The 144,179-nt window shown below is 47.4% G+C and overlaps 1 protein-coding gene and 1 long non-coding RNA gene across 3 annotated transcripts; one reads left to right on the forward strand and one right to left on the reverse strand.

Moving 5' to 3' along the window:
* Window positions 1-4,440: 4,440 nt before the first annotated feature.
* Window positions 4,441-82,673, reverse strand: LOC139702455 (uncharacterized). The gene is made up of 3 exons (XR_011705085.1): window positions 82,649-82,673; window positions 9,299-9,500; window positions 4,441-4,522 (listed from the first exon to the last, which is right to left on the reverse strand). It is a non-coding gene; the product is annotated as an uncharacterized lncRNA (long non-coding RNA).
* Window positions 82,674-82,921: 248 nt separating this feature from the next.
* On the forward strand, window positions 82,922-88,149 carry Sox9 (SRY-box transcription factor 9). 2 transcript variants are annotated; one of them, XM_027946317.2, is made up of 3 exons: window positions 82,922-83,709; window positions 84,496-84,749; window positions 85,330-88,149. In XM_027946317.2, exons 1-3 carry the CDS (start codon window positions 83,279-83,281, stop codon window positions 86,172-86,174), a joined length of 1,530 nt encoding a protein of 509 aa, XP_027802118.1. In that variant the 5' UTR covers window positions 82,922-83,278; the 3' UTR covers window positions 86,175-88,149. The 2 variants fall into 2 exon arrangements, with proteins under 2 accessions (XP_027802118.1, XP_071460140.1); XM_071604039.1 differs by having other exon boundaries at window positions 84,496-84,737.
* The last annotated feature ends 56,030 nt before the right edge of the window (window positions 88,150-144,179 follow it).

Raw genomic sequence — 144,179 nt, forward strand, 5'->3', positions numbered from 1 at the left:
GGAGAAAACACTGACAACCAAGTCAGGGAATAGGATGGACATCAATAATGACCAGTTCTGACTCATTTTCCCAGAACTCTCCTAGGCAAGCCTGGAGAATGTGCAGAAATAGGTATCACGACCACAAATTGGTTCCTTTTCGTCCTGCATGATCAAGAGCATCCTTTACTCCCAGTTTCTCTTCCTGTACCTGGAAATTCAGGAGGAAGAGGCTTGCCTGTCCTCACAGCTTTGCTCGGGTGGATGAAAGTGGTACAAATAAAGAACATGAGCCACTGGTGCTCCCAGCTGTCCCTTGACTAAATGCGAATTTGCAAACCCATCATTTATCCCCAAGAAACTTCTGAAGCCTTCTCTTGCCCTTTCCCCTCCTGCCTCCATGCCCTGTGTGTTAAAGCTCATTAAGACTCACCTCTCCCGTGAGGATAGAAGAAAGATCCATGGAGTAGAGGAAGGAGAGAGATGGGGGGCGCGGGGAGAAGGACTGGGAAACGGGAGGTGAGATGGAATGGGCTGGTCAAACTACCCTATGTGGATATATGGACAGACCACAGTGAATCTCACCTCTATGTATATCTATAAAGTGCTAATTTTGAAAACCTATAAATAAGTTAGCCAGTAGAGTAGAGGAAAAGGAATGGGGGGAGAGAGGAAAGGAGGGAAAGAGGGAGTACTAGGGACTGAAATGGAGCAAATTATATTCCCTGCTTGTATGATTATGTCAAAATGAACCCCACTATTATGTATAACTACAATGCACTCATAAAGACAAAAAAAAAATTCATATTCCCTTCTCCCATAGGGGGAGTCCATGCAAAATCGAAATTAAGCATCACTAACTGCAGGAGTTGGAGCCAGACCTCATTTTTACCTGCATATTTTTTAGAAGGACCACAGAAAGGAGGTGGAGAAACCCAGCTGGGGTTTGACTGACATCTTCCCCACAGCCCAGGCCCTGATGTCATATTGCCACAGACGAGCTCCCCTTTCCTTTGATATGAAACCTGTGCCTCCCTTCTTTTCTGCTAAAGAAAACAACTTTTGCAGAGTTGGCTTGGCCTCCCAGCCTGGCTGCTGCTGATCTGCAGCCTGTGCTGCCCCACACTGCTGCCGTTCAGAGTCTAGGGTCATGGGGGCCGGCTGGCAGGGGTTCTTTCTTCTTTCAGTTTGATACATCCTTCCTTCCGCTGCTCCATGCAACCAGCAGCTAGGGGAAGGAGGGAGGCAGGCGGGAGGGAGAGCAGGAGACTTCCGGAAACCTCTTTCCTCTCCTCCCTTCACAGGTTGCACCAGAATGACCCTGGAGACTCCCACCTGCCCCCAGTGAAGGAATTGGTTACTCTCCCGGAGGCCTCCCGGGCACCAGCCCCCTTGCTCACTTCCTCCCCTTCCTGCCCTCAGCCTCTAAGACTCTCCAGCCTCCTGTGGCTTCTGGGCCAAGCCCTCCTCCCCAGGAAGAATGAAACAGAGCTGGATAATGGCATGGAGAGCCCTTGGCCCTCCCTCTGCCCCACTCCCCCTAGTGCACATGTGCAAACCTTCCTGGTATCCTTTGTGAATCTAGAAGCAGGAGGGTGGTTTCCAAGATAGCATGCAGCACCTATTTCTTTCTGTTAATAAATAATATTCAGGTGTGCTCGAGAGGAAGCACTTCTTAATGCATATTTTATAGGGATTTAGAATTGATTGATTTTGAATGTACCATCTCTTCTTTAGAAACCCTAAACTTGTTACTTGTGCTGTTTTACCCAGAGAAGGGGGGAACCCACCCTTGCACCCACCCACTCTCATTTATGACTACACATTGTTTTAAGTTGCTAGCATTAAGTTATGCAGCTTATTTCCTCTCCACGAGGCTCTGCAGGCTGAGATCAAAGATTATCATCAATGCTGACTTGACACGTACATCTCAAGTCCAAAGACTACCTGTAAAAGACCCCAAGCAAAAACGCTGGCACTTAGAGAAACTTTGTTTTCCTTTTTGAATTCTATTATGGAAAGAATCTTCATGGCTGGGCAGCAGGTGCCGGTCTGCAGCAGTTGGGGTCATATATTAGAGTACTTACGGCCCTTATGATTTTCATGGGCTCAGTCCGTCCCCTTGTTGCCAATTAATTTCACTCTGTTTCAGGGTCACAGATCATAACCCTAATCCTGGCCAGTTGTCTCACCGATGTATGTCATAAGAGGCCTGGGGCAAGAAGGTATAGATGGCCTGGCACGGCCACGGCTTCTATTGGAGAAAAACAACTCAAGAGGACATGTGCTACAAAGAGCAGAACTCGATTAGAGGCAGGCATAATTGCAGTCACTAAATTAGCCTGGGTCTCTCAGTCAGGGGCTAATCTAAGCCAGACCTCAAGTAATGTCAGGCCATGAGAATGTGGCCATTACAATGAAAGAGAAAAGAGGAAAAAAAAATCACCCTGGACTCCCAAAAGTTTATTTTTAACATGGCCTGGTACTTAGTAATCGAGTCAGATATGGAGGCATCTGGAATGAGCAAGAAAAGCAATTTGGACTGATAATTTTTGAAATGCCAAAGGACTGGGATCGTATCTGTAGGGTTGAGCCTTGGCATGTTCCACTTTCTCTGCCCGACATCAGCCACATTTATCCTTCCTCCCTGGGACCCGCTTTGTGCTGCTCAAGGTTTTCTTCCTGCAGAGACCACAGATGATTATGCTTTGGATACCCCAGGCCCCATTTCTCCCAAGTAGCAGCACTTGGAGCCTCTGCATTACGTCTCTTCTCTTTTTAAATTTCCCCTATCTCCCTCAAGCCTCAGGCTTCCACCCTATTCCCTGACTCAGTCCTTAGAGCTCTCTTCCATGAAAAGGTTAGAAACCCAGAGCTCCCAGCAAATGAGCTTTCCCCATGGTCATGTTATGCGTTGGGTGGGTCCTCTCTGTAATAAACACGGATTAATTTCACATTTGAAAATTGTGTGTGTGTGTGTGTGTGTGCACGCACACGCGTGTGTGTTTAGTTCATTTCAAAATCCAGTACACAAACACACCTTGCTCTGCTTCTCCTAACTTTGCTATTTCTCACCCTGCAGCCCTGGATTCACTGGTACAGTGCAGCTTGTTAATTTGTCGCTTGGGTTTTCAAATCCAAGACCCATTGGGTCTCCACAGGTGAAATCATATTAGAATGCTGCCAACGATTACATTGCCATGGGTGGATGGGAGGCCTATTTTTTCATTTTCTTTCCGTCTAGAGACAACTGCTTTGAGAAGACGTGGGCCTTTTCCTGGCTAAGACATAGCAACCCCTCCAGCCGTAGCACAGTTCATTTTGGAAAAACTTGTCCGGATGTTGGACTTCCCCGGAATTTCACCTTTTTAAATCTCAAGATACGTAGGCCATCAGCAGGACTGTGGACAACTTTTGATCCCAGGGAGAAACTCATTGTAATGGGAAAATTTTCTGTTAATATAATGATTTAATAAAGATATCTGGTACATAAATAGGACTCTCAGACTAAGTGTTGGAACAATGAGAGGCCTGAGATCAGCCATAAGGTGTCCTAGTACAAGCATCTTCTCTGGCTTTAGCAGGAATCCCCATCTCTGCATAGATAAACTTTGTGATTCTTAACTAAAAATCCTCCTGAAATTGATGCGCAGAGAAATGTTCTGGTAAGGGAAATTCCAAATGAGCTTGCCGCTTGCCATTGCCCAGAAGGAAATGCCCCCCCACCCATCTCCTCCAGTGAAGTTCTGCCTTTGTGTTTTATCTGTGAAAACAGACGTTTTGAAAAGTTTGGGTCCCCTTTCACCCGAAACCAACATAAAGGTAATGCTGGGATCCTCCTAAATGAGTAGTAACCAACCCCTTTGCCAGATGATTTTTAAGTGAGGAAAGACCAAGAGGACAGGGGCACAAGCGGGGGTGGGTCATCAGGGGCCGAGTGTGCGCATGTGTGTGTTTGCATTTGGCAGGACAACAGGAGAATTCTGGACCCAAGTCTTCCCCTTTTTGATGAGCTGTGCTGAATTCTTCCTTTCTTTCTTAAAAAACTCCAGTGGATTAATTTCCCCTAAAGCACCCCTTGGACTGCTTGCTCTTTTTTCTCCCATCCCATCAGGGACACACCTTCCCCAGATGGCAATGGGACAGACTTCCCCTCTTCCTCCTCCCGGTGCTGACTCCTGATCTCTCCCTGCTCCTACAAGCCGGGCTTTCTCTCCCACAGGTTGGCCCAAACAGTGCAAACTTGTGATAGGGCAGGAGAATACACATGGACCTTTTTGGACTCCATATTCCTCCCCCGTCTGCCACTTAAGCAGTGATGGAGAGGATGGAAAGCTGTGGGGCCACCAAACTCACTCTCAGGATCCAGGTCACCCAAGGAGGGACTGCATAATTTGTTTATATGAACAGCTCCACCAGACCTCGAAAAGTCCTGCCACGAGCATAATTCTCCTCCAGGCTTAGTGTTCTCATTTAGCTTCTTTGTTTAGAAAAAGAAGAAGGAGGGGAAAAAAGGCCATTGATTCTTCTTCTTCCTTGACCACTGGAAGAAAGGTAGAGAAATAGAAAAATAAAATTAACAAAGAGAGGACCCATGTCCCTCCTCCTTCCTCCTTCTCTCCCCATCCACAGGCAAAATCTAATAAAGATGATTAAATTACATGTCTTTTCCTCCCATTGAAATCTACTGCATACTATTCAAATATTAGAACTCAGGAAATAAGGCAGGACAAGTCCCTCATGAAACCTTAGAAGGCAGCACAGGGGTCCGGGCTGGAGGTCTGCCTGGCTGGGCGGCTCTAATTAAGAAATCACCCTGCTGAGCAGAACTTAATCTAAATAAAATATAAAAAGGAATCTGGTGAAAACCATTACCTCCCATCCACCTCCCTGCACACCTCATGTCCAGAGCCTCCTTTTCCTGGTCCCAGATGCTCTTCCTCCCTGTTTCAGGGAGTTCAATGTTGGTCTGTGCAACCACCGTACAATCAAGTGTAAAGACTCAGCTCGGGAACTGGGAGCTGGGGTTTGTGCTGACTGCAAACCATTCAGACTGTCTTAGGGCAGAGGCAGATTCCACCAGTGTTGTTTGAGTTTGGAGATCTGGCCACCTCTTCTAGCTTTAACACAAGAGCTGCTAGCCCACCACCCACCTGCAGCCCGCTGAGTTCTTACCTATCCTTCAGCCGCCTTTGATGGACCAGCCACTTGAAAACAAAGATCAAATCGGTTTCACTTGGTTTTGTTCAGTATCCTTGTAGCAGTTAGTCCTTTAGTCTGTATTGAGTCAGTCCCAGAACTCTGCCCCATTCTGGTGCTGGGTTAGCCCACTGATGGTCAGGGACATTTTCTTAGCCTCATTTCCCTCTACACCCCATAGAAATCTATTCTGTGTTCTCATTGATGTCACCACTGGCCCTCCCAAGTTTACCTCTGTTATACCTCTGTGACTTTCCGGGAGCCATTATGTCTTCCCACAATAGTGGTTCCTAAACTGTTGAAAATATGTTAAAAGGGTAGTCTCTCTCTCTCTCTCTCTCTCTCTCTCTCTCTCTCTCTCTCTCTCTCTCTCTTCTCTCTCTCTGGTGAGGAACACACAAAGATGCACATAAACACAGATTTTTCCAGCCATTACAGGGAGCACTTCACTCTTTAACTCAAAGGCCCTTGACACACATTGTCCTTTCTCTCATTTCTCCTCCCATTTAAAAAAAAAAAAAAAAAACTTCTGCTTATCCTCAAGAAAACCCCCCACAAAGCCTGCAAACTCCTGCCCTGTGCTACTGATGCCCCTTGTCTGTAAGTCTAGGATATCACCCACCATAGTGCAATGACTACTTATTTGCATGTCTATCTTCCTTTAGACCAAAAGTAGGCACACTTTCTCTAGAAGATCCAGAGGGTAAATATTTCAGGCTCTGTGAGTAGCAATTACTCACCTCTGATATTGACGTAGTGAATTGAGGGTGCTATAAGAGAATTACTATAGACTGGGTGGCTTATAAAAAACAGAAGTTTATTTCTCACAGTTCTAGTGGCTGGGAGGTCCAGGAGCAGGGAACCAGCAGATTCCATTTCTGATGAAGGCCCACTTCCTGGTTCATAGGCAGCACCTTCTCATTATGTGCTTGCATGGCAGAAGGGGAGGCGTTTCAGTCTTTCCATGAGGGCACTAATACCACTTGTGAGGGCCCCACCTTCATGACCCAGTCACCTCCCAAAGGCCCCAACCCCAAAGGTCAACATGTTGAGGATTAGGTTTCCAGAAGAACTCAAGTATTCGGTCTACAGCAGAAAATATGTAAATAAATAGATGTAGCTACAGTAAATAAATAGATGTAGCTACATCGCAAATGCTCTACTCACACCTTGTTTTCATGGGTCACAAAATACAGCTCTTCTTTGTTTTTGAAACATTAAGAAAAATGTAAAAATTATTTTTGTCTGTCAAGCTATACAAAAACAGATGGGTAGGGGCAGACTTAGTCACCCTGGCCCACTCTCCAGGTCAGGTCCACTCCTAGTCTAGACTGAGGAGAGGCCCCCAAAGACAAATCCTATCCATCACCACGTTTCATCATCCAGTTCCTCAAAGGTATTTGTTTTTGAGTTTCACTACCTAGCATTACCCAAAACATAAAATGAGTGAATACATGAACAACTTAATGACCTTTGTCTACGGAAATTTTTTGAGACAAAAAGGTAATAGAACCACCATTAATGTGACTCTGGGGACACCAGGAAGACTCCATCTTTCATCATGATTGGGGACATAATACCTAAGGTGGTCACTACCAAGGTCACAGTCACAAATTCTATAAGACTTCAGTTATTCCCCTAATCAGTGGGTAGGTGCCCAACCTTCTGGAGCAGTCCAGTCTCAGTACAGTCAGAAAGTACCCCCTTTTAAAGATGAGATTTCGTTACCATGCCCTGTGTACAGAGAGTTACAGCTTCTTAAACATACTCTGTAATTCCCTAAACCTTATGTGGTAGGTAACCCAAGCTCCAGCGACCAATAATCTCCTCTTATGGTGCCCAAGACCTAGTGTAATAGGCTGCTCATGAACATGGGCTTCTAAGCAATTGAGGACACACCATCAGTGGGCTGTTACTTCCAAAATCAGGTTATTTAAAGTTGCAGCTTTTGTTAGCAATCTCTCTCAATGACTTCCGTAGCTCATATGCTTAATGACGAGAGTTGTAGGGCCAAGAGACCCATGTGTCAAGGAACCAAGGATGGGCTCCAGTCTGCAGCCAGTGAGGGACCAGAAACAACAGGCCAACAGCCATCCAAGAAATAAATCCTGTTGGCCACTCCACAGGTGAGCTTAGAAGTGAATCTCTCCTTGGTGGAGGCTGCAGGTGGGACAAAAAACCAGAGGCCAACACCTTGACTTCAAACTCATGAGAAACCATGAGATAGAGGACCTAGAAAAGCCATGGCTAAATTCCTGACTTACAGAAACCATAAGATGATAAATACATGTTGTCTTAAGCCACTAAGTTTTGGGGTCATTTGTTACACAGCATTGGATAACTAACACATTCTCCCTATTATGACAACTGGATGTCTATTTAGCTCCTTTTCCCCACCAAAATATTAAGTTCATCCAGGCAGAAGAGATAACATACCCACACTAATGCCTCCCGAAGCCATAACCCATGACTAACAAATGTCCCTTAAATTATCCTCTACTTTTTGTGTTTCATTGATGTGGTTATTGTAGATGATAACAATAGTATTTAAATATGCATGAGCAGCAGGACAAAGCTGATGGCTGGTTAGGGCAGAACAATTTTGAAAATTATGAAACGCAAAAAAAAAAAAAAAATCTGGATTTATACCCGACAGTACCCAGATTGTGTTTCAAAGGCTTTCAGGGGGTTTCCATTCATTTCCAGAAGACTTCAAAGCCGGTGCCTCCTCGTGACATGAGAAAGGTCTTTACCCTCATAGGCCCAACTGCAGGGACTGGCCCAGCAGGTAGTCAATCTAATTATTTTACACATTGCTCCTCATTTCCCTTCTTCTAGAAAAAGATGGCAATAGGGAGAACCATGGGGGGAAGAAAGGAAAAGAAAAAGGGTTAGAAAAAGTAGCAGAGGAAAGAAAAGAAATAGAACATCCAAACCAGACACCGAGAAATGATTCAAGAGAAAAAGTCTGACTTTCCTGTCTTGGGTCATAAATATTTTGACAAGGAGCTTAGCATTTATCAAAAAGGGAAAAAGGGAAACAAATGTTGTCTTCCGGAGACCCAACGCTCTTGGAATTCAATGACCTAATTCTGTAGAAGGTTGCAGTACAGAGATTGTCTCCCCCGTCTGAGTCCTGTGGCATGGGGACCATGGTTTCCTCCACAGCACATGCCACACCACTATCAGAGGTTGGGAGTAAAGACCAGAGGATGTAGGAACATGCTTGAGATACCATGCCCAGACAACGTGTGTTTGAATCACTGTGTTGTCACTCCCTATCTTCCTGGTTGCTTATCTTAGCAGTTAAGTCAATGTTTCACTACATTTGTAGACATTATATAATATCTTCTGTCCCCTTCTTCAGCCACCAGATGTTAGCCAGAATCATCCCAGAATGGAACGAGGGTTGAGTCAGCTCAAGCTGAAGAATTTACACACTGATATTTAAAGGAACCGATTCCCCACCATGGGACAAAGCAAGATCTTCTGGAATGATCACTGGACCAAAGACATCTCAAGAAAGAAATCTGAGCGTGTTCAAAGGGCCAAACCATTGGAGCTAGTTATTTTGAGCTTAAATATTCTCATCTAGAAAGTGAGGACAATAATAAGATGTACCTCGTCTGGTTATTTGGAAACTTAATGATGTGCAGAAGCCTTGGTCTATTGCAAGTTTCCTGAATTGTAATGCTATTGACATTTTTCAGAGGGATAATTCCTCGTGGGGGTGGGTGGGTGGCTCTGTCCTATGTACTACGGGGAGTTCAGCAGCATCCTTGGCTTTGACCCACTCGACCAACCACCACCCTTTTCATTGTCGTGAAAAAAAGTGTCACACAGATATTTCTATTTGTTCCCTGGTCTGAAGGAGGGGGGGTAAAATTGCCCTTGGCTGAGAACCACTGTTCTGGTTCTTTGCATATAGTGACTGTCCCTGACATGTCAGAGGTGACAATTATTACCATGGTTACAGCAGTAGCAGCAATCTGCTATGGTGTCAGCTTCTCTGTCTCATTGAGTACTTAAAATAGTGGCTGTGTTTCCACATCCTTTTTAAAAGTCAGAGTCGATAAGAGACAAGATCATTCATTTGCTAACAATCTAATAGGAAACCTACCGGCCTCGTGAGGTCTCCTTTCATGGAAGGAAAAAAGGCCGCCATTTTGTTCTGCTGCAGAAACCAGATACACTCCTCAGCCTCAGTCTGTGAGATGTCACAGATCTTTCCAGTGGTGTAAATTCTCCGGCTGTAGGGGTCTCTGGTATGGTGCACTCTGGTGACTGCTCTTGGGGATTTCCAGGGGCCCCACCACACAGACCTGAGGAAGGAAGGAAAGAGAGATTCGGGAAGGAGCCATTTTCAACAGAAGTTACTCCCTTGGATGCTTTTGTGGTTTTGTGCTTATTTGGGTTTACAAGTGTGTTTTCTTGCCCAACTATCCTTGCACATTCTAACAGTGTTTGCTTTAGGTGTTTTGATACCATGCTGTTTTGAAGGTACCAATGTTTTCCATGGCATGTCTTGTGTTAGGTGTACAAACTGAGAGGTGACTGTCGGTGACTGAACAGAATGCAGTATTCCTCAAAGTTTTTAACCAACTAAGTGCTTAGACGGAAGAGAAACGAGATTTCGGGCAGTTTAGGAATCATCCGCAGACAGTAAGAAATGTTTTTTAGCTCCTATTTTTATCTTTAGAATTAGGGCAAATTTTACTCTCTGTGCTAAAATAATGTTTCATTTGTTCCAAGGTAAGAACGTGTAGGTGAACTGTCCACCTTGGGCCCTGTTCATGCTTGTGGCTTTTCCTATAATCCTTTTTAAAGTATGTGTAGTGCATTGACAGAGATTCTGATCTTGGAGTCTGGTGAACCTGAATTCCAGTCCTAGCTTTACCACCCATGGGATGGTGAACTTGAGCATGTCACCTCATCACAGGGAGCCTCAGTTTGCACATTTGAAATGAGAAAATAGAAAACAATCAGCCAGAGGGCACTGTTGTTGTGAGGAGCAAAGATCATATGTGTACACTCTAGAGCAGAGGGTGGGCAAAGGGACCAGCAGACACGTGATCAGTAGGTCATGTGATTACTGTAAGGAGTAGTTCTTTGGGGGCAAAGTGGTCATAGGGTCATAAATTCCATAAATGGGAAATAAAATTGGAATGCATTCATCTGTTCCCATGTCCCCAGCCTCTGCCTACCCATCTGACCACCTGCGTTGGCGTACCTCATACCTTACCCATTCCAGAAAGAAGTGGCCAGGTCCTGAGAAATATTTCCAAAGCAGAACCCACCCTAGCTCATTGGCCCTTTCAAACACCTATCCTGGAAGGATTTCCTATCACTTTCCCAACTCTGAATCACGTCTACTTGGAGCCGGTACCAAAACCTGGGACATGGCCTCTTCAGGCCAACAGTTTCTCAGGGGTGTTCAAGGTATTTCACAGGCCTCTTCTGAAGGTTCTGTTCGGTGGTGTGGAGAGAGGGACAGGGAAGTCCTATGTTTAACAAGCCCCCAGGTACGCCCTACTATCATGCCCACTGGGAAGGCTGGAGTTGAGTCATCTGCATCTGTTGCCTCCCAAGTAGGGACACAGCTCTAGACATCAGGAGCAAAGACCAGTATCTAAAGGATATTGACTGTGGCTAACTTAATATCAGCCCGAGTAGCTCTCCAAGTTCAAATGCATACCTCCTCAACCCAATTCCACTTCTGGGAATTTGTCCTGCAAATATATTTCCAGATATACAGAAAACTGTATGTGCCGGCAATGTTTTTAATAGGAGAAGATAGTGTGTGAAAGGTCTAAGTGTCCATAATGGGAGAAGAAATTCACAGAATGGTTCCTTAAAGGAATATGAGGGAGGTAAAATAATAACACTCTATGACTCGTTATGAAAGGGACCTTGTATTGGTATGTAAGTACGTGTGTCTTGATAGAAAAGGACCCCAACCTGTATTTTGAGTAAAAACTATTCAAGTACCTAATAGTATATACAGTCATCTCCCTACACATCCCTTTCTCTCTCTACTTCTCTCTCTAGATTGTAAATGATTCACTTTGGAAGGATATTCAGCAGCACTGTCTGCTGGTGCCTGTACAGTAGGGAACAGGACTAGAACCCAGGGCAGGAGGGGACTGACTTTTCACAGTCTCCCTTATAGACCCTCTCATTTGTGTATCTTACACAGGCTTCACCTGTGTGAAAATTTGTTTTGATTAAAATTTTAAAAATTTTTAAAAAACCCTCTACCTAGCTAGCTCTCAGGTCCTATCCACGTCCTTCCCCCTGCTCTTCTCCTGTCTTACTATGCAGCTTTGATCTCCTCTTCACACTAAGAGAATCTTTCTTTTCACTTTTTATCTTTAATTATAAATTGACAGATTACAGCCATAGGTATTTGTGGTGTACAGAGTGGTGTTGTGTTTTATGAATGCACTGTGGAATGAACTCAAGCTAATTAGCATATTCAGAACCTCAAGAGCTTCTCATTTTTCCTTGCGATGAGAACATTTTAAATTTATTTTCTCTGCAATGTTGAAACGTACATTATTATTTACCATATTCACCACACTGTGCCATGTTTCTCAAAGTTTTCTAAAAATTAATCGAGGCCGTGTACGCTTAGGCCATCGCCTCTCCTTTTCTTATCGCCAAATTACGGAATCAACATAAGCGTCCATCAACAGATGAACGAATAAAGAAACTGTGGTCTACACTCAACGGAACACTATGCACCCTGAAAAAGAAAGTCTTGCCACGTGCCACAATGTGGGTGGAACTGGAGAACGCTGTCACTAGATGTGACTACAGAGTCATGGGAATACCTCACCTGTATCGGAACAGAACTTGGTTATGAATGTGTATTAAATGATGAATCGCTCAACTATGGTTCTGGCTTATTTTTCCAGAATAAATGAAGCTACCATTAAGTGGGTAAAAAAAAAAAAAAAATCTCAAGAGCAAAGTTCTCCTGTTTTGGAGAAAGGAAGATACAATTCAGGAGGTTTTCCAGGCTGACCTCATGGTGCACGGTCAAGCTCCTAGCCTGGTGTCTGGAGGGCAGGTGCAGTGACCCCTACCACGTGGGTGAAGGTATGTGCAAGGTGATTGTCCAAGTGCCTGGTATGTGGCAAGCATTTAGCCCATGCCTGAACCACGGGACAGAGCAGCGCCCAGCCACACACCCAACTCCAGCCCCACAGGAGGACTTAGCTTCCACTGAAGCTGCTCGTGAAACAGTGCTCACTCAGAGGGCCAACCCTGCAGGTCAGGGGGTGCCTCTCCTGCAAGGCCCATCAATCACAGAAGGTGACAGATTACATCTTCACCAGGAGAGGCGAGGCTAAGTGACGTGGGGAGCATTCCCTGTGGATTTACCTGCTGCACAGTTCCCAGTATTGAAGTCACCTCCTTCCCTTCCCTCCCGATCCTGCCCACTGGGTAACCTGCGGCCAGTGGACTGAGGAACAGAAGACCATTGGAGTGAACCTCCCCAGCTGCCAAGTGGGCAGCTGCCAAGATATTTTCCCCCAGGTTTCTGGGTGAGTTTTTAAGGCAACACCCTTGAGAGGCAAGCAGAGCCTTCTTGCCACAGGCATGCAGGACACAAGGCCTACACAGTGTTTTTGAAAAGCCAGTATCGCTCGCTGACGATAAAGGGGCATTCACGGTGCGCAAAGCCACTCGGCGGGAATGGGTGGAGCCGGGGCTACCGGGCAGGCTCGAGGCCTGAGTTTGCAAACAGTTTTCTGTTTCCCCAGCCTCAGGAGCTGAGCAAGTGCCAATGCGGCTGAAAGCTCTAGGAGCCACCGCAGGCACAGATAGCGAACCCCCGTCTTTTCCATGGAACTTAGCAGCAGCTACCAGGGGCGTCACCAGGGAGCATTAGCTTTTTCCCTTGCCTGGTTTCCCACATTCTGTGACCACCTTGGCATTTGCCAGGGAAAATATTGAAAGCCTAGGTAAACAAAGGGGAACCCAACGTTCACCAGTCTGGCCTTAAAATAGCCGGGGGAGTACACAGGCAGCAGCCGCAGGCAGGGTGTCCAGGGCCTTGCCCATCCCACCCCACCCCACCTCACCTCACCCCAACGGTCGCCCCCAGCCCGTGAATGCCCGGCCCAGAGAGAGGACAAACAGGGAGCCAGGTTCTCTACTGCCTTGCTGCCATTACCCTGTGACTTAGGTGAATTCTGCTGAACCCCCAGTGACCATCAGCAAGCACCACTCGCAGGTGGCAACACGGACATCAGTGAAGTACATGTCTGGGCTGAGGGTTAGGGTGGGCAGAGCAAACAGAGAGCCAGGAGGGGAGTGGAGGCCTCCGGAGGCACAGGTGCCCCAGCACCGAGCACCCCGCAGAGAGGGAGCTATGCCCACGTTGACTTCTGGGCAGCCTGGGGGGTGCATCTCGAGAAGCTTCTGCCACCATGTCATAGGCTGTTCATCCTGGCCACAGTGAGGCAGTGGTGAGAGGGGTGGGCAGGGGAAGGAGAGGGGAGAGACCCTCAGGGCTGAGGAAGAGCAAGATCATACTGTATAGAAGTTTCCAATGTTCTCTAAAAATGTCCCCATGGCAAGTTACCTGACTTAGCAAATCAACATGTAACATACCCAGAGAAATCTAAATTTCAGATCAACACTGAAATATATTTTTCAGGATACGTCGGTCCCAGGCAGTCTGGTATGTTTTTTTAGGGTGAGTACGTTACATGCAATAATTGGACATACTTGTACTAAAAATAAAATAAATAAAAATGTGTTTATTTAATCATAAATCTAACATTCAGTTAAATTAAAGTTTGGAATACTAAAAAAAAGGACTTTTATTATAAGTTTTTCTCATGTAATATTTGAGACATACTAAAAAATATATTCCAAGTTTATCACTCAGTATAACTGGGTGTTCTGCATTTTATTGGCAACCCTGGCCCCACAGATTGCCCCCTCCACTAGAGAGGACCCAAAGGCTGAGGCTGTTTCTGCCCTGTCCCCTCTGCATTTCTCCTGCCACTTTGCGCTATAATGTGGCTCAGAGAGAAGTAATGGCCAGCATGGGCAAGCCGGCTCTGCAGTCTGACTGTCTGAGCTTCACCTGTTCTTAGCTGTGTGCTCCTGACCAGGTAATTCAACCACTGATTCTTAAATAGTCTCATCTACTAAATGGAATACAACAGTTACGCAGCCTAGAGAGTTGTTTTAAGGAAACGATACATATAAATCATTTACTATATGGTAGGTTCCTGCAAAGTACTCAAAAAACTTTAGCTACTCTTATTCATTGCCATTGCTATTATTATTTACTTGATCAGTAAGGGAAGTGAAAGAGGGAAACTAACTCCTGGGTGTTGGAACACTTGTCTGAGCCCATGCTGGGCTTCTTCAGCCAGCTTTGTGACCCACAGAGAGACTTTTCCTTGGGGATCCAAGATTGTTCCCAATCCTAAGATCCCGTGATTTAGATAGATGGAATGGGTAAGCTCCAAGTGGAATAAAACCATGTCACTAGACGTGACAGGGCTGAGAGGGTTGGAAAGTGAACGCACGACGGGAGATATCTCTCTGGATGAAGGATAAAAAGCTGTCCCCACACGCAAGATGCCTGGCCTGACCTTTTCAATGCCTGGAGCTGAGGAAGGCTTGGTTTGGGGACAAAAGTCTGCTACGTTGCGGCAGAGTATTATTTCTGCCTCAACTTGGATTTGCACAAAAAGATACCTAGGGCAGTGGTCCAAATGTATGTTCTCCCCAAACCCATTAGGTTGAAATCCTAACCACGAAAGCTAGGGAATCGGGAGGTGGAGCTTTAAGGAGGTGATCAGGCCTTGAAGCTGGATCCCTCATGAGTTGGACTCGTGGCCTCACACTGGAGGCCTAAGAGAGACCCTTCCACCCACCACATGAGGAAGCAGGGACAAGATGTCATCCATAAGCCAAAAAATGGGCCTTTATCAGACACCACGTCTACAGTGACTTGGCATTGGATTCCCCAGCCTCTTGAACCATGAGCAACTGATTCCTATTGTTGGTAAGCTACCTAGTTTATGGTATTTTGTTAAATCAGCCCAAACAGACCATAAAACCTAATGCGACACCAGAACGGCCAAGCAGGAGAGCTTCCCCATTGGCAGTCAATTCAAGGGCAGTAAATAGATTCATGGCAGCCCAGCCCAACATCAGAGAAGCCAATGTCCCCACCATCCACAACAGCTTTTGTGGCCCAGTTATGCTGCTGTGATTTGCAATGGTTCCAGTTGAGTTCAAATCTCTGCAGCGATCTTGATAGCTATTTCTCACTACCCCTGAGAAATTGTCACACAGCCACAAAGAAAACATTTGTTCCTGTCATGTTATCCTGTAGAAAGAATGAGGGCACCAAGAAGCCAGGGGTAAGCAGACACGTCCACAGCCATACCTTCCTCCCAGGCACCTCTCATAGCAGGTCACAGAGGGAAGTAGGGAGAGGAGCACTTCCAGGGGCTCAGAAGACTTTGGGGTGATGCAATATAGAGGAGTTATTCCTTAGGCTGATATATTTACAGAAGACACTCATTCATGACTTCACATGCTGAGGATAGTAATGTCTAAGTATGAGTAAATATAAGGTAAGTAGGAAACATTTGTTCTAAAATGAGAAAGAATACACCATGTGGGCCCAGGCAAGAGTGAATGGTCAACAGATATGTGGATAGTTGGGGAGGAAGATGAGAGTCCTAATAAAAAATATTCCACGCAAAAATAAAAAAGATTTCCTGAGCCTGCTAGGAAAGGACATAGGCAGGAACCCAGTTCAGGAATCAGGTGGGAGAAAGGAGAGATTTTCAACAGTCAACTGAGCTCTAGGCTTTATTAAGTGAGCTCACAGGCCAGGGCGCACCTGAAAAATTGGGTTTTCTATCGTTAACTCCTATTGTACTGTGATTCAAGGAGATTTGCAAAAGTATTAAAGGGTCCACCAATTTAAAACATTTCCTCCACCAACCTGAAATTCCATCCACAGAACCGATCTCATTATGCATTACTAGGGGAGCATAAATTGGCTCACTGTCTATGGACAGCAACGTGGCAACAGCTCATGAAATTACAAGTCACATTCTCTTTAAGTAAACAGTCGACCTTCAGGAATTTATCCTGTAGGTATACTTGAATATGTACCAGGTTATTTCAGCATTGAAATAAATTGTCTACAAGACCAAAATATTGAAGCAAGCTAAATGGCCATCACAAAGAGACTAGTTAGCTCGGTTATGATATTAATGTAGCCAAAAATTAAATGCAAATTAATAAGGAATGTGAAAAAAGTTCTTGAATTACTGACATGGAGCAATCTCTAAAATATGTTGTTTTTAAAAAAGGCAAAGCCTTTGAAAAGTAAGACGACCTCGAGGAGACAGAACATGACTCCTGACTTATGAAATATGACTGCATTTCTGCCCTTCCCCCAAAGATTACAGTATGGAAGGGAGAGTAACTTCACATGAAGGGGCCTGAAGAACACTCCTGGGCCAGGTGCTGACAGTCTGCATCATGAGTGACATGTCACATTCAAGTGTGTGCTCTTGATGTTACGGTGAGAAGAGCACTTCATCTCTGGGGTCGTCCCCTCAAGAACTCATAACCCCTGTCTCGACACGTTGATCACACTCAAGTTGAGGAACCTCGTACAAAATACCCGACCAGTTGCCTCCTTTACCAAGGACACCAAACAAAGTCAGAGAAACCATTACAAAGGAGAAAAGCTAAGGATACGTGACAACATGATTTAACTGGATGAAATCCTAGGATAGAGAAGGGACAGTGGGGTAAAACTAGTGGAATCGAAGAAGCTGTGAAATTCAACCCATTGTAACATATACTCAATTGTTGTTATGATTATTTGCTGTAGTGGAACAACCAACATTAAACAGGTTCCCTAAATGTGACAAACTGCCATAAAAATATAAGATGCCAACAAAAGGTAAAATTGGGTGATGGCGTTTATAGGGACTCTTTAGTATCGAGGCAAATTTTCTTTAAATATTCTGTGTTCTAAAATAAAATATCCAATAAAAATTAGAAAGCAGTTGAGACTATCTGATGGCTGAAATGTGCATAAAATGTCTCCAGAAGGAAAAAAAAAATAACCTCGACATTTGCATTGTGTCCACAGGACTTACTTTGCTGGAGGAGAAGCTTTTGCTCAGCACACTTTTATATTTTGAACTACAAGTCAGGCAAACATACATCTCTTTAAATATGGTAATTTGCATGTTACAGATTTTTAAAAAATTAATCCCAGTTAATCGTGTTTCTAAAAGACACCTAGTTTAGAAATGCACTCTTTTGGGGTTAAACATGGATGCAGTACCTCCCCAGAGAATTTGTTAACTTGGGTTCTTTGCTTATATTAATCAGTTGGATGGCCTAACAGCACAAGGCTCCGGGGAGGATGGTATCAGGGATGTGTGAGTTTTGAGGGGAAAGAGAGTTGGGTAATGCTTTGAATATATGGAGTTGTCCAAGAAGACCCAGGCACCCAAAGCACAAAGTTCAGGTGCATGGTACCTGAGGGGTGATGGGAAAAGGAGAGATTAAGATGCCCAAACTCCAGGCCACAAAGACGAACTTTGCTGGCATAATATATATATACACACACACTAGGATTAGCACTCCTTCTGCTTCTCGATAGACCGTCTCCTATATCATTTCATTTCTAGAACGAACCTCCCTCTGCTTTTTGGTCCTTAACCAAGAGAAACAGACTGCACTGTTGAATTTCTACAGGACACCCTGCACCCTGTGAGAGTTGGCACAGGAGTCGGCCTTCCTGCCCCTACCGGCCGGCCACCCTCGGCCCCAGCCACTCCTTGGCAGAAGCCAAGTGGGAGGTGACTGTGAAGTCAGCTAAGATTTGTCTCCACGAGGGAAACAGGGCCTTCACACAGAGCCCTAAGACCCAGAGAAGGACACGGGGTTAACAGGTCACTGAGCCAGCCAAAGGCCCAGAGCCAGGAGGACACCCAACGAGACAGGCAGGGAAGCAGTTAATAACTCAAGGTGACAGATGAAGCCAGCTACTCAGGGCTCCAGTTTGGCTGATGGTGAAGTCAAAACAGAACTGTCGGAAACTGGGAAGGTGCTGTCGCTTCTACTGTATTTTTCCACACGTATTTTTATTTTATTTTATTTTTTTAATTTGGAAATGTTCATGAGGAGCTGGAAAATGCAGGCTAGAGGAGTCCCCCGGTCTGAGAGACAGAAACCACGTCTTTGCCAGGATCTCAGTCTAATTCAGATCAGCAGCTCTCCGTGGGCTTCGGCCACCAAGGGCCTGATTTCCCCCTCTCCACGTCCTCTACCCGCACCCACAGAAATATCCTCACCCCCTCTCGCTTTCCCCAGCCTCCTGTGCTAGCGGGCAAGCTCCTGCCAAATGACACTACCAGTGTGCTCCGTCCACCAGCCACACCAGCCTCCTCGTGGCCAAACCAGCAGACACTTAGCAGGGAGCAGATAGAGAAAGACCTAGAACTCAGGGCAGAAGGGAAAACTGGGGCAGAAACGCAGAGGGGAATGGTATCACTCTGCACTCCCCGCAACCCTGGTGGTGTGCTGTCTCAATGCCTAACATTTGAGCAACCAGCCCACGGAAATTCACTAAAGTGAAATGGTAGGCTCAGGGTGTTTAAAACGATCATGTGCTCCAAAGAGGGTATAGGAAATTAGCACAAACTGTGACAGACATAATATAAAATTAACCTGTCCTTGAGATCCTAGGACTCAGGAGCTTCTTGGTATAACCAGGGCATAAGGATTTGTTAGCATTTACTTTCTAAATCGCCTGGAACGTTCTCATTAACATGTAAATAGCACTTTGTACATGGGACCCTGAATTTAATCCCCAGCACTGCCAAATAAACAAACAACACTTTGTGCATCGGAGAGAACAGGTGTCTCTCAGTGTCTGAGGGAGATTGGTTCCAGGACCCAGAGTGGTTACTAAAATCTGCAGATAATCAAGTCCCTTATGTAAAAATGCCATCGGGGGGTTGCATATAAGCTATTCAGGGCCTCCTGCCCCCGTACTTTAAATCATCTCTAGTTTACTTATAATACCTCGCATAATGCAAATGCTCTGTCAATAGCTGTCATACTCTATAATTTAGGGGAAAACGACAAGAAAAAAAAAGTCTGCACTTGTCCATTTCAGATGCAATTTTTTTTTTAATGTTTTTGATCCAGGGCTCACTGAATGAGCAGATGAAGAACCCATGGATACATCGAGTATCTTCATCAAAGAGTAACCTTGCAGATTACTTCAACTCCTCATAGTACAGCTGAGAATTTGACTTTAATATTAAGGGTAAACATGTTCTTCATACACGTGCCTGAAGCTCACCCCACAGGGCCTTCTCTACCAGGCATTTCTACCCCAAATGTTAGTTTAACAGACTTCATTTTCAAAAAGCAGAAAGGTTTTCCTGGGTGAATTTTAAATAAGAGAAAAATGCGTAGAACACAGTGCCCGCATGTGCAGGTGCTCACACTCTCTCTCACACACACACCATTCTCTTCCAGCAAGCATCACACCTGTTTCTGAGGCCCCCAAAGTCACAGCATCTGATAACCCCAGGAAGCTGCTCTTCAAGTGGCCCAGCTAGTGAGGCGTTTCCTATCTTTTGGCCGACGCTGCAATGCTGAGGTCTCGGGTTCCTAAATAATGGGTTGGAGCTGGTGGCTCATCCACCAAAGACCCTGTCCCTCGGTCACCGGCCCTGACCTATCTCAGGGAATAGTGCAGAAACACAGTGCCCCTATTGTTCTCTGGCTTGGGGATTGAGGGGACGGGGAACATGCACACACAAAACCTCCCTCAAAAAGATTAGTGCAATTATTAGCCAACAGGAATGGCTATAAGCCAATCTGCTCTCAAATCCTCCTGAGCACCAGTTCACCTCTGAGTCTCTTTCAAGCCCCAAACACACAACTGTGTGTTCTCCTGAGTTTTGCCATGTTGTTCTCGGAGCTGCTGGGACAGTGGTTAATGCCACCCTTACCCACAAGGCTGATAAACACCGAAAGAAGCAGTGGCTGGGACTTGGGTCCCCACTGCCCCCTAGGTCTGTAAAAGGCAGATGTCCAAGGCCAGACATCATGAGCAACTGCTTCACCCCACTTTGTTTGGTCAAACTGCTCGTTAGAACACAGCCAGAGCTTGTGACTTACATTTAGTGTTCATTGTGAAACTCTCCAGTGACGATATGCTTTCTGCCTCTGTCACCTTACAGGAATAATTGTCCTTTAAGCCCGGGGCTACCACTAACTCCACTGGCCATTCTAAGCCTCCTATCATGAGATAAGGGAAAAAGAGATTAAATTCTGCTCTGGGACTTGGTATATGGGTTCTCACACTGCAAAAATATTTAAAACCTCACTGTCAGAGAAAATAGTCTTGTATTAATCACACTACCCACTCTATATTGATTAACTGCAGATGATGATTGGGGGGCTACACAAAGAGTTGAAGGACACCAGGGTTTTGAAATATTTACATTATATCAAAGCAATCAATTGACTGACCAAATGTAAGTCAACGATAAATTAAGTGTGTCAATAAGAAAAGAATTTATCAATTGAATTTGCCACTCGTGGAGCAGATGTGTGTATAAATAAATGTAAAGGAACATACTACATAAATCAGCACCTACAATGCAGGGGCTACTCAATCATTCCTTCCATATTCAAGCAACTGCTAAATCCCTACTATGTTTCTGGCATGGACAAAACCAGAGGTTTCATAGGTTTCTCTGAGCCATAGGAAAAGCCTTGCTATTCCTACAGAAATCAACGATCAGTGCTACTTGCAGGTAGAGAAAAAAAAAATCCTCAAAGCTGAACAAGTAAAGAGGCAATCCACTATTTGATGGCAAATTTGAGGGGCTTTCAAGCCTCTCTTGCTCTTTACTGAGAAGATCTAGGTATGTTCAACTTTGCACGTGTCTGTGAAGCACATATAGGAAGTGCCCAACACAACCCCGTTCCTACGAATGAGTGCTGTGTCTTCTCAGCATTACCGCTCCTTTCTCACGGCAGGGCATTGGAAGGGTCTCCGTTGAAAGACTCAGAACCTGAGCCTAAGTCACCAAGTTACAATGCTTCCAACTTCTCCAGAATTAGTATTTTATACTCCAAACTCAAACACACACTTGAACAGAGCAAGCAATATACTCACAGGTGTGCGCACCACTTTGTATATTCTACTGAAAACACACACACACACACACATCTGTTTCACATCTGGGAAGTCCAAAGTTTTAGTTAAACCCTAGAAAGCCTTTCTGTGTAACAACTGGGAGATATACAAAGTCCGCGGTGACTGTTCCTTTACTCACAAAACGGAGGTTCATAAACAGGTCCTTTGGAAAGTACTAAAAATCCCAAGGCTAAACGTATTGTGTAAAGGTAAGAGAATTTAGTCTCATGGAATGTATATATATTGAAGAACTCACTAGTATTATTCACTGGTGGAAAGACAGATGCCAATATGTAGCTGCTAGGACAGTTTTTTTGAGTAAACCTTTGAAGTATGAACATGACATTCAGTCGGACATCCCCTCCAAATACAAGTACAGACACAATCCCATTGAAACCCCCGAGTCCTCTCTGTCAATGAGGGTCATTTCCTTCAGGCCTATTCCCAGATTATATTTCCAGGGGTGGTGGTTGTGATGCAGGAGAAGAACAGCAGAGCAAAGAATAGCCAGGCTCTGACGAAGAGCCCCAAGCCCTGGGGTCCCCCTTTTCATCTTCAGAGGCCAGCCTATGGGAGCCCAGCTCAGCAGCTACTGCACCTGGATGAACTCTCCAGATAAGGGCACCAGCTACCAACCCACTGCAGGAAACCAGATCCATAGAAGGTGCCTGTAGCTTCCTCGCTGTCTTTCTTGTCTTTGCAACCAGGCAGGGTGCATCACAGTCTCTAATAGTTCCCAGGTTTGCTTCTGGAGAATTATGTAGATTAAAAGCAAAGGAGAATTACCATGGAGGGTGTGAGCACACCACCAAGGTCCAGCCAGGAATGAGAACACTGATGGCAAGAAAGCTGGCCTGTTAGGAGAAGGATCATTCATACTTCCCTCCATCCCCCAAAAATCAAACGAGCCCCCTGCCCTCCCCTGTTCCCCCAATTCCTATGCATTAACACAGATCCTGTGCAGAGACCAGCCTGCCTCTCCTGCAGCAGGCAGCTGGCTGGAAGGTTCTATGCTGCGAGATTACACAGAACCTTCGGTGCCTGAGCCCAAAAGAGAAGGGTCACCAACTAATCCTCTGTCAAAGCTGAGGAAAGTCAGGTTGAAGTGACAGGCAGCCTCTGAACCCAGGCAGCTACTCACCTGGATCTGGCATGAGGCTTGACCAAGAAAGTCAGGTAAAGATCCACCATCCACATGAGCAAATCCAAGGGTCTCTATCCTGACCTCTTTTCCTCTGCCCCTTGGCTGTCAGGTGTGGTTTGGCTGAACAAAGATGGGATCCTCTTAAATTCAGCAAAGTCGCAGAAAGGGAGGAAGGGGTCTAGTCTAATCCCACTACTAGTCCTCAGTCTCGTAGCAGCTTTTGAGGCCGAAAGTGGCAGCGGTGGAGTGCAGAGTGCCTGCTCCGACATTGAATGAGCGCACAGAATACCTCAATCTGATCTTTTATAGTGCTTTGTTTATTACCTGTGTGCCCTTATTTCATAAGGGAACCGAGAAAGAGAGAGAGAGAGAGCAAGTAGGAATGATGAAGATGACTATTAGTAGCAATCCAAAGACACCTTTTCTTAAGCCTCATTCATAGCCGCAAATGAGGCCAAACAACCTAGCAATTGTTCTCTCAAATGTCACCTTTCTGTATGGGCCACTGTGTGGATAAGGCTCGGCTCTTGCGTTTTATGCTCCCCCTCCTAAAAAATTACTCTGTTATCCTCCCAATATCTCCAGAGAAATTGACCCGACAAGGGGAGCTTTTCTTCTTCTCCTTCCCCGCCTCCCCGCCGCCCGATTTTCCTTTCTTCTTCACGCAGCTTGAACAATTTGGCTCTGTTCTGTGAGCATTCCTGTGGCCCATTCTCTCTGGGTCCCCTGTGCAGGATGGTGGACCAGGAGAACACAGGCTGGCATTCAGACCCAGGATGGTGCTGGGGGGGTGGGGGCGGGGTGGAGAAAAGTGAACCAAATGTACCTCTGATTGTTGCGCCACCAACTTAATACCTGGGCAGAAAGACAAAGGCTCTTTAGAAAAAGCTCAGGCTTCGGGTGACCCCTCCCCCAACCTCCAGAAGTTCAAAAGATAACAGGAGTTGAAAATAAGGCAGTAAGGTAATTAAAGTTTTCCAAGTCATCTCAGGAGATATTACACCCGATGACAGAGAACCTATCGCTAAGCCCTTTTGATGAGCAACCTCTGCTACCACTTGTAGAGAGACTTCTCTTTGCGCCTGGGTGCCTGTGTGTGTGCAGGCATGTGCCCAGGTACACCCAGGCATCCATTTCTGGATAAAATGATCCATCATCAGAGCCCTGGCACTTTGTATTTAAGCAGAGATACAACCACAGCTTGGATGAGGGGAGAAGCTACAAAACAAGGAAGTTCCACGTGAACTCAGGAGTAAATTCTGATGGTAAAGAAGCAGGGATTAATGGAATCTCCACACCCTGGGAGGCGCCTGGGGAATGGCTCTTCTACATGGAGCAGGTCCATTAAAAGCAAACCTCCCGACAACATCTCATGGTCCTTATTCTATGGTTCTAAGCCAAGGCGCTTTGTGAAGGGTAGAACTCTCGCCTAGGAGACCGGGATCCAAGCCTTGAGGGGGCTGGGAAACCAGAACAGGATACGTGCACACTTTGCCCAACAGGACTGGTGCCATCCCATAAATAGAAAACACTTAGAAAACCCCCAAGTCACTGCATAAATTGTTTGTTTTTCAAAAAGGCTGTAAGCTCCATGAGACAGGGATGAGCCCACCAAATCCTTAGCATCCAGAACATATAAATATTCAAAAACTCTCTTTGAATGTTGAAAAAGTCCAGATCCTAGAGAAAAACAAACAGGCCGGAGTATGCTGGAGAAGGCTGTATCCACTCACAGGAGCAGGCTGGGAAATTCACCAGAGGTTTGCAAGCCAATTGTTAAACACAGCCACTATAAAAAGTTAAAGCCCATAAACTTGAAATTAAATACATTATGTTGGGGAAAAAAAGGTAATAAACTCATCACTGCCTCTTCTTTTTAGTGTTGTCCTAATATGCTCGTGAAGTTATCTCCATCTATAGAGCTTCTATACTGTGCAAGGTTGGCTACTTTGTATCTCTTCCTCCCCCCCCCCCCCCAGTTCAATGTTGTCTCATTTTAGCTTAACATGTGCAGTGTCCGGAACACCATGAAACCAAGGAAAACCCATGCTGCACATCATGGTTTGATTGATGGTTTTGAACCATCTAGACTTAGGATGAAGAAAATAGCAATGTAGATTAAACACCACTATTTCATATCTAGGGTTTTTATAATATGACTAGCAGAGTAAAGAAAAACCAGGTAAGAAAATCTTCTTCCAGTCTTCATAGGCTATGCCCTGACTGAGAGCCTGTATCATTGGCTATGGAGTGAAGTTTCAACATCTTCACTTTCTTCCTGATTTCCTAACAAAAATGAAAATATCAGATTTCCCTTGGAACTGTACTTTTTTGTCTACTGCAAAATGAGAGCCAGCAGAATGATTTTGTGAGAATCATTCGCCATATGGAATAAACAATGAAGAATGTTGCATATTTTATAATTATTTGCAAGTTGGGTGCTGTAAGTACTTTATAACAATAAAATTTGTAACAAACTTATGAATGTATAAATGTGAACTTTTCTCGAAGACTTGGTGATTAAGCATTTACCAGAATGTCACTCTCCAACAACACAGCTGTGTGTAAGAAAAGGGGGTAAGTTTAATGACACAGAGAATCTAGATGTTTACGTGTGTTGGGGGCGGGGAGGTATATTCAGTTCCTTGCTTGACTTTGGCCTAATGGAGGCAGAGTGCAAAACCAGAGAACTATTGGTAGAAAAATAGTGCAACATGAACATTCCTCCTACCTGCCCTGATGTCCCATCAGGCAGCCAGAACAAGACTCACCCAAGGACAGGCAAAGGAGGGGAGAGCTGCCCCTTCGGTTGTTCACACATCTGGATGGTGTTTCCTAGCTTTCAAAAGGACTTTGCACAAGTGATATCACGTGAGCCTCATCAAGGACTAGTGAAAACAGCAAGGCAGAGAATCTTCCCACCTTGTGGATGGTGTGGGAGGGCTCAGAAGGCTTCGGTAGTTTGCCCAAAGCCACACAACTGAGGAAGGCTAAGAACAGAATAGAATGCAGGTCTGATGATACTTAGCCCAGTGTTTCCCAACGGAAGGTCAAATTACTTCCTTAAGAGCAGATTTTCTGGGATGTTCCATCTTAGACTTGAGTTTAAGTAAGCAAGGAGTCAGTTCAAGGGCAAGAGAAGGGAATCTGCAAGCCGTGTTGTAAACCCAAACAAGCTAAGTAGCTGGATCTCCTTGCACGGAGGACCTTGAATGTGGAGTCCGGATTCAGTCTATCCATTGCCGGCTGGCAGCCTCTGCACCCAGGTCAGGAGCCTTCTGACCACAGGAATCAAATTAAGATCCCCAACTCCACTGATTACAGAGCTGGCTCTCATCCTTGTTCTTGTTGCTGTTTTTAGAATAGCAGAACCCTTTCTATTTTTTTTTAAGCAAAAATTCTATATGAAGCAGCAAAATACAATTCAGAGCAAAAGGAAAGTTTCCGTGGTTAAATGGTTCTAATATGGGGGACGGTGGGGGGGGGGCAGGGATGGTTAGTATTGGTTAATGCTCATAGAGAGCTTTAGGAGCAACCAAATACCAATCCCCCCACCCCCAGTCTCCTTGAGGCCCTTAAAGGAAAAACTCGATTACTGTGTGTTTGTATGGTGTGTTTGTGTGTATGTTTTGTGGGTGTGTCCGCATGTATGTGTTTGCCTGTGTGTGTCTGCTACACTGTGTGTCTGCTCCTGAAGCCTGGATGATGTCTCGGAATCTCCCACCACTGATCACCAAAGAGCAAAAGGAAGAAGAGGCTCCTTAGCAGAACTCAGCAGAAAAAAAAATGAAGTTGGAAGCATGCCTCCAACCACAGGAAAGCGAGCAGGTGGATCTGACAAAGATGCTCAGAGTGCTTCTTCTCTAAGGAGCAGGCAGGGCTGGGGAGTGGCTAAGTGGTAGAGCAGATGCTCAGCATGCTCAAGGCCCTAGATTCAACCCCTGGGTGGGAGTAGTCAGTGCTCTCTGCACTTGGAGTTGTGACCACACCCACGGCTTCCCCAGATCCCTCTGCTGCTGTTCTCGCCATCTTGCCTCTGTAGACAGGCAGGTAGGTGAAGATATCAGGAAGCATCCTCAGGCTCTGTGGGTGGTAAAGCTGAGGTCTGGACTGGCCTCCTGAAGCACCAACTTGTGCAATACCCAGGTGTGTACTAAGCCTCCACACTTGGGGGTTAATTCGTAGTGGTGCACTTTTAAAGTTCTTCAGCATCTTATCTTTGAGTTCATGTCTAGTAAAAGTCAGGTACGGTATGTGAGAGGGTTCAGGGCCTCTGCTCGAGAGTGGTCCTGCCTCCCACCACCTCCTTGCCTTCCAAGGGAGGGTTCCCAGCCACCTGATGCCAGCCCCCAGCACCCTGGACTGCCCGTCCTCTCCTTCCCCACTTTCCTGTGACCACTGCTATCCTCCACCTAGGGCAGCATCCTGGTCCTGGTGAGGAGGAAAAGCCTGTGTTCTGCCATCACCCCCAGCACCCAGCAGTGGCCTGGACACAGGTACACAGAGGCCAGGCCAGAAGCACACTCCACAGGGGTGTGGGGAAGGCAGCAATTGTTCTGCCTCTGGGGAAGCCTTTCTTTTACCCCAGTCTAGTTTCCAAGCACATCTTGGAAGGAAGGTTCAACCTTGGGGGTCTCCAGTCCCCCTGTGATTGGTCTATGGTGTGCAAGCTCCTGGTTGGGACCTGGCATTTCCCTTTTGTGATGGGTCCCATAAATTACATAACTGACCCTAGCTGGGATACAAACCCGCTCCAGCAATCTGGGGATAGAGCTATTCATCACTGGCAAGACAGCTCCCTCTTGTAGCCAGTAGAGATTTTACGATACTCTTGGCTGTGATCTGGGCTTCTTGCTCTAGCATTGATGGACTTGCCTCTTCCAGAGCCCATTTAACAAGAAGAGAGAGTGCTTGTGGCTGGTCACCCGAGGCACTGGGTTCCTCCCATGCTCATCCCACAAAATGAGGGACTACCTATTCTCCCCCAGGTACATGATGCCCACCTTGTACTCTGTTTGGGTTCTAGTGACCATTACTCCAGGAGCATGAACTAGGGTAAAATTTCCCCCAAAGCATAAAGGACTAGGTTCCTGGGCTTGTGAAATAGCCCATAGCGTTGGCATTTGCTCCAGAATAAGAAAAAGACCAGGCGAGAAGCAGAAGTGATTCCTCGGGGAATCCCTTTTCTTCACAATCCCAGCTCCTATAACCATGGAGGATGTTCCAGTATTTTCTTGGGCCCATGAACATACAAATTCCCAAGTGGCAGGAGCTCTGCCTACCTAGCTTACTGCTAGCACAGGACAGTGCCCTGCAAAGACAGATGCTGAGCAAACATTAAGGGTCTCAGTGCTTCTGGAAAGATCTAGTCAGTGTGCAGATACTGTACTCATCAACTCTGTGGCTGTTACTATGTCACCTTGTGCATTACATTCTCAGAGCTAGGAGTGAGGAGAGAAACGCACATCCATTCTCCGGTCCCTTCCTGTCTTCCCCTCGTGTATCAGTCTCTGCAATAGCCAACAGCAAGCAGGCCAGGCCCCTTGGCTCCTTAACAAAGCCAAACAGGTGTGAGAGATTAGCTCCCTGGACGGAGCCTCTGTCCAACAAAACAATGTCAAATTCTCCCCTAATAAAGTCCAGAGCTGTAAGCAATTCCCCCTTGTTATTAAGCAGGAAAGAAAACAGCCCGGCTCCTTCCCAATTAGCTCAGAGGACCCTCCGATGAGTCGAATGTAAACCAGAGACCTGCCATGATCTGGCTTCCACCACAGACAGGCCCTGCCTTCCACCCAGAATGGAAACTCGCTGGCCCACGTTCCCAGCCATCTTGGCACGGTGGTGCAGACAGCCCCAGGCCCCCACCCCGATATCCATGGGCTGTCTCTGCCTCTGATTCAAACCATCTTTGCAACTCCCTGCCAGATCCCTGACTTTGATTTTCCATATGGAGGCTTGGTCTCATTTGCCAGGTTAGTGTTTATAGGGATGGGCTTTTTGACAGTTTTCGTTGTCAGTGAGACAGGGGATGGGATCCCTCCCCTTGAACATGAATCACTTTCTTGTCATCCACAAAAGGGGGAAAGATCAACATCCTGAAGCAATAACAACAAAACAGAAACCCCAAATGTATCTAGCCAGGGGGAAGTCTTGTCTTTTCTTTCCTTCCCTCCCTCCATGTCCAGCCTCAAACTAATGGACCATGGAGCGAACAACACAGAGACTCCAGGATGCTTCGGAAGATGGTCCATGGCTCCGTTACTTCATGTTTACACATGGCGTTAGAGAAGCTCAGACCACAGAAGTCCTCTGACCCTGTCTCCCACCTCACCTTAGCACGTGGAGGGGAATCTCTTCCAAACTTGAACATCTTCCTTGAGCAGGGAATGTTTAAACGGTCTTCATAATAACAAGCTCTCAGTAAATATTAAAGTGGCCAGGCATTTCTTCCCTAAGTCTTTAAAGCATTCATTCACTTAATTCTCCCGGGAACCATATCCACATTTCCCTTTTGTAGTTTTACAAATGAGATGACTGAGCATTGAGAAAGGGATTTACTTGGTCCCAAGCCCACATCTAGCCACTGGTAGAACCAGCATGTGAACCCAGAGTTCAACTCCAGAGGTGCCATGGTCCTCCATCCTACTTGTGAAGTAATCCTGCTCCCTCCTCAGCTCCCCTTTCTGGGCATTTCTGCATTTCTTGGGCTCTGGTATTTGGTGCCGCCATTTGACCAATGAGATGTCAACAAAAGAATGGGTATCCCACCAGGGTGAATGCATTTCCCTCTGCCATATTCACTGGCAATGTTCCAGAAAGTTCTGCCAGTCTGGGTCCCAGAATAAAGATGACACTGACAAGGGAGGGACTCAGTTTCTAGTGATACATACAAATTGTGTGCAAGAAATATACTCTCATTGTTTTAACTGATTACAATTTGGGGATTAGTAGTATGAGAGTGAGGAAAGTAGAGAGCTTTGGAAGGAGTAAGAGAAAGAGCCCATGAAGAGATGTCTGGAGTGCCTTCCAACACTCTCTTTCCTGATCCAAGTGCTGGTTACAAGAATGTTGGCATTCTAATACTATAATAAGTATTTATTTCATGTGGGTCTCTGTATATTTATTTCACACTAAAAGGTTAAAAAATATCTGGGGCTGTTTGTTAACACATCATAACCCAGCCAACACTGACTGACACACCATTGCCACTCCCGTTAGGAAGTACTTTTCTTATGCCTCACCTATCTCCTTTCTACTTAGATGTCAACACATTCCTAGCTTCTAAAAGATTGACAACTCAAACCTCTGATTTTTCTGATAACTCTCAAGTCTCTTCATGGAAAAGACAAAGTAGTAACATGAGGGGGCGGGTGCAAATGGAATGGCTCCATGGAACATTGAGTCAGGAGGGCTTGCCCAAGGCAAGAGAAGGTCCTGATTGCCTTTAGCTTGTCCTTATTGGCAAATGTCTAAGGAGAGTCGGAGGACATTTCTAACTCATCTAGAGAACAGTCAAGTTACAAAGGGCAGAACTAAGCTGCACCTCCTTCACCTGCCATGACCCCAGCTCAAGCAATAAAGGAAGGTTCTTACAACATCAGGGAAATGCACAGTGCTAAAGCAACTCCCTGCACCCAGCCAGTGCCAGCCACGAGAGGCCAGTGCTTTCCTCCAGAGACCACCAGCCATTATGAAATTCTGTAATCCACTCCCCTTCTATGCACCCATTCCCAAATAGAACCATCCCCACACAAGGAAAGGACAAGGACTTCTAGGTTTATTTTTGTTTTCTGATTCATTGTTTTCATGTGTTTTTGTTTTTACTCTGTCTCATTTAGGTAGTTACTGATCTACTCATCTGCAAAAACTCTCTGCAGTTTCAATGTATTTTAGAACTCTTGATTTTTGAAAGACAATCCCCAGATGAAAACCCACCCACTGCAGGTAGAGTGCTTGAGCATTCACTCCAAATTCATCCCTTGGAGGGTCCTCTTTTGGCACTGGGAGGCTATTGACCAACAGCCATTTCCCAAGCTTGGTGTTTGCTGGTCTAACCTCATTCCGCCAACACAACCCGTCCATGTGATTGATTTATCCTGCATAATAAAACCAGGCTATTACTCACGGGCAACCTGGCACATTATCTGTGCCTTCTGTACGAGGTAACAAGCCAGGAACATCATGAACCACCCTGCCATTTGGGGAGAGATAAATTACTAATCTGTGGTTGTCATAACGTAAATGAATTTTCATTACAGTCTGCAGCAACACTAAAACTCCGAGGTCCTGTCATTATAATCCATTGATTTTTTTTTATTGTCCCCTGTTCAAAGCAAAAGCATAAAACATGATCCCTTTAACACCATGGTCCGGTTGAGTGTGAACCCTCCCCCTGTAAATTACAGGTGGCAGTCTGCAGATAAAACCAATTATTCCTTCCTCCCTCCGACCCGGAAACAGGCCCAGGGGAAGCCCACGCCAGACATGAATCACTGAAGAAGGACGCTGCACTTTCCCTCCCATGGCAAGTCTCTCTTTCTAACTTTTATCTTTGTGATTTGCAAGAGATTATACAACATGCTAGTCAAGGTTGCAGGCCCAGGGGACAAATGTTTGAACCCTGGATGCACTTATTTTGGTTTTATGCCCTTGACCAGTTGTGCCTGTTTTGCCCTCCGTGAAATGAAAATCTTAGTAAGAGTACCTACGCCACCCCCCACCCCGCCCCCAGCGTTCTTATGATTGAAAAAAAAAAAAAAGAGTTAATTTACATCCAGCACTTAAAATGCTATCTGCACCAGAAAGCTTTCAATAAACATCACATGTCCTTATGATTACCATTAGCACAACAAAGAATGAAGCTATGGGTACCTGTCCCTCCTTGCCTTGTAAACTCCAAGTCTTTGTCCTAGGAAGCCTGTTTTAAATATCTTTTTAGATATTTACACTCTGAACACCTTAAAGGCAATTCCTGGGTTTTGTTAGGCTTTGCATCTCCTGGGTCCAGAGAATGCCAGAGTATGCCAGGGGTCACACCCAGCTGGCCCTTGGTGTGAAAGTAATGATGCCTTATATCTTTGCTTTTAGTAATATATATTGAGCAAATATGGAGGAAATGGAAGTTGGAAGCAATTTCCCCACTCAGAAAGAAAGCATGATAACTGTGAGACCACAGAGTGGACTGGGCCGGCCAGGTAGAGCCACTTTATGGAAAAGAGGCACAAAGAAATCTGGGTCCTGGGGCTTGGTGCGACATATCTCTAAGATGGGGATGGCTCTCCCCTACAGGAAATGAAATCAACATGAAGGCAGAGAAAACGGTAAGACCATCTAGTAGTGATTATAACCTAGAATGTCTAACACCTTTCTCCAAAGGACCCAAAGCGCAATCAACTCACTACCTGTGAATTAAAAAAAAAAAAAAAAAACCCTCTCTAATCTGCAGTCTCAACCTGGAAGAGGTGGACGACAGGAGGGGGCAAAATATGGCCTTCCAGATGTGTCAGGGTTGTGATAAGTCTTGTTTAAACTTTACCCAAAGTGAAAAAAAAGTGTCAACAGAAACTCCTGCCCAAACTCTCTGATCAGGTCAGGCAAACAACCAATCGAAAAAAATCAATCAAATGTGAAAGGTGGCCCAGAAGGGTGGGAATGCTTCACTCTGTGATTCCCACAGGAGCCAGGTCTTTTCAACATGTTTCCTGACAGCTGCTGCTTCTCCTTGTGGCCGTGAAATAGCCAGAAGCGCATCACAGCGCGTCATTCTGTGAGCAGGCTGAGAGCTGGGTGGCATAGGGAGGCTTCAGGGAAGGGGGGGCTGGAAACACAGTCAGCTCAGCCCCAGGCGGTCAGTACTTCCAGAGGAGACATGGCCAGCACTCCAAAAGGCGAATGGGGAATTCGGCCTTGATCTGGAAGACCATAAATGCTCAAAGAGCCCATTAGCTCACACGGGTAGGAGAGAAGAGGAAAGATATCTCGGGAGATGTGATGGACTGACCACAGTCCGCTTCACCAGGGCCTGCCCAGTTGGAAACACTGCATTTCCTCAGGGTAGAGGATTAGCAGGAGTCAGACGGGGTGGAGGGCCTCAACCAAACAGACTGGTGTTTGGTTTCAGTTACAAGAAGGAGGTAAAGTACTGGTTGAGCAAGGGCTCAATATCATGCTCTTAATAAATATGGCGGAATGAAATGGGTTTGGTGGTCAGGAACGTGTTTGTGTCTCACCTCCCAGGATAAATCCAACCCTAGACCTCTAGGGCAGAGGGAACTTCTAATGGACTGCCCTTCTGTCTGGATTGTTTGGAAAACTGTCTGGGCTCATGCTCCGTTGGTTTAAGCTGGATACGGCTAGACGCCAGCAAGAACTTGCCAGGGCACCCTGCTCACTGCCTTCCTACTCCAGGATAACTGACTTCAGAGCACACCCTCTCCCCCACTCTCAGATATGCTAACATGGGCTAAGACCAGAGCAGAAGATATGAAGCATCACAAGTCAATCATAAATGATTGCACTCCATGTGAGTGGAAAACTTGCCACAGACTCTCTGAAACATAACTTAGTGTCACATGTCGTGATCTTAAAAAAATGTAAAACTAAATCACCACAAATCCAGGATCTTGTTTTTTTCACCTGAAGAAAGACATTAAGGATAGAAAAAGAGAAAAGTAGATCGCAGGAGGGAAAGAGAGATGGAAAGGAAATCTTTTTGAATATCTGTAACTATTATAGGATGTGCTATAAGTGGGTCATCTCATTTCATCCTCAAAACCCAGTAGATCAGGACAATCATGCTCAATATAGCATCATTTATAATAGTGAAAAACTAAAAGCAGTGATCACTGTGCAATAATAAAGCTTTACCCTCAGACCCTTAAAAATGATCCTTAAAAATGGTTATGAGGAATCTGGTACCAATATGAGGTAAGGTCCATAGCATAATAGTAGAAGGATAAAAAAATAGTCCACATAATAGAATTATCAAGAATATTTCTACATCTGACTTATTGTTATATGTGATGTGGCTGTATATTAAAGCACCAACATAGATATAAATAAATTAATAGTGTTGTAAATGGGTAGTGGGATCATAGATATTTACTTCCTTCCTTACATTTTCCTGTGTCTTCATTTTTTTTTTACAACAAGCCTAATTGCTTTTATAATCAGACAATATAAATGTTTAGTAGAAATTACTTATTTACCTTTTAACACTGGTATCCTTACACAGAACTCCACCCCTGAAACACCATCCATCATCAAATAACCTGTAGTGGTCACATTTATCAGATGATGGCAAATTACAGACAATTAAAAAACATCCAAAATGTGTTGGTGGACATTCTACTGCTATCAGCCTTGAAATATTGGGGCAGTCTTGAAATAAACAACATCACAAGGACTGTGACCCAAACATCACCAATATATACTTGATGTATTTCTAATCCAGAAACAGCACAACTTGCTACTATTCTGTATTGCTACTGAGAATATTTGGGGACTATCTTAGAAAATGATTGAAATTACGTATGTGTTATTCTCCTGTTCTAAAAATCTAAATATTAAGTTGTCATTTGCAGCCTGTTTTCTGATCTGTGGCAATTCTAATGTAATACTTCTAAAATAAAGAGTGCCATAAATGTTTTAATAAGAACATAGGAGAGATTGGTAAAGCCAAGCTTTTGAAGTATAGTTTTCTTTCTCTAAAACAGAGTTATAAAAGGTCTTGGGAGATGAAAGCAGATTGGCAGGACCTGGTGGCTCATCACTGAAAATCCTGTCTCTCCTTGGACAGTTGGACTGCCTTCTCTCTGCTGAACCCTGCAGCCAGAGAAACAGCCCACCTGTGCCCTCCCCTGTGGCCTGGGACTTTAGGTCAGAGATCACTGGAGAAACGCTGAGGAGGCAAATACGAAGGTAAATCGTATTGAATACCAAGAGACTTACCTGCTTAGCAGCTATAAATTGTGGATATTCCAAGACAGTCCACAAGAGGCTTTTCAATGTGTGCAAGAGTTCAGATTTAGGCAAAGAGGATGATGTTACTTTTGTTAATATCCCGGTGAATGTAATATCTAATAAGGTAGATTCTAAGAATAGCTGACTGGCTACACACAACAATTTGTATTGAAACAAAAAACCCACAGCCAAAAATATTTTCTTCCTTCCTTTATGATGGTAACACTTAGGTATGTTTCACCTTTGGAAAACAGAGCTAAGCTGTATCTTTCCCTCCCTTTTAAAAGGCTGATAGATTCGCTAGGGATGTACAAGGGGTTGCTGACATCGGGGCATACAGTACTAATTAGATCGTACTAATTAGATTGCAGATGCAGAGATCTAAAGTAGCCAGGACATTGCTCAGAGAAAAGGTTCAAGTCTTCAGGAAAAAAAAGAAAGAAAGTCACCAAAACATGTGCAAATGACCGAGGGGAAAGTGGCTATGGGTGTCAAGGCGGAGGATCGGATGAATCACCATCTGGCCTTGAGTGGCCCCTGGTTAGTTGCTGTGAAGCAGAAGTATGGATGGAATGGACATTCGGGTTCTCTTCTACTCCAAAGTTTGTTCCTTTAGTTCTTGTATTCTGGGGAAGACTCTTGGTGGCCTACTTCCTGTTTCCCATACTTGTGAATGGACAGAGAACCCACCAAAAGCAAAAGAAAGACAGACATCTTTCACAGCCAATTGTGAGAAAGGAGGTGTTTCCTTGGATTCCACAGCCAGTCAGGTTTGTTGACCTTAGGCAAAGATCAAGAGCAGAATCAAACTTAAATATTAAATTGGAGTCTTCCCATCAAGTAGCAGGAAAGCTTTGTCACAACCACTCGAATCTGGGGACACTAAATCAGGGATTCTCAACCTCAGCACTATCAACATTTGGAAACAGGTCCTTCTTTGTTGTGGGATGGAGGCAAAGGGGCTTTCTTGCTCTCTGGCTTCAGAAGAAAATCTCTAAGTTAGTCACCCCAGGTGGGAAGCATTGCACCAAACGGACAGAAGTCATTCCACAATTCTATCCAAGTCCATCCTGTGTGCCAAGTCCCTCACTGGACTTTCAGCTGGATTGCAAACTAGGGGTAACAGAAACCAGTGCGCTTTGCAGATCTATGCAGAAGCTTAAAAGGTAAAAAGATAATTCCCATGATGGGGAGAGGCTTTCCCAGTGGGCCATGTGTCCAGGAGCCTCTGGGTTCTCTGTACCTCATTTCTACGTAGGAGATCTGAGTAGCATTTGTAATCAACATATCTACACCTTTGTCTAACTGGCTGACAGTACTGGGAGTTATCTCTTTCTTGGGGGCATCTCAGTCAACCCATGGCAGAACTTCCAAAAGCATCTCTGTGATCCTGCCGCAGTCTGGCTGGGCACAAAATCACGAGCCACTCAAGCAGGAACAAACTTTATTTCCAAAACTCCTGCGAATGCCACGCATGCGGCCTTCTCCCGGGACACACTACACCAACAGGAAATCCCTCCTCCGGAATTCCCTCCTACCGCACTTCCCCAACCAATGGGAACTCTCCGGGAGTCCCAGGAGAGCTCCAAAATAGCAGGCCTAGGCGGACAGCAGGGGTCTAATCTCCAACTGAATGACATCTTAACATAATCATTATCATCTCAATGGCTTGCTGGCATCACCTTTCAACCAAAAATGCCATGCGTCATTCCTACTTGGCTATGGCTCTCAGCATGATCCCATGGTGGATTGCCAGTCTGACCCCCCAGCTAGGCTGGAAAAGATGTAAAGAGTAATACAAAGACTTCACACCTTCCTGATACCACCTACAGGTAGACATCACCCTTGTCTAATTCATAGACTCCATGAGGCACTAGAAGCTTGAATCATGAAAATCAAAGCTGGAAGCAATTCAGAAGACTACCCAACCATCCTCTCCTGTTCCAGAAAGTTGGGTAGGACTACTTCACAGCACCAGGCTACCTAATGGCAGAACAAGAACAGGACCCGGGTCAAGGGAGAGTGGATTTGCACTGCTAAACGCAGACTGATCAAGGTCACAGCACCCAGGTGGGGGAAGTGTCAAGGCGAACAGAACCTCAGTCTACTGATGATCAGTCCTGCTTGGGTGGCTCCAACTCTCTGAGTAAAACAATAACACCTTCCAGAAGAATTTCTTTGGATACTTTGAACTTGAAAAAATAAACACATTCTCTATAGATCATTATTTAAAACTCAGAATGGCAGGCTTGTCTCAAGTCACTAGACAGACCAGCAGAACAAGGAGATGCAAAGGTGGGTTGCTCTCTAAGCCATCTAGTTATCCCCACTTCCCCGACCCTGTCCCTCCCTCCCCTGCACCATCCCCTGCTGTCAGTTATCAAGACGGCCTGATTCTGTGGAATTCCACTCATTTTTCATCGGGGCTTTGACCTCCACCAACCAAACAAGCGAGGTACATTCTGGGAGAGAGCTCATGCCACAGGCATGGGGGGTAGGGGGTGCAGAGAAGGAAACAATCAATGCTGTAGGACTTTCCCACACTTAGGGAATCAGTTTTATCAGTGTTTGGACATTGGGTGTCAAGGCTGGTCAGATGCAAGCCAAAGGTTCAGTGGGGGGAGGGCTGAGAGAAGTCTGTCCGCTGCCCAGGCTTCAGTTATGGGAGGACTTCCCAGAAATGGCTGTTTCTCCAATGTCAGCTCATTCAGAGAGACCTGCACATCACGTTCAGAGCCCAGGGTTGGCCTGCCTGCCACCATTCCCTCTCTATCAATGTGAAAAAAAAGACCCCAAAGCCAGGTTCCCCACATTCCCTCTTTATGCCTCAGAAAACAAGGAAATACAGATTGGTTCTAGAAAAGGGCAGATGCCAAGGACAGCAGCCCTGCCCTCAAAGAGTAGGTCAAGAGTGTTTATGTGGCTACTTCTCTCCCTCGTCCAAGAGCAGCTCATCCCGATGATGTCCTGTCCAATCTTCTGCATTGCTTTGGCTTTGGCTGTGCGCTGGGAGAGTGATGATTATTGCTTTCATCAGAGGTGAGCAAAAGGTGAAACCCAAACCAGTCAGGCTGCTACCTGGTAGCAAGTTTGAGCAGAGAAAGAGGTTGAAGCCACAGTGTTTATGAAGACCCTCAGCTCCTTTACGCTATCCCTCCTTCTTCCTCAAGTGCGTCAGGCTGAGCTATGCCTCTGTGCCTTATTAATTTCTCTGTCAGTGTCACACACACCCCTCCCCCTGGTCATCGACTGAACACCCCTCCTTTAGGGCAGGACTCAGTTCCTGTCTCCTCTGTGAAGTTGTCCCTGATGTGCCCCATACGTCACCTCTCCCTCCACTCTGCTCCCACTCCACCAGAAACAGGGTGAGCTTTATGCTCTGTTCACGCTGAGCCACCCGGAAGGCAGATTCGTCTTCACCCAATTCATCTTCATGTCTCCAGGCCCCAGCATGGTGGCTACCATGTGCTCGACACACCATGCTTATTTGATGAGCATAGGGATCTGTGGATTTTTATGATCTAGATGCTCTTGGCCCCTGATCATGCCAGAATCCTGGGCCATCGGTGTGAGCAGAGGATTTGTAGAGCACTATGGTAATTGCTCTGCCTGAAAATGGTGTTGGCCTGAGCCTTCACACATTCTATCCCTTCTCTTACCCTTCCTGCAGCACCAGCCTGATGGCTCTGGAGTTTCTACTGCCCACATGGCTGGACAAGGGGCACTGGACTCATCACCTGCACCTCTGCATTCTGCAATCTCCTTCTTCCCACACCGACCCACTCTCTCTGCTCCGAGCAGAGGGCTATGCAAATGATAGAGAGCACCCAGGACACTGGCGTCCCAGTGACTCATGTGCCAGCCCTAGGCCATACCTCCATGACCTGTGGACTTCATATGAGGTCAGCCTCTTCCTGATACCCAGTGTCACTGTGATGACTGATACAGTCTCTGGTGACCAAAGTGTACTGAATACCTGCGGGAAGTAGTAAGCTTCTGTCCTCCAGTTCCCAAAACTCCTGGACTCTGCTCTGGGAAGCTAAGAGAGATCCTAAGAATCACTATTGGCCCTTTACTTTCTGCTTCCTGATGGATTCTGGTAATAGGGAGCCTAAAAGGAGGTTGGAAGCAGAAGAAGGGAGGATGTAGTCCCTCCTCCCTTGGCCCTTGCTCTTCCAGCCAATGCCCCTCTCCACAACAGCAGAGTCGTCCTCGAAGTTCAGGCTCCAGAAAGGCATGATATCATCTTCCTCGGGATTCTGAGCTCCAGCTCCATGAGGATTCTCCCCCCAAATCTTGAGATGCCATCAGCAGCTATTCAGAACCTCACAGGGGTTTAGGAGCCAGGTCCTCAGGGCCCTTCCTCTGATCTTTTCAGTTCCCATAGCCCTTAGCCTTGCTCCTTAGCCTACCATAGGGCAGCTTCTCTCTACAGTTACTATTTTCTGTTACTTTATTTCTCCCATTTAATTTTTTGAACCACTCAGCACTTATATAATTCCCTTTATTAAATTCCCTCTGCTGAAATACTTAGTATGGCTTCTGCTCTCATGCCTACTCCTTAACTAATATAATGTCCAAATTTTTTTTCTTTGGTTGTTATCCAGTAGAGACATCTGAGAATCAATTTAACATATTTTGAATTCCAAATGGCCGCAGCGTTTAACAGAAGCATTTCAACACCACTTGTCTGATTGACCTTAGACAAGTCACATGACCTTGAATCTCAACAGGCTGCAAAGACACTTTCTAGTTTCGATCTCGATGGGCTCTGCAAGACAGTTCCTTCCACCTGTACCAGCCACACAAGGAATACTCCAGATCTGCTGCTTTTAGAAAGACTCACGCCTTGACAGGAAGAGGTTCAAATCTATCATTTCCTTTATTGGTAAGGGCACGGCCCGGCCATCCCTTTTCATAAGTTTCATCCTCAAGGTTGCGATGTCAGGATCCATCCTCTCTGCTGAGGGAAGTATGGACAGGGGGTGTCAGTTTTGAAAAAAGTATAAGAAGCAGTGGGAAGGGATACAATAGGGCAAGAAGAGGAAGGGTAATTTCTTTTAGGTTGGGAGCCATTCCAAGGTGTGATACTCCCCTTAAGAACAGCTAGATCAGAGGAAGCTTGATGGATTAGTGGAAAGTGGGGGGAGGGAAAGAGGCGGCACCTTCAATTGCTAAAATTGGCCCCAAACAGGTTTCCTCGTTGTTCTGCCAATTGGTTTTGCAATAAATCAGAAGAAATTTGGCGAGATATTCAACCAGGGCATAGGCAGTATTAGGACCAAAATAAATAACTGTGATGGACTTGGCAGTTTCTCATTGGTTATACCGAAAGTGAGTTACAAGACACCAGTTTGTGAGTTACTCCTTACGACTGTACATGATGAAAATTAAAATAAAGCCACATATGACAGATTTTTGCTCCTAAAATTCTGAGAGATGGCTAGGAAATTCATTGGTGAAACACACAAAGAGCTAGAGGAGAAAACATAGAATGAGGTCAAATATTGAAGATGATAAACCCTATAGCCAACACACTGAACTCAAAGAATTCAACCAAAAACAAAAATCTCTGCAAATAAAAACTACACAGGCTTTGTAGTAACTAGGAATTTTTTTCTAAAAAGAAATATCCCTGAGACCCATCCATTGTTATGTTTTCTTGAGTAAGTACATATGAATGAAAAGAGATTTTAACAATATGTGTACCATGAACATTCTGAAAATTTGGTGAAGGCTTTGACTCTACAGGATTATGTTTTAAGTGCATAACCTCAAATACAGTTGTGCATTATACCAAAAAAAAAGATTATGGAAATAAATTATACTGGCATACAGTAGTACAAGTATGTTTAAAATAAACATAAGCATAATAGATATGTTTATTCGCACAGAAAGCAGGATTCTCCCTCTGAAACATATTCCTGTCCTCACAGAGACCCTGAGCTGGCCTCATACATGAGATGAGAAAATCCCAGTCACAGGCAACTTTGATGAGAGGAGGAAGTGTGGACTGACCAGTTCCTAAGGAGTGGGAAAAGTCTAAGAAACCAGAAGGCACAGAACTTGGAAGCCAGAGAAATGAGGAAAAAAGCCAGTAGGTTATCAGCAAGTCCATGTTTTGTTAGCCTAAGAATTATTTTTGTAACTTCAGGCTTTGTTCATATGCTATTTTATTTTAAATCTGCTTAAAAACCAGTCTTACTTTTGAAATATCTTATAGTACGTTGGTCTAAAAAGCAAACTTAGATGCATTGCTACTAGGTGAAAGAAGACATTCTAAAAAGGCTACATGATTCCATGTCTACATGACAATTGGGGAGGGTCAAAATTATGGAGACAGGAAAAAGATCAATATCTACCAGAAGTTATAGGGTTAGGAGGAATGAATAGGAGGAGGACAGGGGACTAGAAGGACAGCAAAACTCTGTATAAGATACTGTAATGGTAGATATGTGCCATTTGACCAAACCTATGCAACACATGAACAGACACCAAGAGTGAACCTGGTGTGTGAAGTAGTATGGGCTCTGGTTGTCACGATGGGTCCATATGGGCTCACTGATGGTAGGGAAGGGGGATGCTGGGAGTGGAGGCAGGGGTAGATTGGGGAGTGGGGTGAGAGCTATATGGAAGATCTCTGGGCTTTCTGCTCAAGTTTACATGAACCTAAAACTGGTCTAAAAAATAAAATCTAATATTTTTTTTTAATTTAAAAATGAAAGCAAAGAGAATAATTATAGAGAAAAACAAAGCCCCCTCTTCTCGTACTCCCCAGCTCCTATAAGGTAGGTAGCAACACCACCACGGGCTGCATGTGATGTGTGACCAATTCACAATGTCACAGAGGGGAGGCAGAATATAAGCAGGGGTCAGCTGGAGGGCTGTGACACTATCTCCTTCCCACTTGCACCTCTCTATGTGTCCCTAGTCAATAGGGAGTTTGTTTGTGTAATGCCTGAACCTGCAGTGTTCTCGCTGGGCAGAAACACTCAGCCTCAAAGCAGCGATGGTGCCCCAACTTCCTCGATCTCTGGTTGACCTAGGATTTCACATGCATCCTGATCCTTAGGGGATCACTTGGTGATGATGGGACTAGAAATGCTCTTGGTAACTTCTGGATGCTCTACTTAGCCCCTTGGGGGGATGTGACGGACACTGAGGCTCCATGGCTGGACCATCAGGGGAAAGTTTTAAATCAGAGGTGATTGCCAGGAAGTGTGTCCCTAGAGCAACCTGGAAGCCTGGCATTCGGTCTGTAACATGCAGTTAGGATCTCTATCCACAGCTGGCAAGGCCCTGGGAGTGACCCGTCTGACCCCTTTCTAAACTACAAAAGTAGATTCATCTCTTCCAAGTACATGTCCCCAAATAGGGCCTGAGCAGTCCAGATGGCTGGGTTAATTGAGATGAAAGCCATTTTTCTCGTGACCAACTCAGTGTTTCAAGGGTAGCAGCACCAGGGTGGCTTAACCTCTTCCCTACTCAAGCTCCCAAAAAGGCAGTGGGGTCTTCAGGGGGTCGAGCTGGCCTGCCTTTCCATAAGGGAGATCAAACAGGGCAGTGTGCAGGAATGAAATTTCCTTGGAAGCACTGGGGGCTCGACTCGTCACGGTATGTGAGGTCCTGACTTCTCTGCATCTTGAATTATTTAGTTTACAGACTTCACCTAGCAAACTTCTAAATATGTGAAGTGTGTGGCTAATGGAGTCTCAAGACCACTGAGAATTGCTTGTCCCTTGTGAGTACCCAATGACATCGATCTCCGTGTCTCTTCCCTCCCTTACCTTACCTTCCTGTTTATGCATTGCCAAATTACCACACTTGTATACAAGGAGCTATAAATATTTAGAATCTGGTTGTCTACCAGTCCTTTGTTAGCTTTTAAGATATAGAAATGGTGAAACAACAAATGCCTAGAAATTCTAATATATCAACCTCAAGAATGGGTCAGGGTGTGGGTGTGGTGGCACACGTGTTGTGTTTTACAAGTTGTTTTACTCTTAGATGAGAACTATTGGCATCACAAAAAGTATGATTAACTTTTTCTGCATTGCATTTCCTTTTATTTAAGGATATATATGGATGTGTGTGTGTTTATTTTTGTATGTTTACTTTTCCTCTTAATATTACAAAGTGCATTGATGGAATGCTTTGGGCTGCAAGTTATAAAACACCCGGTTACAACTGATTTAAACAAGCATGCATCAATAAGTCAGAAAGCAGGTAACTTTAGGGAGAATGAATTCTATGGCTTAATACCTAGCCTTCCTCGGGACCTCTTGACTCTCTCTAATGGTTGCAATATATCTGTAGCAGCCCCTCACATTACTTTTTACATGGCTACATTTGAGGCAAAAGGAAAAGCTGATTTTGATGAACATTTTGTGCACTATTTCCCAAGAACCTACAACCACTTCCTACCCATGTTCCTATGCCAAGTTCTGAGATGCCCACTTCTGAGCCAATCACCAGCAAAGGAAAGTTCAAGAGCATCATGACAGACTTGAGATCATCTAGGTTCCCTCCATTAGCATCTTTCACATCCACATTTCCTAATAGATTGCTGTCTAATGGATCAGGGCTCAGGTAGGAAAGGGTGGCGGGGCTGAACACCAAGGAGGTATCAACAGGAGCCATGTATCCAACAGGATATTCGTCTTATTCCTTAAATTCATGTATTTGAATTACTCTTAACCAAATAACAGATTATGTTGTTATCTGTAATTACAACAGAAATCTACTCTCTATATGACAGGAGTCTAGAAGTCTTTTTAGTAAATTAATATGCATTTAAAGTAAATGTTCTAGTTTCTGGTTTTTAAAAACTATATCTGGAATATTAAAAATCCCATTATTCTTAGAAATTTATGTTTTCTCCCAAGGATTGCTCACTTTTTGTGGCCATGAGACTGAGCTGCCAATCAGAGGTTTAAATGACTGACATGGTTGCATTCATTCTCTTCCATTTTACGCTGGCAAAGAAATTAAACACTGTGAGATTGAAATGAATATAATCAGACTGAGGTAATATTGTAGTAGAGTGCAGGGAGCGTCAGTGGAGAAGTGTGTGTGTGACTGTAACTGTGTTTGTGTGTATGTTTGTGTGTCTGTATAATTTGTTAGCAAAAAAAAATGACTAAGAAAGATTTCAAGATATAAAAGGAAGCTTTATTTTAGAAAAAGGAAAACTTCAAACTGGGGCCATACAGCCTTAGGTACAAAATGAAAGTGTGTTCTGAAGGAGCAGAAAGAGGCTGGCTTATAGAAAGGACCCCCCCTCCCCCGCACACACACACACACACACACACACACACACACACACACACCCAGGTTCTGACTTGGTCCAGTCCACTTATATAAATGAGGAAAGGCAGCACGTGAGAAGCACTTGGTACCCATTGGTGGATTGCTGAGTTCATCTCATTGGTCAAATCCAGGTAACAAAATAAGAACCTTCTGGAGCCTATTTATCTTGGCAGCTGAAACAGGAACATGCCTGGGCGAGGGTTGTGAAGTTTAGTTTGTGGTTCTTCCAGGAACAGAGAGTACACATGTGACCTCCCCCTTCCCCCTTCTCCAGTCAGTAAGTGGCTACCAGCTCCATTCTGAATTTAGGCCCAGTTAGCCACCTGGGACCCTTCTTGGAGATTTGGCTTTTTTTTTTTTTTTTTAATTCACATCCCCCCCTTTGGATGGAAACCTGTCTGCAGACAGCACTGTGGTTGATTTAAACAACCCTGTCCTATCACAGTATGAGAGTGGTGGGTCAGCTGCTCTGAGTCCTTCTATTCTGGTGTCTGGATCATGGTGATCAAGTGGTGACCTAGCCAGGATCACAGTATTGTTCCAAATCTAGCCCAGCCCCCAGGATGGACCCCTCCTGGTAAAGCGCACCCTTGGGAATGCCCACAGCTGTCCTCCTCATGATCTGATGGGCTGTCATAGAGTCATCATTTATAAGGTGCCTCCTCTGGAGAGGATAGACACTATGTGTCAGAGTATGTGTCTGTCCCTGGTCCCCTTCTCCCCCCTCCTCTCCCCCGCACCCCCCCCCACCATGAGCTGAGTAGCCTCCCTCCACCATGCCCTTCCAGAGCAATGGGGTTGGAAGACTGTGGACTTCGGCCTCTAAAACCATGAGCCAAAATAAATCTTTCCTCCTCTAAGTTGTTTTTTGTCAGGTATTTTGGTGACAGTGATGAAAAGCTGACTTAACACAGAGAAGAAGGCTGACATTACCTCACCAGGATTTAATTGTGGCCAGCATTTGTATTTAAGACAGTCCTTTTCGAAGTGGTCTGCACACTGACAGAAAATCAGACCTGTTCCATTCTGAGATGTAGGAGCAGCTGAGATGTTCTGACCTGTCCTAAGTGGAAGGCCATTGGTCTGATGGTTTTCCCCTCACAATCTAACTCTAGCTGCTTCACCTCTCGCTAAGTCTTTAATAGTAGGGTAGCCAGACAGGCTGTTTTATGGAATCATGTTGCAGCCCACTTGACATCATGTGACTAGGGTATGAGAGGCTCAGCCAGAAAGATCAAGCCAAACAAGCTGAGGATCTCACTGGGTTCCTTAAGCCACGAGTTTTATCCAAGGGTCGGTTCAAATCTATCAAAGTAACCAAGGCCTGACTTAACTCTATTTTTCTTTCAATACCACTTTGGATGGCTTTCCAGTTCACCTGAGTAGGAAAGTCAAAGGATCAACTCTTCATGAACAAGCTGTTTCTCTTTGAACCTCACGAAGTCCTAGGACCCCAGCTAATTTAAAATCTTCAGGGGTTCTTTCCCATTCCGCGCAGGTAACATCCATTCCTGGGCCAGGACATGCCCTACAAGAATGTGAATAGGGCGGAAAAGATCTGAAGATCTAGGCTGGTGAGTGCTAATGACCAAGTTAAAGAGTCATCCCAACTCAAGTGGAAGGGCCTTGTGTAGCACAGGGAATCCTTGACAGTGGCTGAGAGTTCTGATTTAATCCCAGGAGTATAGACCACCTGCCTGTTCCCGTCTGCTGTCATTGGATCATAAAGGGTGCTGTTAGAGGGGGCTGGAGGGATCGGAGAAGGCAATAGGAAGTCAGGGAACAATAAGGTGAGCCCAGGCAGGGTGCAGAAGGAGGAAGAGAGGAGTGCAGGGTAGAGTGGAAGGAGCGAGCGGGGGGGGGGGAGATGATGGGGAAGGAGAAACAGGGGGGTGGGGGCAGCATTTGGTGCCAGAACATAGGTGACTTAGTTTTGTCACAAGCATTAGTTGCTTCTTCTCACTATGTAGCTGCTCATTTAGGTTAGAATTGTTCTCTTGGAGAGAGGGGATTTATTCTTGAGCCCATCTAGAAGTTACAAAAAAGAATGCTTCTATTACCTCTGAGAGACCCTGCACTTACTTTCTTTCTTTCTTTTACTTTCTTTTTTTTTCCTAATTGAGGATGAAAATAGACAAGTTTTGGAATTTCAAAAGAGCCCATTTGGGTTCATCCTAAGTTACTTTGGTTCAGAGACTAAGCCAGATACATTTTTCTGAAGCATCCTTTTTTAGTCATAAATCCCGTCAGAGGGCCAAATGAGAGCTGATTAGCAGAAGAAAATTTAGAACAGGGATTACCCATTTTCACTCACCTAATGAAGAAATCTCTTCCTGTGCAATTGAAGACTATACCCTTTACGGACCCCGAATGAGGGAGTCCCTCCTGGCTTGAAATAAAGTCTCTGAGACGCCCCTTCCCCACCTGGAGCTTAGCAAGTCTGGATCCAAGAGACCTTACCCAATGGGCCCCAGAGACAACCAAGATCACAGTGCTCGAGTGTCGGTCCTGGGTGACGGTGGGAAGAAGCAGGAAGGTTGCTTCCCATCCCACTTCTAACACCAAGGAATGTCAGCAAAAATTCACTGAGTAGATTTGGAGATCAAGAGAGTATATTCCAAACAAAGCAACAACAAAGTAGAAAAACACAGGCTTAATTACAACACAAAAGTGGGCCCCAAAGGAACAAAGAGAGGGGCTGGTAGTATAAAGTTCCCACCCAAACTCCCACTCAGGCCCATTCATGTAAATGAGGGATAGGAGTAGGTCTAAAGTGCTCCAGTCCTGATTGGCTGATGGTCGAGCACAGTTTATTGGTCAGGTCCAGAAGTGACAGATCCTGATTGGTTGATTGCAGCTCACTGCTTATTGGCCAGGTCAGGTGGCAAAATGGGACTTTCCAGAGGGAGTTTATCTTGGCAATTGAAACAGGAACATACCCAGGTAGGAGCTGCAGAGTTAGTTTGTGGTTCTTCCAAGAAGATGCTGAGTAAATGGCTACCAGTGAGCTGACAGCTACCAGCCTCCATTCAGAACTTAGGTCCCCTTAGCCATTTGGGCCTCCTTGGAGGTTCAACTTTTTTTAAAGTTCCATTTCTATGTGTCTGTGTGCGTATGTCTGTATCTATGTGTCTCTCTGTGTATGTGTATCTGTAAGTGTGTATATCCATGTGTGTGTGTGTATGTCTGTATGTGTGTGTCTGTGTGTTTGCATGTATCTCTAGGTATGTGCATGTGGTGTGTGTGTGTTATTCTTAAACCATCCAAGCCAACAACACAAGTTTGAAACATGCCTTATTCATACAGCTCATTACTTGAATAAAGGTATACAACGAGAGTCCACTTAGGACACCCATCAGTAATAACCTTGAACTCAATAATGGCTTGGCTATTTTCACAGGGATCAACCCAAGTAAGTGTGTGGTCAGCTGTGTTTAGCTTTATCCTGACACTGGGATCAAAATCAACTTTACAGAAAAGGAGAAAACAAAGATATTTAGAGAAAACAATTCTAGGGTTGAAAGGAGGTCTCTGGCCAGCTGAAAACAAATGCTGGTGAACGAATGTCTTTCTGTCATCTCCTGTCTGCTCGCAGAACTCGCTCGAGCTGCACCCTCCGCTCTTCAGCCCCGAGGACTTGGTGTTGATCCGTTGGGCCAGATCTTCTCTCACGACAGGCAATTAATATTCCAACCTTCCTCCCCTGCCCACCAAAGCTTACCTCTTCTGAGTCCTGTTCCAAGATGGCCCCTCCCTACCGTGATGGGTGTTGATCCTAAAGATGAAATTGAAGACAGTGTGCTCAGAGAGTGTTGGGTGCTGGATGAAAGTTCTGCACTGGGGCAGCTGCTCATAAGTCACATCTGAAAGGAATCATTTCCAGGCCATTGTAGCCTCTCAGCACAGGAGGTCCAGAGGGTCTGGAGCTGTACCTGGGATAGGATGGATCGCCCTTTCCCACATCAGACCCTCACAGGACCTCTAACTCTGTTTCTTTCTGGCCACTATGGACCTGGAAGACCAAGATTTATCTGTCACATGAGAACCCTGGACTTAGGTCTCTCCACTTTCACAACACAAAAGTGGTGCTAGACTCCAGATTCTCAAAAAAACACCCAGACCAGAGTGCAGCCCAGACTCTGCGACTTTCTCTTCCTCCACTGGCCAAAAAGAACTAACCTTAAACACACCACCGCAGCCAAGCTTGGCGGGGGAGAGCCCAGGAAAGCCAAGCACACCCCACCCAAATCATCAACTCGCAGGACCGGGTGCTGCTCTGGGGTTTGGGAGGTCATTCACTCTCCCTGAAAGTCCCTCTTCAAGTTAGGGTTAGGAAACACTTCCCACAGCCAAGAGTCCCCACCCAGCCAGGAGAAGCACCTTCCACAGTCCTCATTTTGGGTTTCCAGGGACAAGTCTGGATCTTACATGGGCTGAAAAAAGAGATGGCTGAAGATAGCTGATTATAGGAAAATGGATGGACCAGAGACCACCGTGCCGAGTGAAACCAGCCAGACTTAGAATACAAGCATTGCGGTTCTCTCTTCATACGGGAGCCAGAAGGAAAGGAGAGGGGTGTGGCAATATGATTGACATGTGAGAGGGAGGATATTGGGTAGAAGCAGGGCCTCAGGGGAGCAGGAGGGGAGGAAAAAGGCAGTGTTACGGTTAGATATCAAGTGTCCCCCAAAGACTCACGTGTTGAAGACTTGGTCCCCAGAGGGGCTATGTGCAGAGCCGGGCCCTTGGGAAGTGATTGGCTCAAGAGGGCTCTGACCTCAGAGGATTAATCCATTGATAACTGAATGGACTTTGGGGAGATGGTGGAAACTGTAGGCAGTGGAGCACGGTTGGAGGAAGCAGGTCACCAGTGCATGGCCTCGGAGGCTCTACCTGGTCTCTGCTCCTTCCTCACGGTCTGTACCCCCTGCCCAGCTTTCTGGCTGCTGTGAGCTGACAGCCTCCTCAGCCCCCCTCTCCCACCTCCAAGAGCTTCTGCCTTGCCTCATGCCCACAGCCAGCAGATCAGAGATGGAAGTTCTGAAACCATGAGCCAAAATACATCTTTTCTCCTCATAAGTTATTTATATCCAGTATTTTACTCACAGTGTCAAAAAATAGGGAGGTAATGGGGAATTAATTTGATCAAACAATATTATACACATGCATGAATAGGCCACGATGAAACCTGCCATTCTGCATAATTAATACACATCAATTTAAAAATATTACTGGCCAGGCAAGGAGGTGCACACCTGTAATCCTAGTGACTCAGGAGGCTGAGGCAGGAGGGTCCCAAGTTAGAGGCCAGCCTCAGCACCTCACCAAAACCCTAAGTGACTTAGTAAGAACTCTGTTTCAAAACAAAAATAAAAATGAAAAGGGTTGGTAAGTACCTCTGGGTTCAATCTCCAGTATCAAAACATAAACATAAATAAATATATATAAATAATATATATAAGTAAATATATATTTTATATACATTGCTGTTTAACATTATCTATATACAAATGTAAACCAAAAGGTTCCATATCAGTGAGAGTTCTCAAAACATAACACAACCAAAAGCAGATTTCATATGTATAAAAAATAAATATATATTTATAATAACTTATAATCAATGCATAGCATATATAATATAAAGTAATATTTTATAATATAAATTTCATTCATAGATCATATTTATATAATGCAATAATTAATATAAAAGCATTAAAAGATCATGTATAACAAAATGCTCACATTTGCTTGTGCATTTATTTTCAGGAATTGGCTCATGCAATTGTAGGGACCACAGAGGGTCCAAGATCCACATGCAGACTGGCTGATGAGACACTGAAGCCTGACTTGTGCTGCAGTCTCAAGGCAGGATTTCTCTCTGGGAAAACTCTTTGCTCCCAGAACCTTCACATGATTGGACAAAGCCCACCCACATTGTCAAGGGTCCTCTCCTTTCTCTGAAGTTGACAGATCATAAATGTTAGGCATATCACGATACACCTTCTCAGCAGCATTTATGTTAATGTTTGGCTCAACAACTGGCTACCCCAACCTGTCCTGGATGACACATAAAATTAATGGCTTCCAATGGCTTTGTGGGCATCTGAGAATCCATGAACCTCTCATATCATGGAAGCTCTGGGTTTGCCATAGTCTTTGAAGACCTGGGATACATGGTTCAACTTCATCCCAGACAAGACAGTGTCACCCCTGAAACAGACATCTTGCTATCTAATTAAAGTCATAATAAAGTAACTCCCAGGTTGAGTGGTTATCATGTTAGGGAATTGCTAAGGTACATTAGCAGCAATATTGGACTACGTTTATTCCCCTGAGATCAGTCTCTGCAGTTTTCCTTTACAAAGAAAATCTGGGGCTCAGAAGGGTCAAGTCACTTGTCTAAGGTCCCACAGTGTTGTCAGGGGGGACCAAGATTTGAACCTAAGCATTCCAACTCCTGAGGCCTGCCCCCTGTCCTTGAGAGCTGGCCCCTTGAGCTGGAGAGATGGGGCATTTCTTCCTTCTCTTTCTCGGTTCTTTCATCAACTGTTACAAATGTCTGCTCTCAGCACTGCCCTGAACTTGGATGTCAGTCATTGAGGGGATGCTGATAGGGAGAGATAGGTAGAGGCGAGATGCTGAGAGTTTTCAACGCACAGCTAATCAGGGTAAAGCATGGGGAGAAGTTTTGAGTTGAAAAACGTGTTTTTGCCAAAACTTAAAATTTGGCTCCATACAGAGTTGAAATGCCGCCTCCAGCCAAAGATGCCTTAAGTGCACCCACCTTTCCTCACAGTCGGGCTTACTCTGGCAACTTGTTGATGTAAACTTCCTCCGAGTTCCTGGCTAGATGAAACCGTGCTGCCCACACCCGGCCCTGCTGTCCTCAAGTAGGGTTGCTCACGACATCTGGGACCTTCACGAAGAGTCCAGCCTCACCCAGGACACTCGCCTGCCCACTAACCTGCCCATGACATTGACTCTGGGTTCTCATCCTGACCCAGCTGAGGAAGGACTGGCAACCACTGCACGGTTACCACTGCATTGTGCAGTGTTCAGCCTGGGACACCGGCCAGTGGGTCTCCATGGAAAGGTGAATGGAAAGAGTTTGCAGCCTTCAACCAGGAACCGTTGTGTTATACACACACGCTGGGAGCTTCTGCCACAACTTTTTCCTCCAAAGGAATCAACACAAATGAAAACCGCCTGATGGTCTGGTCCACCAGTGGTCGGGGAACTAAACCGCAAAATGGAACCTGCCCAGTTCTAATTTAATTCCTAAGAATAAACAGGGAATCACTCAGCGGACCTCAAATCCTGTCAGATGATGGTGCCCGGGTGGAGCAAATAGTTTTATGGACCATCTACCCCACCTACTCCCTCCTGCCGCAGCAAGAAGATTAAAATAGCTCATAACGCGTTGGTGAATGACATTTTTGTGACTGCTTTGTAAGCAATGTCCATCACGTGCAATTTTTTTTTTTTAATGCAGAGTCAAATATACAATGGAAAGTTTTCATTATCAACTAGCTACAGAACTGCTGCGTGAGGCTTGCATTTGGTCTCTCTCCTTCTTGTCCCTGGAGATCCCACTCAAATGCTGCTTCCTTGGGGGGGGGGGTGGTCTTTCCTGGCCTCCACTTAAAATAGCACCTTCGACCAGCTGCTGCTCAGACCCTCTGGTTCCTTTTCTTCCTGGAATCAGTCAGTACCTTGCCTTGTGATCTGGGTGCCCCATTAGAATGCAAGTCGCCTGAGGAGAGAGACAGACATCAAGTTCATACCGTAAGCTGTGCTCCAGGCACGGGGCTGGGGTCTATCACGTAGGAGACTCCATCAAATTGATCAAATGAGTGTATCCACAGACTGGCCCAAGAATCAGTCACATCAAAGATCCTGATGAAAATGAGCAGATCTGGGTTTTGATAGTAGAGAATTCTCTCTCTGGAGAGTGACTCTGAAGGTCCTTGACCACAGTTTCCAATCCCTCGTGGGAGGAGGACACTGCTGTGCAGGAATATCTGTCTGACTTGGCTGGTCAGCACACCAGCTGCGGAGATTTTCTACCTGTCACCTGGACAGGAATGTCCTGGAAGGACACATTTGAGAGAGCTGAGTGAAGGACTCAAAAAGAAAAATGCAAGAGATGCTCACTCACAGGTGCCAATTGACCACCTGCATGACCCTGCGAGCTAGGGACTCTCTACATTAGGTGACGAAATACAGCGCTCCCCTTACCCCTGTCCCAGCTCTGCAAAACACAGACATGTAAGAAATAAAGGCTGGGCATGGTGGCACACATCTTCCTCCTCGGCTCGGGAGGAGGAGGATCACGAGTTCAAAACCAGCCTCAGCAACAACGAGGCACTAAGCAACTCAGTGAGACCCTGTCTCTAAATAAAATAAAATACTAAATAAAATACAAAATAGGGCTGGGGATGTGGCTCAGTGGTTAAGTGCCCCTGAGAATTCAGTACTCCATATTGATCACATGGGATAACCTCGTTTAGGAAAACACAGGACTCAAATGAAATGTGAGCCCGGGGAAGAGCAGAACCCAGCACAACAGCCCAATCAACTTTCAAATGTAGCAGATTCCCAGAAATCGCTGGACAAAACCCACAACAAAAATGAAACCAGTGGTTCTTGGGACCGATCTTCAGACTTACTCCGGGTTCCTCAGGCTTCCATCCAGCCTATCAATAGGCAGGTCCACACACAAATTATACGAGAGGTGCTTTGGATGCACCAAGAGGGAGAAACTTCATCACTGGAGCCAAATGTGTAGGTAAATGGCCTCCAATGACATTAGACTCCTAGACTCTGAACAAGATGAGAAGAGCATGAGAAAGGGGCTACCCAACGGGCCCCAGATCATCAGGTGCCCAATTTGTCCACACACAGAAGGGAAATGGCTCCAACAGTTCATTCCTACGTGCCCTGACAGAGTTCCTGCCATGCTGTGGGGACCTGACTATCTCTGGTTGAGACATTGAAGACACCTATGTGTGGCCTGAACATGAAGAAGGCCCTCTGCTCCAAGGCCCTGGATGCCTCAAGACTGCCCAGTGTTATCCACATAGGAGGGTGGCAGATAAGCCCAGTCACATCCTCTCTTTCAAGAAGTATGACTGTTTGGTGCAGGGTTTCTGTTCTCGCGACAAAAAGGCTCAGGGGTCACCTCAGGAAAACTGGGCTGACTGGGCTGCACGAAATAACCACACAGAAGACACAAATACCGTTTTCTTTGGGGCCACTGTGACGGCTCCTCTGACCTTAAGGGTCTGGAGAGAGAGAGAGAGAGAAAGAGAGAGAGAGAGAGAGAGAGAGAGAGAGCGCACACGTGCTGACCCCTTTTATTGATGTCCACTGTCAGCAGGTTGACTGACACCTGGGCAGGCCACACCCAAGGGCACAGTAAGAGAAGGGGACACACACAAGGCACTTCCATGGAAGATTCTGTCCTAAACAGGGCAAGGGGTTATATTACAAAGGAACAGGTGAGCAGAGCTCCACCCACGGGGCTGTAGGAAGACACAGTCACTCGGACCCCAGAAGAGCGGGGCAGTCTAGCAGCATGGGTGCCTGACGCCACATCACCCAGCAGGGAGTTAACTCAGTCACGTGTGAGGTTGGTCTCCCACAGTTTGGCAAGGGTGAGACTAGCTTTCGAACCCAGTTTTGATGCAGTTGGTGCCCCCCAAAACTCACGTAGAAATTGGGCCCTCATTAAAACCATGTTGAGGAGTGGCAGGAACTTTAGAAGGTGACTAGGTCCTTCAAGGGATTAAAACAGCTCTCGTGGGATTGTATTAATTACCCCAAGAACAGGTTGTTGCTGCCTCTAGTGTTTTGTCTCCTTTTCACTCACCATTTTTTGCCATGTTACGATGCAGGCTGAGGTCCTCACCAAATGTCCGCACCATGCTCTGGGAGCCTGCAGTACCATGAGCTACATAGATGTCTTTCCTTTGTACATCACCCGGTCTATGTTATTTTGCTATAGCAACAGAGAACAGACTGAGACACACAGTTCTCTATGAGGGATGCTGGACCTCTCAGTCCAGAAGGTACTAGGATTCAGGGAACCACCATGATGGAAGGGATATCATCCCTCTCTTCCCCAGACCCATCGCTGAAGGAACCTGTATGGAGGTCTGCAGAGCCTGACATAAAGACAAAAAGATGCACAGCAATCTTCACACTGCTTCCACATCTTTAATAATGTCCCTGTTAGGGCTGTAATAACACTGAAGCTCAGAGCTAGCAAGGAAGCTATTGCAGTAAGAAAGTAGTTCATTAGAGGAACTCCATAGGTTTGCTTCATGCCAATAGACTGCTCTTCCCCTGTGTTAATATAGTTTTTAATATGATTCATGAACTTGAAGTACCTTGTAACAGAGAAAAGGAAATGCAAGAAAAAATTGCAATTATAATGGATCTTTTAGTGACCGGCTTTCAGATGTTATTGGGGATGTCAAACCTTGCCAGGCTGTGTCTGTTCCTTTGCCTTACCCCTTTGCCTAAGAAGTGGTGGCGGGTCATTATTCATTGTGCCGCACCTTCAAAAGCGGATGTCAAAATGTTCACCTCCAGGTTCCAGATGTCCTGGTTAGACAGCTGGGAGTGGAATTTGACTCCCAGGGAAAGGTTTTAAGACTTGGTTTAGTCACTGCCCTCCCATGTTTGCTCTGACTCCTTACAGAGGAGTTTGAAATGGAGCTGTGAAGTTTCCCAAGCTCCGTGCAGATCTCCAAGGTCCACCCTGCAAACCAGAGTCCTTCACCCTCTGAAGACCTGTCACCTATGAAGCAGCAAGGAAGGAATTTCCCAGCTCTGCGACCTGGCCGTCATTAATCAGTACCTTCTCACTCTGTTGGTTGGACTTAGCAATGGGGCCCCGCTGCTAAGTCTCTGCTTCAGGAACTGAATGAGTTGGACGATTGAAACAGAAAGAGACAAGAACTCCCAATGTCAACACAAACCCAGGGCTCCTCTCCTCTCCTCCCTCCTGCCTCTTTACACTGATCTGCAGCCCCTGGAGTGGACTGGATGACGAGACGCTGGTGTCTTTGACTTTGGGGTGCAGCAAGGTCAAGGACAGAGGTCAGCAGATCTGACACATTTCAGGCACTCTGTTCATTTTTTTTTTTTTTTTTTTAAATCTCCACCTGTCACTGAGCTGTCTGTGGTGCTGTGGTGGTAGGGAATACGTTCAGGGATGTAAGTGCTAGTAGAAGATGAGGACACAGCATTTCCATTTTGTCACTGAAGGAAGACAGGCCACGGCCCTATCACACCGCTTTTCTTGATGCGCAGAACATCTTTGCTAAAGTAAAATACCACCTGGGGTCTCCCAGGACTGCCCGCTCCTGAGCAGCTTAGGCCGAGCAGTTTTTCGGAACTCAGCATATACATTAGTGGTCCTGAAGCCAAAAGTCTCGAAACTCAGTGCCTGCCTCGTTAGTTTCCCATCGATGAACACCAGTGCAGGGAGCCTGCTCTGTTGAGCTCGCACTCTGGTGGGGTCAGGCCCAGCTGTGGTGAGCTCCACTCCCTGATACCCAAAGGCAGAGGAAGCCTCTGGAGTGGAGATGGGCCACAGAGACACCCCGTTGCTCAGGTTTGCAGCACGAGGAGTGCTCTGTTACGTCCTGCGTGCTCCTTCCAAAGGAAAAATCAGATCGTGTGCCTCCCCAGCTTCACATCCCGCCAGTCCTTAACATTGTATGTAAGCCTTTTCTGATCTGGCTCCTGCCTGCTTTCTCAGCCTCCTCTCTCACCCAGCCCACCCCCAGCAGGCCTCCCCTTCCAGCCATCTCACTGACTAGCAGTTCCCAGAACCTGCCATGTTTTCTCTTGACACCTGGATTTGGGGCAGGCTGTTCCCGTTATCTGGAACATATTTTCTCAGCTTACAATGTTGTGTTTATATTAAGATTTTTGTTTCTCTGAAAGTAACACTAAAATATGTGCAAAGCAACCAATGAAGCCATTCCCAATGAGAAATAAATTTTACTCAATAAATATGACATTTCCATATGTGTTTACACAAGTTTGTTAAAAAGATGAACATCAGCCAGTCATGGTAACACTTGCCCATAATCCCAGTGGCTTGGGAGGCTGAGGCAGGAGGATTGCAATTTCAAGGCCAGTTTCACAACTTAGAGACACCCTGTCTCCAAATTTTAAAAAGTAAAAAGAGCCAGGGATGCAGCTCATGGTGAAGCACCCCTGGGTTCAATCCCCAGTTCCAAAATAAATAATAAATAAATAAATAATAGATGAGCATCAATTAATAATGATCCATATGTAATATCAATAGATTGTCCGTTTAGAAGTCAAACAGGTGACTGAGTTTCAGCTCTGCCACTGACCCCTTTGTGTCTCAGTCTTCTCATCTGCAAAGTGGAGGTTCACCTCAGCCCCTTCCTGGGGAGCCGTGGTGAGGGTCATCAGGATGAACTGCGCAGGGCTGTGAGTGAGGCCTGCAGCAGTGGTCAACTCCATGCATGATGACTCCAGAGCCGTCCTCATCACCCAGATGCTAATCTGGCCCTGCTTCATCTGCCTATGGCAGGCAATGCCTGGGGCTTCAGAACTCGAGTTGATGTGGTTCCGCACATTCTGCCGCTTCCAAAGCCTCTGGGCATACCCCAGCCTGGATGGCCATTGAGGAGCATCTCCACCATGCTTGCCTTGGAAGACAGGAAGCCACAAAGCTCTTCTGGTGTGGTTGCCCCGGGAGACACTGGGGGTGGGAGGAGCAAGAGGGAGTCAGCCTTCTTTTTAGACCCCTGACATCTACAAAGTACGTTGTCCTTTCCCAAGGCTAAATGCATTGGTGTGTCCAGCCCAAGGGAGACAGGAGATGCTCCTCTTCTCATAATTTAATTTAATTTTTTGAGACAAGTCTCCTCGCTCCTGCTCAGAGTGGCCTTGAACTCCTGGGCTCAAGTGTGTGCCTGGGACTCCAGACGCCTGACCCGAGGCCCCCTGCCCTTCTGATAATTTTAAACGTAGAAACTGAGGTGTTTAAGAGCGAGCTGCCTAAGCTCACACAAGCAAGCCGTTGAGCTCTTTCTTCAGATCACCTATCGCTGGTCCCAGGGCTCACACACCCCGAGCAGCAGCCCCCTAACCTCAAAATTCTCCCGGTTCCCCCGAGGCGCCACGGAGCCTCCTGTAAAGCATTTAGCTTTCCCTTCTCCCAACAATGGCCATCTGTAAGAAGCTCTCGGCGCCTGGAATTTGAAATTGTTTTTCTTCCCTCCCTTCCTGAAGACCAGATTGTTCCTAAGCTCTGGGCTGCCCAGCCAGGACAGGCCTCCCTCGCTGGCACCGGGGGTCGTGCTGAGGATCGGGGCTTGTTTTCGCAGGATTGCTCATGAGCAATGGAGTGCTGGCGTTGGCTTCCCTGCGAGAGGCACGTGGCAGCTAGGTATGTGTTTGCAGGGAAGTAAACTCCAAGAATAAACAGAAAATACACACTCGCCACATCCTGCCAGCCAAGCCCCGGCCTCCCCAGTTCTGACAGGTGATCCATTCTGACTTCCTTGTGGAGACACACACCCGGGCCAACTGCTAGCTGGAAGCCTGGCAGTGGGGCAGGAGGAGGGCAGGGCCTGAAGAGGTGCTCAGGCTCCGGGGCAGAGGCTCCACAACTGAACCCTGGGGGAAAGCCATGCCTACCTCTTAGGGTCACTGTGCAGATTCACGCGTAGACCGTGCCCATCCCAAGCCAGAGGGTGCCAGGCATCAGGGCATGCAGCCATTAAAGGCAGGGTTTTTTTGTCGTTTTTTTTTCGGTTCCCCCAACATCCTGTCTTCCCTATCATGGAGGCTTTGGACATGCTCTCCTTTATGCCTGGGGTATCCTCTTCCCACCTCCTTAGGGTTTTAGCTGAACTGTCATCTGCTCAGAGAGCCCTTCCCTAGCTACACTGTCGAAAGGAGAGGAACCTCGGCTCACCCCATCCCAATTATTCTCTCTCTCTCTCCCCTCTTATTTGCTGTCTTCAAATTGTATCTCACAATTTCTAATGATTTGTGTTTGCCTCTTCCTCCTGCCTAAACGGTTGGCTCCTGGAGAGCCGCTCTCTCCTGGAGCAGGGCGGTGCCTGGAATTTGATAGGGATTCAATCAGGATCCATCTTATTAATGAACACATGTCCTTGTTTTGTCCAGGCTTAATTGGCTCAAGGGAGAGATGGATAAGAGCTGCCAAAATCCAGAACCAATGACCCTGCTGATGATTTTATCTCCCGCTGAGCTCAGGTTGGAACCATGGATGTCAGAGGCAGAAAGGAGATGACAGTCCTGCCACTGGAAAGGACAGACAGTGCAAAAGCTCAGATTCTTTCACGTGGATTCCACGAGTTGGGGTCAGCATGCTGTGCCAACTACATGACACGCTGGCCCATTTTCGGCTTGGGAGTGCTCTCCACTTGAGAAACTATATGAGTCTGTTTATAAAAACATCTAAGCCATCTAAGAATTTGACAGCAGGCTGGATTTAAAAAAATAAAAATAAAAATACCATCCATGGCAAGCGAATAATTAGGGATTCATCACTAACTTCTGTTTGTACAACACAGATTCATTGAGTCACTTAGACTGCAAATAAATGAATGGCATGATTCCACACTCGATAGCTGACCGACTTGCTCAGAAAACAAGACATACGATCATGAAACTATGTAAGGAACCTAAAAATGCACAAAAATGGTATAAAGTAACTATTTGGTGAAGTGCGTAGAAGGTCAGGGTGAGTTGGATAGGAAAAAATTAGAAAGAGTTTTGGCTAAGGTCTTCCAAAGAGTGAGTTGACAGGGATTGGCACTGAAAAAAAAAAAAAAAAGAGAGAGAAAGTTTTAGAACAGGAAGAGAGATTGGTTTCATGATTCAGTGAAACCCCCTTATTTACAAATGCCGAAAATGGGGCTTAAGGACCCATACACACACACACACTTGGTTTCCATGGTAGAGGAGGGTCGAGGAGTCGCCTGGGCTGCCAGTCTTTCCACTACATCATCCGGGCCATTTTAGAAAGAGGTGGGGTGAAATCTCAGCCAAGTCACCAGAATGACTGAGCAGGATGTGGCAGTGGCTGAAGCAACAGGCAAGGCTGGGAGTGCAGGGACGTGACAAGAAAGACTTGGGGGTGGACTGAGGGTGGCCAGCGGCTGGCTCCCTCACAGAACATCCTTATTTTGGGCTCACTGACTTGCTGAGAAGTCCCTGAGTCATGTCCCTGGAGGCTGGTCACCAACTCAAACAGGAGTTCACACATCACTCCCTTCACCCTGAGCCTGGAGGGCGCCCACCAAATATTTGTTGACTTGCTTTGATTCTGACACTGGACCTGTCAATGTAAGAGGGGGACATCTGTGTGCCACCACCACAGGGTGTTCTGTATTTATGTTGAGAAGGTTCAGAGCAAGAAAAAAAAAAATCAATCATCTCTCTTACATATAGTAGGCACTGCTCCTTTGTGGATTGAAATGCTCTTGTCGGCATGGAAACAAGAAACAGTTGGGTTGGAAGAATGTGGCAGAGAATGGAAAGCTAGCCCAGAGGTGCCATTTTTACGCTCTCTGCGCCAGTCACAACTACACCCAAACATGGCACCATGGGTGTGGTTCCTTTTCCCAGTCTCCCCCAGAGAAATTTTGATTTTTACCTCTGCTTCTTAAGAGATGTGGGATCTCGGGCATGACTTTGACCTCTTTGGACCACAGTCTCCTCCTTTAATAATACAGGGTAAACGTTCAGCATGGTGCGTGGCAAGCAACAGGTGTTCAACAAATTACAGACTCCCTTCCCTTCCGGATAAATGCACCTCATGAAGAGTGGATGGTGCAGAAGAACCACCCTAGGTGAGCAGCCCTGGGTAGTCTGGTGGCTGGAAGACGGGAGTTTTGAAAAGACGGAGCAATGAAGAATTTTCAAATCATGGTTCAAGAGTGGAAACTCCCAGAAAGAAGAGAGGAAGGGATCCATGGCTTGGAACTAGGGAGAGGTTCAGGACTCAGAGACAAAGTCCAGGGCTACAGAGACAAAACATCTTAGGCATTATTTCCCTCTCAGAACCTCAGTGTCCTCAAGTAGAAGTAAGGATGTTTTAATATTGATCTTGGAGGCTCCATAGCCCAATGGCTCAATGACAATAGGGAAGGACCAGGACACAGGGGACCTCCTTCTTGGTAGTCTTCACCACCATGGAGCAGAAGCCACATAGACAAATTTGCATCAGAACCTAGCAGCCCTTATGATCTTCGGGACAGTAGCAAAGGGATGAAAGTGACATGCATGAACTAGTTTCATCCTAGGGCTCTCCGCTCTCCCCTAGGTTCTAGCCATATTGGGAGGGAGTTGGCATGGGAGGAATGTTAAAGGAAAAATCTATCTCACAGGGCCTTGAGATGGAGAAGTGGTAAGAAAACCCATCGAAACTGTGTGTAGCTTTGAGCATGCTTAATTCTAAACCCAACTCTGTTCCTGAGCAGTCTTCTCTCTTCTGAGCTTCCAGGGTGAAGGGAAGAAAACTGAGAGGATGAGGCAGGAAACCAAAGTGCAAGTCTACGACACCATGCAGCTGTGTCCTCCATATCATCCATCACCTCTTTCAGCAATTTGGCCCGAGGCGTGCTTAGCCACTGCCACTGAAACACCTCTAGGCTAGGACAGGGGTTTCTGAGTAGTATGAGAGCAACCCAGAGAACCTCCCATGGCCCAAGTGGGACCATCAAAGGTCACGTGTGCTGCTCGATTGGGGTGGGCTGACCAATCCTTTCCAAATTATTTGTGCCCACCGAAGCTATGTGTCTTAGTTTCCTAGGGCTGCCATAACAAAGCTCCACACCCTGGATGGGTTGAAACAATACAAATCTATTCTCTCACAGTCCTGGAGGCTGTAAGTCCAAAATCAAGGCATCCTCAGGGACATGCTCCCTCTGAAGTCTTTGGAGAAGGATCTCCTCTGTGCCTCAGTAGGGTTTGGATCTAGAATGTACCCCAAAGACTCATATATTGAAGGCATTACTCCCAATGAAACAATGTTCAGAGGTGGGGCTCTTAGGAAGTAATTGGATCATGAGAGCTCTAACCTCATCAGTGGATTAATCCATCGGGGGATTCATAGCTGAATGGACCTTCGAGAGGTGGTGGAAATTGGAGGAGGTAGGACCCAGTTGAAGGGAGAGGGTCCTTGGGGAAATATGTATTGGCCCTCATGTATCTCTCTCTCATTCTCTCACTCTTTTGGCTCCCTAAGCCAGTGATGCCAGCCACTGAGTGAGGTTCACCCCAACCAGATCCTGGATGCTTAATGTCATTGACCTCAAGGAGCAGATAATTAGTACTGAAAGGTTCGATGGCAGCCCAATCCCCCAGGAAATCAGTCCCTGATTTCTCTTCAGGATTCTAAACCAATTGGAAATCTTAGCTCATGTGACAGGTTTTGCTCTGCCACGCCCTTATGCCATGATCTGGTGCCTCGCCTAAGGCCCAAAGCAATGGAGTTGAGTCACCGTGGGGTGACACCTGTGAGGCCATGAGCCAAACAGATCTTCCATCTTCCAAATTGTTTCGCTCAAGCACTTTGTCTCAGGAACCTAATGCGGATGACCACAGCCTTCTTCTGAGCTTCTGGTAGGCTTGAGCATTCCTTGGCTTGTAGGAGCTGCTCTGCAGGAGCCCTGTCACGTCATTGTCCCTGTGCCCTCCCATTGTCTTCCCTCTGCACAAGACTGTGTCTAGATTTTCCCTTTTAAAAAGGACACGAGTCATGTTGGATTAGAAGCCCAGCCTACTGCAGTATGACCACATCTTAACTACTTACATCTTCAGTGACCCCGCCTCTAAGTAAGGTCATATTATAAGGCACTGGGGGGCTAACACTTCAACATCTTTGAGGGGTCCGCAATTCAATCCATCACACTTGATGGGTTTCAGGATTTGAAAGTAAATTTCCCCAAAGCTTAAAGACTGTGAATATTTACTCCTCATCCCCAGGGTCCTGTCTCTAGAGATGGTCCACTAAATGGACATCCACGCAAGCAGCCCTAAGCCAGATACTGGCCCATAATCCCTCTCTTTACCCAGCCTACAATTCCCTGCTCCCAGGGCTGCCAGATGCTCAGTGCCTTCCAGACATCTAGCGACACGCCCCTGGAATGAAACCACCCCACAGATGTTCACGGGACCCGCAAACTCCCATCAGGTTGCATTCAAGTGGGAGAACAACTTTTGCTCTCCTCAGTGAAGGAAGGCTTCCTGGGGGAAGGAGTCACAGAAGGCTGAAAGTTGAGACAGGCAGGCATCTCTTCACAGCCATGTGAAAGAGTAAATTCCAACACTGAGTAGGTGTCTCGTGTCATACGGGTCCCCATTCTCCAAATCTCCACAAAGAAACATTTAATCTAGAATACCTTCAGGAGAGGGAGGCCAACTTTCCACTTATCTCTGCCTTGACTCCAGGTTTAGAGAGTTGGAGCTAGAGGTGGGGGTGAGACAGAATTCACTAAAAAGTCTCCCTTGCTGGTATCTTCTAACATGCTATTTCTGCATTAGTATTATCAGGCTAGCTACCCAAAGACAGATGCCGAACAAGAAGCTGATCACGTTTCCCAATCTTATTTGCAAACAAGCGTTCATTTCCTGCTTATCAAGGCATGGGCTGGTACTTTGTCCATTCAAATCACTGTCCTAAGCCAGTGATACAAACCACTGAGTGAGGTTCACCCCAGCCAGAGCCCGCGTGCTCAATGTCATTGACCTCAAGGAGCAGATAATTAGTATTGAAAGGTGTGATTGCAGCCCAGTCAGCCAGGTAATCAGTCCCTGATTTCTCTTCAGGATTCTAGACCAATTGGAAATCTTAGCCCCAAAGGAGGCTGGAGGGAATTATCCTGGAAGTGTGGTATCCCTTTTCAAATATAAACACCGGACAATTATCCCAGCCAGTTAGTGCTTCCTTGCTCGGCACACTGCATTCTAGGCAGTGAGCAGAGGGGACCCCGGCTTTACCCAGGCAGCAGTCTCCCAGCCCTGGCTCCCCGGCAGCTCACTCTTCCAAGGCTGTTGCAACCTCGGGGTAGTCTCTGCAGACCAAGCCTCCCTTCCCGGTGCCTGTTTTGCAAACATTCAGCCGCTTCCTGGGGACCTGCCTCAACCTGAGGCCTGAGCTCCTTCTTGGCTGGCATGGTGAGGGCCTCTCTAGAAGGGCTGCTGTCTTTTCCCACTCCCATCAGATGGTTTGCAAGTCCCAGACTGAACGTGTCTTTCCACCATCTCTCAGGATAAAGGTGCCAGTTCTCCATTCTCACAAGCCAACCGCCAACTCTGACATCAAACTTGGTGGAATATTTAAATGTGCATTCACATCAAAACAGAATTCTGAGGCAAAAGGAAGAGGTTCCATGTGGGGACCCCTGTCTCCTTTCCGAACATGGGTAGCCCCTTCTCCATGGACAGGATCAAGAAGATACACGTGGAAATGCCGTTCCTTCTGTATCAAAGAATGCTTTTTTTCCATTTTCTCTACAGTTTCAACCAAACTCACAATGGCTAACATAGTTAGACAGCAAAATAAACACAAACGGCCATAAAATACTGACTCTTTCAAGCTCGGATGAAGACAGTACAATCAGCTACCTGCCCTGGACTCAGAAGGAGGCCCGGCGTATAAACAAAGTGTGCAAGACCCCATGTATTATCAACATATCACGTTCAGGCTGCTGCCAGCCTCCCAGCCAACACGTAACTCCACAGTAGGTAATGCGGACATCAGCACGGTTTTGAGAAAAGAGGCATTTTGTTCCTTAGAACCCATCTTCCCCTCAGTGTCAACATCCTCTGACTCAGACCGAGCAACTATCAGGGGCCAGGCCCCTGGAGAAGGTGCTCAGAGCCTCAGGCCCCAGCACCTTCTCTTCTTTCTAGAAAATGCTGAGCTTAGAGTCTGGATCACTGAGAAAAAGCTTTCTAGATAAGCCTCATCTTTGATCCCCTACATTGTCCTGCATTCACCAACATTTTACCACCAAATTTTCAAGTATTCAGAACATTTACAGAAATCATACAGAAACCACCCAGGAGATTTATTTTTAAATGATTTTTCTCGCGCGTGTGGCTCTTAAATTCTTATGCTTTTCTTTGAGCAACAGTTTCCAAGTTACTTATCATGGGAAACTTATGGCATAAGACATCATCAGTACCACATCCTTCCTTTCTCAAATTGCAACCTAGGACTTCTCTAGTTTTCTCAAAATTAATAAGGTATCATACATGTTAGAGTCTGTAAACAAGTCAAAATAACACCTGGCATTTTGCCAGGGGAATGTTAAAGTTCGTAAACAAGTCTGGATGGTGCCTGGCAAAATGCCAGAGGGAGTGGTTTGAGAAGTAACAAAAGCGAGCCATTAAGTGTGGAGATTCCTTATTGGTTGACTGATGTATCTAGTTTATGCTAATTAGATAAGCTGTGTGGAATGTATAAATACTGCTCCTGTCCTGCAATAAACGGCTCCTACTCCTGCTGTATCAAGTACACAAGTTATTCGTCACCCCCCGGTTATTTTGCAGCCAGCCGGCCTTCTACAGATGGTGGCCCGTTACGGGGAGCCCCGGGACACTCGGGGGTAAGTGACGAAAAAAAGCTGCCCGTCCATAGATAGGACGGGAGCAATCTGCTCGTCCCTAGGCAGATAGGGCGAGAGGAAAAATGACCATTTCAAGAAAATGGAAAAGATTGATACAGTATGTTTGTGTCTTGTTTTGTCTTAAAATGTTGTATCGTCTTTGTGATGAAAATATGGAAGGGGTGAGAAGTAAATTACTAAGGGAAGAAGGCACCCCAATGGAACCAAGAATAGTTAGGGCATGTGTTGATGGAAGCCCAGGAACTCTAGTCAGAAAGAAGAAAAAAGTTCAGAGGAGGAAGGATTATCAAGAAAGAAATTGCAAAAGGCTACTACTAAATACTTTTCGTTATCGGAGGGTGCGTGAAGCCGCATGGAGGCTGCCACGTATACAAGCCGGTCATGGCGCAGCAAGGGCTTTCCAAGCTGAGGCAGCCGGCTCTTCCCCGCCCCCCGCCAGGGGAGCGGGATGCCACTGTGAGAGCCCAAATCCAAACCTTACCCAGAGGCACAGTCTTGCAAGCTTTTGCTCCCTGTGCCCAGTAGCAGTTTGAGTCCCGGACACTCCCCAGGGCCATCTGGGGCTGCCCAGGATGCTACAGCCAACAAAAGACGCTACTGGTGTCCCTGATGTTTGGTCATTTTCAATGCCAATAACTAAGCTACAATGGTTCTCCCACACCTGGAAGCTAATGAATAATAAGCACTATTAAGGCTTATTTCAAATGTAGAAAACCTTGAGATAATGTACTAAATTGTTCAGAAGGTTGTTTTCTTAGTGCCTGCTGGAATACTACAGGATTTTCTTTAGCCATCCGGAGTTCCTGTCTTTGTGCCAGTGAAGACGAAGGTGGAAGAATTTCCAGTGTTGCTGAGAACCGGACAAAACTTCGGCTGAGAACCGGATGAGACTTCGGATCAAGCTAGCTGCCTGAAGAACTTACCTGGACTGTGATTTAAGCTAGCTGCCTGCAGAACTTACCGGACTGTGATTTACCTGGACTGTGAGTTAATCTATTGAGACACTGCTTTATCTGGACTGAGACAACAAACTGTAATCTATAACAAATTGTAACTAGGTATCTTTGCTAACGGTGTCATTGCTGGTATAATTTTTCCAAGGGCTTCTTGCATGGAGCCATCAATTGGCTTGGTATTGTGGCATTTTGTATCCTCCCTTTCTGTTTGTAGCAGGTTATTTATGGTATTTGTGTAAAAACCACTATGGTTGTTATTTAAATTAAACAAAAGGGGGAAATGTTAGAGTCTGTAAACAAGTCAAAATAACACCTGGCATTTTGCCAGGGGAATGTTAAAGTTCGTAAACAAGTCTGGATGGTGCCTGGCAAAATGCCAGAGGGAGTGGTTTGAGAAGTAACAAAAGCGAGCCATTAAGTGTGGAGATTCCTTATTGGTTGACTGATGTATCTAGTTTATGCTAATTAGATAAGCTGTGTGGAATGTATAAATACTGCTCCTGTCCTGCAATAAACGGCTCCTACTCCTGCTGTATCAAGTACACAAGTTATTCGTCACCCCCCGGTTATTTTGCAGCCAGCCGGCCTTCTACACATACAGACACACAACTTACTAAACAAATACATCCAGGGTCACATTTACTAGCTGTGTGACCCTGGATGTAATTGTTTACTGCTCTGGATTTTAGGTATTGTCTTAGCACTCATGACAGCACCCCGGAACCAAGGGTTTATTGGACAGCAATCTTCTGTGTGCCTTGGCAGAGACTCTTTAGAAAAGCACTGCTTTGAAGACTCAGACGTTTAATTCAGAACACTGCATGGTATGGTTGTGATAAGGAAATAGGAAATGTTAAAATCCTATATTTGAGTACTTCTGTGTCCTATCATATAAACACAACTCAGACACAAGTGCTCGTTAAGGTATACCTTTTATAGGCTGCATCATCTGTTTTTAAAAAGTGGGAAATTTATCAAATCTAAACTCCGTCCATATGCTCTACTGTAAACACAGCTATTGACATTGTGTCTATTTCCAGTCTGGTTTGTCTTTCATCTGTTCAGCTCAAGGATATTTTCCGTGGTAGCTGCCATATAAATTCTAAATCCTAAGGGATGGCTGCCCCATATATGACTAGGTCTTCTTGCTTCTAGGGCAAGGAATGGGTCTTCTTAAAAGCAAATGGATTGCCATCTTTCACACCAAAAGCCTTTGATTGCTGTTAACTCTTCCCTCATCCTAAGCTCCTCCAGATTCACTCTAACCAGACGTATCCCCAAGGGAGCATGTCAAAGATCTCTGATACATCTCTCAGCCTTTGGACAGGCAGAAGAGTGAGTGAATGGACACCAACTTTTGGTGAAGTTTCTCCGTAAGAAAGAGAACTGAGACCCAGAGATATCACGTAGCATTTTTAATGTCAGAGATCAAATCAATCAAAAGGGAAGAGAGAACCCAGGAGTTCTGAATCCAGGGAGCTGTTTTGCATGAGATCCGTAAAGATTTCCATCAGCAAGTCCAGAGTCCTGGGAACTAAAACAAATCCAACTGTAAAGCACGTGTTTTGGAAAAAAAAAAAATCAAACACTCCCTGAAGCGTTGTCTTTCTTATAGGGATGAAGTTTCAGATACACCCAGACAGGACACTGTTGATAAATCTGATAATTTTCACATCCAGGATGGGAAAGAAGGAGCATATCCCAAGTCTTCCCTGTGCGTAGCTGAAGAAGGTAAGTTGGAAGTTGCAAAGTTGGGGCCAGAGTTTGAGAAAGAGATCTCCTGTTCTAGGAAAGGGACAGAATTCCACTGAAGGGATAGACATGTTCAAAAGAAAAGGGACCCAACAATCAGATCCTGAAACTCTTTCCAAAGGAGAGTTACACACAATTTCACAGCTGAATCTATACAAATAGGATTCTGGCTAAATTCTAAAGAGGAGAAGGGGTGAGGGGCCAGGCATTCATGAGACAGTATGGACATTCATGAGAATGATAAGCAAGGGCTTGTCACTGGGGTGGACCCTCCTGCCAAGACTCCTGCCAAGGTCACACCACTCCTTGGGCTGTTGGAAGCTCACCCCCCAACAGGAGGCATGATGTGTGTCATTGTTGCAGAGGAGCAACCAAGCACAGGAGAGTAAGTGGTGTATTAAGCAGGCCAGGGGCCGGCTCTGTTGACTGCCCTGCTTTTGAACATACCCACAGAGCTACCGGAAGTCAAGTGCTCTTCACCTGGGCCAGACTTTCCCACCCCACCTTGGGGGTCTGCCAGTTTTCTAATGTCAGGCCTTCTTGTGAAATGACCTGTACTTCCTGCTTCCTGTAGCACCCCAGACCCAGACAGGCCACCTCTGCCTGGGTATCCGCCTTTGGGCTCCATGAAAAGGAGCCTAGGGGCTCTTGAGGACACAGAAGCCCCTGTCCGGATGAGGACAAAAAGAACAGGGTGGCTTCCTTCCCTGTCTCCTGGTCTCCTTCCATCTGCCTTGTCTTCCCCAGCGGCCACCCCTCAACCCAGCCCCACCAGGCTCCCTGCTCCTTGGCCTGCATTCAGCACTACATTCCAGCTCCTGGGTCCCCACCGCCCAGCTGCAAGGCTGCGGGATGTTCAGAGAGTTACAGCTTCCAGGAGCTCTCATCTCCATAGACCTGTCTACCCACCTCCCACCTGGCCTCCAGGAAAACAGCCTGCATTCTTCAGTCCCACAGAGAGAGGGTGTGACTGGGATTACTCAATGAAGCCTCCAGCCAGCACCGTGTGCCCCCAAAACAATAGAGTCCTATTTTTCTTGGACTTCGTTTGTTTTATTTGGTTTCTCTCTTAATTAGCAGAAAGAACTCCTCTCCCTTCCTCCACTGCTCTGCAGCCCAGCTCTCGGGCTCTTCAGGGGAAGGCTCCAACCCCCAGCCTCGGGAAGGTAAAGCCTTGGACGGTGAACTTGAGTGACGTCTGTGATCTTGAGAAAGGCCATCTCCTGGGCTTTCTCACACGTGGGAATGGCTCTTGGGAGTCTGCATCCCATCTCTGATCTGTTTGTTTTGGATGCTGATCCCGGGACGCTGGGTGAGGTGAGCAGCAGACTGACCTTTCCTGTTCTCTGAGTCAGGGATTTAGATCACCCAGTCAGGTGCTAAGTGTTGAAAATTGAAATCAATGTGTGGGGCCAGGGAGGTGGGAACCAGCAGGTGAGAGGGGGAAGGTGACACTGGGGTTTTGGTTGAAATAAACAAACAAAAACCTACCTCTGCGCTGCTAAATCCATCCTCAGCAAAAAAGAGATTCGGCTATTTGCTCTGAGGCACATACCCAGCATCCCCCTCCCGACACGTCTTCCCTCTGAAAGCCCCACAACCTGTCCTGACTCTCTAAGCACCTAGAACCTCCTGGTGTCTAGGGAACTTGGGGGGGGGGTCTCCTGAGCCCCTGATGTATGTCAGGTTGCAAGGAATCTTGTCTCTCACCAGCCAGGGCATCTAGGGTACCCCCTAATTCCACGGGGCTTCTCTATCAAGCAAACAGATCTAATGGAATAACAATGCCAATAATGCCAGCTGTGTGGTTGGGGTTGGCTTTCCAAATCCAGCTCTTATCTCAAAATCCTCACAGGCCCCGCCAACACAGCCTGCGTAGCTACAGACCTGGGATGAGACAACTTCTCATTTTTAACACACACAAAAAGTGACTTGAAAAGCAAAGTGTTTCACAGATGGTCACGAAGCACATTTACAGGGACATGGAAGTCACATTTTTTGGTGTAAGGAACTCCCGACTAAGAATAATTGCTACCTGAAAGATACTTGGAGGTTTACTATATGGACAAAAAAGTGGATTCTAGTTTTCACCGAATTTCTTAATCAGCTGCTTAGGATTTGTTGCATTCTAGCTTCTAACTCTCCAATCTTCCCAAAGAATAAAATGGGGGGTTTTGCTTTGTTTGGGTGGTGTTTGTTTTGTTGTTGTTGGTGGTGGTGGTGGCACTATGGATTGAACTCAGGCATGCTTAACTACTGAGCTACATCCCCAGCCCTTTTTATTTTTTATTTTGAGGCAGGGTCTCGCTAAGTTGCATAGGGCCTCACTAAGTTGCTGAGGCTGGCTTTGAATTCGCAATCCTCCTGCCTCAGCCCCCAGAGCTGCTGAGATTACAGTTGTATGCCAATAAAATGTTTTACTCCCTGTCAAACGATTCCAGCACATGGAGAAGGCATCCATGGGTGTTGTGGGCTTCCTTGTAATTAACATAGATAAGCACAGCAGATGTAATTATTTCCAAAACATTATGCTAAGCACCAATGACCTACAGGCTTTTGCTAAAATCAAATAAAAAATACTAAATTCACTTGTGAAACAAATCATTCCATCATACACCCCTTACATGTGTTTCCAAAATTCAGCAACTCGTCCATCCTTTTTCCTCAGATCTTATTCTCCAGAATAAATGACTTGATTATAAAAGGAAAGAAGAGATCCCAATTCTCTCTGCTCTGAGAAAGCAAGTGCAAGTGCACGCGCACACTCTGACACCCCCCCCCCACACACACACACACACACTCACACATCCCTAAATAAAATAATGATTTGACCTGTAAGATACACATGTGTCACACATATAAATAGACTGGACCAAACTAAATCTTAACGCCAACCACGCTCCAACTTTTTGATGGCTACACAAAAAGAAAATGAGGAAAGGAAAATTCAATGACACCCTGAAGGAGTCAGATGCCCTTTCTCTATTGTGCGGTAATTGTTAGCAGAAATCGGCTATAATAAGGAGCCATTTTAAAGGAATGCCAGTTCAGTTATGTCCTGCCTAAGGAAGATCCAGAGACAGCCTTTGTTCCTAACCTGAGCAGTTTTGAGAAAATAACAATACCTTCTTTCAGAAACTGCGGGAAGTCTGAAAGGTAGGGTGCTCCTCTCCCAGATAAGGGCTGGCAGGAGAGGTGGCTACTGTCAGCAGGGAGGCTGGTGTTGGCCCGAGAGGCCATCCAGACTCTTGGGAGGGAGCAAGGTGAGAAATAAAAAAGCAACTCCTGGTGTGGACTCCCTAGAAGGCAGAACCCCAGCATCTCCAGAATCAGCCCCTATGCCCTCTCGGCCACGGTGAGTTTGCAGTCTGGGATGGTGCTATGCAGCCAGTTCCTTCTCAGGGTCTGAGGTTTACGGTGTGGGTGAGCTTGATGGTTAGCCTTTCCCCTCCCACACCTTTTTATTCACGGTTTCCAATACACAAAGCATTTTATAATAGCCATGGAAACTTCGGCGGCCACAGACTTAGAACACAACTATGACCAAGTGTCGTCCATGAGGAAGGTCCAAGGGTGTCCGGTCTTGTGGCACGGATATGTTGTTTTCTCTTTTTCTAACCAGGTTCCCAAAGTGACATTTCTTTGCCAAGGGCCACAGTGGCAAAGGCCTTAGCTAAGAAAGAATCCGCTGGCGCCTGACGTGACGGGTGAAGAATGAGGTAGTCCTTGGGTTGGTAAATCTGGGCGGTTGCAGAGCATGGAGCCAGATTGCTCTTAGGCACTGGGGAAATGTTTGTGGAAGGAATGTGTGCTGCACTTTTTGAAAGGACCGTCTGTGTAGAGTACACGAATGCTTCCCAGAGGCAGGAGGCAGTCCTCACCTTTGAATTTTTCTTCATTCCTGTCCCTCCAACCTCCCTAAGAGGGACGTCCCTGAGAGGGATCTGAACTCAGGAAAAAGTCAACAAAATGTGCTACTGAACCAACTGACCGTGGCCTCTGAAAATCCTCTGTCTGCATCCTGTGAACAGATGGGCCCTCAGGTCCCAGTGGCATTGGGTTCCAGGACCAGGACAGATAGCAAACTCCAGGAAAGGTCAAGTTCCTCATATGAAATGTTGTGGTGCCTGCCTAGAACTTGCCCATATTCTCCCGTGTGCTTCGAATCACTTCTCTATTACTTAAAATACCTAACACAATGTCAATGTTACAGAAACAGTTGTTATAGTGTATTATTTTGTTGTTTACAACAACAAAAAAAGTCTACACCTGTTCCACACAGATACAATTTCTTTTCTCATATTTCCAATCTATGTGTTTGTCAGTGTGGTGCCTGCAGATATGGACGTCCCACTGTATGCTCTGGAGATGGTCCTCAGTGATTGTCTGCATGCCAGTCTTTCCATGTTCCATATACAAGAATAAATACTGATCATTAAGACTGAGTCCCAGGCTCTTCCATGGAGAAAATAGCTAGTGAATAGTGGAGACTACTGGGATCGCCAGAGTGCCTGAGTTTCAGGCCTCCTGGGCCACCTACCTGCCCCGTGATCTTGAGCAAGCCCTGCCAACCTTTGGGACTTGGGCTGCCTCTTGCCACAAACTAGCCTAGCAACCCTCTTCTGCCTGCTATGCATGACCGACTTTCAAACACTAGTGTTTGCTGTACAAATGAAGTGCGTTATCATTCAGGCCTGGTTTGAGCCAGAGAATTCTAATCTCAATTCCTCCCCTAAAGAACGTGTGCTTTCCCTACATGATTCTTCAGCATTAGGGGACAAACTGGAAGTCTGGGCAGATGGGAAGAAAAGATTCAAGAGCAAACACTTAGTACCAATGGAGGTGCAGACATCAGGTGGCCTACACCAAACGCAAGACAGCCACTGAGGGTTCAGAAATCCTTGGCATCCCCTTTCCCTCCAGACCTATTTTCTTCCATTGAAACTTTCTTTGGGGACCATCATCCCCAAATGTGGCTTAGCATTGCCCCCAAAAGAAATAAGGCAAGGCCAAAAAGAAACAAGGCCGTGGGTGAATACAGTGTCCTCTGATGTAGACTAGAGATGACAGCAACACAGCCCTTCTCTTCTTGGTATTCATTGAGTCTCAGCATAGTAAGAGTGCCAGATGGGTAGCTGTTGCTTTCTTGTTCCATTATTGTTGTCATTTTTAGTGTTGATTTTAACTCCTCCATGCCATTGAGATTTTGGACAAGCTAACTGACTACTCTAAACCTTGGTTTTCTCATCTGTAAAATGGAGAAAAATAACAAGAACTACCATAAAAGGTTTTCTAGGGGGTACAGGTGAGCCCTTAGCAGGTGGCCAAGCACATAACTAGGGCTCTGTGTATGCTTCTTTTTTTTAATCAATATCCCAAGGAGCAGAAAAGGAGTGGGCTCTAGTCAAGGGTCTTGCACTTTCAAAGCCCATAAGGACTTTTCCAGGTGTTAAAGGGACAGTGGCATCCCATTTTTGCTTTGTGGAGTAAAATGATTTTCAAAGTCTGAACAAGTCTGGATCAAGATATAAAAATCCTGCCACATAACCCAGAGAAGAAAGAAAAGCCCCATAGATACCATGGTGAACTGGGGTAGAACAATGACTGCGAAATAAAGTAATCAAGGCACCGTCTCGCCAATCCAAAGATGTTCTCACGAAAAGGAAATTAAAAGAAGGGAGGACAGGCAGGATGTGCATGGCTCCAGTCACACTTTGTTCCCTGCTCCTCCCGACAAAGGCAACCAAACCCTGATTAGAAGCGAAGGGAGGAGATAAGGTCAGAGCTGCATGTCACCAAAGAGTGGAGTCCCTGTCTTCCCATGTGACCCAGGAAAGAGCAAAAGCCCAAACCAGAGAGCTGGGAGGACACTATGGACATGGAGGAGTGGGCTGCTGGACACGCTGCCTGTGTGCCTGGGAGGAGGAGTTCCACAGCCACCTGTGGGATGGGGACGCGGGGGAGGCAGACTGGCCCCGGAGACATGGGACTAGGGATCTGCCTCTCCCAATAACTGTGTGACCTTGAGCCAGAGACATGCTATTTTCAGAGCTGCTGGACACGTCACGTGAAAGGCAAAGAGATCAGTGTCTTCCCCTCGTGGCCTCCTAGAGACATCCAGGCGATAGCATTGATGAGTGGGGAGGAGGGCATGGCTAGAAGCGGAAGCAGTAAGCCACAGGCACTAGCAATGGAATTATTTTTTTCAGCAATAGGTAAGAAGGCAGAAGAGCAGGGGAATATATGTGCTGTGGAGTGGTGAGCGTTGCGTACGTGAAAGAGAGACGAAGACAGGCATTTGCTCCTGGGGTTCTCTTCTGTGAGTGAAGCTACTGTGCATGGACAGGCATGTGTGTTTGGGGACAACTGCAAAGGACTGTGACACATACCTGTTGAAATAAATTCCACCCATTCCACCTCCCATGCCAATGCAATAATAGCTCCGAAGCCAGTGCTTCTCTCCTCCTGTGTTCTCTCTCTCTCTCTCTCTCTCTCTCTCTCTCTCTCTCTCTCTCTCTCCAACCAAATAATTAAGGACAGCAGTGGAGACAGTGACTCAGGTTTGGGAATGACTGGGGTTGGTGAGGATACTGTTGCAGGTGGAAACTGTGTTGCAAGTTGCAACTTTCTAGACACCACACTTCCATCCTCACTTTCCCTTTAAATCTCACCCCCTCCCTTCCCCAAGAGGAGCTGGGGAGGGATTTGTGCTTGGGGGCCCTGGGGACTGCAGTCCCTGGGGCCATCTGGGAGTGATTAGCCTACAGATTTCAGGTAGCTGCAGCCACACGTGCAGCCCACATGACACCCGCTAATTCCATCCCCACAGCTCTACAAACAAACAGCACTGCCCTTTGCAGAGAGAAGAAAATGCCTTACTGAGAGGAGCTGCAGAGAAAGGCTGAGTTGTAATTGTCTCCCAGGCTCCAGCCCCCAATCATCCCCATGCCATTCACTCATCAGCCACAGCGCCACCAGGGTTCAGCTGTGAGCAGACTGTGTCGAGAGGCGCTTAGAAAAGCAAGCGAGAAAACCAGGAAGAAAAAATATATATATTTATTATCTTTGTATATTTAGGTAGCAAGTTCTGGGGGTTTTAGAGGTTCTGATGTGTTAATAATTATTTGAGTTTGTGGTTTGATTGTTTTCTCAAAACCTGTAAACCCAGGCCAAAAAATGTATAAAGATTGCAATCTGAAAGCTTTATGTGCATCACTCCAAAAATTCTCCAAAGGAATGTCCCCACGATGCTTTCTTATGGTATAAAGAAGGCAGGGAATAGGAAATTCAGAAGGGCCCAGGACAAGAGCAGATTGGTCAGTGACACAAGGCAGGCAGCCATCTACAGGAGATATTTTGAGGAGAGCCATAGGACATTCCATTAACTGGCCAAAGTGTCCCCATGTATGCCCGAAGGCTAAACTCCTACCATCAGGCATTCATTGCTTTGGCTAAATTTTGGCATTCTTTCCCTTAACGAACATTAATTCAGCAGAGTCTATTTTGGAAGACAGACTGGGAACACAAGGGAAATAACGCTACTTGTTTTTAAAGAGGTCACAGTTTAGTGATGAACATACCTACGACAAGAGACAAACTACAGCACAATACATGTCGAATAAAATGTGATAAGAACACAGGGAGAGGAAGCAAATATCTTTCTAGGGGGTCCTGAAGGTTTCCTACAGGGTGCAGCCTTTGAAATGAGTCAGTATTCCCTCTGGAAGTCTGGCTGCCTCTTAGGTAAGGAGTTTTCATAGCCATTTACTCCAGAGTCTGAATAAGCCTCACATCTTTCCCCAGATAACATAAGGTAAAGGCAGCTTTTACCTAAGAGGAGCATTTTTGCCTAAGAAGGAGCATTACCAGAAAGGATTGTAAGGAAACCTCCCTAGCCTATGACAAAGGAACATCTTAAAGATGGAGAGTCAGCCTGTAGATGCTTCAGAATCAAAAGAGAAAACTACTCTTTCTCTGAACACATTCCTATGTCTCAGAGGCCACTGTGCTCCCATTTTCTGGTTTGCCTGACTGAAAATCAAAATGCCTCAGTTAGAAGAAAAAGCAGGGTGCAGAGGCCCAGAGACAGAAGAACGGGGGAAGGAAAGTGTTAGTCCATCTCTGTCTCAATCATGCAGCCCTCCTGGCTGAGCACCCTACATTCTGCCAAGAGTTGAATGAAGCAAGACTCAGGCAGGCCCCACCAAGCTGCAAGAGGTGAGCTCGAAGGCAGATGCCCCTCTGGTATCCCCCTGATGACCCACCCTCTTGTCCTCAGACCCAAGTGCCCAGAGGAGAGTCTCAATCCAGAGAATCATCTAAGTGCCAAGAAAATAGGAAGCAATCAGGGACTTTTGCTCTAGGCAGAATCCAAAGGAGAAAAGAAACCTCTGAGCCTCTAGAAGTTCCAGCTTCCTGGGCCTCTTCCGGAACCAGTATTCAGGCCACTCAGTGTTTAGCCAATGTCACTCTCTTCTCCCCGATTTCTTTGCTTCTGGAAAATCATCTGGAAACTGTCATCACCACTCTGCTGGTTGGCAGATGTTCCCCAAAGAGAGAGCAGAGCGTACCACACACTCAAAGGCATTGCTGAGTTTGGATCAGGAAGGGGCAGGGGTCGGGGATGAAGATGCTCAGTCAAAGAGCAGTCTGGCACCCCCAGGCTAGAAGAGGAGGTGCCACAAAGCCATCAGCTTGGGATACCACTCCCTGCTCATCCTTTGCCTTCCCCTCAGTGCCCAGACGAAACTTTAAGAATAGGAGGCAGGGCTGGGGTTGTGGCCCAGCGGTAGAGTGCTCACCTGGCACGTGTGAGACCCTAGGTTCGATCCTCAGCACCACATAAAAATAAATAAACAAAATAAAAATATTTTGAAAAAAAGAATAGGAGGCAGTTTTCTGTGGCCCATGAGTTCTCTCAGAGAAAGAAGAATCAACGACAGAGAAAGAGTCTCAGAACATTCTCAACCCAGAGCATAAAGTGGGATCTAGGGAGACAGAGGCTGAATTCTGACGAAAACCAGACCTGGTGACAATTTAGCAGCAGAGATGAAATGTCTCCTTTGGATGTTCAGCCTCATAGTAAGCCCTCAAGCAATAGGCACTGAGTTCATTTATTTGGGAAAGAGAGTGATTTAATGTTGGACTAACCGGGAGACAGATGAAAGAATGACAGGGGAAGACAGGATGGAGCGGACACAGTGTCTCCACTGCAATGTAACTCCTCTGCCCAGAACTCTGCTCCTTCATCTAGAACACCAGGGCAGAGTTACCCAGGACCCGTTCAGCCTGGGGGTCATCCACCCCTGCAAATCTGCAAACAGTGCTGGCTTCCTGGTTGTTGCCCGTGGTACATCACGTGTTTAATATAGTTGGGGTTAAAAGTAACATTTTATTTAGGGCTTCCTTGGGAATGTCTGGAGAGGGTCCCTGCAGGGAAGCAGACCCTGGAGGCATGGATAAAAGCCCAAGTAGAATGCCTAAGTGCAACTACCCACCCTGCCTTTGTTTCCTATCAGAGGCAGGACCCTTGAATAGACTCCCCCTTTTCTCCCAATTTCCCAGGAAAACTTCTAACCTCTGAGAGGTCTCTTCTGCTCCAAGAAAGTAAATATTAAGACAAAAAAATTAAATGCCCAGTTACTTGAATCCATAGTGACCCCATTCCTAAGTTACACCACTAACTGCTTATCTGCCTCTGCTTTACAGAGAATACTAAGGTAGATAAGATGGAGCCTGAGGTTGCTACTTCCACCCACGCAAGTTGACCCTTTTTGTGAGCTTTTGGGGCATCCCAGAGAGAAGCAGCTCCTATCAACAGCCAGTGCTTAGTGACTGTTACCCAGGCCTTCCCTCACTGCTCAGACAACCTGGAAATCGGAGAAGGAAGAAAAGCAGGTCCTAGTGCCAGAACTCAGTTCGGAAGAAAACAACCTGCCCTCTCCCTGGCATATATAGACATTTTGTTCTAAAGATAGTGGTAGGGACACTGTGAGATTTTCTGGGCCTTTGTGATTTCAGGGCTTGAAAATCTAGAACATTCACACTCTCTCCTCTCCAGTTCAAAATTCACAACCCATCCAAAACAAAACCAAAAGCAGGCAAAAAAGAACGAGAGTGCCATTTAAGTCTACTTTCCCTTTTACATCAGTGAAACAAAGGAGAAGGATGACATAGAAAGAATAAGAAGAATAATGAATGAATGAATGAATGAATGAATGAATGAATTTATTTTAAAAAGAAACTGCTTTCTGGGAAATCCCTCATCTGCCTCAGAGGCTAGGAGAGACCCAAAGATGCTCCTGTCCCTCCTTCCAAACAACCCTGTGAAGGAATTCCTTAGTAATGCAGCCTGTCATTCCCGCAGCCTTACAGACAAGGACAAGCACCATGAAATTTATATGAAATAAATAATGATGAGGCAGGAAATCCAGGCAGCCGGGCCCCAAGTTCCTTTGCACCCCCGCTCTCTGAAGTCCCGGGGGTGTTGAACCAGGGCCTCCTTCCGCCTACCCCAGACACGTTTTGTGATGTCACAGCTCCAAGGGCCTTGGTGGCCAGAGCCTGCAGCGTTATGATGTCACTCTCGGGGAAACTCAAAAGTTGGGACTGGCCTCCAGACCTTGGCCTTCCCCAGGCCCTCTGGTCAGGACGCTGCGGGTGGGGAGTGCTGCCCACCCACCCTTGCGCTGCTACCCCGGGCGTCTCCCTCTTGCAGCTCAGAAACCAAAGCGGAGCCCAACACGCAGCCAAAAGAAGCTTAACTGTCTGGGGGAAACCGTGGGTTGGAGGCTATAGGGAGAAGCAATCTGCTGGCGGGCTTCCGGGGTCGCCTGGAGACAGAAAAGGACTGCAGGAGAGATAACAAGATAACTCGTCTTAATTGTGTTACACGGACATTGTTATCCCAAAACCACGTCCTCCTTTTCCGTGGGTTGATAGCCACATTGTCCGCGATAAATGAAGATCCAAAATAATCGCCCGCCCTAAAATAGGGCGTCTTAAAGGGAAGAGTTGCTTAGAGTCCCCCCAGGTTGGAATAAAATCTTTGCTGTAGCCCACCCTCCTTTAAGAAAGAAAGAAAAAAACCTACAACACTGCACTGAGAACCTCAACTCTCTTTAATAGGTGCCCTTCCTGGGTCTGAATGCCCCTACACTGAAAGGTGATGACGGGAGGGGACAGGAGGTGTGGGCTCCAATCTGCGATCTGCGGGGAAAGCCCAAGGGGCTAAAGTGAGGCCCCTGTCGGGGCGGGCCGATTTGGCAGCTCCGGAGGCGCCGCTGCACCGAGAGCTTGTTTTATTTTTAATTTTAAATCGGCAAGGCAAGAACACCTTCAGCTAAAAAGAGGAAAGTTGGGGTGGGCAATGGGGAGGACTTGGCCTAGGAAATTCGCCGCAGGGCGTTCTAGGGAAGCCGTTGATGCGCGGCTCCCTGGTACCACCACTAAAGGACAGATTTTTTTTTTTTCCCGCAAAACCAAAGGTGTAAAAAGGGCACATTCCCTTTGGGAGGCCAGTCCCGTTGGAAATGAGGCTTCCCACCCCCACTCCTCCTTTTTCCCTCCGAGGCTCCGCGGCTCCCCCACCAGCCAGCTCCTCTGGTCCTTATCCCCAGGGCCCGCCAGGGTTTCAGCCATCCATTCCCTAGGACCTAGATCAATCAAATAGAGGCAGATTGGCAGTTCACACTCCCTCCTGCAACACCTCCCATCCAGTTCTTCTTTCTTTCTTTGGAAAAGAGAAAAGAGAAAAAGAGTGAAATGCGCAGCCTCGTCTGCAGTTTTGGGGGAATGGTGGTCGGGATTATCTAGTTCTGAGTAATCCATTTAGACAACCTCCCAGAAAAGGGCGCCTATTTGGGGATAAATAAATTTACAGGAATATACATGCAGAGGTTACAGGGAACGTGTTGATAACAGGTATGGAGGCTGGGATGGACGAGCACACACGGGCAAAATGGCCAAAGGTCACCTTTATTCAGATATTTATTGTGCACCTACAAAGCAATCTGGTAGTTTCCTTTTCCTCTTTGCTGTTGCTATCCAGCCCAACGCCTGCTCTCGGCTTACCTGCCGCTCCCTTCCAAAGGAAACTCAGGTCCCGCGTGAAAAGCAAAGGACCAACATTCTCCATATCCAGCGAAAAATACTGATTACCGAGGAACAAGGAGCGGCAGGGAGCCCAGGGCGCGGAAACCTGAGCGTCTGGCCAGGGAATGAGGTCTTGTGGGATTACCTCAAGGAGACTGGGCTGGGAAACTGGAAGAGAGAAGGGGTATCCCCTCCCCTGATCACCTCTATAGATTACACTGCCCTGGGCTGATATCTTCGCGGGACGCTGAGGTTCACCCGCGCCCAACTCTTGGAGGATATGCGTCCCTGCTGAAAATGGAGTTAGACAACTTTCCCACTTCTGCTAAAGAATTCGGGGTGGGAAGGCTGTGCCTCTTAATTCGCCAGGGAAAAGGAACGCGTCCGCCCTCACCCACACCCGGAGATGGACCCCACCCCCACCCCCCAGCGCAGCCCCGGAGCCCGCGAAACTCGCCTCGCGCCAACTCTGGGCTCTGGGCTCCGTTCGTGAGTGTTCTAGGAGGGGAGACTGGCGGCCCCCGCTGGGGAAATTGAGCCCGGCGCCGGCCCGGACGCTCCAAGAGGGAAAAGGGGGGATCCCAGACCTCGGGTTTTCAAGGTCCCCCCTTGGGATTCGCTCGCACCTCGGTGTCTCGACTCCTGGCGGCAGACCTCGCGGCGCTTGCTCAAGAGCCGGTACCAAAAGCACATCGCGAAAGTTGTGAAGGGCCGTCGGTCGCCTGACGCGTGTCTTGACCTTCGCCCTTTTTCCTCTTACTCCTTTGAGATTGAGGACCACGGCACGTTTAGCTCTGGGCGAAAGGTTCTGGCTAAAAATGAGCCAAGAGCCTCAGTTTCCCCTCTGTAACCTGAACATCGGGAGCGGGTCCCTTTCCCTCTAGCTTTGGCTGAGGTCCTCTGGCCCGGGACTGCGAGAGTCTTCCTGGGACGGGGAGGATGGGTCAGCGCAACCCAGGAAAGTCAAGTGGAAGTGGGGGAGTGAGCGCCGGAGGCCCCTGAAGAAATACAGGACCAACCACTCTTGAACTGACGGTGCCCACGAGCCAGATTTGGCCCGATCTTGGCACGCCAGGCAACTCTTTCCACCTGGGGGACAGGGGACCTTCTAAGTCTCTCGGTCTCCTAGTTCTGGACAGAATGGAAATGTCAGGCATCTGAGCGCTCTTTTTGCTGCCCAGTTCCCTTGTAGATACACATCACCCAAGCTTTCCTAACTATGCTGTTCTGAGATGGATCCGCACGAGTGGGAATATCGCATAGGAATTCCTGCAGAGAGAAATTTCAGCCCCAAAGCTGTCCTGATTGAGTGAAACACACTACCACCACCATCATCACCACCTTCCCCCGCGCCCTGCCACCAACCATCAAAGTTTTCCCGCAGTTTCTCCGAGTTTGAGACAGTTTCTGAGCTTTTGGCGCCCCCTCTGGACACAGCTGGAAATTGCAGCCCATTTTAAGTCGACTGTTGTGTAGTTTACAAAAAGATAAAAAAATACAAAAAAAAAAAAAAATACTTGCACCAAAAGGGCATAAAATGTATAAAGCACCACCGTTTGTGATTCAAAGTGTTGCTGTATATCTCTTACTGCATAATTAAAGATATGTATTAAAGATATATTTATGCATGAGCAGATATATTCACAAATATTATAAATATTCCAAAATATCTTAAAGTCACAGTCGTTTTCACTGCCATTATGCCAGTAAACGTGGTAATTTCAGTAAAATACAGCTAAGTCCAGACGCCTTGGTTAACACATGTGCCCGATGGTTTCTGAGTCTCCTGCTGGATCAGGTGTCTGCAAATCACAATTATACACCACAAATGCCCCATTCCCGGGACTCAGAAATGTGTCCACACTATGCAGGACTTTTTTTCTTTCCCAAGAAATGACCTTGTCGCTCTTACGTTTTCCGAGTGTAATGAGAGAGCCAGGAATACGAGGCTATTGTTTGCAAATCTCCTAAACTCCTAAACAAACTATAAGGTACTAAAGATTGTTCAACATCCAATGCCAGGGAGTTAAATTCGTTTAAAAAGAAAATCCTGTTGAGCAGGGTAGACCTTCCTATCTTATCAAAAGTTCCTTTACCTATGAGAAATATCCACTTTAGGAGAAATGAAATTTTCAAAAACACTTCATTCGTTTAATATTGTAAGAGTGTCTGCACTTGGCAAAAGAGGGGGAGCTGTCTTTGATATTAGGTGAGCTGATTCACAATATCAGTAATCTAATTCAAGGCGAATTCCTGCAAAAGCAAGAAGGGGGGTAAATTATGATTTTTCTATAGTTGTGCATTTATTTGTGATTTTTTTTAAGGCATGTGATCCACAGGCGACTAAGATTTTTCTTCTGTTCCAGAACAGATAATTCCGCATTTACTAACCTGGCTCTCAAGAGTTCGAGTAAACAGAAAGATTGATTGTGCTCAAATAATATTTGAAATACATCAGAGTCACCTCCACGGCCTCCCTCAGAACTCCCACCTGTGTACACGTATGAAAGGGCACAACTAAAATCGGAATGACTGGCTCTTCGCCCCTCCAGGTGTCCTGAAAGGAGAGCGAAAGCGGGCGAGCAGCAGGGCTCCACCAAAGTGGACTGTTCTTTCGGCTGTGGTGCCGATTTGTTCCGAGTTTTACAAACCCAGGGACCGGCCTCAGCCTCGCGGCCCGGGACAGCCGCATTCGCAAAGTTCGATCGCAAAGCCAGAGCAGTGTGCAAACCTTCTTTTCCAGTGTCAATTCTGCTGACGTTTTGGACTCAGGAGGCAAAGAGCCGAACGTCAAAGCAGAAACCCAGTCACAGAGGGGTGCCGACGGGGTGGGGGTTTGGGGGCCGGAGGAAAGACTCGTCAGAGTTCAAGGTCGGTCGGGGAGGTGCACTGCAAGCCCCCGGGAGCACGGGGCTGCCGCGTTGCCGCCGCCACCGCCGCAAGCCTTCTCCCGGACTTAGCTTTGGTTTTCATTGATTCCCTTTGCAATAGCGCAGCAGAATCCCGACCAGCCGCACCAGCCCCGGCGAACCCGAGCATGTTAATCTATTTATATGGATTATTACAGAGAAACAGCGGGCGTTGAGTCACCAAAACATTTGCTCCAAAAGACCATTTCTAAGCACTTTTGGAAGCGGGCAGGCTCCGGGCACTTAAACCGGGACACACGAGCGGCGGCTTTTCGAATACTGCAAACTCTAGCTGAGTCCCCGATACTGCGGAGAGAGCAGCGAAAAGAAATGTCGCGGTGGAAGTAGATCCTAGACACACACACACACACACACACACACACACGGGGGGGAACGCAGAGACGGTACCAAATTCTGAAATTCAGAGAGTAAGGCAAACTTACACACTTGGACGTCCCGGGTCCCCCGCCTTCCCCACAGCGCCCCCTCCCCCCACCAGGCCCTCCACCCTTGGGCTGCGCTCCCCTCCCCTCTCCTCCCTCTGGTCTCGTCACCCAGCCCACAGCCACAATCCTCCTCCCCTTCCAAAATCGGATCCAATCAGCTGTTTGCCAGCCCGGGGACTGCCGTGCTGTGATTGGCTGAACGTCTCTAAGGTGAGGGGCAGTATTTATTAAAGAGACCCGGGGCTGTGAGTTGGAGAGCCGAGAGCCGAGCTCGGAACTGACTGCAAACTTCAGTGGCGCGGCGACTCACCAGTTTCACCCCGGGAACTTTCCTTTGCAGGAGGAGAAGCGAAGGGGTGCAAGTGCCCCACTTTTGCTTTCTTCCCCTTCTCCTCTTCTTCTCCAATTCGTCTTCCCCATTTTGGAGCGGGCAGCTGCGGACCCGCCACCCAGCGCCTAGCTAAGTGCTCGCTGCTGCAGCCAGGTGACGCGCCAAGCTTCTTGGGAGCCGCTCGCTCCGCGTCCGCGTCCGGGCAGCCGAGGGGAGAGGAGCCCGCGCCTCGAGTCCCCGAGCCGCCGCGGCTTCTCGCCTTTCCCGGCCTCCCGCCCCCTGCCCCGGGCCTGCGTATGAATCTCCTGGACCCCTTCATGAAGATGACCGACGAGCAGGAGAAGGGCCTGTCCGGCGCTCCCAGCCCCACCATGTCCGAGGACTCGGCTGGCTCGCCCTGCCCATCAGGCTCCGGCTCCGACACCGAGAACACGCGGCCCCAGGAAAACACATTCCCCAAGGGCGAGCCGGACCTGAAGAAGGAAAGCGAAGAGGACAAGTTCCCTGTGTGCATCCGCGAGGCGGTCAGCCAGGTGCTCAAGGGCTACGACTGGACCCTGGTGCCTATGCCGGTACGCGTCAACGGCTCCAGCAAGAACAAACCGCACGTCAAGCGGCCCATGAACGCCTTTATGGTGTGGGCGCAGGCGGCGCGCAGGAAGCTGGCCGACCAGTACCCGCACCTGCACAACGCGGAGCTCAGCAAGACGCTGGGCAAGCTCTGGAGGTAGGGCCCTGCGGGGGGCGGTGCAGTGGGGTGGGCTCTGTTGCAGCTGGGGGTGCTGGCCTGGGCTGAAGGTCCTTGCCCCGCCCCCCACGGCAGGGAGTTGCCGTTCCCGGAGCCAGCGCGCGCAGAGGAAGGGGGGTGGTTACTTTGGCTCTAAATTGGACCAAGTTCTTGAGATTTGAGGGGAGACAGCTGAGGACCGGCTTTTAGAAGACAGGAGGAGGGCAATGCCAGCTAGTCGCCTTGGAGTTAAATGGTGGTGGGGAGTTGCGTCACCCTCCCAGGAACTGCACCCTTTCGTGCAGCCGACACTCAATGAGATGGGGGGGTGGGGGCTGAGGCTGGAAGAGACCCCTGGCAGGAATGGGGGAAGGAGGGAGGTTGCTGGGAATGGGGTTGGGGAGTTGGGGAAAACTTCTCCAGTTTAAGTAATTTTCCGGAAAGTTCTTTTTTTTGGGGGGGGGGGGCGCACATAACTCCGGTAGCAAAGATGTTCAGAGCGACAGCAGTGGGGAGCTGCTTTCCTCTCCGAGGTTTCCAAAATAGAAGGAGAGGGGGGTGGGGCGAGGAGTGACCTCTCAGGTCGGACTACGAGAACTCAAAATTTTCTTTGCTTTTCTTTTACTTAAAAAAAAAAAAGTTACGAGCTATAACACTGACTGGAAGACAGGGAGAAGGAGGATGTGTAAGAAGGTGGCGGGGTGGTGGGGGCCTGACACCTCGCCGAGTTCACTGACTTCCCCCTCTTTTTTTCTGCGTTCCCCGCCCCCCCCCCGCCCCCTCCAGACTGCTCAACGAGAGCGAGAAGCGGCCCTTCGTGGAGGAAGCAGAGCGGCTACGCGTGCAGCACAAGAAGGACCACCCGGACTACAAGTACCAGCCACGGCGGAGGAAGTCGGTGAAAAATGGGCAGGCCGAGGCCGAGGAGGCCACGGAGCAGACGCACATTTCTCCCAACGCCATCTTCAAGGCGCTGCAGGCCGACTCACCGCACTCCTCCTCGGGCATGAGCGAAGTGCATTCCCCTGGTGAGCACTCGGGTGAGTCCCACCCCGACTCCAGGCCAAGCCACCCGCAGCCCCCCCCCCCCACTGGGCACATACCCAGCCGCACCCCCCACCCTCCTAGGAGGTTCTGTTGGGGGAATTTGTGCTCCCCGGATGGGAAGCCCTAACCTTTGCACCTAATCCCGCTCCCTATTCTGTCCAGGGTCCCAGCACACACATGCACACATACACACGTGCGCACCAACTTAGTCCCAGCATCCCAAGAGTAATTTTTTTATTGCTAAGTAAAATGCCTTTACAACTTTACGAACTTACCCTCTTCGTTTCTTTGCTCCCCACCCCAAAAGCACACACAGCCGCTCTTCTACAAGTAGCAATTTGGTCTTCCTTACCCTTGGGGCCTCAGACCTTCCCCTGATAAAAGGAGGCTGCTAAGTGTGTACCTGCAGGTTAATCATTTGGTGACTTATCTTTGGTGCAGCGCCCTCCCCGCTCCTGCGCGGGTCCTTATTACACCTTAGCAACAAGGGAGGGTCCCAGGAAGGTTCCTAAGACTAAGGCCGCTGCACAGCCCTCGTTGACTTTCCCCTTCTTTTTCTTTTATTTCCTGCAGGTCAATCGCAGGGCCCACCGACTCCACCCACCACCCCCAAAACCGACGTGCAGCCGGGCAAGGCTGACCTGAAGCGAGAGGGGCGCCCCCTGCCAGAGGGAGGCAGACAGCCCCCCATTGACTTCCGTGATGTGGACATCGGCGAGCTGAGTAGCGACGTCATCTCCAACATTGAGACCTTCGATGTCAATGAATTTGACCAGTACCTGCCGCCCAATGGCCACCCGGGGGTGCCGGCCACGCATGGCCAGGTCACCTACACCGGCAGCTATGGTATCAGCAGCACCGCAGCGACATCCGCCGGCGCCGGCCACGGGTGGATGTCCAAGCAGCAGGCACCACCGCCGCCCCCGCAGCAGCCCCCGCAGGCCCCTCAAGCCCCCCAGGCACCCCCACAGCAGCAGGCGGCGCCCCCACAGCAGCAGGCAGCGCCCCCACAGCAGCAGCAGGCGCATACGCTGACCACGCTGAGCAGCGAGCCGGGGCAGTCCCAGAGAACCCACATCAAGACGGAGCAGCTGAGCCCCAGCCACTACAGCGAGCAGCAGCAGCACTCACCGCAGCAGATCGCTTACAGCCCTTTCAACCTCCCTCACTACAGCCCCTCCTACCCGCCCATCACCCGCTCGCAGTACGACTACACCGACCACCAGAACTCGGGCTCCTACTACAGCCACGCAGCGGGCCAGGGCTCTGGTCTCTACTCCACCTTCACCTACATGAACCCCGCCCAGCGCCCCATGTACACCCCCATTGCCGACACCTCGGGGGTCCCGTCCATCCCGCAGACCCACAGCCCTCAGCACTGGGAACAACCCGTCTACACACAGCTCACCAGACCATAAGGAGACCTTAAACAAAGGGCGATGATGGCCGAGATGATCATACAAATAACCCAAGAAAGAAATAACCAAGCAGAATTTCCTTTGGACATTTTTTTTCCTGTTCTCTTAAAGACACTTAAGCTAAAGGCAACTCGTACTCACATTCCAAGACAGAAATGTTACGTATCCAAACGCAGTACCAACTTGTTGTGAATCAGTGGCCAGGCCACTCTTGCCTAGATGGACCAGCAGCATTGAAGAGAAACCGGACTTAAACTTCCGAGCAAGTGTGGAGAATGACGGAGAGTCCTGTGACCAGTTTGCTCAATTCTCCCTGCCAGTTTGGACTTTGTAATTATTTTTTAGCAGTAATTAAAGAAAAAAAGTCCTCTGTGAGGAATATTCTCTATTTTAAATATTTTTAGTATGTACTGTGTATGATTCATTACCATTTTGAGGGGATTTATACATATTTTTAGATAAAAAAATTAAATGCTCTTATTTTTCCAACAGCTAAACTACTCTTAGTTGAACAGTGTGCCCTAGCTTTTCTTGCAACCAGAGTATTTTTGTACAGATTTGCATTCTCCTACAAAAAAAAGAAAAAAAGATAGAAAAAAAAAGTTTTAAAAAGTGTGTCATAATATTAACATAAAAAAGATAAGCAGAATTGTGTTATGTGATCAGTTTTGGGGGTAAGCTTTGCTTAATTCCTCAGGCTTTCCAATTCAAGGAGGAGCTGCCTTAAAGAAATAATGAAAGCCTTATTTTGCAAATAGAGTAAATAAATAGTCTAGGAAGCATTTGGTAAGCTTTATCCTATATATATATTTTAAACAAGAGGGAAACACCTTGAGCCTTAAAATCATGCTGCTGGCAATACTTGCGCTCTATTTAGCAGGTGTCCTCCTGCCTTTGCTTGTTCCCTGCAGTCTTAAGACAGAAGTGAAAGGTGAGCAAAGGAGAAGGGGTCTGTTTGGGGAATGTAACAGCAGCTAAGAAGTGCCCCAGTGCACTGCCCCCCTGGTTGCCTGCCTGGCCCATGTGGACCGCAGATGCTGGAGTCTGTTTGCTCAGACATCACCTGTGCCTCTCTGAACACCAGCAGTTAACCTTCAAGACATTCCACGTGCTAAAATTATTTATTTTGTAAGGAGAGGTTTTAATTAAGAAAAGAAAATCGTCCTCCTTTTTTTTTTTAATTTTTATTTACTGTCTTTTAAAATAGGTTGTTGGAGCCTTCCTCAAAGGGTATGGTCATCTGTTGTTAAATTATGTTCTTAACTGTAACCAGTTTTTTTTTTTATTTATCTCTTTAATCTTTTTTTTTATTATTAAAAGCAAGTTTCTTTGGATTTCTCATCCTAGATTTGTACAAATGCCTTTTTGTCCGTCCTGGTTTTTTTTGTTTTTTTTTTCTCTCTCTCTCTCTCTTTGTTGTTTTTGTTGAAAACAAACTGGAAACTTGTTTCTCTTTTGTACAAATGAGAGGTTGCAAATGTAGTGTATCACTGAGTCATTTGCAGTGTTTTCTGCCACAGATCTTTGGGCTGCCTAAATTGTGTGTGTGTGTGTGTGTGTGTGTGTATACACAAAATAATGCAAGCAAGTGTCATCGTGTTCCCCTGCACTTCTCTTGCAGAGACAGAAGATGCAGAAAAGGAATCAGCCCACTGACAGACCTTAATCTTTGATTACTGCTGTGGCTGGAGAGTTTGAGGATTGCTTTTTAAAAAAGACAGCAGACTTTTTTTTTATTTAAGAAAAAGATATATTAACAGTTTTAGAAGTCAGAGTCAGTAGAATAAAATCTTAAAGCACTCTTATAATATGGCATCTTTCAATTTCTGTATAAAAGCAGATCTTTTTTTAAAAAAAAATATTTCTGTAACTTAAGAAACCCGACATTTAAAATCATATTTTCTCTTTAGGTAAGGTTTGGTTTGTGTTTGTGTTTTGTTTGTTCCGCTTGTTGTTTCCCTCCAAACCTTTTGTTCTCTCTGTGAAACTTACCTTTCCTTCCTTTTTTTTTTTTTGTATATTATTGTTTACAATAAATATACATTGCATTAAAAAGAAAATGGACCTATGGATTTATTTATCTGCTTCTATAGTTAAAAGGGTGATTGGAGGAATTGAAGCACTAATAAGATTATAAAATGCCGATCACTGGTGTTTGCTTTCACGAGCTTCCACGATCCTGACAGTCACTGAGGAAGAGACTATGCACCCCCCAGACTCTAAGGACACACAACCCAGAAAGTGCCACCCTAATGGGTGACACAGAGAGACATGTCAGGAGTCGCCCACTCTGGCAAAATGCTTGTGGTTTTAACCTTGTGCTTTACGGGGAAAGCTGTTCCCTGGTGGAGGTCAGAGGGAATCCGAATATTAGACCAGAAATCAGCAGCTTGTCCAGAGACAGAATGCCAGAGGGGGTGACTTCCCTCGTCTGAACACCATATGGCAAACTTTATCTTGTTACTATGAACACACACCACAGAAGTGGGGTGCCCACTTTTCCACAGCAAAGGGAGCTGGAATAAAAGTGGGTCTGCAGGGGACCAGAGGGAAGCCTGTCGTGTTAACCCATCAAATGATTCAGGTCTTTCCGGATTTCTCTGCAGAGACAATGGGAGGAGATGACCTTATTTTTCTGTTCCCTTCAGTTTAACTCATTCTGAGCAGATGCAAAGCCATCCTAGAAGAAATAGAACCTAATCCTGTTTTCCTTGGCCCCAGTTTGATGGGGAGTTTCCAGGTTCAGAGAAACCTTCAGGTCATTTTTCATTAAACAGATGAAATCACTCCTTCCCTCCCCTCTCCTCTAGGCCCCCGCCCCCAGCTGATGGGGGAGGTGTGTCTAAGAAGGTGAGTTGCCTGCACCACCTGGGGCTGGTTTTACCACTGGGCCTGTCTCTGACAGTCTTCAGCAGCACCAGGCCCTCTTCTTCTGCTGTTTGGATCCCTGGCCTGCATCCCAAGGCAGGATCATGGCAACCAGGAAAATGGTAGTTATCAAATCGGGACAACATTAGGACTCGGCCCCCTTTGCAAATTCCTTCAACAAACATTGATTGAGGGCCTGCGATCTGCGGGGGACTATGCAAATCCCTCCTTACCCCGGCAGACTTCAGATTCTGCTCCTAGTTTGTGCCAGAGCTTCTATTCGCTTACGCCCACAGTGTCTCTCTCTCTCTCTCTCTCTCTCTCTCTCTCTCTCTCTCTCACACACACACACACACACACACACACAGACACACAGTCCTATTAAAAAGACTCCGTGGCGTTCACTACTGTCCCACCATGACCGCCCCCTTCCCTACCAAATCTATACTGTTTGCTGGACTGTTCTTTCTTTTTCTACAATAGAGGCCCGAGGTGGGCCTTCTTAGAGCTGGACTGCTCTATGCAGACGTAAACTTGTTAGGTGATCTAAGGCAAGTTGCTTGACTTGCCTGTGCCTCAGTTTGCCTTTTTGCCAAGAATGTTTATAATCACTCTTCCCTGTAATAGGGTTGTTATTGGTATGATTTGGGGCTAGGAGTAGTCTGGGAATCCACAGCATCCGACTCTCTTGATCTGCACAGCAATCCTTTTGTATTGGAATTCAGTGAGTGACACTCAGGAAAAAGGGTTGTCACAAGGTCCCCAAGTGGCTCTGATACACAATAAAATTCAGGAGACCCTGGAGTGCAGGGAGAGAATTCTTCAGAACGTCAGTTACTCCTCTCCACCAGATACAGGCAAAGCCTCATATTACCAGATTATAAAATAGAGGGAATTTTCGCTCTAAATCCAGAAACATAGAGCTTATCACTCTAGCAACAATAACACTCTGGTTGTCAAGCTAGAAAAGAGTCCTCCACAACAGAGAAAGCTTGAATTTAGACCCAAGGTTATTTGTTTATTGCACTCAAAAAAGAAAAAAAGAAACTTTTCTTCTTGAACTACTCTAACAAAAAGGGAATTTTTATAAATAAGGGAATAAAAACAAACTCTTTTGAAATCATCTTTTCATTCATTATTAAAACAGAACTTTGTGGGCTAGTTTGAGCTGGGTGTTTGACTTTTCCACTTTGATTCCATCTTGTCCCTTATGGTCCCCTGATTTCCAAAATGACACTTTTTTATGTTAACTTGATTGATGAACTAACACTATAGTCAGAGTCAGATTTAATATAAAGCCTAAGTTTCAGCACCCCTTAAGGCTCTGTCTTTCACCTCTTATTTTTTTTAAATTCATATTCTTTTTGTTAAAGAATCCTTCCTTAAAAAAAAAAAAAAAAAGACAATTGAAACTTCAAGCCCCACAAAACTGGGTCTATCTTGACCTCAGCTGGTGGGCAGCAAAACATGGCAGCAGAGGTGGCAAACAAGATCCTTTCTATTTGTGCTCAACAGCACCTGACACATTGTAGATTCTTAATTAATGTCCACCTTGCGTCCTGTGAGTTTGATGGCACTGCCACAGCACCCCTTGTTGAGACTCTCCACCATAACACTTGATCACTCGTCCTCACACAGGTTTATCACTCTGAGACTGAAATGGTCCTAACTCCTTCAGTGGTATTACCGAGGGGTTAAATAAGTTAAAGCACACGAGAAACATGAGTGACCTGCCCCCACATCCTCATATCACCTCTCTCTCTCTCTCATCATTTCTTCTTCTCTTTTCTCCTGTCACCTCTCTTCAACATGTTCATAGGGATCCCCTGCTGGGCCCAGATTGGACTGTTCCTCTTGGGCCCTTCACAAATTAGAACTACTTTACTTTGGATTTCTGGAGAATATTTCTTTGTAGAACTAACAAAACACGGGCAGACAATCTAAGATTTGCATTCAATGGAAAAAAACAGGTCTAAATTTGGGCTGATGCACATATTACCGAGACGTGATCTCTTAAACTTTAAGGATTTTATATTAAACTTAATCCAGGAACCATTAATCCAGGTCGCATATTCCACTTTAAGACAATTCCTACTCTTCTCATCCTTTCCATAAACATTTATTGGTTCCCTTTTGTGGTTCAGAATACATCAGTGAGCAAGAAAGACTGCCCACGGGGTTTCTGATTTCTTTGTGGAGAAGGCAGATAAAATCAAATAGTACTTGCTGGTATTTTCTTATTCACATGCTAGGAATGAATTTGATTAGGGCCAGGTGGAAGGTGAGGCGCAAGGACTGGGTAACTCATCAATTGGTGAAGGACTTTGGGGGAAACTTCCTGACCTCTTATTTTCCTCTCTTGGTCTTCATTGATTTGACATGGAATTTACTCTGATCTAACTTGCAGCTACCTCATTCCCACCTTCCTCCTGCGGTAGCCCTGTATTAGTCTCTCCACCTCATCATGAACTGTGGGTTCACATATGCCACACTCTTCATATCCCTAAAGACTCCCTAAAGAAGACCCAGTGCTTGGTATCCAAAAGGCTCCCTTGGATCTCTGGAGAATCAGTGGATGTGCCTGCAGGTATATGGAGTCAGAAACTGGGAAATACAATGAGAAGTCTTTTGGTATGGTTGCACTCTTGCTACAAAAATCCTTTATGGCATGTCCTTGCTGTTGAATGTTCCTCCATCTCTTCTAGAACACTTGCATTGCCTGGGAGCTCAGTGTTCCTGCTAGCACAGATTACTCCTGGGAAAATGTTATCTTCACCATGTCCACCCAGTGATCTAAAGGGCCACCTCTAAGCCTGTATGGTATGAGTCTTATCTTTCTACCAAATTGATAGCCCTTCACCTAATTGTGCAGTTTGCAAGTTTTTGTTTGGTGTTTTTCCCCAAGCTAGACATTTCCAATACATTTTACATATGTGTGATTCCTAGCCCCTTCCTATCTTGTTATTCTTCGACTTTATTGCATGCTCCCTCTGGTATTCTCAAATGAGCACGCCCTGAATTACTTGAAGAACTGCAAATAAAGTTTGAATAATAAAGAATACAAGTAGATTCATCATTTTTGTCACCAGAAATTGTGCTTTTATTTATTTAAATTAAAATCATATTAGCTCTTATAACAGCCAAATCACCCAGTTATGTTATGGTGAGCAATTTCTCATATCCTGTAATCGTGCGATTGATTTTTTTAACCAATTACCAAGTTTTATATTTACCCCATTTTTCCTGAAGTATGAAATACACAGGTTCAATGGAAAGAGAAGGAGGAAAAGGGATTTACATCATTGAGCCCTTACTTTGCCAGGCACTGTGACAGATGTTTTATATACATGATCTCATTTAATCCATTTAATAACCCTTAGAGACAGGTGTTATTATTCCAATTTTATTAAAGAAGGAAACTGAGGCTCAGAGATATTAAGCAATTAACCTAAGGTCACATAACTAGTAAAAGGCACAAACAACTACCCTAGACAGCCCCATTCCTTCATTTTTAACAGAGAATTCCAAATAGAGTTTATATCAGGGAAAGGAGAATAAATGGAGAAATATAATTCTTATATTGTAAATATGTCACAGTGAATCTTTTCAAACTAAATCTGACTGTGGAACACCACTCCTCATTCAGAACTGCCCAATGGCTACCTACCTGCTTGGAATAAAATAAAAATTCTTAACTATACAATTCAACTGTCCTACTTCATCCAGCAGCTGGCAGACCACAGCCTACATGTCAAATCTGGCCCACCATCTACTGTTGCAAATAAAGTTTTATTAAAACAAAGTCGCTCCCATTAGTCTACACAGAGTCTATGTGCTTTCCTGCTCTAATGCAAAGTTGAGTAGGTGGAACAAAGAATATGCCCACAAAGTCTAAAATATTTCCTAGCTGGTTCTCTGCAGAAAGAGTTTGCTGACCTGTGCCCTATGTAGTCTTGCCACTGCCTGTTTTTGTAACTTCATCTCTAACCATTCCCCTTCCTATTTCCTCTGTCCCCCTCCCCTCCACACACACACACACACACCCCTTATTTCTCATACTCAAGTCTCTCAAACTCTTTTCTATTTTAAGGACTTTGCACTCACTACTTTCTTGGTTTAAAATACACGTTCATCAGAATCTTTCCTATCATCTTCTTTTTGTCTTTCGGATCTCAACTCCCATGTTGCCTGCTCCAGGTGATCCAACCTGGCTAACGTGGTCCATAATGCCCTCACGGACTCACTCTCTACCTCACTACTCTGTTTGTGACACCACCGCCTGCCGAAGTGTTCTCTTATTTGTTTATGTGTTTGTTCTCCAACTACTGGCTTGGAACTCTGTTTTGTTCCCCAACTTATCTCCAGTACCTGAAAGAGCATTTAATACCTACCAGAAGCCCAATATTGAAAAATTCATTGATATATTAAATTACTGTTACCCCCCACCTCGGGTTCAAAGGCGAGTACTTGGGGTTAGAAGGGAAAAGGTCATCAATCATTCTGTAATCAAATAATCAATTCAATTGACAGTTGATAACTTCACTATGTCCCATCATTCTCAGAAATTAAAAGTCCTTTGCTTATTTGGTTGATTTGAAAAAAAAAAAAAATCTCATTTCAGTAACTGGAATATCCCTCTCAGGAAATGTCCAACCTGGATTAATATTAAATCTTCTCTCCTTCTTAACTCATGATTGCTTCGGGATAAAAAGTTACTATGTGGAAGAAGGTGGTCCTGCCCTGGCCTACATGCTCGGTTTGCCCCTTCTCCTGCCAGCTAACTGCTGTTTACCTGAGTGCCTAACAGAGACAAAGGGGATGGGACAGGCAGGGGAGGAGAAAAAAGCGACAGGGACACTGATCTGGATGATACTACCCTCTCAGGTCCAATAGATGGCCATAGCTGGTATCTTTGGTGCACCCGGCGCTCGGTGAGAGCTGACTCTGTTTCCCTGGGGCACTTGCCTGGACTGGTCATTCATACAGCTGTCCTGACTTAGAGACATTTCTATTCACACAGGTAGTTTCCAACTTCTTCCCCACTGCTGAGCATGCTCAGAGCACCCCGCCTCCTGCTGCTGTGTCTCCTTGTCTTTACAGGCAGCTCTGCTAGACAGGGCCCAAGTGATGCCACACTTGCTGTTCCTCCCAGTAGACCCAGGTTTGGTCAATGTAAACCTCACTTTGGAATTAGTGGGTAATACCACCATCGACCTCTCCAGTGAAGAGAAGATGAGTGCACATTGTCTGGTCACAGCTCTCCAAAATGCATTCTTTATACATTTCCTTTCCCCTCTCCAATTTTTTTCCTCCTTTATTTTGTTATGGGGGGAAAAATAAAAAACAAACAGAAACAATAAAACGAGCCTTGCATACAGTGACATGCATAGGTCTTAAGTGTACCACTCCAGTTTTGATGTCTGCATACATCTGAGCAACCACCACCCTAACCTGATCAGAGAGCAAACCCATCACCCCAGCAAGTCCGCTCATTCTGCCTTCCAGCCCGTCCTCGCCGCCTATAGACAACGTCTGATCTTGTCTCCACCACCAGAGAGTAGAGCCTGTTCTTGAACTTCAGATAACTGGAATTGTACAATATGTGCCCATTTATATCTGACTTCTTTGGCTCAACTTAATTGTTTGCAGTTCATCAATGCCATTGACTGTTTCATTCTTTTCTCTTCCTGAGTGGTATTCTATCCAAGGACTATCTGAGAATGTGCTCACCCATGTTCTTGTGGATGGGTGCTTGCATTGTTTCCAATTTGGGGCTACCATAAATAAACTCAAATAAAATCTCTCTTGGGTAAATACCTAGAAATGTGATTATGAGGCCACAGGGTAAATAAGTGTTCCAATTTACAAGAAATTGCCAAACCATTTTCCAAAGTGGTTAAATCATTTCCCACTCCCACAAGCACCAAAGGAGAGTTCCAGTTCCTCTGCATCAATACTAACATTTGCTATCAGATTTTTAAACTTTCAACCCCAGGTCCAGCAGGTGTGCAATGGTATCTCTGCTTTTCCTCCACATTTCTGACCTCTCCCTCTTCCTCTGCATCCCATGTACTTCCCTTGCACCTTGTTTCCCATTACAGTATTCCAGGGGCCTCAGGTCTGATGACCCCCCCATGTTCTTCTGAAACCTGGATGTCTATTTGCTCTTTTTGGATGGGAAGAATTTAGATATTTGTTTTTCTTAGGACTTTTCACTTCTGCAGCTGCTCAGCACTATATGAATCCAGCTAGATCCATGTGAGGACGCACCAAGCTCTGTAAGGGAGCCAACCATGCTGGCCTTCCAGGTCCAGTTGAGACAAATAGAACTGGGAGTCCAGGAGCACTTAATGAGAGACTCCCGGACCCTCACACAGCCAGATTGGGAGGTGGAGGAAGTTAAGGGAAATCTTCAACTTAAGTAAACATAGGAGCTTCTGAGGAGTGCTTGTGAGAATTGATCTAAATCCCCATGGGAAGGGAATCTTTAGCTATGCAGATAAAGGACAGTGTCAAGAAAAATTATTGGTTGGACTTCTGCATTTTAGAGCTGAAAGCCCCTCTAAAAAGATAAGATTTGCTTCTGTTCTGAGTGTCCTTCATTTTTGTCAGTTTAGAAGAGAAGACAAGCTTTTCTTCTAGGGTGACCAGAGCAGTGAGAGACGAAGGTGCCTGGAGGCTCCCCACCCCTCATGCTTGGTTCCCTGGATCTGAGAACAATCATGTGCAAGTCTCCATCTCTCCAGACAGCAGATCTGTCTTCCTCATCAGCTAACTTTGAAAGTCCCTGAAATTTCTGAAACCTTCACTCAACATGAGCACACATCTAACCTCTGAGTGGATTTCATCACCCAGCTGGCCCCTGTCTGAACCTCTGTCTCCATGGAGAATTCCTGAAATCCATTCTGCTCTCCACCTGCAGCTGATAAAAAAAAAAAAAATTGGTATGGTATTTTTAAGTCTCCCCATTGTTCCTGTCCCTTGGTCCCCTATCTCCACCAAGACTCTTTTGCCTCCAATTTTCATCTGTGTGATCTGATAATTTTGATTTGACCCTAGCGGGATGATTAACTATCTGATTGGAGCCTGCACCTCATGCTAGTCAGCAAAGTTAAGATGGTGGGAAAGGAACTTGAACCGACAGCATTATCAGAAATCAGGCACAAACAGGGGCTGATCAATAGACAAGGGGGCCAAACAAGATTCCCATGTCTGGCTAGAGGTCAAAAAGTTCCCCACGGCCAAACAGTGTGGAAAGAATTGTCTTGGTGATTCCTTCAGCCACGTTGCCCAAGAGGGCATAATCATCACAAGAACAAATGTCTCTTGCTCATTTACCACCCAGCAAGCTGAGTGCAGAAGAGAAAACCAGAGACACCTCACCTCCTAGGAAGAGACAGTCTTGAAAAAAGTCGCACTGAATTTCTGAATTAAATAGAGTTAAAGGAACAAAGCAAATAATGAGCTTAGAGTCAGGAATTCCCTAGGAATTCATCATCTGAATGTGTCTTGCTTTTAAATACCAAATACAAAATGAAGGACTGCTGACTAAATAAATCAGTAACCTGGAAAAAAAGTCAATACCCTGCTTTGTAGAATCATCTGCCATTTAATCAGCCTTCAGATTATGCTACCCGGCAAGGTTACATTTCATTGCTACCTTAGTGATTTAATGGAAATTGTTATTATCCACCATTATTGAAGGTGGGAAGTGAGCAAGGAATAGCAAATTCCTGACTTTCCCAGAAACTCGCTGTCTGTTTTGATAGGATATCTACACTCTTCCCCCAAGTGGCTACACTGTCACTTTTGATTTCTCAGAGCTGTCCGGCCCAAAAGTCCCCCTGGAGAAAGAGTACTATTGCTCCTGAATGGGAGCCAGCAGTTATGACTAAGTGTCTTTTCTGCCTCTTCCATGCCTCATCCTGGTTGGCTGTGGACACACAGTGCCTTAAACCTGCTGTGAACCTTACACCAAGAGCTCAGCAAAAAACAAGTTTAGACAAAGCAGGGGGATTTATATGCGGTTGAAAAAGCAGTCCCACTGCACAGACAGTTAACACCAGCAGCAGTTACACGACCTGTCAATCTTCTTCTCTGCCTTAAAAGAACGTCAATCTCCGTCCTACAGTCTGTCTTGGACCACGGAGCGACAATCAGGGGTGTCGTGGAGATCTGATGACCTGCGGAGTGGGCAGAGGACACCGTTTCTGGGTGAGACCCCCAGCCAAGGAGCAGAGTCTGGACAGACTGCAACCCTCCTCGGGCTCGGACCCACCCCACAAGCTGCTGCCCTCTTGCCACAGCTGTTTCCGTTTTTTATTACGATTTTCTCCGCCTTTCATTTTCCAGGCCAAGGAGAAACTCAGGGGGCCCATCTGTTCCTCTCTTGGCCTTTTCCCTGTTCCCAGAAGCAAAGCACACACGCCCGTGCACACTCACACACTCACTCCACACCAGACCACCACAAACTCCCTTTAGGAGGATGGAGAACAGGAACCGGAAGTCACCCTCCCCTCCAGCAGCACTCCAGGGAGCTGAGAGGAGACTCAGCCTTGGAGGAGGAGGTGACTCCTCAGGCAGCCTTACAGGGAGAGCACGGGTGTCCAGGAGCAAACCTGCCCGCCAGAACAACAGGTTCCCTCCCAGGAGGACTTTCTGTTTTGTTTCTGCTTTTGCTTACACGTTCCCATAAATAAAATAAAATAAAAGAGAGAGAGAGAGAAAGAAACTAGTGGATTGACCCACAGTGTGAGTTACCCCACACCTATGAAAAAAAGTTAGGAACTGAAAGAGAACTTCTCTCTCCAAATGGAGCAAAAGAGTGTTCTTCATACAAAGAATAGCACAATAAAAGCCAGTTCTCGTTCCTAAGGCCCCAAGGACAAAGATAGGTCTTCGAAGACATTGTTACACAGAAGCCCCAATATCAGTTTTTTTTTTTTTTTCCCCCTTCACTGGATGGCAGGACCAAGTTCGCACATGCTGCCCATTCTTTCTCTGCAGTGGGCCCAGAGCCACCCACCTAGCACTGGCTGTGACAGCCCTGGCTGAAGTTAGCACAGCAGTCTCCTTGTCTCTGCTGTTATCGGAGTTTTCTGGAGAGCCAACTCTCCTGTGTGACTGGGGTTGTTCAGGAACCTACGGCACCGGAGCCTGAACACCCCGCTGAGCCAAGCAGGCTTTCAGATTCTTTTTCAAGCATGCCTCTCCTCGACCCGTCTCCAGCCAGCTGGATAATTGCCCCACCTCCCATCACGTTGTGGGGTCATTCATCCTGTAAAGCAGGGTTTCTCAATCTTGGACTTGACATTTTTGTTGCAGAGAGCTGTCCTGCGTATTATTGGGTACTCAGCAGTATCCCTGGTCTCTCCTTCTTAGATGCCAGGAATGTCCCTGCCCAGTTTTACAATCCCAAAATCATCTCTGGATAGTGCCAAGTGTCCCTGGGGGTTGGGGACAGAGGACAGAATTGCCCTGGTTGAGAATCATGGCCGTGTGTCTGAGTTCATGCAATCCTTGGTCTGGGGCATGCTCCTCATTTAGAACTTGAATATTTGAATCATCTCCCCAAAAGAGCTTGAGTGAGTCACTCCTGGGCTGATCCACCCTAGGTCCCTCCATGCCACTTAGATAACTAATGCCTGGGTATTCACTTGCATTTGGCTTTTTCATTGCTTCTCAACTATGTTATAGGGTTTCTCTTCTTTAAAGAGAAAGAGTTCTCAATCTTCTAGACCATTGGGATTGTATTTTCTTCTTTTTCAGGTACTTAGCAGTTAGCTTAGTACCCTCCTTGTCCCAGGGTGCTTGGCATATCACGAGCCTTCAATAAATATTAAGCAAAAAAAGAAAGGAAGACATGGCAGGGGAAAGATGGAGTAAGGGAGGTCAGATACCAGATGAGTCTTCGTAGAAGAAGACAATTATCTGTCTTTGCCCAAGTGCTGTTGTTCCCTTAGAGATCCCTGCTTCCCAAATCACTGGAACCATCAGAAAGCTCAAGTCTGGGTAGCCCTGACTTCAGGCAGGGATACAGATCGTCCCCTGCTTTCTAATCAATGGAAAGTTCCAATTTGCAAACCTCCCGAAATGCAAGAAGTCTTAAACCAAAAGCAATGGCCTCTGTATTTTTCTTTTTTCATTGGTGAACACATTTAGTAGCTGTTATAGTAGTGTCCAGGCCTTGGGTCTCACTGACGTAAATCCTGAACACTAAAGCCACCTCCAGATGGGCTGGGAAGGCTGCCAACGGAAGACATGAAGGGCTGAAACACGGGGCAGCTGAATTGCACAACTGCTGTACGTTGTTAGAGGTGGCACAGCCTCGGCGCTCAGCCAGAGAGCAAGGTCTATCCAAGTTCAATGTGGGTCTGAAGGGAGCAACTGAGGCCAGGAAGGAAGACGGGGTCCATTCATTCCGTTTTCCTGACAACTTCCAAGGTCATTTGAAAGGCACCTGAGATGTTTGGTGCCTTGGGTAGGACTAAGAAATGAACTTCTGCTTCTACCTGTCCCCTCCCCTCCAGGTTCTTGCACTAGCCTTGCAGGTCACCTCGGGCTCTGCCTCTCAGTCACCTTACACGCTGGCTGCTTGGAATCAGATCCAGGAAAGCAGCCCAAATTACACTATCCGTTCTCCACCCCTTCCTACAGATAGTCCCAATAGTCCAAACAAAACTCATGACCTCGCACTCATCCCTCCCACCTGCCTTGCTCATTTGCTACCCACTACTCCCTTTCGAGGTCCCTGCACTCCCACCATCCTCAGGTTCTTGCCGTGTCCCTTACACAGCTCTGTTTTCTTGATGCAATGCTCTTTTAAGATGCCCTGTCCCCATCGCCTTCCATAAAAATCTTGTCCACCCCACAAGTTGAAGGCTTTCCTGAGCCTTGACCACCCCCTGCACTGTCAAGCCCAAGCCAAATTTGGTCACCTCTGAAGAGCCACTGAATGAGACACAATGTGCATTTCAAAACCCATGAAACGAATGCGTTCTGAGGCTCATCTTTTCTGTATCTTTAACCTGTCGTGGCTGTCATGTGTGTTTTGTTCTTCCCTTCTGGAGGCGTGATCTATGACAATCTCAGCTTCTCATCAAAACCAGTGTAGTGCAGGGCTACCTTTATAAACACATAGACATAAGGGTCTATTTATATGCATGAAAACCAGTGACATTTCTTCCTTCAAGAATCCTTGCACACATATTCAGTTTATTAGGTTTTTGTCATTAAAAATGTGGAATTATATTTATCTAACAGCCTAGCCCATGTATGCCAAAATATCAACTTATATCCACAAACATTTATGCAAATTAATAAGAAAGATCATAAAATTAACAAAGTATCAAAACATATTGATCCTGAGTACCTACTAAGTGCAGGTACTGCAAATCACCTGTCCACTGAGATGGGGAAAAAGATCTCCACTACCTATAAGAGTGACCTGAAGCTCATAGGCCTGTAGGTCCCAGCTTAGAAATGGCTCAGGCAGTATTTAAACTCAATTTGTCTTGATTGCAAGTCTGAGCTCCAGATTGTCCAAATGGTAGTCCTCGTGTAGTCCTCTCATCAAAGATGTATTCACTTTTCTAGAAAAGACCAGATCTTACTGCCAGAGTTAGAGTTGCTCAGCTGTCACTCAAGGAAGGAGACAGAGCATCCCTCAGGTTCCAGGGTCACACAGGGAATCATGGCATTCCCCACCTTCCTTAGTGGGTGAAATCAGCAAGGACCTTCCCAAGTCGTTCCCTGAAGGTTGCAAGTGGGTTAGCCTGGGTCTTCTGAGAAGCAAATGTTTGTCTTGGGATTAAATGAGCAAGAACTTCTTTAGAGGAAATGCCAATGTGAGAGAAAATAAGGAGGAGACTGGAAAAGGTGGTAGAGCCATCAGATCCTGCTGCAAGTCTGACCCTAAGGGAGAGAGAGAAGGAGACAAAAGCTCACTGGGTAAGAGCCCACCAAAGCTGGACTCCCAAGAGCAAGTGTCTCAGCGTGGCTACTTGCTGCCCTCTGTCATTGGCCAGGAGCCACCCAGGGGATGCTGAGGACACTCAGGTGAGTTAAAGTGGACTGTGTTCGTGTGTGCTGAGAAGGCGGCATATGTCCCCTTCCATGCCTGAGTGCCCCAAGTGCAAAAAAAGAGAAGCAAGGCCACACCACCTGTAAGACTTCCTGTTAGCATCTGGTGCCGAGCACGTGCCATTTGGTGGCTCCTATGGCTCTGGGAGGCAGGGCTCTTGATGGACATTTTCCTGGTCTGCAGGTGAGGAAGTTGCAGTCAGAGGAGCAAATGAGTCAAGGCAGCTAAAGGAGGCCCAGAAAGCAAGGAGCCGGCAGCTCGGGACCAGCGACCAGATCCTGCCTCTGACACCGGGCTTCGCACGAGGGCTGCTACTCACAGGGCTGCAGATGCTGTCCAGTCCCCAAGGACATCTTCTAGAGTGTTTCCCTCACCAGAATAACTCTGGACAAGGTCCCCACATTCTCTCTAAGAAGGATTGGGTCTCTTCATTCCATGAGTGTCAATATTACATTTTGACTCTGGAATCAAAAGAGAACAAAAACCTATCTAACAAAAATCTATTCCTCATAATAAATTGCCTCTCTCCCCTTCCAGTGGTTTGAATAAAAGATCACATTGGGGAGAGTGATTCCTCCATGAGCCATAACCCCCAGCTCTTGATCCTACCTTCAGCTGATTTTAAGGGTTTTTAAACACACAGATGATACCCAGAAAGAAAGGCTGAAACCCCACCACCGCGGCTGAGCTTGTGCCAGGCTTGCTTTTGATTCTCTCTCTTCACAGGGCTCTGGACGTGACCACTGGGCTTTATTTTCTATCCTGAGTTGCTCAGGCCCTGAGTTCCTTATCACCCCCAATGGTCTTAAACCATAAATTTCAAGCCACTATTAACGTGGCCAGACAGATTTTTTTAAAAACGTCTGTAGACAGCATACAATTAACCATCTCCTGTCAGCTGGAAAATCAGCTCAATAGCCATTCAAGTTCATGTCCAAACTCCTTTACATTAAGCAAAGCTTAGAAAGCTTCCTCGACTCTCAGAACTAGAATCTCTCAGAAGCTGTGGAGAGAGGAGCAAGTCCACAAGGGGAGATGGACCGGCCAGGGGAGGGAGGCTAGGCACATGTCATGGGCACATGTACAGCAAAAAATCATGGTAGCCACTAGTTGTTTTGTCTTTTTTTTTTTTTTTAACCTAAATCACTTTATTAGAGCAGTTGTGCCAGTAAATACTGGCCCTGGAAATTTACATGCAGATGGACATTCTTGCCCGGGGCTAAGGGCACCTGACCAGATCAAGGAGCCTACAGGTCTTTCCTGGAATGAAGCAGAAGAAAATATTGGTGGGCTTTTGACATCCTTGGTATTGAGACCCTGGCCACCAACTCAGAAGAGAAGCATCCCAACCATGCATCAGGAGAGCAACACTAAGAGCAAATATCAACCCCAGGAAAGGACGGAGACAGCATTATTCAGAGGATGGCATGAGCCAAGATGGCGGGAGCTAATATGGATAAAAGACCAACAGGCAAGATTTCCTTAATCTTGGCTCAACTTACATTGCAGACTGGATTTCCCACTCTTCTCCTGTGCTTTATTCACCATCCTACTACGCTCCACCCTGAAGGACCTGGTCTTTCTTTTCCTTCCTTTTCCCCTCTCTCCTCTCTCCCCCTTTCCTCCTCTTGCTCTCCCTCTTCTTCGTCCCTCTTTGTCTTCAGATCTCTATTTTCCCTTCCATGGCTCTCTGGTGCCTTTCTGCTCTGTCGTCATCTTCAAATTCTATCTGGGTTTCCACCTCCTCCATGTAGCCTTCTGCTCTTCCCTCTGAATCTCGTTTTATGGCTATCAGAAGTTTTCCTTGGAGTCGTGATCCCTGTACTCACATCTTGTCTTCCAGTATCAGATCGTACATTCTTGGAAGGCAAGTCGAATTCATTTCGTCCTGACAGATTTGGAATGAATAGAATGATGCCTTACATATAGCACATAGTGGATACCGACGCATTCCTGGGAACGTGGAGATACAGTTGAGCAGGTCGATAACGCTGGCTGGGTGGCTGCATCTGCGTGTACTTTTCAACTGGTCCAAGGCCCAAAGCATCTTATCTCCCAAATCTTTGTTTCCTATTAGAGTCAGAGGCTCCATGACCCATCTGGTTAAAAGCCCAGGAGCTTTCTGAGGTCTTCCCAACCCCTTCATTTTCACATTCAATCACTCCCTGAGGTTTTTTTTTTAACCTGTGTTTCTTCCCTACGACCACCACTTCCACTCAGCCATTCTTCCTCCTGGATCATTGCATCTGCTCCCTCACGGGGGTTACCAGCTCCAAGGTTACACTCCTTCAGTTCATACTCCACTTTGCCTGAAGAGTGGTCCCTCCAAAACCATTCTGACCATACCAATCTGCCATGATAAATGTTTCAAAGGCTCCCCTGGTTTATGTAATAAAGGCCAGTCTCTTCAATCCAGCCTGGAGATCTCTTTAAGACCTGGCCCTCTCTATGCTCAGCAGATTTCCTCTCTTGCTTCTCCTTGTTCTCCTTGCTTTTGCTCTTTGGGATGAAAGCAAGACCACACTACTTGCCTCTCCAAGCTGGGGATGCATCTGAATGAGCTCTCACTGTGAGTCATCTTCTTCTGAAAGTCTCTCACTCCTGGGCTGGGTCAGGCTCTCTCTGCTTTCAGAGCAAGTGATCATCGCCTTTCTCCGACCATTCATTATCCTGCACTGCTATCCTCTGCTTTCATACCTGTCTCTCCCGCTCCTCGATGAACCTTTGAAGATGACATCAGTATTTTGTTGATATTTGAAGCCAAGAGCAAGGAGTAGCCCCTTCCTTTTGGGTCACTTCTATGAATGTAAAGTAGGGCAAGATGAAAATTTGGTAGAATGGTCCTCGTTACTGATTCCCCTTCCTTCCAAAGATTCAGAAGGAAAACCTAATGCTCCAGGACCCCAGCCCAGCTCCGTACCTTTTGTCTGCCTGGTCCTGGTATGGTTGGAGAGTTGAAGGCAACACATCCGTTTCCCTATACCCAGGCCACGGGGCTCTTATCACAAGATGACATCATGAGTGACAGGTTATTATTTCAGCCATATTCAAAACTTAGATGTGTGGAGAATTAGAAAGCAAACTAAAAAAATAAAATAATAAAGTGGTGTGAAATAAGCCCCACTGAACTTTCCTCCAATCGAGAAGGAAATTTTCAACCCTCTCAAAACCAGAGACGTCCTTGAGATTGCCGGGCTTCCTTGCCCTTGGCCTGGAAATGCCAATACCAGCAGCAAAATCCAACAATTCAAAGGTCTCTGAAGAATATAGAGGGAAATTACCAAATTCTGAAACACCAGCAGAATTCAGTCGGGGCTGAAGCTTCTTATAAGAAATCCATATGAATGTAGATTATAACCTTTAAGCTGGGGAGCTGGGATTACTACTCTGTTTTGTGACCAAATCAAAGAAAGCCTTTTCCCAAAACACGGCCTGGCCTATGCTTGAATCTTGCCCCCCTTCTCTGTGGACGCCCTCTCTGGATCTTTCTTCACCGTGACTGTTCCAGTGACCACCTTCCTTCCCGCCCGCCCGCCGCCAGCTGTCCAGGAACAAATGGGACATACTGCAGGAAAGGAGTTTGAGGATGTGAGGGGCAGATTCTGCGGAGACTAAGAGCAAACAGCTGTACACTCTGGAGACAATTAGGCCCGGGATGTCCTTCTGTCTGCAAATCAGAATCAAAGTTATTACTTACACCGTTGTTCAGCTAGAGTTTGACTGAAGCAGTATCAAAGCCCGGGTAATTTAGAACATGTTTCTACAGGGGGAAAAAAATGCATCCTGGGTTCCAAACAAGGTTGCTAACAAAATTTTGGAAAAGAATCTCTTTTTTAAGGTGGAGATTACATCGATTTTTATTAGTAAGCCATAAAATTGAAATCGACATTTTAGCCGCTTACTTAATACTTTCAGTTCCTAAACCAAACGTCCCATTTTATTCCATAAAATTTATTATCAGGTTTGATGCTCTTTCTCATGATCGCCTTTGTGCAATTGATGCTTGAATCTAAACTTCCCGGGACTTACTTTGCTTTCAACTCCACTGAAGCTCATTTGTCTTCTGACCCATGGCCACTGACTTCCTCTGATTATTTTGAATTTTGATCGGTCCCTCCCCCATTACTGACCATAGCGTTGAGTAGAACACGGTAAGGTAGATGCTAAATGATCCTTCCTGGAGATTTTCCGTCATATCAACATCAAGCTCGCATTCAATGGCTGGAAAATGTTTTTAGGAGATGGCCCTGTTAGCAAAAGGGCAAGTGGCCTCAGTCCCTCCATCCTGCGGTGGGGACTACCAGGTGTACTGCCAGAGCATCATACCATGAGTTGGTTGACCCTCCCCATATCTTGATCAAGGTCTCAGAAAAAGTATATCTGGAATGATGACCTGCTTGAATTATACTTACCAAAAGATCTATTTGAAATATTCAATGATAGTATAGAAAACCAAATATTTGTATTTCTTAAAACTGGGAATAAAGTATTTTGTTTGTTTGTTTAATGTGAGAAATGCCAGGTCTCCCTCTTCAAGTCCATGTAGGTCAGGAGCCTCATTAACGATGATGATACGTCCTTATTTGTCCTCCTCAGGGTCACTGTGAGGCAAAGCTAGGCAAATCGGATTTACTTTAGTGATGTGACCATTTGGATTCTGGCAATCCAGTCTGGTTCTGGGGAGGAGACAGCCCTCCACACCAGAGAAGCCCTGTACAACCTTCAGTGGCCACGGTAGAGACGGGCTCCTCCGCTGCCCTGTGTGACAACGGAGACAGTCCTTCCCGGGGCACTAGGGAATCACTAGCCATCCAGCTCCACAAAGCCTGGATTCACTTCTTTGGCCACCAGCATGGTGGGGTGGAGGGTGGGGAGCTGGCCGGTGCCATCAGCCACCTAATAGGTCATTTTGTAAAGGAACAAGGAGACAGTGGAGGCCACCGAGTGTGGAAGGAGAGCTAACTGGAGAAGGCAGATGACAATCCCTCACAAGCAGACAGTGCTTAAGACAGGCCAGGCACGGTCTGAGCACCTCACGAGCCTTGTCTCAACCAAGCCACGGCCTGATGGTGACATGGACGGTTCTTCCCATTCTACCTGTGGAAAAAAAAAACAGGGCAAAAAAATACGAGTTAAGCCACAGGGATGCAGTCAGGTGCTGGGTAAGTACCAAGGATGGGGTCTGGACCCAAATCACCTGGCCCCAAGCTCCACCCTGAATCCTAGGCCCGCCCAAGTGCAGTGCCCAGCAGAGACGGACAGTCGGCCCAGGCCTGAGTCTCTTCCAGGGAGGGCAGAAGGAAAGCTGCTAAGGCAGATACAGACTTCTAGAGCCCTGAAGAAAGTCTGGATGTTTGTCTGCCCTTTCCTGAGCAGCCAAACCTTGCTATGTTCTCCCCTAGTCCCCTTCAGTGCTCCTTCCCAAGAGTCACCAAAAAAGTGTCACCAAACTGGCAGCATGAAGCATCCATTTGTTTTGGATCCAGCTCCTGGGTCATTTCCTAGGAGGTGGGAGGGAGAAGGGTGGGCCTGGGGGCCTGGGCGGGGTGGTTGAAAGGCATTCCTTCCCAATCCTAGCACCCTTGGCTCCCCTTTGCTCCTCCTCTGGGGAATGCTCCCCTGGGTGGGAGACGGGCTCTCCACTGCCAGCCACCCGCCCCCCCCCCCAGGAGGAGGAGGAGGAGAGGAGGAGGTGGGGCAGGAGAAAGGAGGGGAGGACAAGCAATGGGAGGAGGAAGAGGAGGGGGAGGAGGTGTGGGGAGGAGGGGCGGGGAGAGGGGAGGGAGGAGGAGGAGGAAGAGGCCGCCTCCTCAAAGGAAGAGCCTTTTCCCATGGAAATGCGGGGTGACTGGTGCCCATTAGCATCCCTATGCATAATAAGAGGTCGGCCCATTGTCATGCAAATCAATTCCGAGGACAACACTCTTCTGGACTACACCGCCCGGCTCGGGGAAGTTTCTCACACTGCCGCAGCCAATACCAACGGCCTCCGCGCCATCTTTCATTAATTATTTCTCTGCCCTTCACAAGGTTTGTTCTCAGCGCCGTCCCCCTTCACTCCCCAGCTGCTGCGGGCGGCTTTTTATCCCGGAGCGGTTGACATCATCCCCATCAACAACATTAAATATTTTTTAAATAAATAAAAGCCAGAGCAACGTGCACATTTCAGATCAATACTGAGAACGAACAGTGTGACTCCCCAAGAGTCACTTCCAGGCCCCCGGGGAGCGGTGGCTCCTCTCTCTCCTCCCATCTGGGTTCCCAGGAGCTGCATCCCCCTTCGGTCTTGCGGGGTGGGGAGCCGGGTTCTCCAGGGTTAACTGCACGGGGTGACTCACGCTGGCATTATTTGTGCTGTCAACCTCCTGCTCTCGGCCACTGACCAAGAATTCCCACTGTCCACATCGGCAGGCTTAAACTCAGCCACCGGGCCACTGTCACCGGCTGAGGCTGGGCCACTGTCACCGGCTGAGGCTAGTTTTTGCCCTGAACCCGGAGCCAAGAGAAAGAGGGCACAGGGAGGACTTCCGCAAGAGCCAGAAGTGGGGACGCAGCCCGAAGAAGGCTCAGCAACTTCTGCTGCAGCCTGGGGCCCTCTGCATCACCTGGCCACCTCTGACACCACCGAACACCCTCCCTCTGCTGGCCTGACTAGGGTGAAGGGCTGGTCCTCTCTCTCACTGCAAAAGGTGGGCCTTCTTCAGCATACAAACAGGTGGGCGAGTTAAAAGCAGCTCCGGGGTCTGAAGATCAAGTTCAAATCCCCACTGTCTTCTAGCTGCATGACCTTAGGCAAGTCCCTCCCACATTTTGGGTCTCCACTGCCTCATCTCTAACGGGGGTGGGAGAGGTGACGAGTGTGCTTGCCTCATGGGGCCACTGTGACGATTTGACAGGTATCAACCATGAAGCCCTGAAACAGCACCTGGCCTGCTGGCAGCGATTTAAATAGATGTTCGCTGGTGTCATTAATTAATTTTCCCAGACTTTACCCTTATTTGACGGACCTGGCTAACTTCCCTTCCCAATTCTGCCAACTTCGCTCCTCTATTTATTGCTTCCAAGCCTCCAGGGAGCCCTATTCCGGTTTCTTTTGATGTCCAACATGTTTTGCAACAATAAAATGCACAATATCGTGCGGCATTTGCTAACACAGAAAGCATGTGACCCAGGGCCTGCCCAGGTCCCAGACTTTCCACCTGCTCCTGAGGATCCTGACGTTTCCACCCCACATCTGAGTAGAATGGGTGAGGAAAGACAGGGGTGGAGAGGAACATGCTAGAAATAACTTTAGCTTACACATTATCTCTGCAACAGAAAGGCTTTGTAGTCAGACACAAATTATATGCAAATCACATGCAAATCTGAATGTAAATACTTCAAGCCTCTGGAGAAAATCCTTGAGAAGTTCCCATTCCCTTCTCCCCTCCTTCCCAAGCTGCATTCATTTTCTGATTGGTCAATTGGGAATTCATTATAAAGATTCAAAGGTGCACAGGATTCTCAGAAGGAGTCCATTTTACCTGGTGTCAAAGATCAGAGGCTGAAGAGCTTTCAGGGAGGGGGAGTCCCTGCAGCTAAGTCTTCCACAGCAGGAAGGGATCTGTCCACTCTGCCCCTCTCCAGGAGGAAGAGGTGACATCCACTAAGGTCAGACAGACCAACCAGGCCCAGAGTGGGCAGCCTTAGGCCCCTTGCTGATCTGAGATTGTCCATGGGCGCTGTCCCGCATCTTCCTGGACCTGGGGTGCACTAGCACCGCTTGCTTGATGCTTCTGGGCCAGGATTTGCTGACTCTATTTGTTTCTTTAACCAAAATGGAAAGGAAGCTACAGGAACTTAGTTGGGGGTTGGGGCAAGAAATGGAAAAGAGAAATTGTGACTACTGTATTCATTCATTTGTTCATTCATTCATTGAACAGGGTTCTATCAGAGTCTGACGGGTATCAGACAGTTCCCAGCCACGACCTAGGGAATTTCATTAAGCTTCCCACAGGGAGCTCAGCACCCAGCAAACCTTGCTGAGTGCCCCATGAGTGCAGGTGCTAGCAGAGAATGTCATAGTCACTCCAGTGTCTTTGTACCCTCCTGATCCTCAGCCTCACTTGGGCCCTCAAAGGGGCAAAAAAACATGGATGTTTCTTTAGTCCATTCATTTCTCCATTCTAATGAAGGACGATGTCTGATCTCAGCTTTCCTTCAGCCTCCCCTCTTTCCCTGGCCCCTCGATCTGGAGGGATGGTAACAGCTGGCAGAGAAGATGGGAGCCTTCCTCACTAAATCTGACTCTCCCACATCTTACCCACCTGTGTGCCTCTTTCTCCGGAGTTCCAAGGGAAGACAAGCCCCTCTTCCTATTAAAGACCCACCTTCCACATCTTCCCCAGGGACCACTGTGTCCTTTCTCTGGACAACTTCAAATTCCCATTCATTTACTTTCTCCTCCTCCTCCTCCTCCTCCTCCTCCTCCTCCTCCTCCTCCTCCTCCTCCTCCTCCTCCTTCTTCTTCTCACTTCTCACACATATTAGGCAAGTGCTCTGCCACTGAACCACAAACCCAGTTGTTGTTGTTTTTTTAATTTTTTATTGTGAGACGCGGTCTCACTCAGTTGCCCAGACTAGCCTCCTGATAGCTAGGATCACAGGCGTGTGCCACCGTGCCCGACCCCCTTTCAGTTCTGGAGCCTCCTCTTCAGCATTTGAACAACAGGTTCACAGATACATTAAATCCATCACCTCCACTGGGCACTGACCGGCAAGTGTGCCCAAGGGTTTGCCACAGTTATGTTATACAAAGCCCATCAGCCTCGATAGCCTCAGGGCCATGGGCCTAACACATCTGTCCAGGAGCAGCAGGACCGCCGGTGCTGGTGGAGGTTCTCTCATCTGCACTGTCCCAGGTGGTAGCCTCGAGATCAAGAGGGCCTGGGCACCCTTGGAGTGCAGCTCCTGTGGCTGCAGAGCCCACCTTTCAACTGTTTCATTCAAATGCACAGAAACAGCCACACATGGCCAGTGGCTGCTGTATTCAGTGGCACTGGACTAAACCCCTGGCAAAACCGGAAAGGCCCCACATCACCCCGACTGGTAGGAAGTGTGGGGCGGCGGGTGACCCAGGCACCACCAGCAGGTGCGGGAATCACTCTGGCTTTTGTCAGTCTACACTCAGAATCTGTCCTTGGAGATGTGCATTTGTCAAGTTGTCAGAATCTAGATTTTTTAAAACTCACATAAAGTCCAAAAAGGGTTAGAGTGAGGCATCTGTGATTTACAAAGGTTTATTCCCAATTTATAAAGATTGCCAGTTATGCTGGGATCTATGCACTGTTTCCTCTTTAAACAGATGATAATAGTCGGTGATAAAGACTCTCAGGGTTTTGGAGATGATGGACTTCATCTATACCCTAATACAAAGCAAATGCTAAAGAAATGGTAATTATTATTATTATTAATAATAGCAGTAGTAGTATGCATAGGGTCAGAACTGGGTTAGAAGCCTTTATTTGACTGACCGACCCCATTCTTAAGTTCTCCAGGTAAGCAAAGTCTGGGAAAGACCTGCAGGCTGAATGAAAGAACCCCCCAAAGAAGAGTGTTTTAGAGGTATTAGAGGCATCACCCATAAAAGGGCTACCCCTCCCACTCACGGTCATCACCATTTCAAGGTCAAGGATGCAGAGTGATAGCTTTCAACTATCAGCCATCCCTCCCCCACCCCCACCGCGGGGGACGTTTAAAAAGGTCTAAAATTGAGATTTAGTTGTCACAACTAGGGAAAGTGCACATGTTATTGAGATCTAGTGAGTATAAGCCACTCAACATCTTATAAGGAACAAGACACTCTATATCTCTTGCCATGTGGTATCTTATGGCACCTTGAGACTCTGCCAGTAAGAAGGCCATCACCAAAGTCTGAACCAATTGGGCCATCTAACCTCAGACTTTGAAACTCCAGGACATGAACAGAAGTAAACCCACTTTCTTTATAAAACAGCCTGCCTCAGCTATTTCATTATAGTAATGAAAACCTGACTGATATAGGGACTTTGATAATCATTCAATACTGTTCTTACACGGCACCCTTGAGAATTTAAAAACCCTTTGAAGGATGAGAAATACAGACACATTATAGAAACTTAATTTGCTTAACAGATTACAGTGCTAGCCATATTTTTAAACTAGAAATATGTGGGGAGCAGAGAAGGGGCTTGAGATTAGTAGACCATGTGAATGACCCACTTAGGTGTGACATCAGGGTGTTAGTTGCCGAAGTCTGGCTGGGCACAAATCAGGAGCCACTTAAGCAGGAACAAACTTTATTTCCAAACTCCACCAGCACACTCCCCGGGAACTCTCCCGAACGCCACCCACTCGGCTCCTCCAGGAACACACCACACACCAACCGGAACTCCCACCACCCGAACTTCACCAACCTACGCAAACTCTTCAGGAATCCCCGCGAGAGCTCAACCGGAACTCAATGGGAACTCCACGAGAACTCAAAAGTCATCATCTTAATGGCTGGCTGGAGTCACCTCTCAACCACTACTTCTGGCAAAAATGCCACTGACCTGTGTTGAAATTCTGGTTTGTCCTTTGACAAACTCCGGGCCCTGGGGCAGGTGACTGAACTCGCCTGAGCCTGGGTTCCCCCACCTGTTCTCAGGCAGCTTCCAATTCCCTGCTACACTGAGAACGGATAACCAAGAATGGGGTCAGCTCCTGTTGTGGACTGAACTGTGTGCACCCCCAAAAAATGTAATGTTGAAGTCCTAATCCTAATACCTCAGAATGAGGCTGTGTTGGAGACAGGGACTTTTAAGATGTAATAGGGTAAAGCGAGGTCATATAGGTGGGCCCTAATCCAATATGACTGGTGTCTTTATAACAAGAAGTGGCGCGCGCGCGCACACACACACACACACACACACACGGACACACACACGGACACAGGGAGCAGAAAGCCATCTCCAAACCACACAGGGAGGCCTCAGAACATGCCTTGATCTCAGACTTCCAGCTTCCAGAACCATGAGAAAATAGATTTCAGTTAAATACTCTGCTGGGATGAAGTAAGAGAATCCCCAGAGCCTTTTAAAATGTTTCACAGCGACTTCTAGAACACCTTTGAATCTCATGGGCACATTTCTCAAGGGAGAATCCTGGCGATCACAACAGGCAGCAGAAGGAACACCCCTGGCCTGCTTCTCTCCTGCACCCAAAGCTGCCGCCATTTGGACACAACTCCAGTGATATCTCCGTGGCCATGGGGAAGCACCCTGTGCAGTCCGAGCAGGCAGGACAAGCCATCAGGCAGATTTCTGAGAGTTCAGGAAAGGTGAGGGAGGCGGAGTGCACTTACCAGCTCCTGTGGTATCCCCAGTTGATTTTGTGTTTCCATAGGGCTCTGTCCGCTGAGCAAGGAGACACCAGGTGCAGGAGCACAGCACCCACCACCAACAGCCGCAGCACCCCGACCTTGGTCTCCTCACTCCTCCTGGCTCACGCACTGGCTTCCTCCTCTACCTCTCTGGGCATTTCACGCTTTCTCTGCAGGTTGTCCATTTCCTACAACCTTCGCCTTCCTGTCTCCCGTGGAAATAGGCTGGTGTTCCAGAAGGCAGCCCAGACTGTTGGAGAGGCTTGCTGCAGTTGGTGGGAGTGAACCTTGACCTCTCCCTCCAGGAGGGGGTCCCCAGCATTGACCACTTTCCTGGTTCCACCGGATCCAATGGCCCCGCCTGGGTGGTCCTTTGCCCTTCTCCAGGAGGGTGACAGGGGAAGAAATGCAGACCCTGGGCTCATTCCCCAAAGTCACTTCATTACCAACAAGTGACCCTCCCACAGCCAGCCAGCCTCCTACCGTCTCCCTCTACACCACCCTGTGCTCCAGCCACACACCATATCACAGATGGGTGACAGCACACAAGGGCTTGAGAGTCTTGCCTTCCTCTAGCTCCACCAGGAGAATACAGGGACCCAAAAAACAAAGAACACACAGAGAAAGAGTGTGGAAGGGGGCCCACCTCGCTCCCACGTGTGGCCTGCTTCTCGTGTGGCCCCACCTTGGATCTCCAGGCCCCCACCGCCTGCTTTCTCTAAGGTCCGGAGCCTGCTGAATAGTGTTGGCGTTCCTAAAGGTCCCCTTGTGCCATCGCAAAGCCAGGACCCTCTGGCTGCCTTCCACATGACTTTATTTGCAAAGTCCAGGAAAAAAGGGTCGGCCATCCCATCCTGACCCCTTATCAATTCGGGGCTGGGCGGGGAAGGCTAACGGGGCAGAAGGAGAGGAAGACAACCCCAAGGCCGCTCTTCCAAGCGGGACCCCTGCTTTTGACTCCACAGCTCACACAATACCATCTCACCCCGACGCCTGCCAATCGCCCCAGCCGGGAAGGGGGCTGGTGGGTAGGGGAGGGAAAGGCAAAGGCATGGTTCCAGCTGCCCGGCCTTAGCCTGCCAGCCCCAGGCCGCGTGGACTGTGCTTCTCTGTCCTCATAACTCACTTCCCCCGAGGTGTCACGGTGTGAAGGGACGAGCCATGCTTCCTCCTGGTTTCCCTAATCCTCCCGTGTCAAGTAACATCGCCATCATCCCCAGCCCTCCACACAGTTTTGGCAGGTCCTCCACCAACATCTGCTGCCCGCGGCCTGCCCCATGCAAGCTGAGCCTTCATCAGATGACAGGAGCAGTAGGTAAGACTATCTCTCCTTGCCCTGCTGCCAGCGCGCAGCTTGGGGTCCCAGGGTCCCGCACTGTAGCCTCAGACACGCACCAATCAGGCCGGGCAGCAGAGGCGCCAATCGGGAGGGCCATCTCCCTCCCATCCCCTCCCCCTCCAGAATGGCGGCCTGGTGACCTCCTTGACAGCAACTGTAATTTGTCTTGGAGGGGAGCCATACCTACAGCAAACACAGGAAGGATCAGAGCTTGACATATGTGCACAGCAGCAGAAACGGCTGAGGTCCTTCCTGGGTCGGGAGGATGGTGGCGGGGGAGGGAGGCTGGGAGCATGGGATGAGCCAACCAGAGGGACCCCGGCCAGCTACCCGGGTGCGGGGGAAGGAAAGGGGCGCCCCGGAACCGGGCGAGGCCGGGTCCAATCCGATATGGGCTTTGAGTTGCAGCCTCTTTAAAGCCCGTTGGTGACAGATGTGGACTTTGGCCAAGTCAACCACAAAGTAGGATCAAAGGAACTTGAAAAACAACAACTGGGGCTCCCCGGCTGAAGTTTTTCTGCTGCCCTTGGAATGTTGGCCCAGTGGACTTGATGGGGAAGGAGAAGAGAGCCAGCGGCCCAAGGGCTTCGCCCGGTGGGCTGGGAACCCGTCAAGAGCTGGGCGCTGCTCTCCTGGCGGTGCCCTAGGATGGAGGGTGAGCTCTCAGGGCCGCAGAGGAGCAGAAAGCAATACCCCAGGAGAGACCCAGGCCCAGAACCAGCCTGCTGCCAGGGGACGCCTGCGGGGAACCGGTTCACCTGCCTTCAAGGAAAACAGATGTCAAGTGACAATCAGGTCACTTCACAGGCAAAAGGGAGAGTAACGCGTTGGGTTTCAGATCGCTGGCTTTGAGGCCATGCTAACTGGGTTCACGTCTACCGTCTCCTGCTTTATGACTGTGTGACCCTGGCAAAGTCACTCGGTGTCTCTGGGTTTCATTTTCTCAGCTGTAACTAAGGTGGATGAGAGCACCGTCTCAAAGGGCTATAAGGATGAAATATTCTCTTATAATGTGTTGAAAAAACAATGCCTGGCAAAAGTCATAGCTCAATATATGTCAGCCGCTGTTTTGATGTTAATTGGGAAGAATAAATATGCATCCTGTAGAATGTCCACCTTGGGGAAGGTGAGACGGAAAGCAGTGTGTGTATGTGTGTGTGTGTCTGAGACTGTCATCTGGAGTGACAATCATCTGCAAATGAAAATTGCATTATACAAACACCGTGTGAATTTCAAATCCCTCATTACCCCCATCTAAAGCCAGACTTTGTAACCCATCGGAAGATGGGCAAAGACTTAAATAACAAAAACGATCGCCTTGAGAAGGGAGAAACCCTCAAACAGGGGCTCAGACCTTGGCTCCTGGTCATGATCTCGCTTGCTCTTGAGTCAGTGACTTCAGGCAGCAGCATCAACCACTGCTGACCTGTGGGGTTGCCCTTGACCCCTGTGGAACATCTCCCTTCTGTCTCTCCCCTTCCAAACCAGCTCTTTGCTGCTCTTGCATAATCCAAAGGCCAGGAAACCTCAGATCTTTCCAGCCCAGCTCCACGTGGGGGTCGGGACCTCCCCAGGTTTCAGGACCTCATTGTCCAGGAGCCAAATGGGAAACAAGATGCCAATTCTGGGGTGAGGCCTCCTGACAAAAGTCACCCCATCCACCAGCAAATATTCCTGCTTTTGGGAAAGCAGAGGTGGGCAGGAGGGGGGGGGGTGGTGCTGCAGTCAGGGAACTTACTATTCCTTACTGGGGAGCTCCCAGCATAGAAGTCGATACTTCTCTATAGGAACATCTCTGAGGCCAGGGCCACCAGGCAACACTCACAGAGTTTGGAGCATATTCCACACAGTTTAGAGTAGAGTACCATCCACACTCTGTAACCCCAGTGGTTACCAGGGCTCTTTTTGACATGGGTGTTCCATTTAAATGGAACATTTTCATCTTAGAAGAAAAAAATTAAACAAAATTTAATTGAATGAATGCAATAGCATTCTGGTTTCTAAATCTACTGAAATAACAATCGGTTTTTGTTGTATCTCAGCAACCCCATGGGTTGGTGGTAGATTCCCGAAGCAAGATGGTGAAGCCATGAAATTGGCTGAGATTGACTAGCAATGTCTGCCATCTGTGTGGCAGGAAGTTGGTGGCACGTGATTAGCAATGTCTGCAGCGAGTCTCAGATTTGGGTGTGTGCCTTGGGTGATAACAGGTTAAAATATGTAGTTTTAAAAACATGGCTATTCCAAGGGATCTTTGACTAGTTCCTTAAAACTCCTGGGCCTTCATTTTCACCTCCCTAAAATCTAGAAGGGAGAGGAGAAGAAATAATTGATGATGTTTTTGTTGTCACATTTGAATGAACTGCATCTGAGGCAGTTTTTCTTTATACCTGTTAAAGCAAGTATGAAAACCTCCTATGCAAACATGAGGTCTAGTCCTAGACAATTAAGGAAAAGTTGACTTCTATGTCTGAATAGATTTCTTTCTTTCTTTTTTTTGTTTGGCCTTCCTAAAATAATTTATCAATTAGACTGGCCTCCCAACCACCTCCCCAGGAATTCTTATATCAGCACCTGACTCTGAAATCCCACTATCAAACACTGAGCTGAAGGACCTCACCTGGAGGTCAGTATTAATTTGCATTGAAATGACTTTACATGGATTGAAATAGATGAAAAACACCTCTCTGTGTGTTCAAAATTACTCTAGCTCTTTTTTGCTCAAAATCTCCTCCATCTTATAGACATGCTAGAGGAAAGGAGGGAAATGTAACCCTGGATTACATGTGGACTAGGTTTCCCTCTACAAAGAAAGTAAGGAGGAAAGGATATACCAGAAAACGCGAGTGAATCCAAAATCTGCAACTAAAGTTACTATATATTGACTTTATTTGAAAATAATTGTGTTTTTTTTTTCCTAGTCCACATTTTAAGATTGACTTTTGCTGTCCTGGTAAAAGAGATACATAGATACATACACTGCTATTCAATTTTTCCCTCTTCTTGCCTCGAGTATATGTGATGCCTGGAGCTGCAGAAGCCATTTTGTGAGTGTAAGGAAGGCACTATAGAAAGGTAGAAGGAATCATGAATCTGGAGATCATCACTGAGTGCAGAACCATCCCTGCACTTAGTCCCAATTTTCTCGTCGAACAATTAAAATTCTAAACCACTGTTATTCAAGTTTTATCATATGCAGCTCATGGTTTTCTAAGGCTACTATTTACTACTATAATTTGGTTTCCTTAAGTCTTAGCCCCATATTGATTTCCACAAATGCTTTATGTTTTACCTTTAAAAATTAAAAAAATAAAATAAAATAAAGCTGAATCGCCATGGGATCACAGAGAAAAAGTGTTTGGTGCCAGCCAGACTAAATGGGAGAGTGGGCATGAGGGGATAAGGGAGAGGAAGGCCAACTTCCCACCTGATCAACTTGTCTAGCATATTCTGATGACAAGGATGCAGCCTCGACTTCGTCCAAGGCTTTCTACACAGAGCATTTCCCATGGCTGTGTCCTGGGTGTGGACACCTTAGAGACTTGAGTCAGAGCAAACCATCTGTGCACACAACCTCCCTCCACCTCCAGCTCGCCCAGCAAGCAAGACACACCTGAGTGAGCTCCTGGCACCTTGCTGATACTCGGGAGGCCGTGCACCCTGCCTTTCTCCATGTGCACCTTGCAAGACCATCCCAGCAACCTGCTCTGGCTTCGGCTTTCAGCTCCCCCGTGCCCATGGGCAGCGTCCTCAAGCCTTTCTTGGAGACTCAGCCCCGGAATGCTAGGAAGGGCCCTGCATGGGCCAGCCTGACTTCTCCATTTTTTTTTTCCTAACAGCTCCATGGTATTCATTTGTCTTGAGAAGGTCAGCGAGGAATGCAAAGGGATTCTCCTTGCATCCTGATTTATCCAATTAAAACCATATGGGGCCCGCACTGCCCCCTCTTGCCCTATAAGCCCTCAGAATGGGGGAGGGGGAGAAAAGAGGTAGGAACACTGTTTTCACCTCTCTTCTGTGCCTGATGCTGTGCTGACAGGTACCTTCCTATGTCTGGTCTTATTTGACCCTCACAAGAATCCGACAAGCTTATCTTGTAGATGTGGAGGTGAGGCTTGGAGAGCTCGGGTGATATGCTGGGGGCCTCGGCTAAGGTCACAGAGCAGGGATGTGAGTGTTCGCCCACAGCTGTGTTTAGCTACAGACCCTAGTCATCCTTGCCCGCATGCTGGTGGCATTGCCGAGTTCTGGAATGTGCCCTGAAGTCATGCAGACCACGCTGCAGCTGGACCCCCACCCCCCAGCATCTTGCAAATGCCTGTCCCTATGACCAGAAGCAGAAGCCTCCAAGATGCTTGGGTCAAAAGACAGAGGGAGCCAGGATCTTTGCGTTCCTGCTTGGAAGAGAGTTTGCCATCCTTTTGGATTATGTGGCTGACGATCTTGAGTGGATTGTTGCCAAAGTAGGATCCAGCAAATCGCACGTCTACAAAGAAGCCCTTTCCTAGAAGACCCATGATGTGCCATCTGGGGACCTTTGAAGCATGGGACCCAAATATTACAGAAGGCCATCAGGTCTAGCACAACCACAAAGCAAGGGAAATACCCCAAAAGGAATTCAGAAGGATTGTAGGTGGATAGGAAGATACTAAGAACCCTTGAAGGCTTCTTTTGTGACTCTCTCTCTTGATCCAACACAATTCTCAGGCTGAAGAGAAGCCAGAAAATACATGTTGAATTGAATCCCTTCCGGCCTCAGGGTGGGCTTGAACTTGGTGTAACAGCCCTCGGAGAATTCTCACTGAGGTCCATACCCAGCTCTAGTTCAGTATAGCAGACCTGAAAGACCTACAAGGAAGAGCTCAAGGGACCTACCCTGTTACTGGTAGAAATTATTTAAAGAACCACCCAGTATACACCCTCTATACCCTCTCCGTATTCTCTGATTCGTCAGGTGCCTTCTACGTAGGCTGGGCTAAACTCTGAGAAGCTGAAGCAGTGGTTATCCCCAGAAGATCAACTTTTATTGAGAAACTGGCAAAGAAAAGTCGGTGGAGAGATGGATTAGTGGACGGGAAAGGGTCTCCAGGCTACCAGGGAAAATCAACAAAAGTTCGGAGGAGAGGATTTTGTGTCCTTAGTCCTCCTCATTATATAGCATCTTCCATGGTATGTGACTGTTGATAAATATTCATTGGAAGGGGGAATGACCTAATGTAATGCAAATCACATGCAAAGCAACATGTAAATTGGAGCCATTATCTGAAGTCAATAGGTGAGGCACTGTGCATATTAAAAGTACAGGCCGACAATTCCAAAAGACGCAGGAGAAGCTCATAATGCTAGCAGGGGACCTTCCACTCCTAAAGGAAACGGATAGTCAAAGAGAGAACACTGTTGCCAAAGAATGTCCATCACCAAGCACAAAGCAGGACGGTGAGAGGCTAAGGGAGAGAGTAGAACCGGGGGCTGCTGTCCACGCTGCCCGTCCATTCCATGCTGCATTCAAAACACGTCCTCTGTCATGGCCTTCCCATACCGATCAGACCTGATACTGATTGATTGGTCAAATCCACTGAGTGACAGGGAGGCTGACTGACCCGCTTGTACATTAGCCACGCTATTCAGGATGGCTCCTTCCAGCCTTCTAACAAAAGAGCAAGGGACACCGAGACAGAGCCAGCGAGGCTGGTCACTTTGAACTCGCTGGCACCACACGCAAGACGTTCACAGGCTTTTGTGTCCCCTGAAAGCTCTCTTCCCGTGAGTGTCACATGCTGGCGCCGATGCACGCATGTGTTGTCCAGATTTGCCTGCGTCCACAGAAGTGCGTGCTGCACGGACAGACCCACAGCCACACAGATGCAGGCTCTCTGCTTCTCCGTCCCCAGGGGGTTCAGGGGGTCTGACTGCGGTGAATTCTCTGGGCCAGAGAAGGTCACGAGCTGTTTCTGATTGGAGCCCTCCACTCTGTTTGCTTTCTGTGCCTCCAGAGACCTCCTGACAGGACCGGGGGACATGGAAATAAGTCAGGGGTGACCCTTCTGGTGACCCATAGCCTTGCCAGCCAGCTCCTGATTGCAACCTTCTGGCTTCAGTAACAGCCTTTAATTCACGACTTCTGGCTTCTCCGAGGCCAGAGCCACACTGGAGCTGCAGTCAACAAGGCCACAGCAAGACTGAGCTGGGCACAGGGGGTGACGGAGGGGAGCGGTTTCTACTGTTTCAGTAAATACATAGCTCCTTGGAGCACATAACCTTCCTACCATCAGGATTACACTGCTGCCCTAGCAAGGATCTGGTGGTTTCCAGGCTTTGGAGGCAAAGCTAATAGCAACCCGTGGACTCTGGTCATGGAACCCTGCCCTCAAATCCCTGTTCCTCTGATATTAGATTGTAGAAACCATGCTCACAATTACTCAGTGATGTAATAAAATATGAATGCAGACTCTAACTCAGGTTTATGTATGCATATAGCATATATGCTGTGTATGATCCCTCCACTCCCGCCTCTGTGTAGACCAGCATTATGCACCCTTATACACCAGGGCCATGTGCATTTTTCAAGAATCCAACATGAGACACTCAACATGAAAGCGTCAGCATGTTCTCCCCGCTCTCTGCAGCCATGTGCGGGGATGATCTCCCCAGCAGAGACTGTGACAGGTCACAGATGTGAAGTGATCACCCCTCCCATCCCATTGTCTCCTCTTACAGATATGAGACCTGAGACCCAAACAGTCAGCCTCACTCCTGGGAAGTGGGGACCTCAGGGCTTGCAGAGGGCTGGGCTCCCAACTCAGCTTCTGTTCCAACACACCTAGCACAGCCACCAGGCCCAGCGCCCCCAGCCACTGCTTCTGCAAACCTGCCCACCCCAGCTGAGCCCCTTACTCTTAGACAGGGTCTTTTGCAGGAGGAGCTGTGGCAGATGAACCATAGGGATAAAAAGCAGCACTGATGACCTAAAGAGAGCTCAAAGTAGGGATCAGAGGTAAAATGCTGGATTCTGGGAGCCAAACTCTGTGTGTGTGTGTGTGTGTGTGTGTGTGTGTGTTCGTTCTAATAATTCCTGTAGAATTTGCAAAACTGACTTGGAGCGCTTGGGGGGGCCTCCACCAGCCTAGGGGACCTTCGACAGCCATGTCTGCATCCTGGTTAGTTAGTGCCTGACAGCCAGGCTCTGCCCCTCCCCCTGATTCTCTAGTCCAAAGTCAAACATATCCTACCTGTTGGAGAATTTGCTTTTCAACTCCAAGGTCCTTTTAGGCTCAAGGAGCTGCTGAGCAAATAGTATAAAAAGATGAAAGTTGCCAGGAGGAAGTCGGCTTTGATAAGCATTCCTCTGCAGGGCTGTAAACCCCGCCCTCCCGGCCCTCTGTAGGCATCGGCAGGATTGCCCATGGGGCTCTTCCTGGGCTTCACGCAGGACATCAGCCTCCCAGCACAGCAAACTGCATGATGTCAATAGTGCTCTGTCCAGGTGACACAGGGGTAGCATTGGATGGTTTCATTTGTCTTCCCTCTTACAGAAGTGACGGTGAGTTTGCTGCTCTACTTTGTTGGAGTCTGCTTATTTTTAAAGCTTCAAAATGAAGCCTGCAGAGTCGTTCTCAGGGTCCTCCTTCAAATGATGGGTGTGGAGTTCAGCTACCCGCTCTTCCCCAGCCATGTGTGAGACCTCCTACTGTCCCTGGGCTTCGAAGCACTGCTTTGTGAGTTTAGGCTCAGCCCCACATTGAGAACAGCGTCAGAGAAACGCCTTTCCCAGAAGGCAAGACTCTTGGTCACCAAGTCCCAACTCACTCGTCACTGAGTCACTTCCTTTATCAAAGTAGCTTCTCACCTTTTCAGTTCTGAGTATTTTATTGAATAAGAAACTTTTTTCTTATTTTGAGCCCGAACTTGGAAGACTGAGCTATGAAATATGGAAGTAGGATACTAGTCCAACTTCAAGGTCCCCAGGTCATTCACTCGTTCATTCATTCACAGACTTTCATTCATTCAACCAGCAAACAAAGGTGAGCAGCTGGCACGATCCCTGACCTTATGGAGTTCACAACACATTCAGGGAGATGGACCATGGCCAAAGGGCTCAGGTGGTCAGAACTTAACTGTCACATGAAGGAAGGGCACAGATGAATCTGAGAGCCAGGCAAAGCCTGCTCCTTCAGGGTTGGGGGACCCTGGAGCTCATCCTAAAAGTTCTGGAGTTCAGCTTAAAAGAAGCCATGGGTCCAGCCTCTTCCCAAAGGGACACGCTCTTCTGATTTGAATTAAAATTTTACTTGCATCCTCAATAAAACTCATTCCCCCAAACCAGAGAGCACCTTCCATGTGAGGCCACCCACAACAGTTCCTCACGTCACATGCCCCACGTGAAGAAGAGAAAGAGGGTCTTCAAAATTCCAAGGCCGGTGGTGAGACATCTTGGAAGAGTCGAGGGACCCAGCACCGTCCCAGAATTTCAGTCAGGTTGGAAAACAAGCGTAAAGGAGATCAAGTTGGAAGCTGGCCACCTCTCCTGTTCTGTTTGAAACATGGAGGATGACACACGATATACGTGTAGAAGGTGAGCTAGGCCACGGAGCATTCCGCCATGGGGCTAGTGCATGCTCACTAAGGGCAAGCCCATGGGCTAGCTGCACACTTCCTGCAAGTCCCTGCGCAGTCCCTGCCCCATGAGAAAGTAGCTTTGTTCATAGCCACCCTTTCCAGATCAGCAATTGCTTAGAAGGTGAAATGAGCTGAGAGCAATTAACACAAAGAGGGGGGAATGTGTACATAAGTCAAGGACCATTAGAGCACCCTCAAATGAACAGAGGATCAGCACTTAGTGCCTGGGTAAAGGGGAAGCTGCAGCCTCTGACCAGCTGGGCAATTTCACAAACGTCTTTTTAGGAACCTCTCGATGAAGGCACACCTGTTCGGAAAGCTTCTTCAAGAATCCAGCTCAGAAATTCCATTGTCTCCTCTTCCCTCCCTGCCTTCTCCTGCTGGACTTCAGGATCTGGAACTTTAAACTCAGGCTGGAGACAGCACTGCAGGTCTCAAGAGTAGCAGAAGCCCTTGGGCCCAGCAAGTAGATGGCCTTGTCCTAACAGGGCAATCCTAACTCAGGCAGGACTACCAGCATCATCGTCTCCTGAGATCTAGGAAGACGCAGTCTTGTCCAGTAGGTGTTCGCTTTGGCTGGAATAAAAAAGAAACCACATGAAAAAGGAGGAAAGAAACAGAGAACAAGCCAAGTAAGGTTTAGTTTCGTCCCTAAGCTTGTGTGTCTGCAGCTGACTTCTTCCGTTCCTTCCAGAAAGGAGAATATAGAGTATATAAATCTTCCCTGGGGTCTGGAGCAATAGCCAGACATGAAGGAGTCCCAGGATGAGCCACCAGCCCCTGCAAAACAGCACACTGTTATTTTACTCTTTGCCCCTCCCTCGTTCTCTGCCCTAGTCAAATGATACCACCACAACCGAGCCAGAAAACCAGCCCCATGGCATGCTTCTCCCTTATCCACTGCCAGAGCCGGGGCCCTTCCACCGCTTCCAAAGATGTCTCATATCTCTCCCGATCATCACTGTGCAAGGGGGACCATGCTTATTCCCTCCAAAGTATCCTTATGGTTTTCCCCCAACATTGATTCATTTTATCCAGCTCTCTGCTCTGATCCCGCCTCCTCTGAGAGCCCCTTCTCTCAGCACTCCCTCTAAACTGGGGACTCCCACCACCCTATCTCTATCCCCCCAGGCTTTACTCACAACTCTCATTTATATATACATACCTACATGAGTGATCTATCTATATATAACTTTTACAGCTCTATGTCCCATATTTAATCATATGTATTGTATTTATTGTTGGTTCTCTCTTCCAGAGAATAGTCTACCTCTGAGGATTCTTGCTATATCCCAGGAACTAGAAAGACGCCTTATGTGCAAAAAGGTTTCTGTGCACATTGGCTGAAGGAATGAACAGACAGATGTCCTTCCCTCCGCCCTCACCCATCCTCCAGTCCACCTTATGCATTCGTGAGACTTGTTTTCCAAAATGCAGATTTGACTGTATTATTTGACCACTGAAAATGCCTCCAAGTCTTGCAGTTCTCTACAAAGGAGCCCAACATGCTACCAGAGGAGCACAGCGGACCATGGCCCACTTTTGCAGTCTGTTCTCCCAAAGCCACGTCCAAGTCCTCAGCTTTCCCTTACCCCAAATGCCAACCAAAGGCAATGACCGTGGGTTCCCCAGACACTCCATGCTCTCCCCACACTCCATACCTCCATGGGGGTACTTATGGGTCTACAATGGCCTTCTTCCCTCCTGATTGTGGAAGATCACCCCTCCTCCACCCACCACCTCCACGTTGACCCCTACTCTGCCTTGATGTCACCTCTACCACCAGTGACAGAACCTGATGAGACTGCACCATTGGGTTAGTCTCAACAGGTTCGGTGCCCTTCCTTGGCCTAGGAGCAGGGAGCCAGACCTTGACCATATTTTAGTGGACACTAGGGGTTTATGGCACTGGAACATCCTTCTTTCCTCTTAGGAATTTTCATCACATAAAATGAAATTGGAGAAAAATGAAGGCAAACTCTCTAAATCTGTCCTCAACTATCTGCCTTTCATGTCCCTGCAGACAGACAGACACACACACACACACACACACACACACACACACGCACACACAATGAGAGAGAAGGAGAGAGAGAGACAGAGAGAGAAAGAAAATCGGGTGCTGAGAGGAATTTTTCAGCCAAGTGTGAAAAAGAAAACAAAAACTCTGGCCTTTGCTTTTTTATTATATTGATTACATAACTGAAGCCTGAACTCAGATGACAGAAAGCCGTCCAAGTTGCTGCACCCACCACGAAGGACCACTGGGCATGTCCAATGAGTGAAAATGGCCAGAAGCCAAACGCAGTCTGGAGGTCACTCTGGGTTTTGACTGTCGCTCCTCTGGAGTGACCGGAAGACTAGTGGAGAGGTTAGGACCCCTCAGAGCAGCCCGGGCTGCGTGACCCCTGCCGACTCACCATCAACCCTCTTCGGCGGGCCCTCTCCTGCTGTCCTGCCTCACCCCTCTCGTCTCCTCCCCAGGCCCCAGCCTTCCCATCCAGCAACTCGGTTTGCTCCAAGACCAACTTCCTTTTCCTGGCTCTGTTTTCTTTGATGACCCCTTGCCGGTGGACACAGAGCCAGGGACGCTGACCGCGGGTTGATGTCCAGGACACTGCCTCAGCGGTTGCCTCCACACTCACAAGTCAGGAACAGCAAGACCAAGATGCGTGCTGTCCAATATGGGAATACTCCTGTGACGGGAAAAGTGGGTGAACACTGAAGGGGAGAAGGGCCTGGGGTGGAGCTGAGGGCTGGCTGCCGAGCAAGGGCGAGGCCAGAGGGTCGGTCACCAGCTCCAGTCTCTGGTAACAGCAATGATCAGCTGCTAGGGGAAGGGTGGGGTGGATTGAACGTGTCAGGGGACACTCTGGGTCCATTTTCAGAGACAGCTGTTGTGGCTGCCTCCTTAGCTCTGATTGACAGCCTCCATAAATCACCCACTGGGCTGCCCCAAAGGGGGACCGAGCCTGTGCCAGCATGCAGAGCTCAGGCATATGCATGGATCCCTGCGTTCGAGCCAGGCACTTTTCTCTATCTTAGAAACTTGAGTGTAACAATCTCTGTTTTGACCTGTGTTGCCCGGATCTCCTAGAAAAGTCTGGAAATACAACATACGATATCCCCAAGACTCCAGAAAATATTTCAGCAGGACTTAGCTTCCTGTCCAGCCTGGCCCTGGGGGAGAACCTTGCACTTGCTTTCATTTAAAAACACAGTGTCTGCTGTGCGCTCTGAGATGCAGTAATAGACAAAGAGACGAGAATTCTCATCCGCCGGGAAGCCACTTACTAGAGCAGGGCAAGGGAGTCTGAAAACTGAGGACAAAAGAAGAGTTCAATCATGTGGACGTCACAGAGTGAATAGTAGACAAGAAAAGACAGAGAGTCAGAGGAGCCTGGGCAATGCGGGGAGTCCCTGATTTGGGTCCTAAGGAGCAGTGCGAGGGACAACACAACCCCATAAAGATTTAGGATGATCACAGAGTTTCCTGGGTGTCTCACCCTCTGTCCTACCCCAAGGCATGAGGAGCAGATGAAAGTAAGAAGAGATGAGAAGAAACAGAAACCACATCGTCCACTCTACGTGTTGCCATCTGGTGGGCCTTGGAAACCCCAGCGTATTTGGTTACTGTGTTTACACAGCCGGCAGGACACACAGCGTTGGCCAGGGGCTCCCCAGAGCTGTCGGAATGGTCCCTGCTCCCCTGGATTCCTGAGGCCCCCACATCCGGGGCCTGGAGCCCTACCTCTCCCCCAAGAATCCCTTTGGGTTGTTCAAAGCTGGGGGCCTCTGGGACCTTCTGAGTCTGCGTCTAGATCTTTATCTAACTCAAGTCCTGGGCCTGGGTGTCGATTTCGGAAGGAGGACTTGGAACAAGAAGGAAGGGAGTTGGGCAGGACCCTGAGCTGAGACTGGCAAAGGAGGGGTCATATGAAAGGCCTGAGCCAGGCGGACGCTTTCCAAGAGCTGGTTGTTAATCACAACAAGCAGCGCTGCCACTCTGCTCCTGTGGGGTAGATACCTGCTCACCAACCACGCCACGTTGCATCTCTGTTCACGGGATCCTCTCTTTTTGACTGACTTCTGGATTGAAAAAGCTGAGGATTACAGATTCACTCCCTCTTCAAGGGTGATGCGGTTAATGAGTCAAGGCCAAAGTTTGAACCCAAGTCCCTTCGATCCTGCAACTTTTGGGTTCTTGATCTCAGGCTCTACCTACCTGCAAGGGATAAAAGCAAGCAATCATCTCCAGGCCTTCTGAGCAAGTCAGCTCTTTTCTTTCCAACTTTGCACAAGGGGAAGAGGGCAGTTTGTCTAAGGAAGAATCCAGGAAGGAGGGGATTCACACATTTGAGCCTTAGAAACGTCTAGTCATTGTTTTCAGGGCAGATTTCTCCCAGCTGCTAAGAGTGGTACCCAGGATGTTGAAAAGAACAAACAGGTGGTTAGAGTTGAGACAAGATGGGTGCCCTAGCGGGAGGCACCCAGCAAGTCCTCAGTCTTTAAACACAGTTCCATTGGTAATCCCTGACCCCCATTACATGATTGGGGACAAACAGTTATGGCAATGCTGGGACTGGTTTCTCATTTCAGTGACAGGGGCGGTTGTCCTAAGAAAGGCTTGAACGGCCTGTGGCCTCTAGATGGAAACGAAGAAGCAAGAGGCCCAAGAGGTGAGAAGTCCCATCTGAAGTTGCTCACAGAGTTAGCACAGGGGTCTGACGTCAGGGGAGCTGCCACACAGGGCCCGGGATCAGGCAGCCTTCTTGAACCAAGGGCTAAAGCCATCAGGCCAGGAAATAGGATCCATATTTAGAAGAAGAAAAAATATGTCTCAGCTCACCCTGCTCCTTCCCATGACGTCACCTGGAAACCCCAGAATCAGAGACACATCCAGAGAAGATTCAAATAGACCTGAGGCTGGGCAGGGCCCACTCGCCCAGCACGGCTAACCAAGGCAGTGGGCAGAGCAGCCTGGGCCAAGTCAAACAGGGACGAGGCACCTAAGGCAGTGTTGACAAACTGGGTGTGTTAGTGGACGTAGCTGGGGCTAGAATGGGGAGAATGGAAGTGCCCAGGCCTCAGAGAGAGTGCAGAGTAGAAAAGAACTCCCAGATCCCTCCTCCAGCTTGGCCACCCTGGAGAGGGCCCAGGTGTTGCACTTCCCTCCCCGTCTGCTCTTCTGCCATGGCTCCTAGAGCTGGGCCTTCCTGCAGGCTGGCTGTTTAAAGAGGCAGGTTGAGAATTTTCAGCCTCCAACTCATGTGTTCTAATCCTATTAAATATGCACCGGCCTCCAAACTCAGCTTTTTAAAAACTTGTGCCCCCCCTCCCCACCTCGCCTTGCTTAGTGGGACTCGCTCCATTCCAGCTTGAAAAGCTATTGCTCAGTTGTTGGCTGGGGTCCCACCAGCGTTTTTGCAAGGATTTGGGCTGTGATTCAGCTACCTACAGCTGTTCCCCAGTTACCACCCACATAAAGGAATTTCTGATATTAAAACGGGTGACAAACTTCCTCCCCCCTTCCCCCAACACATTAGTTTGATTGACATCCACAGCCCAAGCGGCCAAGCTCACCCTCACGGGCTTCTCTCTGTTCACTTGATGGGACACTTCCTGCTCCCATGCCTGACCACCCCACCACCACCGCCCCTCACCCTGAAGGGCGCCCTCGGATGAAGACCTTGGGAGTGCCATTTGGGGGATACTTTAAAACAATCCATTAAATCTCTCAAGAACTAAATTTTGTTCTCTCTTTTTCATCCAATTACACCGTCTTCCCACTGTTGCAGTAAATCTCCCTAAGTGCGCTCCCAAAGTGGACTGTCACCAAGTGGGAGGGGAGAAGCAAGACGCAGAGGGAGAGAGCGCCGAGTTAAAGATACACATTCAGAAAATCCTGGGGACCACCTGCTTCTCTCTGACTGCTCCGGGAGCCCGGAGCCACCGTGTTCCTCTGGACCGAAAGCTGGGTTATGAGTTTCCCGGCCTCCGCTACCTTCTTTTGTGTATGTGTCTAGTTATGGGGGGGGGGGGGTGAGGGATTGCCCTGAAGTCAACTGCCTGACCGCCTTCTGGCAGAAGCCCAGTCTCACCCTGGGCTCCTCAACGGCATGCTTCCTTTCAAAGAAAGGAAGCAGAAGAAACCAACACAACCCCTCCAAAGCAGCCATGACACTCAGCATTCAAGGCACCTACTTGGAAAGGAGGCCTTGGAGCCCTGGCTCTGTTGGAGGCCCTGGACTCTCTGAGTTTCTCCCTTCTGTTTGGCAGACACTCTGCAGGGGAACAATAGAGTGCCCCCCCCCTCCAGTACCATCAACCCCCAGGCTGAGTTCCCTTGCTTCTGGGCAGTAGCCAGTAATGTGATCCTTCGAGGCAGCGCCAAACCCCCCTGTTGGGAATTCAGCCAATCTTGGGGCTCTCCAGGGAAGAAAATTCCTTTCTCTGACCTCTGCAGGTGATGGGATTGAGGTCCCCGCAGCTTGAAATCTGATTTGATCTTTGATCTCTGCTTGCACAGCTGCGATGGTTATTATGCACTATAAAGTGTCCCAGCGCCCTGCCTGGCTCACCTGCCCTCCATGGCCAGCGCTTGGGGCCAGGTACCCCGAGCAGGGGCAGAATATTATTTCTCTGTTTTTCTCACATGGCATTCCCTCCCATTCAGCCCTGATTTCTCATTCCCCTCATTCCCAGGATTTAACCCCGAATTCCAGGTCTTTCTAAATGAGAGTATGGCTTCTGAAATAAATAAATAAATAATGTGGTGTGTTAAGAGCCAGATATTTGACTAAGGTCAGAGTCTACAAGATCAACCGCAGGTGTGACTCAGGAAGTTCTTGCAGGAGAAGGGTCCTCAGTGTGTTCTTCTGAGTGTCGTCGGCTCCTCAGTCGCGGGAAGAGCATGCTATGGCAGGGAGATGTGTCTAAGGTTGCAAGTTGAATGCAGCGCATTGGATCCATTTGCTCTTTAATCAGAATAAGGGACACAACAGAAGCCTGCTGTATCTTGGATATCACGCGGATGACTTTACCCGCGAGGAAACGCAGCAGTCTCACAAATTCTGAGCAAATGGACTTGAGATTCCATCAAGGGCTCAAATTCTTCACTCAAATTGTATGCTGTCCCTTTGGTGCGCTTGACTGACATTGAAGAATCACGTGACCAGGACAATAGTGATCCCCAGAGTACACTACACTGTCCACAGCCAGGGAAAATCCATTCAAGACTTATTGAAGAGTACCTTGATTTTAATCTGAAAATAAGATCAGAAAGACATGTTTTCACGCCTTACTTTTTTAAAATGAATATGAAAAATTTATTCAACAGCCAAAAAAGTCTGATAAAAGGAATAAGTATACCTTTAAAAGAAACCCCCAATGCCTATCATTTCGTGCATCCTAAATTTTCATTCCTGGGTGCCCATGTCGCTCTTACCTTTCGGCCTAGACTTGATGAGAACATTTTTTTTTTTTCTGATTCTCTATCAAAGTCAGATACTTCCCTCGTGACCTTGAGAGTCAAGTATGCTTCATTAAATGTTTTAGCCAGCATTATATTATTATTTTAGTTTTCATTACATTTCAGGCACTAAAAATTCATCGCAGTAGTTTTTGTTTATTATTTGGTACCAGGGATTAAACCCAGGAGCACCTAATCACTGAACTTTTGTTTTTTGAGACAGGACCTCACTAAGTTGCTGAGGCTGGCTAGGAAGTTGTGATCCTTATCCTCAGCTTCCCAAAACACTGGGATTCCGGGTGTGGGCCACCATGCTGTGTTGTGTTGTTTCTCTCTGCTGCTCCTGCCTGAACCCTGAAAGACCATCATCCCACCCTACTTGGGAGTCTCCTGGCATCTGGGGCACCCACCACCTGCCAGTCATTTGTTTCTTCCTAGGGTGGAGTTTGGCTTCAAGCTTCCCCCACTGCTGATCGACCACTCCAGTAGGTCTTTGCTTCCTCCAGTAGGTGTGTACACATTCTCTCAACATCTTACAACCTTTACCAAGCAACTGTGACCAAGAACTGAGGGACAGAGTCTCCTCTGATACAAGAAACTTTGTCCCTAAAAAGGAGGCAGCAGGGGCCTTTCCACTCAAAAAACATTTTCTCCACTTCTGGGTGTAAAGAATCTAAAACTTGCAGGAAAATTGAAAGAACAGTACAAGGAACAACCGTAGCGTCTGCCCCCAAAGTGGGTGATCATCAATATTTTTGTCCTGCTTGCTGGATCTCCGTGTGTAGGGGTGACTTGAGATTGCTTTGTTCAGCAGCTGAACTGCATGAGGATGAACCGCAGTATCAGACACCTCCCCTCTTCAAGTTCAGAACATCTGCCTGTGCCTGGTACCCACACACCGCCGCGGCATCTAAGGAAGGGCCCCAGAGCTGCTCACGTTAGCTGCCACGGCTCCTATCAAGACTCCCCAACTGTCTTTAAAAGGTCTTTTCACCGCTGTTTCATTTTTTCACTCTGAACTGGAAGTCAAGGTGACAGCCGTCCTATATTTTGGATATTGCCTGGTGACAGCAGTCCTATATTTTGGACATTTAGTGTGTCAGCACTAAAAAGCTTGAAAACATCCCCAAACTCCATCCTAGGCACCTGGATGCCAATCAAGTTTCATGCCTTTCCTGTGATGACTGTTCATTATCTAGTCTCTTATTTTGGGGGGGGGGGGGTACCAAGGATTGAACTCAGGAGCACTCAACCACTGAGCCACACCCCAGCTCCATGTTGTATTTTATTTAGAGACACAGGGTCTCACTGAGTTGCTTAGTGTCTCGCTTTTGCTGAGGATGGGTTTGAACTCGCCATTCTTCTGCCTCAGCCTCCTGGGCCACTGGGTTACAGGCATGTGCTACCACACCTGGCTCATCTAATCTCTTACCGGCAAGAGTGACCAGTTTTTATTTAAAACAAAACAAAACTCAGGTTGTTACAGTTTGTGTCTGAAGATGTCTCCCAACACACAAGGCCAGCTTGGTGATGGGGTAGCTCTGGTCCTTCCTCTACTCAAGAGTGGCTCTAGCCTCACAAAGAAAGGTCCCTAAGGGTGCGAACACCTTGCTGTCACTCCAATAGAGCTGCCCTTTGGTTCTGCCTCATTGTCTCATGGTCTGATTGGCTGTTGCGTTCATGAATGAGCTGACAAATGTGACTGGCAACCTGCAAAGCCACCAGGCATGTCCACAGCGCTTCCTTATGAGACGGTCAGCTGCACAGGGCAGGTGCCAGGGAGTTTGCTCCTGGCCTGTGTCACACTGTGGACGACACCCATAGTGCTTCTGTCTGCACAGTCAGGGAATGTTGCAGGAACTAAAGGCCCAGGGTCCAAGGCTCCGCTCTGCCCAGGTTGAACAGCACGACCTCGGTCAGCTCTCACTTTCCTTGTCTGTGATGCCGTGAGCTGTGGTGACCTAAAGGACAAGGCTGCATTCTTCTTTCTGCCCCTACCTCAGGAAGGAATACCTGGGGCTCCACGTGCACCCTCAGATTAGAATTAAAATGGCCTCATTCTGTGTCCAGAAGGGCACCTCTGTGGCCTACACCTGATGAACCTGTGGAGGGTCAGGACAGTGGCAAAAACAGGTGAGAAGGTCTGCCATGCCCTGTTGCTGCTTGGACATGCAGGTACCCCCATCCTCGGGACAGCCCCTTCTCGCCCATCAGCTACCAGTACCTCATTCCACTTCATCCAGTCTTTTTATGAAACGGGGGCAGGAAGTGTGTCAGAAGCAACACATCAGAGCGGGGCTCTAAGCTAGCTGGGCACTCTGAGCTCTCCACTTACACAAACACCAGCACCTTCTCAGCATCTCCAACCAAATGTCCAAAAGGCACCTCGCCCTTTGGATATCTTCAGTACAGCTCAGGTCCCTCCAACCAGTCCTTCCCCAAACCTATGGCGGCACCCCTGTTCGCCCGCCACTCAAGACAAAAACCTAGGAGCCATTCTTGCTTCTCTCTCTGCCCCACCCCACATCCAGCCCTTGAACTAGTCAGGTGAGCTCTACCTTCAAGACAAGGCGGAGTTGGTCCCCTCACCCCAGTGTCCCACTGCCCCTCCAATAAAAGCTGCCACTGATTTTTGCCCGGATGACTGCAACAGTCCTCCAGTTCCCAGCTTCTCTCTCTCTCCTTCCTCCTGTCTGATCACCACGCAGCAACCCAAGTGATCCTTCATGAACTACAAAACCTGGTTGGATCACTCCCCTACCCCGGTTCCACCGAGACGTTGCCACCACATTTATGAGTTCTGCACAGCTCCGCTAGGCCCAGCCTCTGCTCCGGCTTACCTGGTCCACCTGGCCTCACACAGGCCACTCAAGGCCCTCTCGTGCCCCACAACCAACCAGGCCCATCCGATCCTTGGCCATTCCTGGCCACTGGACTGGGCTTCAACTTAATGTCACTTTCACTACCCAAGTGCCACCCTATGCCCCCAGTGCTGCCTGGCTCACTTCTCTCCACCCTCCTGCCTCCCATCACGTCCCTGAGTGTCAGGGCACCTGCGTCTGCACTCTGAGCCCCATGAGAGCAGGCCCTTGTCTCTGTGGCTCACAAGTGAATCCCTGGGTGGGGCTAGGACACTCTTGGTCCCAGCAGACACTCAATAAATATTTATGAGATTTATTAACTAATGGAACACCATTACTCCAATCAAGGCAAACAAGGATGGAGATGATCAACCCAAAGCAGCTTCTGCCCCTTTCTCTTTTTGAGGCTTCTTTAAATTCAAAGAACGATCTAAGAGTTACAAAGACTTACCGAACAAGGCCACCTTTCTGACACAATAAAACATCCCTGTTCATTTTCTTCCCAGCAGTTAGTTATCAGAGTCTGGGATGATGTTGTTCTTGTATGTCAAACTACCTCCTTTGGTCTGTCTCCTTCATTAGATGCAAGCTCACAAGGCAAGGAAACTTCTTATAGTTGCTCAATGTCGTATCCCTTGGGCTGGCCCATAGCAGGTACTCCATATGTGTTTGTTGAATGAATAATTACACGAGAAACTAACCAGAACTGGAAGTCTCATTAAAGATGAGACTTCTTCAAGGGCCATAACTTGAGAATTTTTTCTTCTTTGCAAACTCACTAAAGTCTAACAGGGTACTTTGCGCTTAATAGGAGCTCAGGAAACATGTTTATTGGGTTGAATTTCACTGAACTAGCAAAATTTTAGAGACTCCATGTCCTACTTAGAAAAGCTCTTCTGGAGAGGACAAAGGCGTGGGGGGGGGGGACTCTGTTGGGAGACCCAGGTTTCCAGCTTGGCAGGACATAGACAAAGGGTTCAATGGGCTCATTTGCATTTTGTTTTGCATAAATATGCAAGCTGAGTGGCTGAGCTGGAGTCTCCAAGGATGTCAAATGGCAACTGGCTGTGTTTTCAAATAGAGTATTCGGGATCTTACAAACACAAGATTCCCACCCCAAAGACGCCTCTTCATCTGTCCTGATTATGGTGAGACACCCTGATCTTGGCTGAACACATGTCCCTGGATGGAGCCCACCCTGTCCCCTGACCATTGCCAGCCACTTCCCTGTGCTCACCCCCTACAGGGACCTTGGCAAGACAGTCTAAGGTGTGGTGACTTCCAATGGGCCCCTGTTGACAGCATTGAGAACAAACTTCCCTGTCCACACACAGGCCCTGCAGCTGGAATGAGCCAGGTTGGGAGACTGACTCCATTCTGGCTGAGGTTACCAGTGCCCAAGAGAAGTTTCAAAAACAGAAAGCAGCAGTTAATAAACCAAAAGACTCCTCATCTTTACTGGAGCCAATGCTGAGTGCTGGGAAGGCTCAAAAAGACCATGGGATCCCCGCCCCCAGTTAATCCAGCCGCCCTGATTTGCATGGGATTTGCATAAACAGCAGTTGTATTCAAGCAGCTCTCACTTCAAGGGCCAAGATTAGGGTCGAGGATTTGTCCCACCCGCGGGAGTTTTGTTCAACCTCCACTGTTGCAGAAGCTCGGGACACCCTAAAATAGCTCTTTATACACTGGCCGAGGTGAGAAGGTTAGATGTGGCATGGAGAACCCCACGGGTGGGGGGACAGTGGGCGGTGCTTGGTTCTGTCCCAGGAGGAGAGGTTGGGACAGTAAGAATGTTAGGGTCACTCCCATTTCTGGAATTTTCTATGACTCTCTGCAGGGGCCCGGGCACCCAGGGGCGGCTCACCAAACGTTGGGAGGATACTGTAAGCAAGATGTACGGTAGCCAGATTCGGCTTGTGCTAATATTTGTTGAAGGCTTTTCTATGACAGTGACTGTCATGTGGGGAAAGGGAGGGCAGGAGACTAGCTTGAACAAGGGAAGGGCCTGGCCAGAGGAATGTGGAATTCTTCTCAGCCCCATGCCATTGCCTGCCAGCCATTATGTTGCGATCAGTCCTTCAAAAGGCCTGAAACCTCTCAGCTTGCAACCGAGTTGCGCCGCCTTCTTGTATAAGAAAGAAAAGCAGACGTGCATGCTAGTTGGCACTGGTCACAGTCATTGTCCAAGTCCCAGGCTAGACCCAAGGCATATTAAGCTGGGCCTTGCTACCTATCACTGGTTCTCCCAGAAATGGTCTTGGAAATGCTCCATGGATTTGGGCTTGGAAGCAGTTGCCTTGACCCACCCATCCACCCCTGCCACCCCTAGTCCACATCTCAGCCCAACTTCAGATTCCATACCATAAAGCAAGACGGCGGCACACATGAGCTCCCCAAGACAAAATGATCCATGGGTAACACCTCCCAAGAGCAGACCAGGCTAACCTGCAGTTGCTAGGGAAGAGGGAAGAAGGGACATCAGTGTCCCAGATCCCTGTTTCTTTCTCCCCAACTTCCTAACTCTGTGCAGAGTGCAAGCAGGTGATTACTACATTCATGATGGAGTGCCGGGCACACTGCGCTTCCAGGAAAGCCCTGCCCTGAGAAGAGGTGGGAGGAAGGAGGGAAAGGGAAAGGACAGGCCCTAAGACCTTCCTGCTTGGCTTCATGGAACTACCACCCACTCGATCTTTATCAAAGCATCTAGATCATCTTAGCATCATGGCAAAGGCAAAGGGAAAGGAAACCAGAACGGAATAAAGCAAACCTGCAGTGAAGCCTCAGTACTGGTATCTGGTCCCAAACCAAACCCTTGAAAGCCAAGGAAACGACTCAAGTCATTTGAACTCTCCAAGGTTTTTGTTTGCTTGTATTATTTTCTTTATAAAATTGGGATTTTGAAGTCTGTACTACTTACCCTGGAAAGTTTATCTAGAGTCACAAAGGACATCACACAGGTGCTGGCTGGACCAGATAGGTGCCTAGTATGGTTACCACCTCCATCGAAACCAGCCCAGGAAGAAGAGACTCCAGCTGACCCCTACGTGCAGAGTTGTCCAGGTCATCTCCAGTCTGGTCTCTTGAGTTGACTTCCACCTTTTATTTCCCTTTGTCTTTCCTAAGGGATTGGAAGGTGTGTTCGTTTTCCATCGCCGTGACAAATGCCTGAGAAAAACAACTTAAAGAAGGAACGAAATATTTGGGCTCATGGTTTCAGAGGTCTCAGTCCATGGTGACCTGCTCCGTTGCTCTGAACCTGAGATGAGGCCGAACTTCATGGCGGAAGGGCGTGGTGCAGAGAAGCCGCTCAGCTCCTGGCAGCCAGGAAGCGGGGTGTTGGGGGGTGATCTTCCAGGGCATGCTCCCAGGGACCTACTTTCTTCCACCAATTCCCACCTCCTACAGTTTCCCCTGCCTCCCAGTGGTCCATTCAGCTCTCCGTGGATCTATCCACTGAAGAAGTCAGAACTGTCATGAGTCAGTCCCTTTCCCCAAAGCTTCAGCTCTGAACATTGCTGTATTGGGGATCGAGCCTTCAACACAGGAGTCTCCCGCTTCATATCCCATCCATAAAAGAAGGAAAGGAAGTGGAGACTCCTCTGTTTTTCTGTCCACAGGCAGGGTGCTCACCAATGTAGAGGCCCCACAGAGCCAGGGACCTGTGACTAAGGAGACCAGTGACACTCCCCTCTGAGGCACCCTGTCTTCATGGCACAGGAAAACCCTTTGTAATTCAGTGACTCTAAAACAAAGAGCATTTTCTCAAAAGAAGGAGCACGTTGCCTCCCTAGAACCCTAAGATGGCCAGAGACAAAACTCGCAATGATGTAGAACAAAGTCTTGTTTTTGATCTGATTGCCTGTGAGGCTTAGGTAAGTGCCTGAGGATTTCTTAGCCTAACTTTAAGCAGGGCTGGGTTTTTTGTTGTTGTTGTTGTTGTTTAATATTTACTTTTTAGTTGTAGTTGAACACAATATCTTTATTTTATTTATTTATTTTTATGTGGTGCTGAGGATAGAACCCGGGCCGCGCACATGCTAGGCAAGAGCTCTACCGCTGAGCCACAACCCCAGCCCTGTTGTTGTGGTTTTAACTTTAATTTTATAAGCAGTTTTTAGTAACTTTAATTACCTGCTCCACTTCTTATTTTTCCTTCCTTCCTCTTCCTCCTTCCTCTTCCTCTTCTCTCTCCTTCCTTCCTCCCCTTTCTTCCTTCCTTTCTTTTTTCTTCTCTCTCTCTCTCCTTTCTTCCTTAGTCTGGAGGCTCCAAGATTAAACGCGGGGAGCATTCCCTGATGCCCTTTCGATGGCTTCCAGTGCACACCTCGTTTTCCTAGGTGTCCTTGGAAATGCAGGGCAGGAAGAGCAGCACACCTTGGGCTCCCCTCTGCTCACACCTGAGGCCATGTGCAGAGCCATTCGCTCACAGATCCTTGGGATGCTCCTCTCCCCACCTTGGAATGTTGCCAAACTCCAGGAACTAGGGATACTAGGGAGAGGGAAAAAAAAAAAAAAAACATATTGTTGCAATCCCCTCCTCCCCCTTGATCATTAATTGTATCCTGCTGGGAGCCCTCGGCACTGGGGTGAGCATGTGTCAAACACATTTCCCTCTTCCCAGCACTTGCCAAGGGTGTGTTAGCCTCTTATTTTTGAACCCCCCTCTCTGAGGCGTCCAGAGAGTCAGACCAGAGGAAGGAGGGGGAGGAGAAGATTACAGCGAGCAGCAGGCTGGGGTCAGGCTCTGGGCTGGAGTCCGAACTTCCTCCCTGGACAAAGGATGGGGGCCGGGGAGTTCTTCTGCAGAGATCAGCTGTTGGCTGGCCAGGCAGGGGACCCACTGTGGTGACCGGAAGTTAAGAGGAAATGGAATCAGTTGGGCTTCTCCTTAAAGGATGGAGAAGCAGATCTTTTTTCTAGCCCCCTTTCTCCTCCTGAGGCCCCCAAACAACCTCAGCAGCCTAACGCCGCTGCCTCCCCTTCCCAGCTGTTTTGAATCTTCTGAGAGAGCAGAGTAAGTAAAAATATCCTTCCTGGGTATTTATTTCCCCCGGAGGGCAACAAGGTACATGATCAAGAGACCAGGAACAATCGATTGCCTTCTATCAGGGGAAGGAGCACTAGCAATTTGGAGGCCCTGGAGATCAGGGGTTTCTTCCACTGACGGGCGGCACTGACTCAGGGGGAAGTCCCTGCCCTTGGAGTTGCTCACAACACCAAGCATGAGCTTCAGGCCACCCCAGCAGTTCCTCAGGGGACCGAGGGATGTTTTCTGCCATCCTACAAAGCCCTCTCTTCCCTTCAGCCCGGCAGTGTAGGAAGACATCAAATGGCTCTTGCAGATCAAGGTTGCTTCTCAAAAATGCTGCTTCTGCCAATGCCTTTTCCCAGTAGCAGGAGAGGGAGCTAGCAAGCTTCTATTCAGCTTTACCACAACCACTTCTTCCCTCTGTTTTATTATTATCATTATTATTATTACTAATATTTTGGTAATAGAGATTGAACGCAGAGGTGTTCTACCACTGGGTGACATCCCCACCCCTTTTTATTGTTTTTATTTAGAGACAGAGTCTCACTAAGCTGCCCAGGCTGGCCTCAAACTTGTGATCCTCCTGCCTCAGCCTCCCAGGTAGCTGGGATTAAGGTGTGACCACTGCACCTGGCTCATATGTGATATTCCCAGCCCCTATGGCTTCCAACTTTGGGTGGACCTAAGAGGAAGCTGTTGGGTACTACAACTTCCCGTGAAGCATCAGGAGAAGCCAGGCTTACAGGCAGAGAGGTCTGGGCCTCTGCCTTTACCTCTGACCTCACGAGGTAGGTCATCTCATGATGTACCTCCTCTGAGCAGCATGAGCCTTAGGGTTAGTTATCTCTAAATTTATTTTTTAAAGATTGAATGTGATTGTGTAGGTAAAACCCTTAATACTTTGAGTAGCTCGTGGCTTTATTATTGCCATAAGGTTAAACACGATTAAGAGGGACATCTTAAAACCCCTGTTGGATCTGCCACATTTACCAATGCCCAGTGCCACCTCCTGGCTGGCACACACTGCTCCTGTCCACAGTACAAGGTCATCTCCTCTCAAGTTAAGAGCATGCATATGTCCACTAGCCATAACTTCTTCCATCCTATGAAAACTCAACACAAATGGACACAGGCAAAATACGCTAAAGCCTGGTTCTCCTCTACCCCTTGCTTGACTTCCACAAGGCACAACAACACTTGCACCTATCCCATGTGGCTGCTGTTCCCGCCATGCTCAGCCTCAGCGTCCCACATCCCTACAAGCCAGCATCTTGAACCCAAGTCACTGCTGGTCCTTGAGGCAGCCTGAGGCCTGACACCACCTGTAAAGAAAACCCACAGGGCCCCCTCTGCGCCATCCCCACCATTGCCCCAACACGGTCCTACTACCGTTTCTGTGTAGCACATCTGGCCAAAGCAAACAGCGCTCCAGAGCCAGCCTCCAGCAAGCAGCTGCAATACAAAGTTGGAGGCTATTTCAGGAAACCTAGGCCTTCCTCCGCCTGCTCACCCTGGGAGCCCTCCAAGAATACAAGATATGAAGCCCAACCTCTCCACTGGCCCTCATCTGGGGCCTGACCTTGCTCTTTGGAAGAGCTGGTCCTCCTCTCTCCAGAGCCCTGCCATCTTCCTCAACCATTTTCCACATGTTGGGTGTCTGGGTCCCGCCATGAACTGTTATGGTCTTTAAGAAAAGGGAGAGAGTATTAGGAAGGTAGGTGTTGAGAGCCATACGCCTAGTTACGCAAGTTTACCATCATCCTACATTCATGGTTCTCAGACTGAGTTTGAAGTTTGGAGATGGATGAGAATCTCAGATCATTGAGGAGAGGAGAAATGGGAAGAATATTATTGCAATAAGGTTATTTATTATTGCAATAAGGTTAAACACGATAAAGAGGGACATCTTAAAACCCCTGTTGGATCTGCCACGTTTACCAATGCCCAGTGCAAAGGGTGGGGAAGAAAGAGAAGAAGCTGGAGGGAGGGACAAAGGGAAGGGCCTGTTGGCACTTTTAACAGTCCTTTAAACTCTATATGGTCTTAGATTTTGATTATTCCTATTTCACATAGAAGATATTACCCGAGAGAGAAAAAACTTGCCCCAGGTCACTCAGGTGGTAAATGGCAGATCAAAGACGAGAGCCCAGGTCTTCCAGGTCCAAGGCCAGAACCTTACATCCAGTTGCTGCTGTTATCCAGTAGCTCTGAGACTCACTCTCTATATAGTTCACTTTTTCAGTCCCATCAACAGGAGTGATGTCTCTAGAGGCTCAGTGGTCCCCATTGGTTCAACAGTCAATTATGCATCATTTAGCCAAGGTTGGTAGCCCCTGACTTTGGTGTTCCTAAGGGCTACTTGGTGGTGGTAATGGTGGTAGTAAAGGATGGGAGTAGAATGATGGGGGAGGCTGCAGCTGTGGTAGAGATGGCGGCGGCGGCGGTGGTGGTGGTGGTGGTGAAAGTGGAGGTAGTTGTGATGGTGGTGGGAGAGGTGACAGATGCTAATAACGATGATGGTAGTGATGATGGTGGTGAGGTATTAATGGTGATGGTGGTGATGCTTGTAGTTGTGGTAGCAGGGTCATGGTGGTAGTGATTATAATGATGATGGTGATGATGTTGATGGTGATGATGATGACTGTAGTGGTGGTGGTGGTTGTAGCGGTGGAGTATGTGGTGGATGGTAGTAATGGCAGTGATGGTGGTGGTGGTGACCGTAGCTTGCTCTTGTTGTCATTGTTGGCAGTGATGGGAATAATGTAAGACATTAATGAACCAGCCAGTTGGCTTTCTCCATGTCTAAAATTCTCCCTTGCATCCCACTCCTTGTCTTCTCATCTGATTTTGTGTTTAAAAAAAAAAAATGTAGCAGAGCTCTGGACTTTTGTTTGTTGGTAGCAGCATCTGTAAGATGATATGACAGCCTCTTATTTATTTATTTTCAAAAGGATGTAAGGGGAAAAGCTTCCCTTAGTCAAACAAAACATGGCACCCCCAAGGAACTGGAAGCTGTCCCTCCAGGTGGGGAGATGGAGCTGAGCAGGCCACACAGCGTCGCCCCCGAGTTTCCTCTTACCCTTCTTCTTCTCTCCCCCACTCTCACATCCAGGATCAGGTCAGCCCAGAAATCAATCATCGTCCTTCAGAGCGCTGGCCCAAGAGTGGCTAGCATGTCTCCCTGGTTCTTCTTTAGTTCATCTGAGAGGCTGGAATTCAAAAGAGAGACTGAGAGAGGGAGAGAGAAAAACAAGAAAACCAAAAGGAAAACAAACAAAGAGAACACAGGAAGTTTACACAGCACCCAGTTTACAGAGCTAACTTCCTGGAGTCTCACAGCAACTCACTCCCAGGGTTGGCCGCCCAAGCTATGTCTCTGATTAGCTCAAAATGTTGGGTTGGTTTAGAAGACACCTTCTGGAGGCCATGCTCCTGGGGTTGGGACTTGTGTCCACGTGGAAGGGGGTGTAGCATTGCTTGACCTCTTCCTCTAGTCACTTTGAGTCACCAAGGGTGGGGCGGTCCTCTTGCCACTGGGCCTGGCAATGCTAAAGTGACCTCCAAAATAAGTAGCCTGCCCTTCTGTGACTGACCTGGCTCTTATCCGTGGCCCAAGAGCCTGACGATGGCATAAGCATTTAAACATTTTCTGATATAATTACTGACACCCCCAAAGCGACCACGCAGCCATCACCATGGATGGCCACGGTGGTAAAACTGAAAAGCTTGGTGTGATCACAGATCACAGATCACCCTCAGCCATTTTCCTTACTGCTTACGGAAGGCAAGATTTTTCAAAGCCTGGGAAATTTCGGCCTTGAATGCAAGCAGCCCCCCTCCGAAGCCCTCAGTCCCCAGAGTCCCCCGGGGTGGAAGCTGGCCTGAGGGTGCTGCAGCACCCCCATCCTCCTCTGCCAGCTCCTCTCAGCTCCAGGTTCCATTTTCCAGGACTCTGCCTGTCTCAGCCCTCGTGCCATTGGTCCCTTTGGGACTTTTCGAGAAACCCTGATAAGGGGCGCTAGTTGGAAAGATAGAAAACAATCACGGGAACGCTATCTGGCACATTTTATTTTTCCTTTGCCATTCAAGTAACAATCTGTGCCTGGTCGGTACAGACAGCAGATTTTAGTTATTTTGTCCGCCTTCCACCCTATTCCCATCCCAGGGGTGGGGCCGACTGAAATTTTTTTTCAAGGCTGTACTACAGATTCCAACCTCCCTCCTGACTCCAACACCCGAATTACCATCTCCAGCACAGCCTGTCTGTCACTCATGGGCCAGCTCCAGAGGCCAGCGGCTCCCCCGCGCACTTTGGAGCGACCTTGAAGCATTTGGAGATGCAGGAGGTGCAAGACATTCCCTCTCTATCTCACGCCTGTGTGGCTGGAGGACTGACACTGTTTCTTTTTAGCAGAACATTTCTGACAACACTCCTGACTCTCCCTCGGGGTTATCACTCCCTACTCCCTGCTCCCTTACGAGCCCTAATCTTTCTACAGAAGTCAAACTGTTTCCATGTTCCATCCCGTACAGGGTGGTTTTTCTGAATCTCTCTAGAGAGTGGGAGTGGAAGTCCCAAGGAGAGGAAGATTCACCCTGGGAGATTCCCACCCCAGTACTCGCAGGGTTAAGTTAGCTTGGCTCTGCGAGAACATGGATGCTCCCCTGGTTCCAAATGGAGAACGTGAAATAAATGAAATAAATCGCGTCAGCGGGGGACTTGTTTGGTTATCTTGGAGTGAGGATTGGGGCTAACTCATCCTGGCCGGCCCTTCCGGATGTGGCCTTGCTCAAAACCAGGCTTTACCCAGGAGTCCTGTTCCCTGGGGCTTCCTCCTCCCAGGCTGATAAAGGGTTTCATCATGGATGACTCAAGAGGTAGAGATGCAAGCTCTGGTGATAGCTAATGAGGCCTCCAGCCCATCTGACCTCACATTCTAGCTGTTGACAGGTCCAGGCGGGCTGGCCAAACAGCCTCCCAACCAGGCTGAGACAAATGGTCTCGGGCTCCACACCCCCTCCAAGTTCTGCTCCTGGATCCTAGTCCACTCCAAGGCACCCCAGGGATCAGTTCCAAGCCATGACTTCTCTCATGGGCAAGTGAACAGTCCAGGATAAATGAGACCATTACTCCTCTCCAGGCCCCCCACCATGGCCATCTTGGAGCTTGGCATCCATCTCTGGTCCTTCCTTACTTCTTTCCAGACCCTCTCGTTCCCACTTGAACTGTCCAGGGCCTAAGTAAATGGATCTGAGTCTTGACTCGCATTAAAAAGCACAAGGTAGGCCCCAACCTCTTGTGTGCAGAGGAGACTTGAAACTAGTTAAGGAACAGAGAGAGAGAGAGAGAGAGAGAGAGAGAGAGAGAGAGAGAGAGGCCTGCTTGTTCTCCAGCCAAAGCCATGAACGAAGGCCCCCTTATCATCCACAGCCAGCAGCACTGGGGGCCTGCGGCTCCTGGGGACCAGTCAATCCCTCAGATCCTAAAGACAGGACTGGAAGCCATCAGAGAGACAGCCAGGCAGCTCTGAAGTCTCCATGTGGCTACCAGACAGGCTGGCTCAGGACACAGATCTTGTCCATGACTCTTTAGTGTTAAGCATCACTTTGGAAATGCTGGAAGGACCGGGAAGTACTGAGGCATGTGGGGAGCAATCATGGCCCCCCACCCGAGGGCAGAGACTCCCACCCATGTGCAACATGGGCTGTGTCTATCCACACTGGGCCCAGGGCTGAGGCTGAGATAGCGCTAGTTCCTTATGATGCAACCTCCACAGAGTGACGCTTCAGAGATAATCATGAACGGCGCCTGCTGCTGCATGATGTTCATGTTCTCTGAACGCCTTCCACATGCATGCTCCACCCCACGACCATGCATTAGGCACACTGCCCTTCCTCCTTCACAGGGGAGCAAGGAGCTGGAGGACACAGACCTCAGGCTTCTGGCTCCTCCCCTGCAGAAGGAAACGGATAATCTGACCTACAGTCTCAGGGGCCAGGCTTGCAAAGGCAAGGGGACCAAAGAGTGCAGGTCATGTCGGTTCTTAAAATTGCTTGGTCCCAGCACATTGCACCTTTAGCTATTCCTTACTTTACGAAGTCAGCCCACAGTTCTGGTAGAAATTATTGGAATACTGATAAGCTAATGGGGGAAAAAAAAAAAACACCATTAACTATAATCCCAGCTACTAACAAGTAGGCAATAATATATACATATGTGTGTGTATGCAATGTGCATCTATACATACACTTATATATGTTTTAGGTTGTTCTATCCCATTATGATATAATATTATATAAAGTATCTAAAATATTCCCTAACTTCTTTTTTACTTGGAACTCAAAAAAATGATGGC

This window comes from Marmota flaviventris, chromosome 17 (genome assembly GCF_047511675.1).
Source record: "Marmota flaviventris isolate mMarFla1 chromosome 17, mMarFla1.hap1, whole genome shotgun sequence".
Lineage (NCBI taxonomy): Eukaryota > Metazoa > Chordata > Mammalia > Rodentia > Sciuridae > Marmota > Marmota flaviventris.

What these genes read in the sequence shown, in the direction of transcription:
- Sox9 (XM_027946317.2), top strand. Translation starts at nt 83,279, where the DNA reads ATGAATCTCCTGGACCCCTTCATGAAGATGACCGACGAGCAGGAGAAG. An exon ending in ACGCTGGGCAAGCTCTGGAG is followed by an intron (nt 83,710 to 84,495) that starts GTAGGGCCCTGC and finishes CGCCCCCTCCAG; the next exon opens with ACTGCTCAACGAGAGCGAGA. An exon ending in TTCCCCTGGTGAGCACTCGG is followed by an intron (nt 84,750 to 85,329) that starts GTGAGTCCCACC and finishes TATTTCCTGCAG; the next exon opens with GTCAATCGCAGGGCCCACCG.